The following is a 113,009-nucleotide window of genomic DNA, read 5'->3' as shown; positions in this document are numbered from 1 at the left end:
AAGAAGGCACACCTGTTAATTGAAATGCATTCCAGGTGGCTACCTCATGAATCTGGTTGAGAGAATGCCTAGAGTGTGCAAAGCTGTCATCAAGTTAAAGGGTGGCTTTTTGAAGAATCTCAAATATGAAATAGATTTTGATTTCTTTAACACTATTTTGGTTACTACTTGATTCCATATGTGTTATTTCATGGTGTTGATGTCTTCACTATCATTCTACAATGTAGAAAATAGTAAAAAATAAAGAACAACCCTTGACTGAGTAGGTGTTCTAAAACTTTTGACCTGTAGTGTATTTACGTGCTATCACACGTGGAAACAAAGAAACATACATGCACACATGCTCATCAGGTCTCAGGGAGTGTACGTACACATTCCTCTTTATTCATACTGTATTAAGCTTTACAAACTGTGCAGTACATTCACAGTGGCATTACAGTAACATCCACCCATGTTCTCATCGCTTCTAGTATCAGTACATACTTTAACAATTCTAACAATATTCATGTTTAATGTAACCAACAGTACAAATATTCTGTTTCAAAATAATAAAAAAGTACAATAATTGTTTCCCATTAGTCTCTTTTATATATTAAATGAATTCTAACCTTGTGGACAAAAAGTACACATCTCCACATACAGTAATTAACATGTAACTACATTCCATTCAAACCTCGTATAACAAAGGCATGTGACAACAAAGATCAAAAACATGTCTGAAAACATGTAAAAAGCCCTTTCTGCAAATAAATTATTCTGCTAAGAAAGTACCCGTTTTTGTGTGAACAAATCCAGAAACCAGTAATGGGTTGACTAATTCATCTTTGTATTAATGTACTAAACAAGATAATTACTAGAAAAATAGCTGCCATTAACAACCATGTTGGGGAAAAAAAAGAAAGACTTTCAATGTGGCCTGAGTTCGCCTGTAGGTCATCCTCTTCCTGCGGTCAGCGTGCATGCCTTGGTCATATGACTGTGGTCAGAGTTCTCTGTCCTCTTCCCCTCGCTTTGCTCTCTTGGTCTTTGGATGTTTCTGGTTTGACCTAACAAAGAAATGACCAGGGCTCTGTTTAGAAGGATGAAATGTTACAAAGCATTTAGATATCATAGAACTGTATTGTGTAGAACATCTTTATTGGAAATCATGTTAGCTCTATTCATTACATTTCAAACTCACATCATTGAATACACCCCAGGATTATCACCATACACTTATTTAATTTGGTTCACATCAAACATCTACATTTACTCAAGAAAGGTGTGAACATAACATTTCATATAATCATCACGTGTGGTCACTAGGGACTTTTTCAGACCGGAGATAAGTTGCCTTAACATGGACTTAAAGGCCCAGTGCAGTAACATTATGTTTTTCCTCTGTTTTGTATACATTTACAACAGCTGATGAAACTAATACTGTTAAAGTGTGAGGAAATTTGATCAGTGTTATTTCCTGGTAGTTGCTGGTTAAAATACAATCTACACAGGACCTTCTGATCAGCAGGTTTGCAGGATGGGAGTTTTGGCTTTCCACGGTGACATCAACATGCGGTAAAGAACAAAGAGAGTTCCAAACCTCAGCTACACCGCCTTCAGAAAGGATTCACACACCTTGACTTTTTCCTCATTTTGTTTTGTTACAAGGTCAGATAAAATGTATTTAATTGTCATTTTTTTGGTCAATGATCTACACAAAATACTCTGATGTCAAAGTGGGTGAAAAATTTGTAACACAAATCATGAAAAATAAAACACTAATCTCTTGATTACATAAGTATTCAACACCCTGAGTGAATACATGTTAGAATCACCTTTGGCATCAATTACAGCTGTGTGTCTTTCTGGGTAAGCCTGTAAGAGCTATGAAAACCTGAATTGTACCACATTTGCATATTATTCTTAAAAAAATTCTTCAAGCTCTGTCAAGTTGGTTGTTGATCATTGCTAGACAGCCATTTTCAAGTCTTGAAATAGATTTTCAAGTCAATTTAAGTCAAAACTGTAAGTAGGCCAGGAAAATTCAATGTCATCTTGGTAAGCAACTCCAGTGTATATTTGGCCGTATGTTTTAGGTTTGTAACCTGCTTAAAGGTGAATTAATTAACCAGGATTTCCTAGTAGGATTTTGCCTGTGCTTAGCTCTAATTATTTTATTTTTAACCTAAAAAAACTCCCTGGTCCTTGCCGATGAGATGTATACCCATAACATGATGCAGCCACCACCATGCTTGAAAACATGAAGAGTGTCACGGGTGTTGTAGGGATTGGACCAAAACGCAGCGGGAACGTGTAAACTCATCTTCTTATTTTATTAAAGAAGGAAAACAAAAGAAACACGTATACAAAAACAACAAACGACACTAAACAGTCCCGTCAGGTGCACGAACACAAAACAGGAAATAACTACCCACAAATCCCATAGAAAAAACACCCCTCTTAAATAGGACCTTCAATTAGAAGCAATGAGGAGCAGCTGCTTCCAATTGAAAGTCAACCCAATAAACACCACATAGAAATAGACATACTAGAACTAACATAGAAATAGACTAACAAGAACATAGCCCAACAAACCCCGAAACACTCTAAACAAACACCCCCTGCCACGCCCTGACCAAACTACAATAACAAACAACCTCTTTTTCTGGTCAGGACGTGACAAAGAGTGATACTCAGTGATGTGTTGTGTTGGATTTGCCCCAAACATAATGCTTTGTATTCAGGACAAAAGTTAATTTCTTTGACACATTTTTCGCAGTTTTACTTAGTGCCTTATTACTTAGCGCCTTATTGCAAACAGGATGCATGTTTTACAATATTTTTATTCTGTACAGGCTTCCTTCTTTTCACTCTGTCATTTAGGTTAATATTGTAGATTAACTAAAATGTTGATTCATCCTTAGTTTTCTCCTACCATAGCCATTAAACTCTGAAACTGTTTTAAAGTCACCATTGGTCTCATGGTGAAATTCCTGAATGGTTTCCTTCCTCTCTGGCAACTGAGTTAGAAAGGACGCCTGTATCTTTGTAGGGACTGGGTGCATTTGATACACCAGCCAAAATGTAATTAATAACTTCACCATGCTCAAAGGGACATTCAATGTCTGCTTTTTTCATATATTTTTTTTACCATTAACATGATTTTTGAATGACTACCTCATCTCTGTACCCCACACATATAGTTATCTGTAAGGCCCATCAGTTGAGCAACGAATCTCAAACACAGATTCAACCACAAAAACGAAGGAGGTTTTCTAGTGCCTTGCAAAGGGCACCTATTGGTAAAACACTATTTTTGGACACAGAGAGACTCCATGCAACTTATTATGTGACTTGTTAAGAACAAATTTACTCCTGAACTTTCACTGAGTGTACAAAACATTACAAACACCTGCACTTTCCATGAAATAGACTGACCAGATGAATCCAGGTGAAAGCTATGATCCCTTATTGATGTCACATTTTATATCCACTTCAATCAGTGTAGATGAAGGGGAGGAGACCGGTTAAAGATAGATTTTTAAAACTTGAAATGATTGAGAAATGGACTTTGTATGTCTGCCATTTCAGAGAGTGAATGGGCAAGACAAAATATTTAAGTGCCTTTGAAAGGGGTATGGTAGTAGATGCCAGGCTCACCGATTGTGTCAAGAACTGCAACACTGCTGGGTTTTTCAAGGTCCACCACCCAAAGGACATCCAGCCAACTTGACACAACTGAAGGAAGCATTGGAGTCAACATGGGCCAGCATCCCTGTGGAATGCTTTCGACACGTTATAAAGTCCATGCCCCAATGAATTGAGGCTGTTCTGAGCGGAAAATGGGGGGGGGTGCAACTCAATATTAGGAAAGTATTCCAAATGTTTGGTATACTCAGTGTAATTGCATAATGGAACTGTATTTGATTTGTATGTGAACTGTATGTCCAATTACAAAATACCTTGATCAGTAATCATCTCACTTGTTAGCTGGTGGTGAACTATTTGGCCATTGAGGACAGCAGTGTCGATCAGATGTAAAAATATGTTCTTATACCACTTCTAAGCGCATGCCACCAAACTGTTTACCATGTCCACCTTATCCACTGCTCCCATTTTGCAATTATAGTCAAGCACACAGTCTGGTTCGATCTTTCTCTCTGCCATCAGGTGGCCCACCTTCACTGTGGCTCTCTCTTCTCCTGTAGCTCCAAGGCATAGTGTTTGGTCTCGTCCACTATGTCTCTCGCCAGCTCCTCTGTCAGAAACAGCTTGAAGCACTCCGCCTCAGAGGGAGATGGCAAGAGGCTTTGCACTCCAGACTGGGACTCATTAAAGCCAACAGCAGGGCCAGGAGAGGTGAAATGGCTGGCCGCCTTCCAGCTACCGCAGACCTCCTCTACTTCACCCACTGTTGGCCTGCCTCCGTCACCACCAGCATCTTCAGAGGGATTTCGTCGCTGGGCAAGTGGTCCTCAGATTCAGGGTTCTCAATGGCCACAAATTTGGGGGACAGCTCCTCACTGTCACTGTTAGAATCTGATTCCTCAATTTCATACTTAGACTTGTCAGAATTTACAAAAATCTCCAGAATTTCCGCATTTGTGAGTTGTCTCCTTTTGAAAGACATAAACAACAAAACTGAATGGCTCTAAGTGAGTGTCAGGGTTGATGTGATTGGTTAGGATAATTAATGTGGCAGGTTAGGCTCATTATTGTGGCAGGTTAGGTGAATTAAGGTGACAGGTTAGTAGAACTAACGCAGCAGGGTGGTGAATTAACATAGGAGGTTAAGAGAATGAGGTTAAGGTTAGGAAAAATGTTAGGCTTAGCTACATTTCTACAGTTGTCAACAACTATTGTCCCACTAGATAGAGCTGTTGTAGGCCTAGCTACTCCATTTACCCACAACAAAAGAGCCGTAAACAAACCATCTGTGGCGACAATTCATCAGTATCATAACTCGGATTACTTTCGACTTTTAGAATGTGTTTTACTCAATTATTTAGATCACTGGTGGGCTCACCCGTCATGTGATAAACTGTAAATAGTAATTGCTATTAGTTAATTCATATTATGGTTTATGTCAGCCGAGAGTTAGCCAAATATGACTGCTTGTGTTAGATCACTCTTTCCTAAGTTAGCACTAGAACTAATGTTGCCTACATTTTCTGATTTGGATGACAATTGTCTTATGCTGTTGCTACTTCTGTGAATGTCTGAACATCTGCATCCAAAAATAAATTGCTCACATTGAGGACATAAAGTTGTAAAGATTGTGTTTGTGCAAAATGTCTGTGAAAAAAACAATGAGGTCAGCGCAAACGTCAATCGTAACTAGACGTTCTAATGAAGTGTTCTAATCACACCGATTTGAGCTTATGCTGCAGAGACCATTGAAGAATGATCGCACCCGTATGCTTGTATGCGTCAAAGGGTTAACAACTTAGGTCCATGTTAAGTCTACTTATCTCAAGTCTGAATCGGGCTCTAAGAGAAACATATGTCATGGATGGGATCTGAACCCCAGTCTCCCGCTCGGGAAACCAATGTCAATGTCTTACCATTAGCACTAGTGCTCCCAAATTGTAAAAGTTAGGAGCACAAAATAACATTTAGGAGCACCAGAAAATACAATATTTTAAATTGATTGAGATTTAGGCTCTATGAATTATAACTACTTCTGAAGCACATGTTGTGCCCTAGAAAGTACTATGTAAATCAAATCAAATGTTATTTGTCACATGCGCCGAATACAACCTTACAGTGAAATGCTTAATTACAAGCCCTTAACAAACAATGCAGTTTTAAGAAAATAACCCCCCTCCAAAAAAAGCAACAGATAAGTATTATTAAAGAGCGGGGGGGGGGGGGGCAGTACCTGTCATTGAAATGAAGTCATATGTGGAATATTAGGTTGTAGATTATGTAAATGCACTATTTTTAATTGTACACGGCATCTTTAAGAGTGTCAAGTTTGTGATGACTACACAAGATATCGGTCATTCATTCATTGCTATGATCATTGATCTCCTGAAGAAGCTATCCCTTTTCCTTTCATTCTGTGCCCCCATGTTTTTTGATATATTGGTAAAGTTATCAGGTTGTTAACTAGCTAGCTAATTAGGTAACAAATATGACTGAACAAGGTGTAAAACAAACGAGGACTGCAAGTAGTTTTAGAACATGATTTATGAGTGTAAATATAATATGCGTCAGATCTTTAGCAACAAGCGGTTTTCATTGTATTAATGGTGCAAGTATGACGCGAACAAATCTGTGCTTGAGTAACAATAGTACAGCGAAGCCTTATCATTACAACAATTATCAACAAAAACTCAAATATTGGATTTTCACAAAATTTCCCAAATTAAAACTCCAGGTGCAAAATAAATTGGTTCACTTTAGAGACCTGCAGAGGCATGTATTCTGTTGAAAAGCAAGCAGAGGAATGAACTTGTAAGTACCTCAGGTGGTGGTTTGAGACATGAAGCTGGGGGAGAGGTGTGGACTGGTAGAGGAGGGTTGAAGCCTTCTTTACCCAACAGCCAGAAGGTCTTCTGACAGCCCTTTCCCTTATGGCATGGATGGATACACAGAGTTTATGTCACTCACACACATTATGTTGAGGTAACACTGTTTTTGAAGGGTACCTACATAAGGACATAACACATTTATAATCAATCCATAAGCCAAATAAGCATTAATTATACTTATGCCAACTCATGTCAACAACCACAAGCTAATATTTGCGTCATGTCTTCCTATAAAATTTGTTGATATAGATAACAACAAATGAAGGTGTTGTGTATTAGGGTTGTAACATTTGCACCTCCATACTTACTGTAGTTGTATACGCAGAGCATCAAGGGTAATATGTGTTGAGATGAGCACGTTCAGATAAATTGTTGAACTTATTCCCGTCTCCTGTTTATCATTATTGAATTGTTACAAAGACCTGGTTATGAAACCCACGAGACATAACAAAAGATTGGCGAAGAGTAAGTTTGAACCTATGGTAACTATTCTGTCTGGAAGAAGTTGGTTTTACAAGTTTAAAACTGTTATTTTCTGTGGTAATGTCTAGGCTAATGTTAGCACAGTGTATTGCTAGCAGAGGCAAGTGCATAGTCGAGCTACCTAGAAATAGAGTTAGCATCGTCATTGCCAGCAGAAAAGGATTCAAGAAGAATGTCGGAGTGGGAAAACAACGTAATTAAAAAAGGAGGAATAAATATACAGTTAGTAAAGGAAAGGACATTTATTAAACTGTGAAGACAAACTTTGGAAATAAAAACTGCTAAATTAAGGAACTTGATGATATAACATCAGTGAGTGAAGTGAATGAAGATCATGTGAGTGAGAGAAATATTGCCGTGGTTGAGGACAATATTGAAGTGAGTGACAATCAAGTGGCTAATGAGAAAAAAAAAATGGCTGGAATTGTTGGTTACATTGGACAGTTTGATGAAAGTATTGAGCAGTGGAACTCATATGCAGAACGGTTTAAATATTTTGTTCTTGCAAATGACACTAAACATGTTTCCATCCACAAGTCATATCATATGAAAACAAATCATGACAGCTGTGATGTTTCGGTGTAATTTTAGAAATGCCGGCAGATCATTTGTTTGTTTGACATGGTGGGATCTTTCTGTGTCTATAAAATTAATAATGCGGGAAATGTCGGTGGAAATGTCTTTCTGCAAATATTAATATAATAACCATCATATCGAAGTAAATTTGGAGTGTCGCGATGATATGGTGTGTGGTCCTCCCACTATGACGCAGGAAACCATACAGTTTATTAGGCTACAGATGAAATAAGTTATGATGAGCTTCATTGGTGGTGAAAGTGCAAGGTGATGAGCTTGATGCTGCTTTCCAATAAATGTCGAGGGTCTTATTCTGGTGACATGATGATCGATGCTTGACTGCCATTTGACAAATACAAATACCAATAATAATCTCATCATGTAGACTACACAACCCGCATGTCACGCCCTGACCATAGAGAGCCCTTGGTTCTCTATGGTGTAGTAGGTCAGGGCGTGACTAGGGGGTGATCTAGTATGTCTATTTCTATGTTGGTGCTAATATGGTTCCCAATTAGAGGCAGCTGTTTATCGTTGCCTCTGATTGGGGATCATATTTAGGTAGTTATTTCCCCACCTGTGTTTTGTGGGATATTGATTGATTGTTAGTGTGTTTGGGCACTACGTCCTCACGGTCTTTATAAGTTTTGTTATTTTGTTTTGTTAGTTTCACTTAAATAAATATGTGGAACTATACTGCGCCTTGGTCCGATCATTTTCAAGAACTTGACAGAATATCCCGCCAAACCAGGACCAAGCAGCGTGTTCACCAGGTAAAGGAGTTTTGGACATGGGAAGAAGTGATGGGTGGATGCGAAACTCTTCCTTGGCGGCAGACGGAAGCTTCCGGCGACGTTTCCCAGTCCGGAGCTTCTGGCGACGCTTCCTAGTCCGGAGCTTCCGGCGACGTTTCCCGGTCCAGAACCTCCTGCGACGTTTCACGGTCCGGAAACCTCCTGCGACGGTCCCCGGTCCGGAACCTCCTGCGACGGTCCCCGGTCCGGAACCTCCTGCGACGGTCCCCGGTCCGGAACCTCCTGCGACGGTCCCCGGTCCGGAACCTCCTGCGACGGCCCCGGTCCGGAACCTCCAGCGACGGTCAACGGTCCGGAGCTTCCAGGCACGGTGTCCAGTCCAGCTCCAAGGCTGTAGCCTTCTTCTGCGCCGGTGCTCAGTCCAGGCACGGCGTCCAGTCCAGCTCCATGGCCGGAGCCTTCTTCTGCGCAGGTGTTCAGTCCAGGCACGGCGTCTAGTCCATCTCCAGGGCGGGAGCCTTTCTCTGCACCGGTGCCCAGTCCAGGTACGGCGTCCAGTCCAGCTCCAGGGTGGGAGCCTTCCTCTGCGCCGGTGCCCAGTCCAGGCACGGCGTCCAACCCAGCTCCAGGGCCGAAGTCCTCCTTTGCACCGGTGCCCAGTCCAGGCACGGCGTCCAACCCAGCTCCATGGCCGGAGTCTTCCTTTGTGCCGATGTCCAGGCACGGCGTTCAGCCCGGCGTGATGGCCGGATCCGGGGTCTGGGCGGGGGCTACGACCTGCACCGGAACCGCCACCGACACTAATCACCCCCCTACCCTCCCCATTTGGTTTCAAGTTTTGCGGCCGGAGTCCGCACCTTTGGGGGGGGGGGGGCAGGGTACTGTCACACCCTGACAATAGAGAGCCCTTGGTTCTCTATGGTGTAGTAGGTCAGGGCGTGACTAGGGGGTGATCTAGTATGTCTATTTCTATGTTGGTGCTAATATGGTTCCCAATTAGAAGCAGCTGTTTATCGTTGCCTCTGATTGGGGATCATATTTAGGTAGCTATTTCCCCACCTGTGTTTGGGCACTACATCCTCACGGTCTTTGTAAGTTTTGTTAGTTTCACTTAAATAAATATGTGGAACTATACTCACGCTGCGCCTTGGTCTGATCATTTTCAAGAATTTGACACCGCACAGCTTACCCGCACTGAATCTGCAAGCTGTTGGCTAGAGCGCAGGTGCCAAGACCAGAGTAGGCACATTTGCTATTTAGCGCAAACATTTTGTGGCAAAACGTTAGATTTTTATTCGGTACATGAAAACGTCATCACTCACAAATGTTTATCTGCAACAAGTCTATTTGGTGGAATCATACAGTACCACTGGCGGGAAAATGCACTTATTTTCTTTATGCATATCCTAGAATATTCGCGTAAAAATCTGTCGCCAACTGGATGGGAACCTAGCTACTGATGAGGACAAAATTGTACCTACATTTTTTGGTGTAATGGGGCCAATTTAATATGCAGCCTGCTACAGACAGGCCAGGTAATAAGACATATTGGGATTTTGTGGAAATACTGAAAGGCCCGTTTCCATAAAACCACTAGTTATTGCTGAAAGTGTATTTAATGCAGCAGCAAACATTGTCCCTGATTCTCCCTCTTCCTGATTTCTTCTGTGGAGCCTAAACCTATCAGAGCACTGAGTTTAATTATGTTCTAAATGACACCATTAGAGACAGACTAGTATGTGGGATACACAGTGAAGCTACACAAGAGACTATTGATTGAAAGTAACCTGACCTTGGCAAATGCTATTGAAGTCGGGGTGTCCAGGGAACTAGCTGCTAAAGAGGCTCAGCAGTTGAGTTCATTGGGAAAAGTGCACAGTTTCAACTAAAAATCAGAGACAGGGAAATCAAGGTATATGTTTCCGCTGTGGCAAAGCGGGAGATCAGGCGTCTACATGCTGATGTAAGGACATGGATTGCCGAGCTTGTGGTAAAAAGGGCAACAAAAAGAACTCAGAGAAAACATGAAAGACTGAATACAAGAAAGAGACATTCCAACAAAAGAAAGAGACAAGTTCACGCTATCGATCTGGAGAACACTGAGGTGAGTGACTCATCAGACAAGGAAGTCCCACTGAATATACTGACCATTGCTGGGGGGCCGCATTGCTACTATGTCTCTCCCTTGCTAGAGGGGCAGCTGGTGCGTATGGAGCTTGACACAGGGGCAGCTCTATCTCGTGTCAGGCACAGTCTACAAAAAGACACTGAAATACGTTCCACTTCTGCCAGCACACATCGTGTTAAGACTTACACAGATGAATCTGTCGCAGTGATAACCATCACTGGGGTCACACTTCAGTTAAACGGACATACTGAAAAGCTGCCACTACATCGTGAAAAGAGACTATCCATCACTACTGGGATGTTCGTGGCTGGAGAAAATCACACTGGACTGGCGTACAATGACACACGGAGACACAAGCCTACCCTCCATCTTATAGAAACATGGATAAGTCTTTAATGGAGAGCTGGGTAACATGAAAGACATTACAGTGAAGCTTAGCATTAAGCCAGACAGTAAACCAAAGATTCTGAAAGTACGACCCATACCGTATGCTATCAGACCAAAAGTCGATGCCAGTAAGCGTGAGTGAATTGGCAACACCCATAATACCAGTCCTTAAGAAGGATGGTAGAATCAGGATATGTGGAGACTTTAAAGTTACAGTTAACCTTGTGTTGTCCACTGAGCAGTATCCGCTATAACACAACAACCTTTTTGCGGGTTTAGCTGGGGGTCAAAAGTTCAGCAAAATCTACCTCAGCCAAGCTTACTTGCAGATGCATGTGGATGAAAAGTCAAAGGAGCTGCTGACCGTCGTAACACACAAGAGGCTCTTCAGGTACTGTCGTTTACTGTTTGGAATCACAAGTGTGCAGCATTGTTCCAAAGGGCGATGGACCAGCTCTTGAGTGGATTGCCAGGAGTACAGTGCTACCTGGATGACATCCTCGTGACTGGAAAGGACGAAAATGACCATCTCCAGAACTTGGATGTGACCTCACAGAGATTGAATGACTATGGACTGGGAGTTCGTAAGGACAAATGTGCATTCTTCCAATCATTGGTTGAATACCTAGGAGCTCACAGTCACGTTCTCAGGACACTGACTCAACTGCACCCACACAAGTGTGTGACATTGTTGTTGGGAGTCAGTTTGACCACTGTTACCCTACGAGTGGCGTGAACCTAGAAGCTTGGACTTTTAGAACAGATTCTCCCTACAGTTCATGTAGGAGGGGAGGAGTTGTTGTGTATTAAGGTTGTACCATTTGCACCTCCATACTTACCATAGTTGTATAAGCAGAGCATCATGGGTAATATGTGTTGAGATGAGCACGTTCAGATAAATGGTTGAACTAATTCCCGTTTCATCATTATTTCATTGTTATAAAGCGTGGTTATGAAACCCACGAGACAAAACAGAACGGTCAAATGTTCACCTTTATCTCAATGTCTCCTCTCTCCTCCAGCTCAAAGGATCCTATCTGAGTGAGGATCTCAGCTGTGCTCTGGGATATGTGGATTTTCAGGGCTGTGGAATATTTACAGATCAAATCAATAGGAGGGAAAAACTATTGTAATGTAGCTAATACAACAAGATCATTACCAATGTATGGGATGGGGAATACACAATAGTATAAACTGGAGCTACAGCTAAGTGGAGTTGGGATGAAACAACACTATTCACACACACAAACCATGTTTGAGGAAATTCAATTACATTCAATTCAATTTGATACGACTTTATCGATCCCTGTTGGGCAACTATGAATTTGAACATAGTCCAGAGGCACCAAAATGAAACTTAATATAATGTGCTTAAGATGATGCAGTATCATTTGAATTGACATAAATAGCTTTCCATTAGGTTTCAGGAGCAGGTGTATGGAACTCACGCAGGCTGTTGCTCTCCATCCTGGAAGCAGTGTTCACTGTGTCACCAAACAGACAGTAGCGAGGCATGGTTGTGCCCACCACTCCAGCAACCACTGGACCTGCACACGTGCACAGGCACGCACACACACACACACACACACACCTCAGTAACTTGCAGATTTTTGGCACAAATGTCCCATTGACATCAATGTGTGATTCCTGCAACAGTCCAAGTTAAAGGTTAACTGCCCCTTAGAACCAACTTCTCTGGTTTTAAACAGCCTATGTGGTATTGATATGAGTCCGAAACATTAATTATAGTGTCAAATGGACTACAAAGTGTAAATAGGATGATTTTGGTCATAAAGTAATTCTCGTCCAAAACTGCTTTTTGTAAGTGAGTTTGTCACGACTACCTGGCGGGTTAGGTATGGATTATTTGCATGCCCACTTTTGCCAATGATGCGCGATTGCCCAGAGACAACACGTTGTGGTCCATCCCCAGCTGCCATGTTGACATTTGTTGTCAATTCCCGAATATGGGTGCAACGCACGCACATTTTGCTCAGAAAATCGGAGTGAAAATGGGTTTCCATAAAGTTGGTGCAAACTTCCAATGCATGTCAACAATATTGACAGATGGCCAGGAATGGATTACATACAACACGGTCCCTTCTGCTGCCTGTCAACCGTCAAACCACTAGTGTTGGTGAGTACATTAGGTAAGTAAATAGCTGGTACTAGCTAGCGAGCCAGGCTAGCTAGCTATGATACCACAGATGAAAGGGGAATGATACTGTAGCTAGCTAAATACATCAAGCTAACATGTAATGTGATGTAGCATGTCAGAGGAAGATGTGCATAGCTCACGTTAGTTAGCTACCTTGCTAACAACAGCTAACTGTAGCCCATTGGAATTTGATCTGGTCAATGGTCAAAATACTATCTGTCCTGGAAGTCACCTAACCACCATTGTCAAACATGTCAGGGAAATCCTGTCTTATACGGGACACCATACATGAAGGTATGATATTTTCCCTTTGTTATATTAGCAGAACACACGCTTCTACAGTATAATGTTATTTATGGGTTATTCTACATGGAACTGTTACACTTGAAAATTACACTTACATTTACATTTAAGTCATTTAGCAGACGCTCTTATCCAGAGCGACTTACAAATTGGTGCATTCACCTTATAATATCCAGTGGAACAACCACTTTACAATAGTGCATCTAAATCTTTTAAGGGGGGGGGGGGGGGGGTTAAAAGGATTACTTTATCCTATCCCAGGTATTCCTTAAAGAGGTGGGGTTTCAGGTGTCTCCGGAAGGTGGTGATTGACTCCGCTGTCCTGGCGTCGTGAGGGAGCTTGTGCCACCATTGGGGTGCCAGAGCAGCGAACAGTTTTGACTGGGCTGAGCGGGAACTGTGCTTCCTCAGAGGTAGGGAGGCGAGCAGGCCAGAGGTGGATGAACGCAGTGCCCTTGTTTGGGTGTAGGGCCTGATCAGAGCCTGAAGGTACGGAGGTGCCGTTCCCCTCACAGCTCCGTAGGCAAGCACCATGGTCTTGTAGCGGATGCGAGCTTCAACTGGAAGCCAGTGGAGAGAGCGGAGGAGCGGGGTGACGTGAGAGAACTTGGGAAGGTTGAACACCAGACGGGCTGCGGCGTTCTGGATGAGTTGTAGGGGTTTAATGGCACAGGCAGGGAGCCCAACCAACAGCGAGTTGCAGTAATCCAGACGGGAGATGACAAGTGCCTGGATTAGGACCTGCGCCGCTTCCTGTGTGAGGCAGGGTCGTACTCTGCGAATGTTGTAGAGCATGAACCTACAGGATCGGGTCACCGCCTTGATGTTAGTGGAGAACGACAGGGTGTTGTCCAGGGTCACGCCGAGGCTCTTAGCACTCTGGGAGGAGGACACAAGGGAGTTGTCAACCGTGATGGCGAGATCATGGAACGGGCAGTCCTTCCCCGGGAGGAAGAGCAGCTCCGTCGTGCCGAGGTTCAGCTTGAGGTGGTGAGCCGTCATCCACACTGATATGTCTGCCAGACATGCAGAGATGCGATTCGCCACCTGGTTGTCAGAAGGGGGAAAGGAGAAGATTAATTGTGTGTCGTCTGCATAGCAATGATAGGAGAGACCATGTGAGGATATGACAGAGCCAAGTGACTTGGTGTATAGCGAGAATAGGAGAAGGCCTAGAACAGAGCCCTGGGGGACACCAGTGGTGAGAGCACGTGGTGCGGAGACAGATTCTCGCCACGCCACCTGGTAGGAGCGACCTGTCAGGTAGGACGCAATCCAAGCGTGGGCCACGCCGGAGATGCCCAGCTCGGAGAGGGTGGAGAGGAGGATCTGATGGTTCACAGTATCAAAGGCAGCAGATAGGTCTAGAAGGATGAGAGCAGAGGAGAGAGAGTTAGCTTTAGCAGTGCGGAGAGCCTCCGTGACACAGAGAAGAGCAGTCTCAGTTGAATGCCCAGTCTTGAAACCTGACTGATTAGGATCAAGAAGGTCATTCTGAGAGAGATAGCAAGAGAGCTGGCCAAGGACGGCACGTTCAAGTGTTTTGGAGAGAAAAGAAAGAAGGGATACTGGTCTGTAGTTGTTGACATCGGAGGGATCGAGTGTAGGTTTTTTCAGAAGGGGTGCAACTCTCGCTCTCTTGAAGACGGAAGGGACGTAGCCAGCGGTCAAGGATGAGTTGATGAGCGAGGTGAGGTAGGGGAGAAGGTCTCCGGAAATGGTCTGGAGAAGAGAGGAGGGGATAGGGTCAAGTGGGCAGGTTGTTGGGCGGCCGGCCGTCACAAGACGCAAGATTTCATCTGGAGAGAGAGGGGAGAAAGAGGTCAAAGCACAGGGTAGGGCAGTGTGAGCAGGACCAGCGGTGTCGTTTGACTTAGCAAACGAGGATCGGATGTCGTCAACCTTCTTTTCAAAATGGTTGACGAAGTCATCCGCAGAGAGGGAGGAGGGGGGAGGGGGAGGAGGATTCAGGAGGGAGGAGAAGGTAGCAAAGAGCTTCCTAGGGTTAGAGGCAGATGCTTGGACTTTAGAGTGGTAGAAAGTGGCTTTAGCAGCAGAGACAGAAGAGGAAAATGTAGAGAGGAGGGAGTGAAAGGATGCCAGGTCCGCAGGGAGGCGAGTTTTCCTCCATTTCCGCTCGGCTGCCCGGAGCCCTGTTCTGTGAGCTCGCAGTGAGTCGTCGAGCCACGGAGCAGGAGGGGAGGACCGAGCCGGCCTGGAGGATAGGGGACAGAGAAAATCAAAGGATGCAGAGAGGGAGGAGGGAGGGTTGAGGAGGCAGAATCAGGAGATAGGTTGGAGAAGGTTTGGCAGAGGGAAGAGATGATAGGATGGAAGAGGAGAGAGTAGCGGGAGAGAGAGAGCGAAGGTTGGGATGGCGCAATACCATCCGAGTAGGGGCAGAGTGAGAAGTGTTGGATGAGAGCGAGAGGGAAAAGGATACAAGGTAGTGGTCGGAGACTTGGAGGGGAGTTGCAATGAGATTAGTGGAAGAACAGCATCTAGTAAAGATGAGGTCAAGCGTATTGCCTGCCTTGTGAGTAGGGGGGGAAGGGGAGAGGGTGAGGTCAAAAGAGGAGAGGAGTGGAAAGAAGGAGGCAGAGAGGAATGAGTCAAAGGTAGACGTGGGGGGGTTAAAGTCATCCAGAACTGTGAGAGGTGAGCCATCCTCAGGAAAGGAACTTATCAAGGCGTCAAGCTCATTGATGAACTCTCCAAGGGAACCTGGAGGGCGATAAATGATACGGATGTTAAGCTTGAAAGGGCTGGTAACTGTGACAGCATGGTCCTGGGAGGAGGCACAGGATAGACCAGGCTGGAGAGACCCACAGGAGGCCTGGTCCTGGGAGGAGGCACAGGATAAACCAGGCTGGAGCGACCCACTGGAGGCCTGGTCCGAGGAGGAGGCACAGGATAAACCGGGCTGTGGGGGAGCACTGGAGTTCTGGTGCGTAGGCTTGCCACCCAAACTCCAGGCTGAATGCCCACTTTTTCCCGGCACGGGCAGAGCGCAGGCATTGGGCAAACTGAGCCCTCCCAGTGCCCTGGAGACACAGTGCGCAGAGCCGGCGCAGGATAGCCTGGACCGAAACGGCGCACTGGAGACCAGACACGCTGAGCTGGCACAATCCGTCCTGGCTCGATGCCTGCTCTCGCATGGCACTTGCGGGGGGCTGGCATGTAGCGCTCCGGGCTATCAACGCGTACTGGGGACACCGTGGCTTTACCGCATAACACGGTGCCTGACCAGTACTGCGCTGCCTCCTGTAAGCACAGGGAGTTGGCCCAAAATGCAGCGTGGTAAGTGTCCGTCATTTTAATGAGAAAACTGAACACTAAAATATGACAAGCAACATAAAAGAACAACCGAACAATTCCATAAGGCACAGAAGCTATACAGAAAACAATCACCCACAAAACCCCAAAGGAAAACAGGCTCCCTAAGTATGATTCCTAATCAGAGACAACGATAGACAGCTGCCTCTGATTAGGAACCCTACTCGGCCCAAAACAAAGAAATACAAAAACATAGAAAAAGGAACATAGAACGCTCACCCAATGTAACACCCTGGCCTAACCAAAATAAAGAACAAAAACCCCTCTCTATGGCCAGGGCGTTACATATACACACAACTTATTTCTATTTGCTAGGTAGGTGTAGGCATACTGTCTTTATTAGCACATCAATATGATATTTACAGCACAGAATGTTTTGTCTTTGTATCATAAACACACTCATCGATTTTTTGTTGTTGTTAATAAATGTATCTACACTCAAGCTGGGTGATGTTTGAGCAATGTCCACATGTAGCCTACACCTGTTGTAGAGATATCAGTAGTTCTGAGATATGTCCCCTGGGAAAGACCTTACAGCAGACATAAGGAGAGATGACAATAGACAAACCTAGCCAGTTATAGCATATTGTGTTGTTGGACAACTGATTTGACTCAAGACCAGGCATACAACTCACAGTTGATACCGTTTCCACAGTAACATGTATTTACATGATATGATGAAACGTTGAAACTAAGTTGCAAGCTACTTTTGTAGCAAGGTGTTATAGAACGAGTGTCTTATAAAACACATTCGACACTGGCTCTTGTTATCTTGCCATAACTGATTTGGCAGTGAAATATCAGCTAGATAGAATAGCCAGCTGCAGCTATCACCAAGCTATGCTAGCTAGCTGTTGTCAGCTTGGCTAAACACAAGGTCAGCGCAGGCTTTAGGGTCAGCGCAGGCTTTAGCCTACACATAGAACGGAATTAGCTGACCATCTTGAGATGATGAGTCAATCAGGAGGGGAGAAGTCCTCAACTTCAAAACTTTGTTCTCTCCATAGGAAAGCTAGCTTAGCTTACCTCGCCGTACTCACTACTGGCTTTCTTTTTTTGGGCAAAAACACACCCAAGACAACTCTCGCCTGCCTTCCGTCATGGCTGCTAGCATTTCTTCATCGGCAACTCCATCACTTTTCAACATAATTTTCATTATCTCCAGCACAAACCAGTGTGAAAATATGTGAAAATGGCGCATTTCTATGTTTCGTAGAAAAATCATTGAGTTAAAAACGGTGATTTTTAAACACTATGAGATTCAAGGTGATGTGGGCAGCAAGAAAATACCTTTCCTTGGGCTAGAAACTCATTGCAGGTTTTGAAAATCACAGTTTATTCATTTTAATGTCATTTGACCTTATGACCATTTGACCTTGACCATTTGACCAATTCTTTTGGCCTTATCTTTTTAACCACAGATCATAGAAACGCGCTGTTTTCACATATGTAGACACTGTTTTTGTGCCAAATCAGGAAATGCAGTCACCCTTTCAATTATACACACAGATCTCGAGTTAGGATTCGTTACTTCATGGCTAACAGCCGCTGTCTGGGTAATCGATTTGACAGGTTGTTCATACATACTGACCTGAGTTGATCCCGATGCGGAGAGACAAGCTCTGATTAGGCAAGTGGCGAATCTTGAAAAGCTTGATGGCACACAGGAAGTGAAGCGCCATAGTAGAAATCTCAGATGCGTGCTTCATGCCGTTACTGATGGGTAGCCCGCTAGCTACCATGTACGCATCCCCTATAGTCTCCACCTGATACACCATACACATAAATGCCCACAATATACACTGTAAACTTTACAAGGCTACCTACTGTACAGTGCCTTCAGAAAGTATTCACACCCCTTGACTTTTTACACATTTTGTTGTGTAAAAAGTGGGATTATAATGTATTTAATTGTCCGTTTCTGTCAATGATCTACAAGAAATACTTTGTAATGTCAAAGTGGAAGAAATACATGTTAGAATCACTTTTGGCAGCGATTGGGTGATTCTCATGAAACTCATTTTAAAATGTCTGTAGCAAATTGTGTTATAAAACCATGATGCATCTGCAAAAATCAACTATCATTCTGAGGACTAAGATCTTTAGTTTTTGGGAAAACGTGTTATTTTAAATCCATTTAAAAATTTCACCAGAATTTTGAAACTTTTTACAACAAATTCTCATTAACGAAATGCATCCGGATTAAATTATTGGGTCATTTGATTTTAAAAAATCATTAGAAAAAACAAACATATTTGAATAAAACACAATATGATGCATTATTATTATTTATTTTACCTTTATTTAACTAGGCAAGCCAAATAAGAGCAAATTCTTATTTTACAGTGATGGCCTACCCCAGCCAATTATCTAGAGTATTCCTTAGATGAGCACAAATTAAGTCAATTTATTCACTTATATGCCTTCAGAATGAGGTTCTTATTCTCAAACACCCCCTTTACATCACTTGGCCTTCTCATTACCGAAACAGCTAAAGAGCTCAAATTGGGAAAAAGTCTGATTTAATTGTATGATATTTTTGTATAATTTCATTTGAAATATTCATATTTTCAGTGTTATGTTTAACTCAGACATTTTTATTAGGGGAGCAATGTAAAAAAAAAATATTGGAAATATTGATTTGTTTATTAATTTGTTGAACTTTACATTTTGTAAAAAAGTTTGTAAAATGCTTCATATTTGATCCAAAAACATAATTATGAAATTATGAGACCATTTTTTTTGTTAATGAGGTTATTTTTTTAAAAAAAAATTATGAGAATGACCCGATAACAGTTGACCCGATTACAATTCCACACCTGGATTGTGCAATATTTGCCAATTATAATTTTCAAAATTCTTCAAGCTCTGTCAAATTGGTTGTTGATCACTGCTAGACAACCATTTTCAAGTCTTACCATAGATTTTCAAGCAGATTTAAGTCAAAACTGTAACTCGGCCACTCAGAAACAATCACTGTCTTCTTGGTAAGCAACTGCAGTGTAGATTTGGTCTTGTGTTTTAGGTTATTGTCCTGCTGAAAGGTGATTTCATCTCCCAGTTTCTGGTTCAAAGTAGACTGAACCAGGTTTTCTGCCAGGATTTGCCTGTACTTAGCTCCATTCCATTTATTTTTTATCCTGAAAAACTCCCCAGTCCTTAACGATTACAAGCATACCCATACCATGATGCTGCCACCACTATGCTTGAAAATATGATGAGTGGTAATCTGTAATGTGTTGTATTGGATTTGGCCAAAACATAACACTTTGTATTCAGGACAAAAAAAATGAATTGCTTTGCAACATTTTTTGCAGTATTACTTTTGTGCCTTGTTGCACAGAGGATGCATGGATGCATGTTTTTGCACACAGGATGCTTCCTTTTTTTTCACTCTGTCAATTAGGTTAGTATTGTGGAGTAGCTACAATGTTGTTGGTCCATCCTCAGTTTTCTCCTATCACAGCCAATCAACTCTGTAACTGTTTTAAAGTCACCATTGGCCTCATAATCGTTGGCCTCATAATCCCTGAGCAGTTACCTTTCTCTCCAGCAACTGAGTTAGGAAAGATGCCTGTATCTTTGCTGTGACTGGCTGTATTGATACACCATCCAAAATTACAAGATTATGTTTAATTCTGTTTATGCATCGAATAAGGTTTCTCAGTACTCTCTCATCTATGTCTGTGGGACTTCGTTACGCCTCTGGGGCTTGGCGCTAGCAATTGATTTATGATGGCTTAGTGATAGAACCTACAGCCTGCATTCCATTGAATTATTTGTATCTGTGTATCTTATCTGTGTATCTTCTCCCAAGCCTAGAGAACTTAACTTCTCTAGGCTTGGGGGCGCTATTTTCACGTCCGGATGAAAAGTGTGCCCAAAGTAAACTGCCTGCTACTCAGGCCCAGAAGCTAGGATATGCATATAATTGGTAGATGTGGATAGAAAACACTCTAAAGTTTCTAAAACTGTTTGAATAATGTCTGTGAGTATAACAGAACTGATTTCCCCGAGCACAATCCATCCAGGGAAAAACTTTTTTGAGGTCAATCTGTTTGCCATTGGTTTTCAATGGTAAGCCCGTTTTAATAGAAATATGCTTGCAGTTCCTATAGCTTCCACTAGATGTCAACAGTCTTTAGAAATTGGTTGATGTTTTTCTTTAGAGAAATGAAGAAGTACGGCTGTCCAGAACGAGGGTCCAGCCTAGAGCTCTCTAATGTTTTGATGAGCATGACCTGGAACGCGCTTTCTTTGTTTTCCTCCGGTATTGAACACAGTTTATTCCGTCTTAAATTTGATCGATTATTTACCTTAAAAAATACCTAAAGTTGTATTAGGAAAGTTGTTTGAAATGTTTAGATCAAGATTACAGGTAACTTATTAGATATTTTGTAGTCATATTGCGCGAGATGGAACCGGTGTTTTTTTTAATCAAACGCGCCAAATAAATGGACATTTTGGCGATATAACGATGGAATTAATCGAACAAAAGGACCATTTGTGATGTTTATGGGACATATTGGAGTGCCAATAGAAGTTCTTCAAAGGTAAGGCATGAATTAAATCGTTATTTCTGACTTTTGTGTCGCGCCTGGCGGGTTGAAATCTGATTTTCATGTGTTGGTATGCTGGGCGCTGTCCTCAGATTATCGCATGGTTTTCTTTCGCCGTAAAGCCTTTTTGAAATCTGACTAGATTTTAACTAGATTAACTAGATTAACAAGAAGTTCAGCTTTAATTTGGTGTATTGCACTTGTGAATGTATAAAAGTTAAATATTTTTTATATTTTATTTTGAATTTGGCACTCTGCCATTTCACCGGATGTTGTCAAATTGATCCCGTTAACGGGATTTGAGCCATAAGAAGTTTAAGACGAAGATAACCCTGTGTAAACGAGCAGTAAATGACCTAGAGACAGAAATCTGGCGCAATGTAAATCTCGCTGTCTGTTGCTTGATAGCATAATGTACCTTTGTATAATTATACACATCTGTTTGTCATGAACATTCAGAAGGATGTACTTTGCTATAAAGAGCTGTAACTCAACGATTACCGATGGGTGGTCGTTGAACAGCTTCCTTATTGCAATTCTTAATCGATAATAAAGATTGATTGTTTGAATAAATAACAAAGTCTCTCTCACTTGGTTAGAATTTCCACCACACCTTACTGGGGGCTCCTGAGTGGTGCAGCGGAATAAGGCACTGCATCTCAGTGCTAGAGGCGTCACTACAGACCCTGGTTCGATACCAGGCTGCATCACAACCAGCCATGATTGGGAGACCCATAGGGTGGCGCACAATTGGCCCAGCGTCGTTAGGGTTTGATGGGGTAGGCTGTCATTGTAAATAAGAATTTGTTCTTAACTGACTTGCCTAGTTAAATAAAGGTTAAATTACAGATAATTGTATGGTTGAGGTAAAGAGATGAGGTAGTCATTCAAAAATAATGTTAAACACTATTTTTGCACACAGAGTGAGTCCAGGCAACATATTATGCAACTTGTTTAGCAAATTTTTACTACTGAACTAATTTAGGCTTCCCATAACAATGGGGTTGAATACTTATTGACTCAAGACATTATTCCACTTTGACACTATGTGGTATTGTGTGTAGACCAGTGACAGAAATTTAAATTTAATCAATTTTAAATTCAGGCTGTAACACAATTTTGGGGAGAAAAGTCAAGGGGTGTAGGCACATGCAGTAGGCACATGCAGAACCCATAATGTATTCATAAACAGTAGCCTACATCAGCATTTCATAAGTTATTTTTTTAAATGCGTATTTACTGCTTATGCATTATGTAGGGATTATGAATTCCTTATGTGGGTAACCTTCAATAAAGTTTTACCATGCCCTAATAACTATGTAAGTTAATGGTGTCACTTGAGGTGAAGTGGTACCCCCAAAAAAGCTGGGGTCTGTCTAACACTTTAAAATGATTGTACAGGTATAATGTACCTTGTAGACATCGTAGAGCTTGATGATCTCATCAAAGAGACTGTAGAGGTCATTGAGGACGGTGACCACCTCCAGGGCAGAGCTAATGGAGCACATGGTGGTGAAGCCCACGATGTCCGAGAAAAAGATTGTCACCATGTCATAACCCTGAGGCTCCACCGACTTCCCAGCCATCAGATGGTCCGCTATGTACCTGTCAGTCAAGCCAGGGAAGTCAATGGAGTGGGTTAAATATATATAAAGGGTATGTTACACCAATGTTCTGTCCACAAAACAGCACTGAATTCTGCAAAAATAATATCTTATAAATCTCAATATTTGAGACAAGGCCTGTGTTACCTTGGTAACATACTGGAGAGGAGCTTGTCCGACCGGGTCTTCTCTGCTGTAAGCTGTTTGGTTCTCTCTTCAACCACCTCCTCCAGGTGGTTGGCATAGCTCTCCAACTTGTTCACCATGTTGTCAAGGATATTCGCATGACTGAGAAGTATAAAATAGATGAGTCGATAAATGGTATAGACTGATATTACATGAGGTGAGGAAAACAATAATGATAGTGAAAACATCATTAGCTTAGGCAAGGGATGCCTGGGACCAAAAATCTTCTCTTGCATTGCTAACACACCAGCCCATTTTATTCATTAAGGCCCCATTATTAGCCAGATAATTATAATTTTGCGCAAAAAAACAACAAGTCAGACAGGCCCACTAAGCAAAAAATGGACCAGCCCTTCTGACATTTGCCTCAGTTTAGGAGTGACTAACTGAATGTCAATGTTTATGCTAATTATACCTTTGTTTGCATTAATGAGTTAAGTATGGCCATTGTAATGTGAATTGGCTGAGGCCTGGTGGGAGTGGCTGCTAGGGGAGGAAGACACCATTGACGCTACAGCTGTCATCATTGAGTTACTCAGCCAGTCCTGCCATTCATCACGGCCATTAGGTATTTTAGCCTACCCTACTGATTTTCCATGTGAGGAGTACCACCAAGTGCAGTGGTTTCTCCTGGAGTTTTTAGGAGGTGGCGCCACCTGCTTGCACATCGGATTGTGTCCTGGCGTTTCAGACCTGCAGCTGGAGCCGTCTGAGGCTCTGGTTTCCATTGTTGGGTTCTGATTTCTTGACTTATGAAATCATGAAATATACTTATTCCTTTCACTGAGGGAAAGAGGATGATTTATAACATTTACATTATGTCAGGATATGTTATTGTTAGCCATCAGGGATCCTATGAGAGAAGGAAAGACACCGTCTGGTACGAGTCAACATGACAGCCACGAGTTGGGGAGGAGTGAGCACTTTGGGGCAGAGGTCAGGTCAGATGAAGTGAGGAAGTGCAGGTATCACTAAGGTTCTGTCTAGCAACAGAGATACATTGGCTGTTGAGATGTGTAGGAGGAGACTCAGCATAGGAGAAAGGGTTAAATATCAGTGCTTGTGTGAATATGTATTTTGTCTGATGCAGCTGTTTTGACCAAATGGGCGAATACATTTGGTTTAAGCTTTCATAGTGTCTGTTGAGTTCTTACTCTGATAATTAGAACTAACACCATCGAGGAGACACCTTCTCTTGAGGGAGTGGTGTCCCCTACTCTTCCAGCTGAGCAGGAGCTTCAACTGCTTCCTTTTGTCTAGGGCTGTGGCAGTCATTAAAGGTAGTCAGATTGTCACGCAAATAACTGCCGGTCTCACGGTAATTGATCGTTAATTAACATAAACATATTTAGTGTCTCCTGGATCCACACATAGCCTACAAGCCACTGACGCAGACCTTTGGAACATCTACATTTTAAAAAGTATAATAAATCCATAGCCTACACCATCACAATCAATCCATTAGGTATTTTAGATCGGTCTGAAGAAACATGATATGAAGAAAATGTAGTCTATTTCAGAAGAACAGAATAACATACTCTTTGTCCTGATGTTAGGCCCTGGTCTGGCTATGCCATATGTGTGTGGGCTACACTAGTTCATTTAGCAGACAAGATTTGCTTAGAATTCTGTGGCATTATCTTTTTAAATTATTTTGTAGTATGAAGAATACGATTGAACATAGCTGAATAAAATACTGTAGAAAGGATGTTTTCTCCAAAAGATTTCTGAGTGAGTGCGCACATTCTGTGTTGAGCGGTTAACAAAGAAATAGGTCTTAAAATATACGCTTCATATAGAGTTATTTATGCAACTTTAGTTGTGATCAAAACATATAGCCCAACGTTTGTATTTTTAATAAAATGTAAGTGTGCATGATGCGACTCTAATAATGATTTGAAAAAAGTACTATGAAAGGCATGAGCTCTGCTTTGTTATTTGCACAGGCTGCACATCATTTCATCTCTCATTCACAATTTGACACGCACTTGATAATGCCTTGAATATCCCGACAGCATCCCCCTTGTGTGGCCGCAATGCCCCTTAAAAAAATCCATCCCTTTTGCGGCTAGTGGCTGTTGTTGCCCTTGGGCTGAATAAAACAATTATAATTCCCTTCGCCAGGCTGATTTCTCCGAAGCACCTCTCACTCACATGGCTCTCTCAGATAGCTCAATTCTGTCCACATTTACCTTTCGTCAGGCTAAATATCAATCTACATTTTTACGATGAAAATTATCTTCCACAAAGTTGAAACTCACGCGCTGCATATGTATGCCAGTTAGGCTCTACACCCGTTGTAAACTGGATTCATGTGCTTACTTTTAAGAAGTTATTGATACAAACCTTATCAAAACATATAGGCCTATGGGCTAGGCTACATGAGGTGAGACTATGATTTGAAAATGTCGCCAAAAAAGGCATGCTCTGTTTCTTGCCTTATTGCACACAAGCTTGGCATCATTCACAAGCGCTAATATGTAATTCACAAGTGATAGGCTAATATTTGCAAAAAACGATCAGATTTCGACAGAAATATGGCTGAGACGCAAAGAAAATTCAGGGAGATGGGGTACAAAAATGATCAGATTAATATTGCCATTGAGAAAATTCTAAACAAAACGAGACATGATCTTTTTCAAAATGATGTGGGTAAAACAAAGTGCGAATTAAAAGTACGTATCTCAGAGCATCATAGCACCATTAGGTGCAAAAACTCGACTTACCCAGTTGCGGCCCACTTTTTGGAAGCAAATCACTTGATTTCGTCTCTGCGTTATATTGCCATCGAACATGTCACTCTCCCTAGGAGAGGGGGTGACCTTGATCATTTATTGTTAAAACGAGAGGCTGCCTGGATCTTTAATTTAAAGACTCTTGCTCCCTTCGGTCTCAACATAGACTTTGATCTGAAGCTATTCTTGTGATTATTGTGACTTTGCCATTGTAATTGTTTGTAAGCTTGTGTAGTCTAAAATGAATCTATGATCGTATGCTATCCATTTGTTTTTTGTATGCTGTTCTTTGTATTCCATTTTAATATTTGAGAATTAACCAATGATATTAGGCCACACTTGGCCATGATTACAGACACCTGTGTGTGTCTTTTGACACTATATAAACGAGTCATCCCGCAGTGTTTGTGATCATACCCTGATGAAGACAGCTTGCCTGTCGAAACGTTGGACATTACATTTTTGCATCTGAGCTCCTAGAGTGTGCGGCTCTTCTTTGTTTTCAGGCTAATATTGTCGCCCATCAGATTGTTCTTGATTTAATCTTGTCTTTATACATACTAAATAATAGATGTGTGAAATTTGTTTTGATTTAGAAGGGACCAATATCATGCACCTGTCTCGAAACAAGGTAGTGGAAAAACAGACATGTCATCTACAGTATGCACTTAAATAGCGAATGGAGGACACTTTTCCCGTGGTTCATTTTCATGCTAGCCAGATAGGCTATACTCCTGTTGTAAAGAAAAGCAATGTGCTTAATATTAGGAAAGTTGAGAAATAATTATAGTAGGCCTAGCCTATAGAAAGCTGATGGGATCCTCCAGTTTTATTAGATTTTCGATTACATTTGCATTTATGTCAAAGTGATTAGAGGGACAATAGAGTGCTGAGTACCAGGCAGTACAAGGAAGTTAAGAAGATTGGTAGGCTACTAATGACCATAAGCAACAGAGCTTGGAGAAGCCTAGTTACCATGACTAAACGGTCACGTAGAATTTGACTGCCGTCATGACCCGTGACCGCCAGTGTGACGGTAATACTGTCACCGTAACAGCCCTACTCCTGTGACTGTTCCTGTCCCAAAAGAGGAGTGCCTACTTTCCGATGCACAGGGGCCCACTGTAGGGTCCTACTCAACTGCTGGGTCTTAACCTGTTGGGGGTAGGGGGCAGTATTTACACGGCCGGATAAAAAACGTACCCGATTTAATCTGGTTATTACTACTGCCCAGAAACTAGAATATGCATATAATTATTGGCTTTGGATACAAAACACTCTAAAGTTTCTAAAACTGTTTGAATGGTGTCTGTGAGTATAACAGAACTCATATGGCAGGCAAAAACCTGAGAAGATTCCTTACAGGAAGTGGCCTGTCTGACCATTCCTTGAGCTTCTTGCCTCTGTTTATTGAAGACTGAGGATCTTTGCTGTAACGTGACACTTCCTACGGCTCCCATAGGCTCTCAGAAGGCGGGAAAAAGCTGAATGATGTAATTCCAGCCCCAGGCTGAAACACATTTGTGCTTTTGGCAAGTGGCCGATCAGAGGACAATGGGCTTAGGCGCGTGCACGAGTCGACCCCATGCTTTATTTTCTTTCGTCTTTTTACCTAAACGCAGATTCCCGGTCGGAATATTATCGCTTTTTTACGAGAAAAATGGCATAAAAATTGATTTTAAACAGCGGTTGACATACTTCGAAGTACGGTAATGGAATATTTAGAATTTTTTGGTCACGAAATGCGTCGTGCTCGTCACCCTTCTTTACCATTCGGATAGTGTCTTGAACGCACGAACAAAACGCCGCTATTTGGATATAACTATGGATTATTTTGAACCAAACCAACATTTGTCATTGAAGTAGAAGTCCTGGGAGTGCATTCTGACGAAGAACACCAAAGGTAATAACATTTTTCTTATAGTAAATCTGACTTTGGTGAGTGCTAAACTTGCTGGGTGTCTAAATAGCTAGCCCTGTGATGCCGGGCTATCTACTGAGAATATTGCAAAATGTGCTTTCACCGAAAAGCTATTTTAAAATCGGACATATCGAGTGCATAGAGGAGTTCTGTATCTATAATTCTTAAAATAATTGTTATGCTTTTTGTGAACGTTTATCGTGAGTAATTTAGTACATTTTTAGTAAATTCACCGGAAGTTTGCCTGTGTGCTAGTTCTGAACGTCACATGCTAATGTAAAAAGCTGGTTTTTGATATAAATATGAACTTGATTGAACAAAACATGCATGTATTGTATAACATAATGTCCTAGGTGTGTCATCTGATGAAGATCATCAAAGGTTAGTGCTGCATTTAGCTGTGGTTTGGATTTATGTGACATTATATGCTAGCTTGAAAAATGGGTGTCTGATTATTTCTGGCTGGGTACTCTGCTGACATAATCTAATGTTTTGCTTTCGTTGTAAAGCCTTTTTGAAATCGGACAGTGTGGTTAGATTAACGAGAGTCTAGTCTTTAAAATGGTTTAAAATAGTCATATGTTTGAGAAATTGAAGTAATAGCATTTCTAAGGTATTTGAATAACGCGCCACAGGATTCCACTGGCTGTTACGTAGGTGGGACGATTTCGTCCCGCCGACCCTAGAGAGGTTAAAGAAGGCCCTTCTGTCTTAGAGATGGAGGTATCCATCTCCACTGTGTCGCCAGTGTTGACTGGTGATTCCCCAAGTTGCTCTCTCTGTGCCCTGGTGGAGCCTTGTGCTAAAATCCCCACGTCATCACAGGTGAGCTCTGTTTTGCCTATCCTGGTTCCTGCTGTTAGGCAGAGGGTCAAGCCCTTCTCTGACCATGGATTGCCTCTTGGTCCCCATCTACTCTACAAACATTGTGCCCATTTCCGCCCCTGAACAAACAATCTACAACCCCATTGGCAATCAATGCTGGGCCCTGGTTCACAGGCTGTCTGAGCCTTGGTACCCAAGTCCTGTGCTCAGCTACTAAAGAAGCTGAGACTTAAGGGGAGGGGTGTGTGACAAGGTGCCTACAATAGCAGAACCGCCTGTTCTGGCTTACTTCCACCCAGGTCGAATTATGTTCATTACCTGCAATGCTTCAGTAGCCCATGTGTCACGCCTGCTCCCGCTCGCCCTCTCTGGCGCTCGAGGGCCAGGCTGCCCATCATTACGCACACCTGTCACCATCATTACGCGCATCACCGCTAATTGGACTCACCTGGACTCATTCACTTTGTTGATTGCCCCTCTATATCTGTCTGTTCCTCAGTTGGTTCCCCGTGTCAGCATTATTGTCATAATGTCATTTTGTTCCCCCTGTCCAGACGCTGTTCTTGTTTCATTAAATGTTCACTCCCTGTACTTGCTTCTCGTCTCCAGCGTCTGTCGTTACAGAATGCTGACACCACTATTTGAAGCATCATGGAGTTCGTGTTTTTTGTTTTTGGTGGTGACGTTGGGTCCGGATGCCGCCGCCAATGGAACCGGGGGTGCCTCAGCTGACTCGTCAGGCTTCCACGCCTTAGCTGGCTTGAGAGGTTTTCTTGCCTCGGTTTGCTCGGCAGGCTCCCATCCTACGTCATGCCTCAGCCGGCTCATCGGGCTCCCACGCCTCAGCCGGCTCATCAGGCTCACATCCCACGTCATGCCTCAGCCGGCACGTCAGGCTCCCACGCCTCAGCTGGCGCATCAGGCTCCCACGCCTCAGAGGAATCGTCGGGCTTCTATGCCCCTAGGGGGGGGGGGGGGTACTGTCAACATACCTTCATTGAGAAGTTACAAGCTGCCATCACACCTGAAAAGCGCTCAAGAGACGCTACAAGATCCAGTAGTAAGTGAAGTGCTACCCTAGATGGAAGGATGGAAAGGTCCACCAAGAGAATGTGCTCGCCGGAGCACATGAAGAACACCCAGCAACAAGAAAGAGGAAGCAGTTCCTTTGCAGCAAAGTATGTTGGCCAAAGATGGATTGTGTGCCATGCGCACTGAGTGAAAAATTGCTCAGACCAGAGAAACCACCACAAGAACCAATACCATCACCTGAAGAACCTTGGGTAAAGATTCAAGTGGTTATCTTCGGAGAACTACAAGCAGCTCTAGCTCACCAGAAGTACCTGATCATTGTGACAGACCTGTACAGTAAAAGGCCTGAAGTCATAGCCACAAGCAATGTGACCACAGCAACTGTGATCAATTGACTTTAAGATCTGTTCACACAAAAATGCCTCAAGTTCTAGTGACTGATAATGGCCCGCAATTCCAAGCTGACTTCACGTCCTACAAAAAAAAAGATGGAATGGTGCACCAGAAGACCCTGTTATACTATTCATTAGCCACCACAGGTGTAGAGAGGTTTAACAAAGTCTTGAAGTATTGTCTTCGTGCCCAGCTCCAAGAAGGAAAACAGTTCTCTGACGGGAAAAACACCCGTCGAGCTCATGATTGAAAGAACCTGGAGAGTCCCGCTGGATACAGTCCGTCCACCCTTCGTGGCTGACAAACCACCTGATGACGAAAAGCTAATGGCAGAAGTACAGAAACATCAGGATGCTCAAAATAAGTACTACAACAAAAGTAACAATGTCAAGGAGGATCCCTCACTTCAAGTTGGAGATTGTGTCTGGGTAAAGAGATCACTGACAGGACATAAGCTGAAAACCAATTTGTCTGGCCCTTACAGGATAATCACTCAACCAGGCAGACAAACCTTTCAGCTACAACATGGAACCTTCTGGAACTCAAGAAGATTGTTTTGTACATACCAGCCCGCCATATAAGAAAAGTCTGGGTTGCCTGGGCTGGTTAGTTCCTATCTAGGTTGGTCTCTACCTGTCTGGGCTGGCACGTCTCTCCCTGTCTAGGTTTGTATTTGTATTTTTATTTATCATGGATCCCCATTAGCTGCTGCCAAAGAAGCAGCTACTCATCCTGGGGTCCAGCTAAATTAAGGCAGTTTATACAATTTTAAAAACATTACAATACATTCACAGATTTCACAACACACTGTGTGTCTTCAGGCCCCTACTCCACCACTACCACATATATACAGTACTAAATCCATGTGTATGTATATTGCGTGTGTGTGTGTGTGTGTGTGTGTGTGTGTGTGTGTGTGTGTGTGTGTGTGTGTGTGTGTGTGTGTGCGCGCGCGTGTATGCATGTGTCTGTGCCAATGTTTGTGTTGCTTCACAGTCCCCACTGTTCCATAAGGTATTTTTTTATCTGTTTTTTAAATAAAATGTTACTGCTTGCGTCAGTTACTTGATGGGGAGTAGAGTTCCATGTAGTCATGGCTCTATGTAGTACTGTGTGCCTCCCATAGTCTGTTCTGGACTTAGGGACTGTGAAGAGATCTCTTGTGGCATGTCTTGTGGGGTATGCATGGGTGTCCGAGCTGTGTGCCAGTAGTTTAGACAGACAGCTCGGTGCATTCAACATGTTGGTCTCTTCCTGTCTGGGCAAGTCTGTCCCTGTCTGGGCAAGTCTGTCCCTGTCTGGGCTGGTCTCTCCACAACAGACCTTTCTGGGCTGGTCTCCTTCAGCTGCCTTCTGATGGAGCCAAAAGGAGGTCTGTAGTCAGGGTTCTCACTCCAGCAGGCCTTCAGAAGGTCGACCAGCCCCTCGTTGCACATCTGGGGGCACAAGGTCGGCCTGAGGGGCTCCCCTAAGAGAGGGACCCGCAATTGCTTGATAATCTCTGGAGAAAACCAATGAGACACAAACACTTTCTACACAACGTGATACCAAGTACAACAAGACTACCATGTCCCAGCCCCAGTTTCTAATGGACTTGATACAGAACAATACAGTTTTACCACTTTACATAACTATTTTCCCCACAAAGGACGGATTATAATTTGTGGTGTTTTCGAGGACCTTCTAGAATCAATTAATAACGCACCTTTTGGCTCCAGCTGGATATCGTGGTATGGACCCACCTCTGAGCTGTAGATCAGCTCACGCATAATCATTGCAAAGCTGTAGATGTCCCCCTTGGGTGTGCCATTGAACGGGAGCTGATCTTGCCTCAGAAGTTCTGGAGCCGTCCAGTACATCTCTAGACAAAGTGGCATCAAACTATGGTTAATTCGACTTGTGGTAAGACTTTACTTGAGAGGGGCATACATTGATAGACACATTCATAAGCTCTGTCTCAACATTCGTAATGGGTTTCATGACGTTTAATATAACACTGATATCATTTATGTCCATTTAAGGTCCCACAAACAACAATTGATAAAGGCGTCATAGGGCATTCCTTAAGTCTTCGTAAGCCCGACATAGATGCTTCACAAATTATTTTAAGCAAAGTAATACTACATAATGGTTAATATAAAAGGTTGCTACGTCTGTTGCTTTGCCAAATGTGCCATAACTCTTTTGCCCTACTTTATATAGCATGATATTTGCTTATGAATGATTTCTGAAGCATCTGTAAAGGTCTTATGAAGGAAGGCCTCATAAACATCTCCAAACACTGAATAGTCTGAATAGTCTGAATAGTGATTACATCAAACTACTCAGTTCTACTACCATGATCAATTGAACTATTAACCTTCAAATTTGGGATTTTCCAGAGGGATGACTTTGTGTTTAGTGCCGTGTTTGAACTCCCACAGTCCAAAGCCAGAGAGTTTGACCTGAAGTCTGCTGTCCACCAGACACGTGCTGGGTTTCAAGTTGCCATGGGACTTCAAGCTACTCTTGTGGATGTACTCCATCCCCTGCAAGTAAATCAACAGTGTCAAACTAAACCGGGAAAAAGTCTAGCCCTGTTCACATAAAGGACGTACCAGTCTAAAGGGATTTTTACTCACATTAACAATATCGTATGCAAAGGACAGTTTAAACATCCAATCCAGCTCAATGTCAGTGCATTTCAGAACATCCTGCAGTCACAAACAACAAAAAGGATACATTTTGTAGCAATCCTTACAACCCAATGATTGACATCTGAGTCGTGTCCATTAGGGAGGGTTTTTTGGGAAACAGAGATAAATGAGAAAGTACTACCTGAACTTTAGTTTTTTACTAAACACAACGCACCACATAATATGATCCCTTATATAGAGTGGTACAAGAAAAGCAGCAGTGGTACCACTTTAAATGAACATCAACTTGAACCCTTCTCTTATGTTCGATTCGGCTATACACAAGTTATGTTCTGGCTCAATTTGATTCGGTACAGTGAACACAAAAGGTACGGTAAGTACAGTTCCCCTTATCTAAATGTTGCTGAGAATGTCACCTTTCAGATTTTTTTCCCCCGTGGGTTGATAGCCCCAACCTTTCTAAACTTAGACCCAAATGTTTGATGCATGTAAAAAGTCATAAATCCGTAAGATCGTACAATCATAATTTGTCAAAACTCAGTTTTAGATCAACTTCAGATCAGTGTTGTTCAGCCTCAAGAGCTTGAAAATGGTCAAGTTCAAGGGTCAAATTGCGTGTCAAATTGACTTCAGATCTGTGTTGCTCAGCCTTTGAGCATCATAGGGAAATAATACTGTGACCAGCATGGTTGCACCATTCCTCTGAAGAAGCTTGTTTCTAGGACATAACGTTCAAGAGATATATAGACCAAGCTCACGGTCAAATTCCGAGTCAAATTGACACAGAACATCATGGATGTCACTTTTCTTGTACCGGGTAGGGTGTTTTATTGTGTGTAAATTACACATTTTACAAGTGTGAGATTCATACAGAGGAGAGTTGATTAAGTATGTTAGTGATTTAAAAAAAAAAATGGGTCAAATTGACCCGGAACGTAAGGGATGGGTTAAAAACTTTATGAAGCCTTTATGAACTGTTTATATGGCATTCGCAGATGTTTGACAAATAGCATTCTATATACATTGTTGTAACAGAGTTTATATAGTGTGAATTTGCTTATAAATCAGTTGTAAAGCATCTACGAAGGACTTATAAATAGTTTATGGTGGCATTTCAATCCGGACCATCACAGTCCTATGCTGTTACCTTCAGGCTGCCTTTCTTGCAGTACTGCATGACCATACAGACCTTTGGAGGGTCAATGCAAACCCCAAAGAACTGCACCAAGTTTTCATGCTTCATCTCTCTCAACTGTTTTATAAAGGAATACAGAGAATTATTTACAGAAATACTTACAAATGGGTTTTTCAATAATAATGAATTATTAATAAATATTAAGATTACATTTTTTATTGAATTCAATGTGCAATTTTAAAAACCGGAATAATCATAAGCATACAAACTTCAACTGCCAGTGATTGTTTTGGACTCAATATTGAGTCAATTATGTAAATATATATATATATATATACACACATACAGTACCAGTCAAAAGTTTGGACACACCCACTCATTCAAGGGCTTTTCCTTATTTTTACTATTTTCTACATTGTAGAATAATAGTGAAGACATCAAAACTATGAAATAACACATATGGAATCAAATAGTAATCAAAAAGTGTTCAATCAAAATATAGGTAATTTCATGCAGCACTCCATCATTCTCCTTGGTCAAATAGCTCTTACACAGCTTGGAGGTGTGTTGGGTCATTGTCCAGTTAAAAAACAATCAATAGTCCCACTAAGCCCAAACCAGATGGGATGGTGTAACACTGCAGAATGCTGTGGTAGCCATGCTGGTTAAGTGTGCCTTGAATTCTAAATAAATCACTGACAGTGTCACTAGTAAAGCACCCTCACACCATCACACCTCCTCCTCCATGCTTCACGGTGGGAAATACACATGCGGAGATCATACGTTCACCCACACTGCGTCTCTCAAAGACACGGCGGTTGGAACCAAAAATCTCCAATTTGGACTCCAGACCAAACAACAAATTTCCAATGGTCTAATGTCCATTGCTCGTATTTCTTGGCCCAGGCAAGTCTCTTCTTCTTATTGGTGTCGTTAAGTAGTGGTTTCTTGGCAGCAATTCGACCATGAAGGACTGATTCACGCAGTCTCCTCTGAACAGTTGATGTTGAGATGTGTCTGTTACTGAACTCTGTGAAGCATTTATTTGGGCTGCAATTTCTGAGGCTGGTAACTCTAATGAACTTATCCTCTGCAGCAGAGGTAAATTCCTTTCCTGTGGCGGTCCTCATGAGAGCCAGTTTCATCATAGCGCTTGATGGTTTTTGCGACTGCACTTGAAAAAATGTTAAAAGTTCTCTAAACGTCTTAATGTAATGATGGACTGTTGTTTCTCTTTGCTTATTTGAGCTGTTTTGGCCATAATATGGACTTGGTCTTTTACCAAATAGGGCTATTTTCTGTATAACACAAATTATTGGCTCAAACACATTAAGAAGGAAAGAAATTCCTTCTTGGACATAAATTATGGACTTTATCGAACAAAACAAACATTTATTCTGGAACTGGGATTCCTGGGAGTGCATTCCGATGAAGATCATCAAAGGTAAGTGAATATTTATAATGTAATTTTTGTCATTTCTGTTGACTCCAAAATGGCGGGTATCTGTATGGCTTGTTTTGATATCTGAGCGCTGTACTCAGATTATTGCAAAATTTGCTTTCGCCGTAAAGCTTTTTTGAAATCTGACACAGCGGTGGCATTAAGGAGAAGTGTATCTATAATTCTGTGAATAACTGTTGAATATTTCATCAACATTTATGATGAGTATTTCTGTAAATTGATGTGCTCATTCACCGGAAGTTTTGGGAGGCAAAACATTTCTGAACATTACACGCCAATGTAAAATGGGGTTTTTGGATATAAATATGAACTTTATCGAGCAAAACATACATGTATTGTGTAACATGAAGTCCTATGAGTGCCATCTGATGAAGATCATCAAAGGTTAGTGATTAATTTTAGCTGTATTTCTGGTTTTTGTGACGCCTCTCCTTGCTTGGAAAATGGCTGTGTGGTTTTTCTTGTCTAGGCGCTGTCCTAACATAATCTAATGTTATGCTTTCGCCGTAAAGCCTTTTTGAAATCGGACACTGTGGTTGGATTAACTAGCGTCCCACATACCCCAGAGAGGTTATTAATCCCCACGACCGAAAGTAAGTTCCTGGCAACATGGACCGGGCCGTAAGAGGTGATAGAGAAGCTGGGACCCGTCAATTACCACACATGGCAGCCAGGGAGACGGAAACCCCAACAGATTCACCATGTGAACCTGTTGAAGAAGTGGCACCAGAGGACAGTCTTGGCAGTGTTATGGTCGGGACCCAAGATGCCAACGATACCAGTTGTGGTTCCGAGCAATGAGGACCTCGACCCGGCCCAAAAGCAAGCGCTCAGGGAGATCGTCGATCAGAACATGGCGGTGTTCTTCGAGGCCCGGAAAAACGGTACAAAAGAGACCATATCGGATTCCTGAGGCCCGAAGGAAGGCCATGAAGCAGGATGTGGAGGCTATGTTGAGGATTGGGGTCGTCGAAGAGTCCCACAGCGCATGGTGCAGCCCCATCGTGTTGGGGCCCACCCCAGATGGTAGCCTGCACTTCTGTAATAATTTCCGGGGTGTGAATGACATCAGCTTGTTCGACGCCTACCCCATGCCGAGGGTGGACGAGCTCATCGACCTGACCAAAGGATATTGGCAGGTACCATTGGCAGCCTCCTCCAGGGAGAAGACGGCGTTTTCGACACCGTATACCACACATTATATCAGTACCGGGTGCTCCCATTCGGTCTCCACGGAGCCCCACCCACATTCCAGTGCCTGATGGACAAAGTACTTCGACCCCACCAACAGTACGCAGCGGCCTATTTGAATGATATCATCATCCACAGGCGGTGCTGGACGCGCTCAGGCAAGCCGGGTTGACAGCAAACCCCAAGAAATGCAAACTAGGGTTCGATGGGGGAACGTCAAGCACCAGGAGAGGAAGGTCCACGCGGAACGTGACTGGCCTGTTCCACACAACAAGACACAGGTCAAGTCCTTCCTGGGACTGGCAGGATACTACAGCCGGTTTATCCCCAACTTTACGGCTATAGCTTCCCCCCTCACCGATCTAACCAGGGCCGGCCTCCCGAAAACAGTGAAATAGACGGGCGAGACCGAAGCGGCGTTCAGGCGCCTGAAGGAAGCGCTGTGCTCCCATTCGATTCTCATAATGCCCGATTTCCAGGTGCCGATGTTGGTCCAGACGGACGCATGCTACACGGGACTAGGGGCCGTCCTGCCCAGGCACACAATGGGGAGGAGCACCCCATCATGTACATAATCCAAAAGCTGATACCCAGAGAGATAAATACTCTATTGTCGAGAAACATTGCTTAGCAGTGAAGCTAGACACTCTCAAGTGTTGGGTACCCACTTCACCCTGGTAACTGACCATGATCCCCTGCTCTGGGCCAGGGGAAGGGACACAAACGATTGGGTCACCAGGTGGTTCTTGTCCCTTCAACGATTCTCTTTTTCTGTGGTGCACAGGTCAGGGGCGAAGCATGGAAATGTGGATGGCCTATTGAGAAGGGAGACATACGTCGCACTGACGACAGCCCCCTCCCCGACAGAGCTAACGGGGGTGGCTCCCTCTGCTTGACGTGCCAGGTCTCGACGAGATCTCCGGCCAGGACTAGTTGGGGCTGATTGCTCACCAGCTAGACGAGTCCCATAAAGCTGCTAGAAGGGCAGCACACGGGAGAGGGGACTGGGGGAAGAGAGGTGACTCCCGTATAGTCGTGCTCAGTTCCAGGGATAACGGAGGGAGCTTAGTTTTGTTCCCCACAGGATACAGCAAGACCCGGAGCCCAGAAGACGGTATCCCAGATAATTATTTTGTTTGTGTTTGTTTTTTAAATAAACACCCTTGAAAACGAGCTAATCCAACTCTGTCCATGTCTGATCTGTGTAAACGTCTTGACCAAACCCCCTGGTCTGCCACAAAATATACAGTATATTTATATATTTTTTTACATAGGCCTACCATTCAAAAGCTCAGTTCTTACCTTTCTTAATGTACTAACCATGTGTTTGTTGGATTTATACTTTACAAATGGTTAGAAGTTAAAAAGGCATTGTACTAAATGTTTGAAAATGCCACAAAAGGGCTTCAGTCTAGTGAAACCCAACTTTACCATGTTGAACTCTGCGATGATGGATGGCTTCCTGATATCGCTGACAGATTGATTCTCCATGTATTTGATGGCCACTTGATTTCCCTGAACACAATAGAGGTAGGTAGTAACACAGTGTCAGTAACACATATGCAGGCACACAGTTGCAGTTAAAACATCTATTATATTGTAATCTATTAGATTGTATCAGTTGCAGGTAGAGGCCTTTATGGATAACACTTTAATTGAAAGGGTTATACATTATGCATTCATAACACCTGACATGATAAACAGTTCAAAACACATGAGTTTTGCTTCAACATTCATAACGGCTTTCATGTTAACATCTATGTAATTTATGACATGGCTTTGGAACAGTATGTTAATTTAACCGGCAGAGTCATCCTGCTGTAGAGTAGATAGATTGTATTCTGTCAGTGTATACCTGAAAAAGACCTATAGTGGAGTAGATGTGCTCTTTCCCTGCGTTGTCTCTCAGTCCGTAGCTAGTGGAGGAGAGAGTGGTCTGATAGGAGCCTCCACTTCCAATCTTACTGGCTGTCGTGCTCAGAGATAGGGCCGGCACTCCCTAGACGTTAACCATATTTGTGTTAGTTACATACATACTTTGAATACATTCAGTTAGACAACTGACTAGGTATCCCCTTTCCCTTTGGTTTCCATTTACACAATGTTTCAGATGAGAGGAATCGCAGACATATCCATTTTTGAATTGGCTCATACTTTAGGCTCTTTGATAATAGTGATCTCATTGTAGTTGATGATACACCAGCAGGAGCCGGCCAGCCTGGTCTGCAGCCGAAACTTCTGCAGCATAAGGAGGCCAATGAAGACCAGGGCTGACACACCAATGAGAGGGGACACCACCAGCAAGATCACCAGGGATATATCTGTTTAAAAAAGCCCAGGTTTAGCTTTAAAGTGACCATTTAAGGGACAATTTAACATAAAAGTTTCCAGATATTTTCAGACATCAATTGTAGACTAATATTGAGATACTACCACGTCTCAGGTCATCTGGTGTGTAGACACACTTATGTTTCTATCTTAAATACATCGAAAACATAAGCACCATATCATTTCCTGATTTTATTCTGGCTGATCTTTTCAATTAATTTTAGGTTGAGGTATATAGCTGGATAAAAGACATGGGACGTGGATTCATTTTGAAATTAGAATATTTTTTAGATTTAAAAACATTTGATCATCTTTGATTATGGAGTGTAATGTCCCTTTAACAGCAAGACCACAATGTACAGCTATGGATATATAGATTGATATGAGTATATCTATAGTTTAATACTGTTATAGGGGAATGGAAAGACTTTAGGAGGTAACGCTAAGAAAGTAGATGTATTCAATCCACTCATATTAAACGTAGATTTTACATAGAAACATCTCTATTTTTTTAAATTTTGAGCTTGAACAATAGTTTATTAGAGGTATGGGTAGCACCATCTTGAATTTACATAATAACGACTGATGCCAATGTGTCATTGGTAGGCTTGACCAAATTGTGATTTTTAGCACCGTGACTGAAAGTGAATGCTGCCACCAGGAAGCGCCTCGCCTCCACTGGACCTGAAAGGTTTCTCACAACTTTGACAGCTCTGCTGTTGAGATCAGGATGACAACATTAAGGTAAGAAACTGTGTACAATTAGTTTCTATGTTGGTAATTATAATATTAACATTTTAGAGGATAATAAATAAATAAATTGAGACGTGTATGGTCTGTTTACATTTATTTTAGAGGCTATTTATACAGATTTTTTTATAAAACCTGTATAAACTGTATTTATAATTATATGATCATATTTTAGCTTGATAATAATTATATTACACAATTTCTGATATGGCTTACTGCCATTCATTCCAATTAGACTGATTTGGATTTCCCTCTGACCAATACGGCTGCCATTTGCACCCCATTTTGGAACTTTGAAGGTTCATGACATTACATTTTATAATACGATCTATATGATCTTCTCCTACAATTTTTGCACAGATATTGTTCATTTTAGGCAAAAAAAAAGTGTCATCCTGTTACATGTCACTGGACACTCTATATTCTGCTGTCTTTTGGATTTTTGTTCATTTTCCCAGTTTTTGCTTTTGGAATGCCACGGTTGCCATGGGTAACAGTGCTGTTACAATGCATAAGATGTATGCATTTGTAGGCCAATTTGGAAACCATAGAATGACTACATTACCCACAATGCGCATTGACTGAACATTCCAAATTACGATGGCAATTTTGTATCTCAATAGTAATTATATTTATATGGTGAAGGGCCTTCTATGGTGTAGGGCAGACCAGTAACTGATTTTACTGTGCATCACAATAGTCATCCTATTTCTATAGTAAAGGGCCAGACATTTTTGTAAACAAAACTTCTTGTCACACAAGATGCCACTGGTGGATTCAAAATGAGTAGCTTAATAATTATTTACATGTCCCAAGTTACATTTGCAAACTAATTATTTGTCTGTATACATAATGTGAAAAGTGAGCAATTGACAGTGAGCAATGAGCAAAATAACCATAGACAGCAAATGGACAATGTATAAATAGTATTTCTATGGTTGCAGTCCTCAAAGAGTGAATTGCATTGAATTGTAATAATCAGATCCAATGATTTACCGCCTGTAGGGTGGGATGCCACTAGTGTAGATTATTGTTGGATGGTGATATTGGGAATTACCATTGGAGAGCCATTGACAAAGCTTGTTGTCAAAGCCACAGTCAGGATTATCAGTCGGAGGCGTTCCCTTTGGCCAGATCACAGATACAAACTTTGGTGTCGGTCTGCAAAGGAACAACGTGACATGTATTCTACAAACCTACTATCCAATATTCATGGCGGTCACAATTAATTGTATGTTACAGAAATGGCCAGTTATTTACAAAGAAATTACAAGGTAAAATGGCAATTTAATTGAAATTAACTTAAACATTGTGTCACCTGATAGATTTGGTGTGGCTGTCAAAATGAAGGATGGGCACAAATGTGGTGCTGTCATCAGTATGCTGCAGATCATAAATGGAGTAGTCCAAGTTCCTCTCACCCTCCTCATCAAAGTGGACCAGTCCAGAGGCTCCTGTAATACACAGGTCACCACATACAATGATTATGCTCACATTGCGCTCATTTATAAATCCTCCATAGCAGTGCAACACCAATTATTAATACTCTATAAATGGGTTAGCTGACAACGTCACGAAAAACAATGCACACGCTTCAATGGGGCAGAAGGCAGTGTGTTGTTATGATTCTGGATGGCCAGATATCTAGCAACAATGACAAGAAGCTGCCATGTGGGGAATTGTAGGTGGCTCGTTTCAGCTAGTTTTATCTTGTTCTTGATACCATGTCTTGTTTTGAGTTTTTTTGACTGATGTCATGTCTATGCTAATAGGTCAAAACATTTCGCTAGCTAGCTTACCAACAACTGTAATGATGTATTTGAGAGACAACAAGTGCTCATTGTGCAAATGTATGTTTTCAATAAACATTAGAGCTGAAATATCATTACATGCTGTCAACAATCATGCTGTCAACCAACCATGTCCAGTTTGGTGCAACAGGTTCTTATTGACAATGGCAGCTGCTTCTCAACAGAAAAATCTGTAAACAGGTAAATTCATTTAAATGAATGGATAAAATAATACAATTTAGCATATGCTCTTCTCCAGAGTGACTTACAGGAGCAATTAGGCTTAAGTGCATTGCTCAAGGGCACATTGAAAGATGTATTCCCTTGTCAGTTTAGGGGTTCAAACCAGCAACCTTTCGCTACTGGCCCAACACGCTTAACTGCTAGGCTACCTGGCCACCATTATTATACTGTCCTATAGACTTGAGTGTAGACAGCTACTCAGGGCTTGGATTTCTGAATGTCACTGCATTGTAATGGGACCAAATAAATTAAAGGTTTAATTTATTTTACAGGGACAATGAACATTCCAGAGTCCAGACATAAACGTGCTGGAGTTTTTTTGTCTAGTCATGAATGAATAGAAGCTGAATTGAAGCTACCATAGAAGTGGATGTTGTTCTTGTTCTTCAGTCTCTGGAGCAGTTCACCGCCGTCATGGGGGTCTTTGCCATCTTTAAGGACTTCTTTCAGTCCCATGGCATAAAGCAGAACTGCATCGTGCAAGTAGGCAGAGTAAGGGCTAACCTGGAACACAACATCACCCACAGCAGAATCTCATACTTTTACTAGATCGCAATGAAAAGTGTAAGATTTGCTTGAAGGGACTTCATAAAGCATTCATAACCCATTCATAAGCAATACATAAACAATGTGTTGTGTATTGAGTTACTTTCTGCCAAGCTACAAGGGGTTAATGGGGGTATGATTTTGGGCGTCAAAGTTGAGACTGTTCTAAAGTGATCTTACCACACGTGAATGTAATGTTGATCTGAAGTTTTTAGTAAAAACCCCTGTCTTAAGCTGTCCTTATTTACTAGTTGAGAGATGTGATACAATGCTTATTGTCAACATCTGCAAGACATAATGAAATATCAACTTAAGTTGAAAAACTGCTAATGAATATGGTTAAAATGCTAATGTATGTGATATGTATGATATGTAATGTTGAAATTAAATGTTTTCAACCCCATATCACACACTCACAAACTGAAATACAGTATCTCACAAAAGTGAGTACACCCCTCACATTTTTGTAAATATTTGAGTATATCTTTTCATGTGACAACACTGAAGAAATTACACTTTGCTACAATATAAAGTAGTGAGTGTACAGCTTGTTTAACAGTGTAAATTTGCTGTCCCCTCAAAATAACTCAACACACAGCCATTAATGTCTAAACCGCTGGCAACAAAAGTGAGTACACCCCTAAGTGAAAATGTCCAAATTGGGCCCAATTAGCCATTTTCTCTCCCCGGTGTCATGTGACTCGTTAGTGTTACAAGGTCTCAGGTGTGAATGGGGAGCAGGTGTGTTAAATTTGGTATCATCGCTCTCACACTCCCTCATACTGACTGGTCACTGGAAGTTCAACATGGCACCTCATGGCAAAGAACTCTCTGAGGATCTGAAAAAAAGAATTGTTGCTCTACATAAAGATGGCCTGGGCTATAAGAAGATTGCCAAGACCCTGAAACTGAGCTGCAGCACGGTGGCCAAGACCATACAGCGGTTTAACAGGACAGGTTCCACTCAGAACAGGCCTTGCCATGGTCGACCAAAGAAGTTGAGTGCATGAGCTCAGCGTCATATCCAGAGGTTGACTTTGGGAAATAGACGTATGAGTGCTGCCAGCATTGCTGCAGAGGTTGAAGGGGTGGGGGGTCAGCCTGTCAGTGCTCAGACCATACGCCGCACACTGCATCAAATTGGTCTGCATGGCTGTCGTCCCAGAAGGAAGCCTCTTCTAAAGATGATGCACAAGAAAGCCCGCAAACAGTTTGCTGAAGACAAGCAGACTAAGGACATGGATTACTGGAACCATGTCCTGTGGTCTGATGAGACCCAGATAAACTTATTTGGTTCAGATGGTGTCAAGCGTGTGTGGCGGCAACCAGGTGAGGAGTACAAAGACAAGTGTGTCTTGCCTACAGTCAAGCATGGTGGTGGGAGTGTCATGGTCTGGGGCTGCATGAGTGCTGCCGGCACTGGGGAGCTACAGTTCATTGAGGGAACCATGAATGCCAACATGTACTGTGACATACTGAAGCAGAGCATGATCCCCTCCCTTCAGAGACTGGGCCGCAGGGCAGTATTCCAACATGATAACGACCCCAAACACACCTCCAAGACGACCACTGCCTTGCTAAAGAAGCTGAGGGTAAAGGTGATGGACTGGCCAAGCATGTCTCCAGACCTAAACCCTATTGAGCATCTGTGGGGCATCCTCAAACGGAAGGTGGAGGAGTGCAAGGTCTCTAACATCCACCAGCTCCGTGATGTCGTCATGGACTCCAGTGGAAACCTGTGAAGCTCTGGTGAACTCCATGCCCAAGAGGGTTAAGGCAGTGCTGGAAAATGATGGTGGCCACACAAAATATTGACATTTGGGCCCAATTTGTTTATTTTCACTTAGGGGTGTACTCACTTTTGTTGCCAGCAGTTTAGACATTAATGGCTGTGTGTTGTGTTATTTTGAGGGGACAGCAAATTTACAATGTTATACAAGCTGTACACTCACTACTTTACATTGTAGCAAAGTGTCATTTCTTCAGTGTTGTCACATGAAAAGATATACTCAAATATTTACAAAAATGTGAGGGGTGTACTCACTTTTGTGAGATCATGTATATGTGTGTACATTGTACAATCAATTAGTGAGAGAGAGATGAAAATATCACTTTCATTTGTATATCCACTGTAGCCTGCTATAAATCATGGCAAAGTTGGTTCCTGTTCCAGTCATGTCTTCTGTCATGTTCCTGTGAGTCAAACAAAAACTCTCTAATGATTGGTTTACAATAGAGCCTCCCACAATGCAGGTGATGGCTGCAGGATGAAGTTGGTGAAGAGCAACTGCAGAAACTTGCAGTCGACTGTAGTCAAAACTTCATGACCTTTGATCACGATTTTTGTAAAGTTCATGCAGTTGACATTTTTTTGGCCAATTTTTATCCCCATAAACAGTGGTGTCAGTTCAGCTCAGCTAAACCTAGGGTATGGCAAAGTGGGGTGTGTGGGGGTTGGAAGTTGAAGCTCATTTACTGCATTTTTACACAATTTGAAAACTCTAAAATGCTATTTGCAGAACAGAAGAAAAAAAAAATTGCCCCCAGCCATAATTATCACCAAAAATAAAAGGTTTAAATATATGTGGAACGGCATATACAATGTTAACAACTACTCAACCTCATCATAAATTGACTAATTTACTTTTGAACCGTGCATGCAGTGCAATGTGAAATAGATGCATAATACATACAAGTCACAACAAGGGCGACTTCAAATGCTGACATCCATAAGCGGTGCGTCAGTTTAAAGCTATTTTTCACCATGAAATTTAATCTTTATAATACTCTAAAACAGCCATTACATTTGATTCGGGATTGGAATGATTTGAGTCTACTTTTTTGTAGCCTACTTTAACATTCTTGGTCGTGAGCTAGGGTATTACGACTGCCATACCCAACTGACACCAATGCTCCATAATGCAATACACTTTGAAAGGCGATTTGACGAAAGTGATTCGCTCGAATGCACCATTATGATGGATTATGCAAAAAATCCTGGTAACATTGAGGACCTCTTTTCTCTCACCTCTTTTTCTGATTTAAGTTTGCTGTGAAAAGGGTGCGTCTTCAGCCTCTCATAGACTTGCTGAAAGAAGTCGTAGTAGTCGTAACCCTCATTGGACTTCTGACCAATGACAAAGGCCATGTCGAAGGCCCTCATGGTCGCCAGGTCTTTCCTGTTGTTCATGGCATATTTCCACAGGTTGTCCTGTTCAAACCAAAAGTGGTGGACAAAGATGGGTTTTTATAGCTGCATTCCAGTGTAAAAAGTTGTTCCCCTTACACCTTAGCCAAATACATTTAAACTCAGTTTTTCACAATTCCTGACATTTAATCCTAGTAAAAATTCCCTGTCTAGCTAGGTCAGTTAGGATCACCACTTTATTTTAAGAATGTGAAATGTCAGAATAATAGTAGAGAGAATGATTTATTTCATATTTTATTGCTTTCATCACATTCCCAGTGGGTCAGAAGTTTACATACACTCAATTAGTATTTGGTAGTATTGCCTTTATATTGTTTAACTCGGGTCAAACGTTTCGGGTAGCCTTCCACAAGCTTCCCACAATAAGTTGGGTGAATTTTGGCCCATTCCTCCTGACAGAGCTGGTGTAAGATTCAGATTTGTAGGCCTCCTTGCTCACACACGCTTTTTCAGTTCTGCCCACAGATTTTCTATAGGATTGAGGTCAGGGCATTGTGATGGCCACTCCAATACCTTAAGGACAACAAAGTTAAGCCATTTTGCCACATCTTTGGAAATATGCTTGGGGTCATTGTCCATTTGGAAGACCCATTTGCGAACAAGCTTTAACTTCCTGACTGATGTCTTGAGATGTTGCTTCAATATATCCACATAATTTTCCTACCTCATGATGCCATCTATTTTGTGAAGTACACCAGTCCCTCCTGCAGCAAAGCACCCCAACAACATGATGCTGCCACCCCCATGCTTCGCGGTTTGGATAGTCTTCTTCGGCTTGCAAGCCTCTACCTTTTTCCTCCAAACATAACGATGGTCATTAAGGTCAAACAGTTCTATTTTTGTTTCATCAGACCAGAGGACATTTCTCCAAAAAGTACGATCTTTGTCCCCATGTGCAGTTAGTCTGGCTTTTTATTGGGGTTTTGGATCAGTGGCTTCTTCCTTGCTGAGCAGCCTTTCAGGTTATGTCGATATAGGACTCGTTTTACTGTGGATATTGATACTTTTGTACTTGTTTCCTCCAGCATCTTCACAAGGTCTTTCGCTGTTGTTCTGGGATTGATTTGCACTTTTCACACCAAAGTATGTTCATCTCTAGGAGACAGAACGTGTCTCCTTCCTGAGAGGTATGACGGCTGCGTGGTCACATGGTGTTTATACTTGCGTACTATTGTTTGTACAGATGAACGTGATACCTTCAGGCGTTTGGAAATTGCTCCCAAGGATGAACCAGACTTGTGGAGGTCAACCATTTTTTCTGAGGTCTTGGCTGATTTCTTTTGATTTTCCCATGATGTCAAGCAAAGAGTCACTGAGTTTGAAGGTAGGTCTTGAAATACATCCACAGGTACACCTCCAATTGACTCAAATTACATCAATTATCCTATCAGAAGCTTCTAAAGCCATGACATCATTTTTCTGGAATTTTCCATGCTGTTTAAAGGCACAGTCAACTTAGTGTTTGTAAACTTCTGACCCACTGGAATTGTGATACAGTGAATTATAAGTGAAATAATCTTTCTCTCAACAATTGTTGGAAAATTACTTGTGTCATGCACAAAGTAGATGTCCTAACCGACTTGCCAAAACTATAGTTTGTTAACAAGAAATGTGTGGAGTGGTTGAAAAACAAGTTTTAATGACTCCAACCTATGTGTATGTAAATTTCCGACTTCAACTGTATATATATATATATTATTTTTTTTTTTATTATTATTTTTCTCTCAAATTTTTTGCACAAATTTGTTTACATCCCTGTTAGTGAGCATTTCCAAGATAATCCATCCACCTGACAGGTGTGGCATATCAACACGCTGATTAAACGGCATGATCATTACACAGGTTCACCTTGTGTTGGGGACAATAAAAGGCCACTCTAAAATGAGCAGTTTTGTCACACAACACAATGCCACAGATTTCTAAAGTTTTGAAGGAGCAGGCAACTGGCATGCTGGCTGGTGCTGAGGAGTATTTCTGTTCGTAATAAAGCCCTTTTGTGGGGAAAAACTAATTCTGGATTGGCATGTGCCCTCCCATATGCCCTCCCATCTGGCTGCTCCCCTGCCCAGTCATGTGAAATCCATAGATTAGGGCCTAATGAATTTATTTAAATTGAATGATTTCCTTCTATGAACTGTAACGCAGTAAAATCTTTGAAATCATTGCATGTTGCTTTTATATTTTTGTTCAGTATATAGTGCTGTCATCGATCATAACCCCGATATTTAACCCTGTTTAATATTTAAAACACTGATTGCATTTAGAATGCACTTCCCCTATTATATGAAAAAGGGGAGAAGTGCTAGGTTTTTCTAGCTGGTTACAAGGACAAACTTGTGTTTTGACGGGCCTCCCAACTGACGCAGCAGTCTCAGGCACTGCAGTGCTTGTCCGGGTAAGGGGACGGTTTGGCCGGCCTGGATGTCCTTGTCCCACGCGCTCTAGCGACACCTGTGGCGGGCCAAGCGCATGCACACTGACACAGTCGCCAGTTCTATAGTGTTTCCTCCGACACATTGGTGCGGCTGTGTCAAGAAGAAGTGTGGCTTGGCAGGGTCGTGTTTTGGAGGACGCATGGCTCTCAACCTTACCATATCCCGAGTCTGCATGGGAGTTGCAGCGATGGGACAAGACTGTAACTACCAATTGGATATCACGAAATTGGGGGAGAAAAAGGGCTAAATGACGTGTTTTGACATGGCAGGAATCAATAATTCAGTGGGAGATAAAGATGCTGTTCTATTCCACCGGAGCAGACCGGCAAAATATGTGCACTCGTAACAACATGTTTGCTTTAATCCGTTATTTGTTAAAATAATGATCAGAAATGATTCCAATCGTTTTTCCACCATTCAGTTTCCCCATAACAGATTTTAGAAAAACTTCAAATAAGGCCTGTGTTTTGTGTAAACTCACCCTGGTGTGACATTTTGATAACTGTGTAAATCTCTTTCGGACAAGTTGACTTTTATCAATATATTCGCTTGTATTTATCCCCCAAAACGAAATGCTAATTAGCTGCTAATGTGGCTATCATACAGAACTACAAATGCCTGTCTCAAGCTTCACATCACTCACCAGGGCCATGATGATCTGGACGAGAGGTAAGAATCTCAGGATTAGCTATCTAATGTTAGCTAAATTGAGTAATTAATCAAAAGGCTACATTTGTTTAAATTTACAATTCTGTGAACTGTCTTTGCATTTACACAATACATGTTATCTAGCTAGCTAGCTAGCTCATGGTTAGCTAGTTATCAACCTTAGCCTGGCTAGATGGGTACATTAGCCATATACTTGTCTAGCCATTTAAATGCATGAGAAACTAATAAAAACAAGTTTAACTTTCTTTGACTTTTATAAACCAACAGTCTAGCTTGCTAGTTAACTAGCTAGCTAACTTAGATGGTGATGCTAGGTGTTCTTGATAATGTTTGTTTGTGTCTGTGGGTGAGGGGTGGGTAGCCTACTTCAAGCACTACTTGACTTGTAACTACCCTGGCTACAGTGCCTTGCAAAAGTATTCATCCCCCTTAGTGTTTTTCCAAATGTTGTTGCATTACATCCTGTAATTACAAAATTTAAAAGTGGTGCGTGCATATGTATTCACCCCCTTTGCTATGAAGCCCCTAAATAAGATCTGGTGCAACCAATTACCTTCAGAAGTCACATAATTAGTTAAATAACATCCACCTGTGTGCAATCTAAGTTTCACATGATCTCAGTATATATACACCTGTTCTGAAAGGCCCCATAGTCTGCAACACCACTAAGCAAGGGGCACCGCCAAGCAAGCGGCACCATGAAGACCAAGGAGCTCTCCAAACAGGTCAGGGACAAAGTTGTGGAGAAGTACAGATCAGGGTTGGGTTATAAAAAAATATCCAAAACCTCTGAACATCCCACAGAGCACCATTAAATCCATTATTAAAAAATGTAAAAAATATGGCACCACAGCAAACCTGCCAAGAGAGGGCCGCCCAACAAAACTCACAGACCAGGCAAGCAGGGCATTAATCAGAGAGGCAACAAAGAGACCAAAGATAACCCTGAAGGAGCTGCAAAGCTCCACAGCGGAGATTGGAGTATCTGTCCATAGGACCACTTTAAAGCGTACACTCCACAGAGCTTGGCTTTATGGAAGAGTGGCCAGAAATAAGCCATTGCTTACAGAAAAAAATAAGCAAACACATTTGGTGTTCGCCAAAAGGCATGTGGGAGACTCACCAAACATATGGAAGAATGTACTCTGGTCAGATGAGACTAAAATGTAGCTTTTTGGCCATCAAGGAAAACTCTATGTCTGGCGCAAACCCAACTTTAACTAACCCTAACTGTGGCATCAAGCTACACACTCACGCACAATGACACTCCAACACACACACACACAATAACATGCTCACACATTTATACTGACTCTACACACACGCACACACACTCACATAAAATCATAATTTACGCTGCTGCTACTCTGTTTATCATATATCCTGATGCCTAGTCACCTTACCCTTATACATATCTAGTTCTATCACTCCATGCACATTGTAAATATGGTGTTGGAACTGACCCTGTACATAGCTTCTTACTTTCTCGTGTTCTTCTTATTTTTATTTATTGTGTGTTTTTGTTCTACCTTACGTTATTTTTAATGCTACATTGATTTTGATTACTGCATTGTTGGGTTTGGAGCTTGCAAGAAAGGTATTGCACTATATTTGAAACTTGAATTAAGAAAGACTTACTCACCAAATTGCCACTGACCTCAAAATGCTGCAGAAGGAAGAAAACATACTCTCCAGCCATTAGGTCTTGCCTCTCCGCCTCCATTAAAAGGTTAATTGCATCCTCGGCGTTGGTCATCACCACAATCACTAGGAGAAGATGGGAAATTATGGTTTCGGTAACTTAGGTTTCAGTAAGCATTTTTGGCCAGTTTCCTTGACAGATTAAACCTAATCCTGGACTCAATAGTGCTTTTAATGAAATCTATTGAGAATGCTTTTTAGTTCAGGACTAATATTAATCTGTTTCTGGGAAACCAGCCCATAACGTACTGCTGGTTGGTGGTAGGAGCTTAGTCTCGCGAAATGAATAGACCTGAGTAAAATTATGTCAGGTCAATACTTTCAATTGCTTTAGCTGTGCTTGATTATGTTCAGTGCATAGAGCGAATTAAAAACAAAAAACAACGTTTTGTGTGAAGTAGGCATTGGTCTGAAGCCGAAAAAGAAAGGAAACTCACGCAATGCCTATTCCACCCATGCTCTACCAAGGTTATCCAGCAGACAGCTTTGGGCTACTAAAGTTTCTATGTTGGTATTGTCTTTCAAACTATGTGTAGGCAGGTTGCTTGGGATTCAAACCTTCTTGATATTAACAGCTGATTTTCCAGAGGGAAGCGAAAAACCAGAAACCAATTTAAACCAACATGGAGTATAGACAAATGAGCAAGCTCCTGGAAAATACACAAATAATCAACATGTACACATTAACTATTTACAGTGCATTCAGAAAGTATTCATACCCCTTGAATTATTTAACAGTTTGTTGTGTTATAGCATGAATTCCCCCATTTATACACAATACGCCATAATGACAAAATGAAAACATGTTTTTAGACATTTTTACAAATGTATTGAAAATGAAATAAAGAAATATATCATTTCTGGGTAAGTCTCTAAGAACTGTCCACAGCTGGATTGTGCAACATTTGCCCATTATTCTTTAAAAACATTATTCCAGCTCTGCCAAATTGGGTTCTGATCATTGCTAGACAACCATTTTCATGTCTTGCCATAGATTTTCAAGTAGATTTAAGTCAAAACTGTCACTCGACCACTCAGGAACATTCACTGTCTTCTTTCTAACCAACTCCAGTGTAGATTTGGCCATGTGTTTTAGGTTATTGTCCTGCTGAAAGGTAAATTAATCTCACAGTGTCTGTTGCAAAGCAGACTGAACCAGGTTTTCCTCTAGGATTTTCCATTCTGTTTCTTTTTATCCTGAAAAACTCCAGAGACCTTAACGATTAAAAGCATACCCATAACATGATGCAGCCACCACTATGCTCGAAAATATGGAGAGTGATACTCAGTAATGTGTTGTATTGGATTTGCCCCAAACATAACACTTTGTATTCAGGACAAAAGGTTAATTGCTTTGCAGTATTTTTTGCAGGATTACTTTAGTGCCTTGTTGTAAACAGGATGCATGTTTTGGAAAAGTTTTGTTCTGTATAGGCTTCCTTCTTTTCACTCTGTCAATTAGGTTAGTATTGTGGAGTAACTACAATGTTGTTGATCCATCCTTAGTTTTCTCCTACCACAGCCATTAATTAAACTGTAACTGTTTTAAAGTCACCATTTTAAATATTGATAGTGTACTGTGTCCATTTGAACTGGCACAAATCGTTTTTCAGCTCTACATGGGAAAGCTTGCATTTCTCCGTGACAGACTCATGCCCACAATCAGCCACTCTGCCATAAAGCACTCTGTCCCTGGGCAGTACCATTGGGATGTTGTTCATTTCAAGGATGTGGGCAACGACTTCTTCCTTTAGAGTCTGAGAACCGGTCTCTACGGAGGTTCTAGCAAGACAGACGCAGTACTACACACCACCACACTCACTGCCACTCCAGAAAACCAAAGGTTATTTTCAGAGCACACTAATACATTTGAGTGAGTGAGTGAGTGAGTGGTGTGGCTGTCAAAACTATAAACTGAATCATGGTCAAAATGTATTCTCCAGGAGGCGAACCCACAATCTTCAGGTGGTAACTCTAACCATTACACTACAAACCCTGTCCTCAAAATATAAAACGTTTTTATTAGAATGAATCACTTTTGCATGTGAAATAACAGAATCCTTGTATTATTATATATTTTGTTTTGTATCTCTTTTGTAATATATATTTTTAATTATTATACAAAATAATCAACAACTTACATCCCTTCATCTAGCATATCTAACAAAACAAAACACAGGTATAAACAAGAAAATACTAAATACATACAAAATATATGTATAATATACATACATATATATATTATAATTGTTTTAAATATGACAATTCTAATGCAATTGTATTCACTCAGAAAAATGTTCATTATAATGATTGAGGAAGATGATTCACTATGGATAGTGTCTTAACCTGTTTAGGATAGGGGGCAGTATTTTCACGGCCGGATAAAAAACGTACCCGATTTAATCTGGTTATTACTCCTGCCCAGAAACTAGAATATGCATATAATTGTTTGATTTGGATAGAAAACACCCTAAAGTTTCTAAAACTGTTTGAATGGTGTCTGTGAGTATAACAGAACTCTCCCTTAAATTTGTTTGGTATTTAATATTTGTAAGGCATCAACCAAGCTTTTTTCCAGACAATATCAGGAAGAAGCATGTTCCAGAAAAATGTTCCTCTAGGCATAGGTTGGTTTCCTTGAATGGAAAATGTGTCCTTATGTATTTGTTACAACAAGATTTCTCAAGTAAGCCCACGCCTTCCAAACTGAGTTCTGGATAACCTCTGTTATCATCACCAAAGCTAAGATGAGTTTTCATTAGTGTAGTTAGACCACTGGGAATGGCTTTGATCACAGAAATAAACTCTTTGAAAGGTATTGGAAACTCATTCAATGTTATAAATTGTTCATATGAAACAATATTACCCTGTTGTTGAAAAACATCAAGAACAAAGTCAATATTCATCTCATGCCAGCTAAGGTAGAACAATGACCTATTCCTTACAATTATGTCAGAAGTAATCCACAAAAGAGCTTTATGTTGTCACGTCCTGAACATAGAAAGCTCTTATTTTCTATGATAGAGTAGGTCAGGGCGTGACAGGGGGGGTTTCCAGTTATTATTTTCTATGTGGGGTTCTAGTTTAGTTTTTCTATGTTTGGGTGATTTGTATGATTCCCAATTAGAGGCAGCTGGTAATCGTTGTCTCTAATTGGGGATGATACTTAAGTAGCTTGTTTTTCACTTGTGGGTTATTGTCACGGTTGTCGTTGGTAGAAATGGAGGACCAAAACGCAGCAGGTACGTGAATGCTCATCTTGATTTTTAATTATCTTCAAAAATGAACATACAAAATAACAAAAACGAAAAAACGAACAACTAACAAACAGTCTGGCAAAGCATAGGCTCAACACAGAACAATCACCCACCAATCACACACACAAACACACCCTAATATATGGGACTCTCAATCAAAGGCAGATAGACAACACCTGCCTTCAACTGAGAGTCCCAACCCCAATTAACCAAACATAGAAACACACACACTAGACTAACCATAGAATACAAACACAGACCATCAACCAAAAACCCGGAAATACTAAATCAAATACCCTTTACACAAACACACCACCCCGAACCACATAAAACAAATACCCTCTGCCACGTCCTGACCAAACTACCAAAACAATTAACCTTATACTGGCCAGGACGTGACAGTACCCCCCCCTTAAAGGTGCTACCCCAGAAGCACCTTAACAAAAAATAACCCCAAGCAACACCAAAAAAAAATTCCCCTTTTCTAAAGGGAGGGAAGGGAGGGTGGCTGCCGTCAACGACGGCACTGTGCTACACCCCCCCTCCCCAACCCACCTATATCTGGAGGTGGCTCTGGTTCCGGCCGTTCCAGGCTGTCGGGCCACTCTGGCATCGCCGAGGGGCAGTCGGGCATCGCCGGGGGGCAGTCGGGCCAGTCGGGCAGTTCGGGCCAGTCTGGGCAGTCTGGCAACTCGGGACAGTCTGGGCAGTCTGGCAACTCGGGACAGTCTGGGCAGTCTGGCAACTCGGGACAGTCTGGCAGTTCAGGACAGTCTGGCCGTTCAGGGCAGTCTGGCCAGTCCGGCCGTTCAGGGCAGTCTGGCCACTCCGGCCGTTCAGGGCAGTCTGGCCACTCCGGCCGTTCAGGGCAGTCTGGCCACTCCGGCAGTTCAGGGCAGTCTGGCCACTCCGGCAGTTCAGGGCAGTCTGGCCACTCCGGCAGTTCAGGGCAGTCTGGCCACTCCGGCAGTTCAGGGCAGTCTGGCCACTCCGGCAGTTCAGGGCAGTCTGGCCACTCCGGCAGTTCAGGGCAGTCTGGCCACTCCGGCAGTTCAGGGCAGTCTGGCCACTCCGGCAGTTCAGCGCAGTCTGGCCACTCCGGCAGTTCAGCGCAGTCTGGCCACTCCGGCAGTTCAGCGCAGTCTGGCCACTTCGGCAGTTCAGCGCAGTCTGGCCTCTCTGGCGACTGTTGACTGGCGGGCAGCTCTGACGACTGTTGACTGGCGGGCAGCTCTGATGACGACTGTTGACTGGCGGGCAGCTCTGATGACGACTGTTGACTGGCGGGCAGCTCTGATGACGACTGTTGACTGGCGTGGCTGGGTTGACGCACTTGTAGCCTGGTGCGTGGTGCTGGTACTGGGCTTACCAGATTATGAACACGCACCTCCAGGCTAGTGCGGGGAGCGGGAACAGGACGAGTCGGACTGGGTTGACGCACTTCCGGGTCCGCACGAGAGACAGGAGCTGGAAACCCAGGGCTATGGAGGCGCACAGTCGGTCTCGATCTTACCTCCTGCACAACCCGTCTTGGCTGGATGGAACTAGTAGCCCTGTACGAGCGGGGTGCTCGTACAGGGCAGACTGGGCTGTGCAGGGCCCTGATGGTAGCCGTGCGTAGAGCGGAAGTTGGGTAGCCTGGTCCTCGGAGGCGTACCGGCGACCAGATGCGCTGCGCAGGCATCCTCCTACCAGGCTGGATGCCCGCTCTAGCACGGCACCTGCGAGGGGCTGGAATAACGCGCACCGGACTGTTCGTGCGTATGGGTGAGAGTGCGCTCCTCAGCGAAACATAGCGCTCTCCACCCCATACGCTCCTCCATATAACCACGGGTAGCTGGCTTCCGGCTCTTCTTACGCCTAGCCAAACTACCCGTGTGCCCCCCCCCCCAAAATGTTCTTGGGGGTGCCTCTCGTGCTTCTCCTTCAGCGCGTCCATGGCCTCGTACCACCACCTCTCTGCCTTGGCTGCCTCAATTTCCCACTGCGGGCGGCGATAATCCTCAGCCTGGTGCCAAGGTCCGGCCCCGTCCAGAACTTCCTCCCAGGTCCACTTCTCCCACCAGTCCAACTCGAAGTCCCTCTGCTCCTTCTTCTGCTGCTTGGTCCATAGTTGGTGGGTGATTCTGTCACGGTTGTTGTTGGTAGAAATGGAGGACCAAAACGCAGCAGGTACGTGAATGCTCATCTTGATTTTTAATTATCTTCAAAAATGAACATACAAAATAACAAAACCGAAAAACTAACAACTAACAAACAGTCTGGCAAAGCAAAGCTCAACACAGAACAATCACCCACCAATCACACACACAAACACACCCTAATATATGGGACTCTCAATCAAAGGCAGATAGACAACACCTGCCTTCAACTGAGAGTCCCAACCCCAATTAACCAAACATAGAAACACACACACTAGACTAACCATAGAATACAAACACAGACCATCAACCAAAAACCCGGAAATACTAAATCAAATACCCTTTACACAAACACACCACCCCGAACCACATAAAACAAATACCCTCTGCCACGTCCTGACCAAACTACCAAAACAATTAACCTTATACTGGCCAGGACGTGACAGTTATGGGATATTGTTTATGTGTAGTTTCATTACAGTCACGGTTTGTTTATTCTTTATTTGTTTTGTATTTTTCTAAAGTTTCACTTTCTAATAAATTATGTGGAACGCTACTCACGCTGCGCCTTGGTCCGACCATTATTATTATAACGAACGTGACGTATGTGGAGAATTTGTGCAGGAAACATATTTTCCAGGACGTTAAAGCTTGTTGGTGAAACCTAGCCAATTTAACGGGTTCTCTATCAGAAATATAATTACAATTCTGTGAAAATTGAAGACCTCCTAACTTATTAAACACATTGTTTGGAATGAAATACCAAATTGATTCTGTATTTACCAAACATATTTTCAACCAATTGATCTTGAAGGTATTATTAATGTCAACAAAATCCAACACTTCTAGACCTCCTTCACATCTTTCATTTCAAAGGACTGACTTTTTTAGTTTGACGTATTTTTCCAGATGAAGTCAAGAAAGGTCTTGTTGATCTCTTTACAGGTAGAGGGATTTACAAATACAGATAATGATGTGTACACAAAGTGAGACAGTCCCTCTGCCTTGTATAGAAATGTCCCTTTGTAGCCAATTAATAAATATATTCTAGGTTTTCTTAATTTTAGGAGAGAAATTTATATGTTGTCTGACCAAGGGTTTTTTGATAGATGTATTCCTAATTATTTAACACAGTCCTTTACAGGAATATTTTCTATTTCTTTATCATCAGAGTCAAACAAACAGATTTCACATTTTGAAACGTTCAGTTTTAATCCAGACGCAATAGAGAATGCAGTGATAGCATTAAGGGCATGGGTGACCTGGTCTTTGTCTTTTAAAAAAAGAGTATCATCAGCCAGTTGGGAAATTTGTATTTTTCTGTTAAACTAAACGAATGTTGGAGCTTATGTGACGGCCCTTCATAAATCCTGAGGCTCATTTATAATGGTATCTATTGCTTTCTTTAATATTTTGGCATAAACCAGAGCACACATTTGTAATCAATATTTAATAAAGTAATTGGTCTCTTGTTGTCAACGGGAGAAGGGTCTTTCTCAGGCTTCGGAATCAGTGAAATTAAGGCCCTGTTTCCTAACGGAGACAATTTCACAATTTTCAATGCAATCTTGAAACTTACTAAAAATAGGGTCTTCTACTGACTCCCAAAACTGCCTATAGAATTCAACTGGGGCCAGGTGATTTCCCTTTTATCACTGAATTCAGAGCCTCTCTAATTTCTTCCATTGACAGGTGAATCGCAAATTGAGTGGAAATATCATTCTCAATTACAGGAAGATAATTCTGAATGTGACAAATGTAGCTTTCACAACCATCTTCCTGAAATTCTGAGTTATAAAGGTTTTCATAAAAGGAATTGACAAATGTTGATATTGTAATGGGATCTTTGCATAATACATTAATAATTTTGAGGGCCGTTATAGATTTTCTTTTGTAGTTTCTCTTTTCAAGTGCAAAAAATAACTGGTGTGTCACACTTTGCCAGATCCGTCTGAAGCTATTCTAATTCTTGTTGTATAGGTTTAAAGACCCTTCTTCTTGAGATACATTATCTTTCTTTAGAAAACTGTCAAGCTTGCTCATCAAATATTTTTCTCTAAGGTTCTTCAGGTGCTTCAGCTCTGTGGCACGTTTAATGACTACAATTCTGACTTTATATTTGAAGAATTCCGATCTACTTCCATGACCCAAGTCTTTTCTTGCAAAAATATCTTTGGTTAACAATTTGATGTTTCCAATGAAAATAGGATCTTTAAGAAGTGCGTTGTTAAATTTCCAATATCCTTGAATACCATAACATTTTTTTGTATCTTGCAAATTCGATGAAATCAAATGATGATCAGAAAAGGGAGCCAACTGATGATCTACATTTATAACAAATTGTAACAAAAAGGTAGAAATTAGAAATACATAGTTTTGTTGGTCGGGGTATACAGTTGAAGTCGGAGGTTTACATACACTTAGGTTGGAGATTAAAACTCATTTTTCAACCACTCCACAACTTTGTTGTTAACAAACTATAGTTTTGGCAAGTCGGTTAGGACATCTACTTTGTGCATGGCACAAGTAATTTTTCCAACAATTGTTTACAGATCACAATTCCAGTGGGTCAGAAGTTTACATACACTAAGTTGACTGTGCCTTTAAACAGCTTGGAAAATTCGAGACAATGATGTCATGACTTTAGAAGCTTCTGATAGGCTAATTGACATCATTTGAGTCAATTGGAGGTGTACCTGTGGATGTATTTCAAGGCCTACCTTCAAACTCAGTGCCTCGTTGCTTGACATCATGGGAAAATCAAAAGAAATCAGCCAAGACCTCAGAAAATAAATGGTTGACCTTCACAAGTCTGATCCATCCTTGGGAGCAATTTCCAAATGCCTGAATGTGCCATGTTCATCTGTACAAACAATGGTATGCAAGTATAAACACCATGGGACCACGCAGCCGTCATACCGCTCAGGAAGGAGACACATTCTGTCTCCTAGAGATGAACGTACTTTGGTGCGAAAAGTGCAAATCAATCCCAGAACAACAGCATAGGACCTTGTGAAGATGCTGGAGGAAACAGGTACAAAAGTATCTATTTCCACAGTAAAACAAGTCCTATATCGATATAACCTGAAAGGCTGCTCAGCAAGGAAGAAGCCACTGCTCCAAAACCCCCATAAAAAAGCCAGACCACGATTTGGAACTGCACATGGAGACAAAGATCATACTTTTTGGAGAAATGTCCTCTGGTCTGATGAAACAAAAATAGAACTGTTTGGCCATAATGACCATCATTATGTTTGGTGGAAAAAGGGGGAGGCTTGCAAGCCAAAGAACACCATCCCAACCGTGAAGCACAGGGGTGGCAGCATCATGTTGTGGGGGTGCTTTGCTGCAGGAGGGACTGGTGCACTTCACAAAATAGATGGCATCATGAGGGAGGAAAATGATGTGGATATATTGAAGCAACATCTCAAGACATCAGTCAGGAAGTTAAAGCTTGGTTGCAAATGGGTCTTCCAAATGGACAATGACCCAAGCATACTTCCAAAGTTGTGGCAAAATGGCTTAAGGACAACAAAGTCTAGGTATTGGAGTGGCCATCACAAAGCCCTAACCTCAGTCCCATAGAAAATGTGTGGACAGAACTGAAAAAGCGTGTGCGAGCAAGGAGGCCTACAAATCTGACTCAGTTACACCAGCTCTGTCAGGAGGAATGGGCCAAAATTCACCAAACTTATTGTGGGAAGCTTGTGGAAGGCTACCTGAAATGTTTGACCCAATGTAAAGAATTTAAAGGCAATGCTACCAAATACTAATTGAGTGTATGTAAACGTTTGAGCCACTGGGAATGTGATGAAAGCAATAAAAGTTGAAATAAATAATTCTCTCTACTATTATTCTGACATTTCACATTCTTAAAATAAAGTGCGGATCCTAACTGACCTAAGACAGGGAATTTTTACTAGGATTAAATGTCAGGAATTGTGAAAATCTGTGTAGAAATGTATTTGGCTTAGGTGCATGTAAACTTCTGACTTCAACTGTAACCCTTTGCATCCAGATTGAAATAACACCAGGCATCATCAACAGAGAGATCCTTGCATAATGTTATGATGATTTTGAGAGCTTTGACTCATTCTAGGAGGAAAACGATCAGCAGAGTCATCGGGTGTTTCGTTAAAATTCCCTGATAGAATCAGAAAAACCTTTGAGTATTTGTTGTGTCAATCCTGTAATTTTCTGGTGAATTTGGCAAAAAGGGTCTTATTTGGAGAACGTGACTTATGTCCATACACATTACAGATGATGAAAATAGAATTGTCAAGTTTAACAATTTCTGTGACCCATCTCCCATCCTGTGAAGATGTGGATTCTAGAATGTCGCCTTTAAACTTGTGGATGAGCATCAAAAGACCAGAAGAATGATTTGATCCATGACTGAAATAGGCCATGTCTCCCCATTGTGACTTCCAAAATTTCAAGTCATTTTCACATGAAATGGTTTCCTGAAGAAGGACAAAATCTGTGTTATTGTGTTTACAATATAAAAATAAGGCTTCCTTTTTGTAAGATCTCTCAAACCCCAAGCATTCAGGCTAATGATATTGAGTGAGTTGAAAACAAACTCCTGCATTAAAAAAGAAAGAGACTCAAACTAGACAACAGATGTAGTAATGTGAACAATAAAGCAAAACAGTAAACCTTGAGAGCGTTACTTCGACGGAAATCTACGCTCAGTTGAGGTAGCGGTGGTTAACAGTATAACAAATCTATTTTTTTTCTTTTTTTGGTTGGCAAGTGTTTTCTAAATTGTAGTTCGGACAGTAAATTTACTCGTGGCTTCACAGTAAATGTACTCTTGGCAGTACTCACAGTTCAAGTGTGATTTCATGTCATCAGAGTTAACCATTAATCTTTCTTCTTTTGATGAGCGCGTGTGGGCCCTTGAACCCAGCCTTCTTTCCCTCTTGTCGTGCCTTTTGTATAAGCTGCCACAGTTTCTCCCTGGCAGTCTGATCCTGCGGTATCAGAGCCTCTGGTGGCCAGAATACGTCACAAGCTTACAGTTGGATTTTTGCATGGAATTGACACTGAATTTCACTTTCAGTGTTTTCAAGTCTCTCACAGATAAGATAAGACGTTACAGTGAGCTCCTGTATATAGCGTAACAGTACGTTTCTGGATGTTATTTTTCAGTGTTTCTGTCCACTGCTCTTTCTCAGTATTCTTCTCATTTGACATTCACTAGCTGAGCTACACATTGTACTTCACTCTGTTTCACTTCAATTGTCCCAATGAACATGTCCTCATTTCCTGCTGTTATCCCCTGTCTATGCTGTGAATCCTCAGGTTTTCTGCCCATGTGTGTGCGTGAGGAGCACTTTTTGGCATAATCATTTTTTCTGTAACATACTTTGCATATCTGACCATATGCTGGACACTTTTTTGGTTCATGTTTGTACCCACAACGTGAGCATTCTCCCTGTGATCATTCTTTTACTAGCTGTGCACTGTCTTTGTCTAACTCATGAAACATTATCAAATGGCTCTGGCGCACTTCACTAGCACGGCAAATGTCTATTGGTCTAGCTAGCAGGAGATCTGGTTCTCTGAGTAATCTGCCTCGAACTTGGTCATTTGTGATTCCGCACACAATTCTGTCCTGTATCAGTGACTCGGTATGTTGTTGAAACTTAGTCTTTTGCTTTATTTTTTAGATCAGTCACATAAGCATCAATTGACTCTGTTTGTCCTTGCACTCTCGTAAAAAAGATATGCCTCAGGTATGTCCAATTTTTTCTTGGCTCACAGTACGTTCGAAAAAGCTCTTTTAATACATCCAAGTCATCTACATCATTGTCAAAATTGAATACCTTGATTGCATCTTCTCCGGCTACGTGCAAGAATTTGGCACATTTCACTTTTTCGGATTTCTCTGAGATGCCACTGGCGATGATATAAAGGTTGAATTTCTGCATCCACACTCCAATTTCCCTCTAGGTTCAGAGTAGTTGGTGGTCTCATTTGTTCCATGTTTTGTAATGTTGAGCTTTCCTTTGTATTACGTTTTAACATGACACCACGTAATATATTAGCACACTGAGGCAGGGTAACAGCGCCACCCTCAGGCACTCCAGATAAGTACATGTACTGTGCATTCGGAGAGTATTCAGACCCCTTGACTTTTTCCATATTTTGTTATGTTACAGCCTTATTCTAAAATTGATTAAATAAAATGTTTTCCTGGTCAATTTACACACAATACTCTTTAATGACTAAGCGAAAACAGGTTTTTAGAAATGTTTGTAAATGTATTTAAAAACAAAACCAGAAATACCTTATTACATAAGTATTCAGACCATTTGCTATGAGACTCGAAATTGAGCTCAGGTGCATCCTGTTTCCATTGATCATCCTGAGATGTTTCTTTATTGGAGTCCACCTGTGGTAATTTAAATTATTTGGACATGATTTGGAAATGCACACTCCTGTCTATATAAGGTCCCACAGTTGTCAGTGCATGTCAGAGCAAAAACCAAGCCATGTGGTCGAAGGAATTGTTCGAGCTCAAGAGACAGGATTGTAGACAGCTAAAAATGATGACAGCATTGAAGGTCCCCAATAACACAGTGGCCTCCATCATTCTTAAGTGGAAGAAGTTTGGAACCACCAAGACGCTGGCCGCCCGGCCAAACTGAGCAATCAGGGTATTAGGGCCTTGGTCAGGGATGGCTTCAGAGTTCCTCTGTGGAGAGAAACTTTCAGAAGGACAACCATCTCTGCAGCACTTCACCAATCAGGCCTTTACGGTAGAGTGGCCAGACGGAAGCCACTCTTCAGTAAAATGCACATGACAGCCCGCTTGGAGTTTGCCAAGAGGCACCTAAAGGACTCTGACCATGAGAAAGAAGATTCTCTGGTCTGATGAAACCAAGATTGAACTCTTTTGCCTGAATGCCAAGCGTCTGGAGGAAACCTGGCACCATCCTTAAAGTGAAGCATGGTGGAAGCAACATCATCCTGTGGGGATGTTTTTCAGAGGTAGCGACTGGGAGACTAGTCAGGATCGAGGGAAAGATGAACGGAGCAAAGTACAGAGGGATCCTCAATGAAAACCTGCTCCAGAGCACTCAGGACTTCAGAATGGGGTGAAGATTCACCTTCCAACAGGACAACGACCCTACACACACAGCCAAGACAACTCAGGAGTGGCTTCAGGTCTCTGAATGTCCTTGAGTGGCCCAGCCAGAGCCCAGACTTGAACCCGATCTAACATCTCAGGAGAGACCTGAAAATAGCTGTGCAGCGACACTCCCCATCCAACCTGACAGAGCTTGAGACTCCCCAAATACAGGTGTGCCAAGCTTATAGTGTCATACCCAAGAAGACTCCAGGCTGTAATTGCTGCCAAAGGTACTGAGTAAAGGGTCTGAATACTTATGTAAATGTGATATTTCAATTTGTTTATTTTTTATTTTTTTGCAAAAATGTCTAAAAACCTGTTTTTGTAATGCCATTATGGGGTATTGTGTGTAGATTGATGAGGATTTTATTTTTAAATTAACAGAGTGGACTAAGTTTTGTAGACTTTACCCTTTGCAAAAGTTTTTTTTTGAAATCGTGCTTGGCACTGCCCACCTCCTTGCTTGTGTGCCACTATGACTAATTTGTTGCCATTGGAAATGACAGGCTGGTTTAGCTATACAAGTCTTTGCTAATGTTAGCTAACGTTAACTAGCTACCTAGCTAATCAAAATATCTGTTTGCATTTATTGATTTACCTCAGCTTGAATACAACTATATAGCTAGCTATCTACAGTAGCCTAGGTTTGTTCACATACACTTCTTATGACTGGCAGCCTGGTGAAAGCAGCTGTGTTGTTGCCGAGCAACCGACCCGGTGTTAGAACTCTGAGCTTCAGCTAAAAAAGATGTTAGCATTGTGAGAAATACTACAAAAAGGTAGCAGATCGTTGGTTCTTAATGGACAGAAATGAGCAAGTAAGACCAATAAATTATACATTTAATCAAATCTGTTGCCCCTACAAACGTATTCAGTCCGAAAGGTCTGCAAGTCTAATGGTCACTTTATGGACGCTGTAGTCTCATTCTCATCCAATGCCTGAACATTGAATTAATTCTGGGCAAAAAGTTGTCTGAAAACCCTAACATGCTGACCACACCACTCGCGCGTATGTTGATTCTGTCCTCCCACACCAGACGCGATCAGGACACGCAGGTTAAAATATCAAAATTAACTCTGAACCAATTATATTCATTTGGGGACAGGCCGAAAAGCATTTATGGCAATTTAGCTAGCTAGCTTGCTGTTGCTAGCTCATTTATCCTGGGATATAAATATTGGTTTGTTATTTTACCCGAAATGCACAAGGTCCTCTACTTCGACAATTAATCCACAGATAAAATGGTAAACCAAATTAGTTTCTCGTGCTCTCTCTCCTCCTTCCTTCAGGCTTCTTTTTCTTCTTTGGACTTTATATGGCGGTTGGCAACCAACTTTACGGTGCATTACCACAACCGACTGGAGAGTGGACCTCAGTTCATCTTTCAATCACCCATGTGGGTATATGCTCCTAAAAACCAATGAGAAGATTTGAAAGGCAGGACTTGCTGCGCGTTGAGCATCACAAATAGAACCAAGATCTATTTTAGCACCAGGCTACACAGACGCTCGCTGACACATGCGAGCAGTGTGGGTGCAATAATTGAATAACATGTATGTGTACATTTATTTTGCAATGCTCGCGCACGCGATGCGAGCACTGTGGTCAGCATGTAATGCTAACGGCCCTGTTAAAAATCCAGTATATGGTTCTTGGTAATGGACGGATGGCTCATGACGAGAGATGAGAGTGTATTGTGTACCTCCAATCAAGTTGATTTGCTAATTTTTATTGAGAATGGTGTCATATTGGCTTAGATATGATGGTAGGGAGATCTGAATTTAACATTGAGCTTCAATCAATGCCTATGTAATAGAATAGGGAGATAATGCAAGTCTTCAGGTCTATAGCAAGGTTACTCATCATGCAAGCATAGTTCATCAGGCCATCTGCAATACAAACCCACTTACCACATTAAAAGACAATACAGCACTACAGCACGATATAACTGATAAGTAATAGAGGAGGAACATTTGTTTGCTTACCTCTTGCCACTGTCGAGATGTACTTGACATTCCTGTGGACAAGTTCCATGTTGCTGGTGTCAAACTTAACACTTGCTGTTACGGTGAGTTGAGCGCTGAGCTGATCCTCGACAGACTTCCATAAAGCATCGACTTTGTCCCAAGTGTTTGAATCTAACCCCCCTCCAATCAGAGCCACATGGTCCCACCCAAAATATTGCAGTGTCCTAACTAAGACCTCTCCACTTCTTTTAAGGGGGGGCACAACTTTGATGTAAGTATCGTAAATGGCAGTATTGTCCATCTTGGAGGATTGTCCGACAAAGCCAAACATTGGGATGTTCCAAGTAGATGCAATAAGACCGGTGACCTGTAAAACAAAGAGTAAAATTATTATTGTATTCATAAACATTGTTCATGTTTGACCGTGCAAAATATATACATTTTAAAGGATACTACAGTGCCTCCAAAAGTGAGTACATAGTCATTAGGGACTGTTTGATAATTACTGGGAGTGGGGGGGGGGGGGTCCAAAATAGTGTAGGGGGGTGCAACATGTTTTTTTTTACTTTGGGGAGGGTTGCGTGTTCTTCTTTTGGGCACAGGGGAGGGATGTGCATTTTTCACCCAGTTTAAAATTCACAGTTTTGAAGGTTTTCCTATATAATTTATTCCAACCTAGCCAAGTTTACCCATATACTTGCATACTTTGGTTTGACCATTAGAAAGTGTTCTCTGGGACAAGTGTTCTGTCACCGACAGGTCCGTTGTTGAATGAATGGATTTCTCTCTGTTTCTCATGTAGGCTACATTTATAATGCATCAGTACTGCAATGTACTGTACCAATGCATCACCACCAGACTATATGATCACATTAGTCCTACACCAGAGCTACACACTCTGGCCATTCAAACTTCCCTGCCAGTACATTGCCAAAGATTCACCAAACAAGAGTAATTCTTGTCCTCAAACATTAGTTTTAAAAATTCCTCAAAATAAGTGACCAAACTATAGGCCTATTCAGTGCTATTCAAGTCCAATGCAGCCGTTTTATCGCAAAATCAAATCATTTTTGGGTAACAATTAAGTACCTTACTGTGACTGTTTCAATTAAAATGGTCAAAAAGAAACACAAATAGCTTCTTAGCAAAGAACAATTTCTCAAGTAAGAATTTTGCGAAGACTTTTTGGGAGTGGTCTGAGTAGGGAGGGGAAAACTGAAAACTAGTTGTTATTGGCAGAGAGGTTTTGAACCTAGTGATGTCACCAGGCAGGCCAAAACTCCATTCCACCAAAACAGGCTGAAATTTCAGGCGGTCTTTTCAAACAGCTCTTACACTAAAAGGGCATTATCATAATTTTCACAATTTCACAGTATTATTCCAACCTCATAGTGTGGAAAAATATATAGAACACAGGTAAATCAATTTTTATGTGTTGTATTGGATTTGCCCCAAACAAAACACTTTGTATTCAGGACAAAAACATATTTGCTTTGCCATATTTTTTGCAGTATTACTTTATTGCCTTGTTGTGAACAGGATGCATGTTTTCGAATATTTGTATTCTGTACCAGCTTCCATCTTTTCACTCTGTCACTTAGGTTAGTATTGTGGAGTATCACAGCCATGAAACTCTGTAACAGTTTTAAAGTCACCATTAGTGAAATCCCTGAGAAGTATCATTCCGCTCTAGCAACTCAGTTATGAAAGACGCCTGTATCTTTGTAGAGACTGGGTGTATTAATACACCATCCAACGTGTAATTAATAACTTCACCATGCTCAAAGGGATATTCAATGTCTGCTTTTATTATTTTTACCCATCTACCACTAGGTGCCCTTCTTTGCGAGGCATTGGAAAGAATAGAAGAATAGCAAGAATAGCACTCCCAAATCTCCGGGACCCTTCAGGAACTTGCAAAGTCCCTCCAACCACGGCACGCCCCCAACCCAGGAGGAGCCAATGCCCAGGTCTCATCATCCAGTGCTACAGACGTTATTGTGGTTCCTGCAGGGAACCTGCACCGGGAACCCAAGATTCCAGCCCCCAAGTGGTATGACGGCCACCCAGGAGGATGCAAGTGGTTCATCACTCAGTGTTCTCTGGTGTTCGAGCTACAGTCCTCCTCGTTCCACACCGATCGGGCCATGATCGCCTACATCATCTCTACTCTCGGGTAAGGCCCTGGTGTGGGCAACGGCGGTGTGTGAACAGCAGCCACCATCTTGCAGATCCTTAGTAGCCTTCACTGCCGAGCTGCGATGCGTCTTCGACCACCCAGTCGGCGGATGAGAAGCGGCCAGCCAACTGTTCAACCTCCGCCAAGGGGCCAGACCAGTGGCTGACTTCACCATTGAGTTCTGCACCCTTGCCGCCGAAAGTGGGTGGAATACGGTAGAACTGGTTACCGCTTTCCACCAGGGTCTGTCTAACTCCATGAAAGATGAACTGGCCACTCGGGAACTGTGAGAGGACCTCGAGTCCCTGAAAACGCTGGAAATCAGGTTGACAACCTCATCTGGGAATGGGTGAGACAGCACCCTTTTGACACCACTCCAGCATTCCAGTTACCTGAGCACCGCAAGCCCACCGAGCCCAGCATGGAGGATCCCATGCAGCTGGTTTGCATACGTCTGAGCCCACTGGAGCGTGACAGGCAAATGCGCGAAGGTAGCTTCCTCTACGGCGGAGGTCTCGGCCATCTCCGTTCTACATGCCCAGAGCTGACGGGAAACGCCAGGGCTCGCCAGGAAAGGGGGAGACCCTGACGAGCTCTGCAGTTACCTCCCGGCTACCCAATCACCGTCTGTTACTAGCCGCAACCCTCCACTGGGACAACCATCAGAACCAGATTTAAACCTTTGTGGACTCCGGGGCTGCGGATAATTTCATTGATCAAGACTTCGCCAGAGAGTTACAGATCCCCTACGTGAAATGTCCCATCCCTTTGCAGATTCAAGCCCTTGATTGCCGCCCCATTGGCTCCGGTCAGGTGTAATATCAGACCAAGCCCATTCTACTGCAGGTTGGGGTGAACCACTCAGAGACTCCTAGTTTTCTGTTGATCACTACTTCCGGGATCCTCCTTATCCTAGGGTACCCCTGGCTAGCGCTACATAACCCACTCGTTTCCTGGTCCATGGGACACCTACTAGACTGGGGTAAGGACTGCCAGACTAAATGTCTAAGAACACCACCAAGAGCCTCGCCGTGTCCTCCTGCATCCCTTGAAGACAAAGACTTTTCTGCACTCCCTCCCGAAATACTTCGACCTCCAGGAGGCCTTCAGTAAGAGGCAGGCCGCCACTCTTCCCCCTCATTGTTCTTACGACCATGCCATAGAACTCTTACCTGGCACCACACCACCCCGGGGTCGTCTGTACTCCCTCACGACCCCTGAAACAGCATTCATGGACAATTACATCCGGGAGTCGCTGGAGGCAGGTTTCATTCGCCCCTCTTCATCCCCTGCTGGTGCAGGCTTCTTCTTTGTGGTTAAGAAGGATGGAGGCCTGCGTCCCTGTATAGACTACAGAGGGCTGAACCAGATTACGATCAAGAATCGTTACCTCCTACCCATGATGTCCTCCGCATTGGAGTTGGTCCAAGGGGCCCAATTCTTCACCAACTGGACCTCCACAACGCTTACAATCTGGTGAGAATCAGGGAGGGAGATAAGTGGAAGACTGCCTTTAATAAACCTAGTGGCCACTATGAATATTTAGTCATGCCCTTCAGATTATCGAACTCACCGGCAGTCTTTCAAGCATTGGTCAATGACACTCTGAGGGATATCTTCTCTGGGCTAGGTGGGACGTGACCGTCCCACACTATTCAACAGCCAGTGAAATAGCATGTCACGAAATACAAAACAGCAAAAATCTCACAATTTCATTTTCTCAAACAATCAACTATTTTACACCATTTTAAAGATAAGACTCTCGTTAATCTAACCACATTGTCCGATTTCAAAAAGGCTTTACGGCGAAAGCATAACATTTGATTATGTTAGGACATAAACTTCACAAGAAAATCCACACAGCCATTTTCCAAGCAAGGACATGCATCACAAAAACCAAAAGTACAGCTAAAATATTCACTAACCTTTGATGATCTTCATCAGATGGCACTCATAGGACTTCATGTTATACAATATATGTATTTTTTGCTCGATAAAGTTCAAAAACAGCATTTTACATTGGCGCGTGATGTTCAAAAAATGTATTCCCACCAAAACCGACGGTGAATGTGCACATCAATTTACAAAAATACTCATCATAAACGTTGATAGAATTTACAACAGTTATTGAAAGACTTATAGATACACTACTCCTTGACGCAACCGCTTTGTCAGATTTCAAAATAACTTTACGGAGAAAGCACATTGTTCAATATTCTGAGTACATAGCTCAGCCATCGAAGCAAGCTATACAGCTACCCGCCAAGTACTGGCATCAACAAAACTCTGAATAGTATTATAAATATTCTCTTACCTTTGCTGATCTTCGTCAGAATGCACTCCGAGGACTCCTGCGTCCACAAGAAATGTTCGTTTTGTTCGAAATACTCCATATTTATGTCCAAATACCTCCGTTTTGTTTGTGCGTTCAGATCACAATCCAAAGGCATAACGCGCGAGCGCAGAACCAGAGACGAAAAGTCAAAATGTTCCATTACCGGTCGTAGAAACATGTCAGACATTGTTTACAATCAATCCTTAGGGTATTTTTAACATAAAACGTTGATAATATTCCAACCGGACAATAGCGTATTCATTCAAGAAGAAAAATAAGGATGGGTGCGCTGTCGGGATCGCGCATCACCAAGTCCTTTGTCCATTGGCAGTCCACTCATTGACTGAGCTACTATTCTCTGCCCAGTAACAGGAGAATGATGGAAAAACTTTCTGAAGGCTGTTGACAGCCAATGGAAGCCTTAGGAAGTGCAACGTGACCCCACAGACAGTTTCGATAGGGATTCAAAAGAAGAACTTCAATTCTCAGATTTCCACACTTCCTGGTTGGATTTTTCTCAGGTTTTTGCCTGCCATATGAGTTCTGTTATACTCACAGACATCATTCAAACTGTTTTAGAAACTTCAGAGTGTTTTCTATCCAAATCTACTAATACTATGCAAATATTTGACTCTGGGTCCGAGTATTAGGCAGTTTACTCTGGGCACGCTTTTCATCTGAAATCAAAAATACTGCTCCCTATACCCTAAAAAGATATGTTGAATCGGTTCGTCTTTGTTTACCTTTGACGACATCTTGATCTTCTCCAAGATCCTTCCTGAACACATACTGCACATCTGCCAAGTCCTGAGATGCCTCCTGCAGAATCAACTATATGTAAAGATATAGAAGTGTAGGTTCCACGTATCCCAGGTTTCCTTCCTGGGTCACATTATCTCTAACGAAAGCATCCAAATGGACCCCATAACGATTGAGGGGGTCGCCGACTGGCCCCGTCCCACCTCACTCAAGCAGGTCCAGTGGATACTCGGGTTTGCCAATTTTTACAGGCGTTTTATACGCAACTTTGGTGCGGTGGCAGCACCTCTCACGGTCCTAACCCGCAAGTCCCAGACCCATTTTTGCTGGACCCCCGAGGCTGACAGGGCATTCATGGAGCTCAAAGGACGTTTCACCTCTGGACCCATCCTCGTTCATCCTGATCTGACTCATCCCTTTGTGGTGGAGTTGGATGCCTCAGACACCTGGCGCAGGGGCGGTCCTTTCACAGCGCAACGAAGAGGACAAGAAACTGCACCCATCCGCCTTTTTCTCCAAGCGATTCTCACCAGCAGAACGCAACTACGATGTAGGCAACCAGGAGTTCTTGCCAGTTAAGTGGGCTCTTGAGGGGTCGAGACACTGGTTGGAGGGGGCACCTCATCCTTTTGTGATCTGGACGGACTTGGTCTCCATTCAAGAAGCCAAGAGGTTGAACGCTCACCAGGCTAGGTGGCCTTTGTGTTTTAACAGGTTCGATTTCAGGTTCGATTTCACACTAGCCTATCACACTAGCCTAGTGGTTAGAGCGTTGGACTAGTAACCAAAAGGTTGCAAGTTCAAATCCCCGAGCTGACAAAGTACAAATCTGTCGTTCTGCCCCTGAACAGGCAGTTAACCCACTGTTCCTAGGCCGTCATTGAAAATAAGAATTTGTTAAATAAAGGTAAAATAAAATCAAATAAATATCCCCTGGGATCCAAGTATCAGAAGGCAGACGCCCTGTCCTGCCAACACTATGTCTCTATCAAGGAGAGGGAGTCTGAGCCCATCATCCCCAGCTCACGCATTGCGGCCCCTGTGATGTGGAGTATTGAGACCACGGTCCGACAAGCCCAGACCCGAGAACCTGACCCCGGCAGGGGACCCACTAACAGACTTTACATTCCGCGATCAACCCAGTCTCAAGTGCTACAATGGGGACACTCCTCTAAATGAACTGGGCATCCAGGGCAGGGGTTAATTGGACACGAGTCCCTGAGGTGGAAATTGTAGTGGCCCAACATGATGGAGGATGTGAGATCCTTTGTTGCGGCCTGTTCCATCTGTGAAAAAAAACAAGTCTTCACGTCAGCGACCGGGCCGGGTTGCTCCAACCTCTGCCCATCCCCAGCCGGCCCTGGTCTCATCTGTCTGTAGACTTTATCACAGGGTTACCTCCATCTCAAGGGCTTACCACTATCCTGGTGGTCGTCGATCGGTTCTCCAAGGCAGCCCAGTTCATCGCCTTACCCAAGTTGCCTGATCTCATGATTATCCATGTATTTCGACGACATGGACTTCCCCAGGACATTGTCTCAGATCGTGGGCCCCTGTTCGTCACACAGTATTGGAAGGCCTTCTGTTCCCTGTTGAGGGCATCGGTGAGTCTCTCCTCTGGGTTCCACCCTCAGTCAAATGGGTAAACTGAATGGGACAACCAGGAGCTGGAGAAGTTCCTCCGCTGCTTTTTCTCCACTCAGGCCAGCAACTGGAGCAAGTTCCTCATCTGGGCGGAGTATGCTCATAACACACTGCCAAACTCGTCCACTGGACTGTCGCCGTTTTAGTGTCAGTTCGGGTTTACCAATGTCATAACACATTACGGTAGTTAGATTATTAGCATATGTGTTTTAAAGTAGATTTTTTTTGGTGGGAAATTCTGAGGATTCTTTGGAAAATGTAACGCCTTTAGATTGCTACAATATGCTCCACTGTATGGCAAAATAGCTGTGCGACTCACAGCTGGCCTGCCGTCATGACCAGTGGTCGTGACACTGTCAGTCACATTTGTGAATAAAGTTTGATTTGATTAAGATTTGTAACAGATACAAAGTCCTGCTCTAGGAGGCATTCAGGTTAATAAAATCCTATCTGGATATATTTGTCTGTTTCCACAAAATAGCGTGAAATTCACATAAATAAACACTGTACATAAAGGCGAGGGGTACTCAAGTAATATTTGAGAAGGTCCAGTCACACAAATTTCCTAGGTGGCAAAGGTCCGAATGGATAATGTTGTTTATTGGCATAGTAACAAACCATCACCACGCAACCCATGTGATCCTAAATTATACACCCGTTGTTGGAAGAGAGAACATTTTACTGTTTTTAATGCTCATTTCCTGCAATTCTATACTTTTTGCCATGGGGCAGAGAGAAAATGTTGCAGTTTAAAGAAAATTTCCTGCAATTCTACACATTTTGCAATGTCTTATTTGTGTTCATGTGATACCAAGGGTCGAATCCGGACTGAGTTTGCATTTTTTGTTGGTTTCTTGAATCAAATTAAATCGAACTTTATTTGTCACATGCGCTGAATACAACAAGTGTAGATCTTACCTTGAAATGCTTACTTACAAGCCCTTAACCAACAGTGTAGTTCAAGAAGAGTTAAGAAAAGATTTATCAAACAAACTAAAGTAAAAAATAATAAAAAGTAACACAATAAAATAACAATAACGAGGCTATACAAAGGGGGTACCGGTACCTAGTCAATGTGCGGGGGTACAGTTAGTCGAGGTAATTTGTACATGTAGGTAGGGGTGAAGTGTCTATGCATAGATAATAAACAGTGAGTAGCAGCAGTGTACAAAACAAATAGGGGGGGTCAATGTAAATAGTCCGGTGGCCATTTGATTAATTGTTCTGCGGTAGCAGAGAAAACAGTCTATGACTTGGGGGACTGGGGTCTGACTTTTTGGGCTTTCCTCTGACACCGCCTATTATATAGGTCCTGGATGACAGGAAGCTTGGCCCTAGTGATGTACTGAGCCATACGCACTACCCTCTGTAGCGCCTTACGGTCAGATGCCGAGCAGTTGCCATACCAGGCGGTGACGCAACCGGTCAGGATGCTCTCAATGGTGCAGCTGTAGAACTTTGAGGATTTGGGACCCATGCCAAATCTTTTCAGTCTCCTGAGGGGGAAAAGGTGTTGTCGTGTCCTCTTCACGACTGTCTTGGTGTGTTTGGACCATTATAGTTCGTTGGTGATCTTGAAACTTGAAACGCTCGACCAACTACAGCCCCATCAATGAGAATGGGGGCGTGCTCGGTCCCCTTTTCCTGTAGTCCACAATCATCTCCTTCGTCAGCCATCCCCTATAGATGTGAGTTTCTTGGAAATTTCTCGCATGGAATAGCCTTCATTTCTCAGAACAAGAATAGACTGATGAGTTTCAAAAGAAAGTTCTTTGTTTCTAGCCATTTTTTGCCTGTAATCGAACCCACAAATGCTGATGCGCCAGATACTCAACTAGTCTAAAGAAGGCCAGCTTTATTGCTTCTTTAATCAGGACAACAGTTTTCAGCTGTGCTAACATAATTGCAAAAGGGTTTTCTAATGATCAATTATCCTTTTAAAATAATAAACTTGGATTAGCTAACACAGCGTGCCATTGGAGCACAGGAGTGATGGTTGCTGATAATGGACTTCTGTACGCCTGATATGTAGATATTCCATAACAAATCTGCCGTTTCCAGGTGCAATAGTCATTTACAAGATTAACAATGTCTACACTGTATTTCTGATCAATTTGATGTTATTTTAATGGACAAAAAAAAGAACTTTTTTTTCAAAAACAAGGACATTACTATGTGACCCTAAACTTTTGAATGGTAGTGTATCTCCGTTCATTTATGCAGGAACATACAAGACATTTTTGGACTCACCTTGTTGTGCTGTGCTCACTTGAACAGGAAGGTTGTGTGGCAGTCTTTCTTGGGGGCAAATTTTGTCATCAAACTTTGTCATCAAAGTCTGACATTCTCCGGATTTATGGTGCTTTCAAGACAACTGGGAACTTTAAAAAAAACTATAATCACGGCGTCAGTGATCTTCAGGTCGGAGCTCTAGAAAGAGGCCCAAGTTCCCGACTTCGAGTTCCAAGTTGGATGACCGTTCAAAATGTATTTTCCCAGTTGGATCTTGGTTTGCAGTTGTCTTGAACTCACTGAAGTCTGAGATTTCCCAGTTCCGAGTTTCCAGTTGTTTTTAACACGGCAGAAGTCATGCTGGATTGACAGCATGGCCAATGTATTCAACCTTTTCTGGCCCATGGTGTGTTGCAAGTGAATGTTTATCCTTTTCAGCTTGGAAAAGAGACCCTTAAACCCAGATTTGGTCTACACACCCTCTCCACTGAATAGTAGACTAGTGATTGCTTTACAAAGCTTTCAGTTAGCCACTGATTGCTGAATTTGCGATTTTCAACTTGTTGTGTAATGTGTCTGTCCAATGCCCTTTGAGCACCGATATATTTTAAGTTTAATTTCTCTTCATATGACATGATTTGAAAAGGATTTGCCAGTAGATTGTCGACTTGATTTATGATGATGACTGCATGTCTAGCTTGCTAGCTAAGATTTTGAAAGTATGATGTTGATATGATCAGTCCAATCAAAGCTACAGTAGACATAACATGATTTGACATCATTTTATCCGTGGCCAAAGACCCTGAGCCTTCTTGGATGGGCACTTCGAATGTAAATCTATGGCAGCACCCAAGGGGCTTTAATTTTCTAGCTCTCCCCATAGATTTGTGGTGGTAATGTAGGGTCCTCATGAGTGACAGAACATTGAGTCAATCACGACGCAACTAGAGAACATTATCAACCCCTAAGCTCCGTATTTTCCGCTGGCTGCCCCACCACCACAGAAAGCACATAGCTAGGCTGAAACACCTGCATTTTAGAGCTGCCTTACTCAAGAAAGCAAAAAAGAGACAATGCTTGTATGCGGCATTATTAACATTTTTTTTTTTTTTACATTGTTTGCAAACTGATATGTGACACGTATCTATATACAGTACAGTACCAGTTAAAAGTTTGGCCACACCTACTCATGCAAGGGTTCGTATTTATTTTGACTTTTTTCGACATTGTAGAATAATAGTGAAGACATCAAAACTATGAAATAACACATATGGAATCATGAAGTATCCAAAAAAGTGTTAAACAAATCAAAATACATTTTAGATCTGTCAAAGTAGCCACCCTTTGCCTTGATGACAGTTTTGCACACTCTTGGCATTCTCTCATTCAGCTTCACCTGCAATGCTTTTCCAACAGTCTTGAAGGAGTTCCCACATATGCTGAGCACTTGTTGGCTGCGTTTCCTTCACTCTACAGTCCAACTCATCCCAAACCATCTCAATTGGGTTTAGGTCGGGTGATTGTGGAGGCCAGGTCATCTGATGCAGCACTCCATCACTCTCCTTCTTGGTCAAATAACCCTTACACAGCCTGGAGGTATGTTTTGGGTCATTGACATGTTGAAAAACAAATGATAGTCCCACTAAGCACAAACCAGATGGGATGGCGTATCGCTGCAAAATGCTGTGGTAGCCATACTGGTGTGCCTTGAATTCGAAATAAGTCACTGACAGTGTCACAGCAAAGCACCCCCACACATGTGGAGATCATCGGTTCACCTACTCTGCGTCTCACAAAAACACGGTGGTTGGAACCAGAAATCTCCAATTAGGACTCATCAGACCAAAGGACAGATTCCCACCGGTCTACTGTTGTCTCTATTTGCTTATTTGAGCTGCTCTTGCCATAATATGGACTTGGTCTTTTACCAAATACGGCTATCTTCTGTTTACTATCCCTACCTTGTCACAACACAACTGATTGGCTCAAATGCATTATGAAGGAAGGAAATTCCACCAATTAAATTTTAACAAGGCACACCTGTTAATTGAAATGCATTCCAGGTGACTACCTCATGAAGCATGAAGCTGGTTGAGAGAATGCCAAGAGTGTGCAAAGCTGTCATCAAGGCAAAAATTGGCTACTTTGAAGAATCTCAAATATAAAATATATTTTGATTTGTTTAACACTTTTTTGGTTACTACATGATTCTACATGTGTTATTTTGGTCTGGTCCGGACCAAATCTGAACCAATCATAGTTGTCTATGTTTGGTTCAGATTTTGTCCAGTCTGGACCAGCCTTGATTTGGCCCAAACATAGACGTCTACTTTCGAACTTTCATTCAGAACCAAAAATGTGCCTGATTTCAACGTCTGGAAAATACGTACGTCTTCAGCCTCCTTGCCTCTCCACAATTTTGCAATGTGCAAACAGTGTGGTTTCTCCACAGACTCTACCCCGGCATTTATGAAGCATGTGAAGAAACACAGATATATTTGTCTGTGGGGTGTCTGACAGCCTCTGCACTTTTAAAAACTTTGCCTCTTTAAAACCCATGTGTGTCGATACCACAAGCTAGCAATAACAGCACAAAAAAGAGAAAGAATGGAGGATGTGAATCTGACATGTCAACTTGATGAGTGTACTTTCATATCTCCCAACTTTTTCAATGTTTTGCGAGCACTGAAATGGCATATCAGGGATGTGACAGAAAATACAATGTCTATTAAACAGTTATCCGAAGTCATCTGTCACATCACATTTGTGCAGAAAACATAAATACTTGGTGGATCACCCTGACTATGGGGATAGGGGTAGACCCACAGGTAGCAGTAATCCGCATCACATTGAGACCATGCCTAAGCACAGTTGTGAGGGTGCAGGTGTAGAGATAAAATACACATTTGTTGCCGTTGACAATGAGGAATATTTGAATAATCATTTCTATCTTAGAATACAAGCTAAAATGCCGTTATCGGCCACCACCATTCAAACAATAATACAGGAGTTCCAATAAATTATGACGGTATGGCATGCACTATAAAAAGTTCATGAACAACTGACAAAACGGAACACTTCAGACAATGATATCAGACAAATCATGAATGACTTATCAAAAGAGAATCAATGTTTTTATTTTTTTAATTGCAGCACTTTTTGTACGTGGTCTCCCCATTTTAGGGGACCAAAAGTATTGGGACAAAATGTGTAGTAAAGTAGTCAAAAGTGTAGTATTTGGTCCCATATTCCTAGCACCCAATGATTACATCAAGCTTGTGACTCTACAAGCTTGTTGGATGCATTTGCTGATAATTTTGTGCCCAATAGAAATTCATGGTAAATAATGTATTGTGTCATTTTGGAGTCACGTTTATTGTAAATAAAAAATAGAATATGTTTCTAAACATTTCTACATTAATGTGGATGCTAACATAATTACAGATAGTCCCGAATGATGAGTGAATAATGATGATTGAGAAAGTTAGACACACAAATATCATGGTGAAATGGAGACTGTTGAAAAGGCCATACAGAGGGTGCTGCCAAAACAGGAGGAGTCACTGCAGACTTTATTAAATTAACTAACTAAAGTTGAAGTGGAAGAGCCACAAGGCCTGTATTTGGTTAAGAGGAGAACATCAAAAACATGATCTCACCAATTCACTGTAGTTAAATGATCCATGCCTTCAAGGGAAAAGGCTTGTGATAGAAGTAAAATAAATAAGTCAGAGTAGCAAATACTGCCGTTGTACACAAATATTTGTGTGCACTACTATATGCGTGAATAGGCTGAACTCTGAACCTGATAGTCTGGGACTAAATACTATGGAACTCTGTGCCCAGGCCAGAGGGGTACAAACAGCCTGTGAAGTTGCTGTTTGTGCTCCCTCATATTTTATGACCTGTTACTATTTCCCTTATTTTCTAGATAATGGTGCTCAAGAAAGCCAGCAGCCAACTCCCTGTGTGTAATCCCCTGCTGTGTCACACCCTGACCATAGAGAGCCTTTTTATTCTCTATTTTGGTTAGGTCGGGGTGTGACTAGGGTGGGTAATCTAGGATGTTTATTTCTATGTTGGCCTGATATGGTTCCCAATCAGAGGCATCTGTTTATCGTTGTCTCTGATTGGGGATCATATTTAGGCAGCCATTTCCCCACTGTGTTTTGTGGGATCTTGTTTATGTGTAGTTGCCTGTGAGCACTTCATTTGCGTCACGTTTCGTTCGTTCTTTATTGTTTTTGTGTGTTTCATTCAATAAACATGTGGAACCCATATCACGCTGCGCTTTGGTCCAAATGTTATTACGACGATCGTGACAGAAGATCCCACCAAACCAGGACCAAGCAGCGTGCCCAGGAGGAGAAGGTATCCTGGGCTTGGGAGGAGATCAAGGAGGAGAAGATATCCTGGACATGGGAGGAAATCATGGAGGGACACAAAAGCCTTCCTTGGAAGCAGACGCAAGGAGATAAGGGAGGTCAGCGATGACGCCGGGGATCGTGGCCACAACAAAAGCCCAAAAAACAGCCCCAACATTTTTCTGGGGGGGGCGGGGGGGCACACGGGGTGGTCGGCGGAGCCGAGGAGTGAACCAAAGCCAGTCTGGGAGAAGATGGAGAAATTGGAGGAGAGTGAACAGAGGGAGTCAGAGACCATCAGGGAGTTGATGGAGAAATTGGAGGAGAGAGAAAAGAGAGAGTTGTTGTGTTGGTGTATGATGCACGACATTCGCCCTAAGGAGCGTATAATCAGTTTGATGCCACCTGAGTCAGCTCTCCATACTCGTCCTGAGGAGCGTGCTATCAGTCTGGTAAAATCTGTGCCGGCTCCACGCACCAGGTCTCCAGTATGCCTCCCCAGCCCTGTACGTCCTGTGCCAGCTCTCCGCACTCACCTTGAGGAGCGTGTCATCTGTCCGGTACCATGTGTGCCAGCTCTATGCACCAGGTCTCCAGTGCTACTCCACAACCCAGTACGTCCTGTGCCAGCTCCCCGCACTTGCCGAGCGAAGTGTGTCATCGTCCAACCCAGCTCCATGGCCGGAGCCTTCTTCTGCGCTGGTGCCCAGTCCAGGCACGGCATTCAGCCCGGCGCCATGGCCGGATCCAGGGTCTGGGCGGGGGTTACGACCTGCACTGGAGCCGCCACCGACACTAGATGCCCACCCGGACCCTCCCCTACAGAGTCAGGTTTTGCAGCCGGAGTCCGCACCTTTGGGGGGGGGGGGGGGGGTACTGTCACGCCCTAACCATAGAGAGCCTTTTATTCTCTATTTTGGTTTGGTCAGGTTGTGACTAGGGTGGGTAATCTAGGTTGAGAGGCAGCTGTTTTCCGTTGTCTCTGATTGGGGATAATATTTAGGCAGCCATTTCCCCACTGTGTTTTGTGGGATCTTGTTTATGTGTAGTTGCCTGTGAGCTCCTCCTTTGCTTCACGTTTCATTCTTTATTGTTTTTGTGCGTTTCATTCAATAAACATGTGGAACCCATATCACGCTGCGCTTTGGTCCGAATGTTATTACGACGATCGTGACATGCTGTCTCAGACAGCCTCAGGCACAATCTACTCCCCAAGGCCTGCTGTCTGGTTGGTGGACAGTTTCAATGTCCCATGGGACAGGATAATGATGGGTAAAGACCAGAGAAGCAAGATAGACTACACATGATTAGAGTTATTGTAAAAGGAATCCAAAAGGTTTGCTTGAACCCTACACGCAACCAATGTGCAGTAATTACCAAGGCAATCATGCAAAAGCACCCTGACAGCATTCTATACAAAACAGAAGAGGGGGAATTGGTTTTGTTTATGCAAAAAAATAAATGAGTAGAGAACAAAAACAGAACTAATACGGTTGCCCGTCTCTGAAGACAAAGGCGCACTAACACTAAAGAAAGCTAGCCCAAACCTTCAAATTGTGGCTAAACGAACAGCTACAGTATGGCTACATAAACTGGCAGCCTGAAGATCTGCCAGATGAAGAGTCGTCTGACACCATGGAAGAGAGATGGTCAATATTTTTTCAGGAGAGGCGCCCCAAAGGTGCGGACCAAAGAGTGGAGGAGCTCCTGCAGATCACGTATGCACAGTAGAGTGAACTGCGATGGCGCAGTGGTCTGAACAGCAAGTATGCACAGCAGCACAGCGCAATAAATGGAAGCCCTTCACCGAGCTTAGAAGAACTCAAAAAGCTATGGCCTTTTCTGTTCACTAAGACGTTTTTGGTTCAACACTTCAAGATCCACACAGAGATAGAGATTCATTCACAAATCGAATTACATCTAGTTTTGATTTACATTTGGTTGAGTTTTCAACTAATGTGAATTCAATGTGAAATCAACAAAACATTACACAATGTCATTGGATTTAGGTTAAAAGTTGGGTGAAAAAAAATACGAACTGCACTTACGTTGAGGCCTTACTGCAAATCCAAATCAGTTTTCCACGTTGATTCAACGTCATCACATAGATTTTTTGGGGGTTGAAATGACGTGGAAACAACAGTTTTTGCCCAGTGGGTAGGTACTATCTTGGCAATGATGGCATACTCCCAAGAGAATGAAGGACAACTATTTATTCTGTTTGATGTAAGTCGTTTTCTTTATTCATGTAGTGATAACATTGAGATACAGAAAGATTCAATATTTTAAGTCTTGTTGATATGAAATTTGTATGATCACAGAAAGGTACATTTAACAAGCTACTGTTTTATGTTTGTGTTTTGTAGATCACCAGCAGAGGCAGAAGCAGTACACAAGTACACAAAGGATAATCATGCGGGTAAGTTTGTCATTTTATTCATTTATATTATATATATTTATTCAGCTTGGCATATCAAGTTCCTATTAGAGTGGTGATATTAACATGTGTAATTAAAAGATAACTGTAGAATGACAGTAAATGCATGTTTTTCAGGCGATTCCATTTTGACTGCCAAAAATGGTTGTTGAAGGGACAATTTCCATTAACCCAACAGTCCTCCCTTCAGACTGTACTGCATCGCTGTCAATCTTTGCATCCTACTTTGTGTTCAACATAGTCTCCATCACCTTGGAATTCATACAAAGGTAAGTGTATGCATTATGGATATTTACAGATTTGTACTACGGTGTGCAAGTGATGCGTTCCTACGTCATAGTTTCATGTTCATGTCCCTGGTCTTTTGAATGGGCTTGACGATTACATCATCAAATTCAAGAAATCGCAATCACATAAGATATTTAAAAAAATCGTATTCATGTTTGTGGGTAATTTATTTCTGCCAGATGCCCTTCATTAAGTTTTGGCGCTGAAGACCATTGCTCTACATTTTTGCCCAACAAGGCTACTGCCTTGTCTCTCATTTGCATAGCGTATAAGATGTAAGATGTTCCTTTACATGACCAGTTCACCAGCGACAAATTGAAAAAAAAATATTCAGCAAATCCTGATGTGATTCACTTCTTTGCAAATTCCTTGTCAGGATCAACCCTGACAAGTTATAGATGAGAGGTAGAAACTGCAAGCTAGTGCAGCGGAAGAGTTCTGCCATCAACCAGAAGTGCTCCGATTGATGCAAAAGATTGTGGGATTTGTCTGGACAAATGAATAAATACAGGTAAGGCTTCATCTCTTTTTCTCTCTTACCCTGCCTTTCCCCCTCTCCCACTGCTTCCTCTCTCTGTGCACCCCCTCTATCTCCCTCTCTCTCTCCTATGATTGTGCCCCCCTCGCTCTCCCCTATCTTTCTTCCTTCCACTCTGTCTCAATTTTTCTCCCTCTCTCGCTCTTTCTCTCTAATTTGATTGATGGCTAATTGTATACTATACTTTTATTTTCAGGTTTCAGTGACCAGACCTACTTTTTTCCAGTGTTGTAAAGTACTTACAGTGCCTTCGGAAAGTATTCAGACCCCTTTGACTTTTTCCACATTTTGTTAGGTTACAGCCTTATTCAAAAATTTTATGAATGATTTTTTTTCCTCGTCAATCAACACACATTATCCCATAATGACAATGCAAAAACTGGTTTTTATAAATGTTTGCAAATTTACTACAAATAAAAAACGGAAATATCACATTTACATAAGTATTTAAACCCTTTACTCAGTACTTTGTTGAAGCACCGTTGGCAGCGATTACAGCCTTGAGTTTTCTTGGCTATGACGCTACAAGCTTGGCACACCGGTATTTGGGGAGTTTCTCCCATTCTTCTCTGCAGATCCTCTCAAGCTCTATCAGGTTGGATGGGGATTGTCGCATCACAGCTGTTTTCAGGTTTCTCCAGAGATGTTCGATCGGGTTCAAGTCCGGGCTCTGGCTGGGCCACTCAAAGACATTCAGAGACTTGTCCCGAAGCCACTCCTGCGTGGTCTTGGCTGTGTGCTTAGGGTCATTGTCCTGTTGGAGGTGAACCTTCGCCCCAGTCTGAGGTCCTGCGCACTTTGGAGCAGGTTTTTATCAAGGAACTATCTATACTTTGATCCCTTTATCTTTTCCTCGATCCTGGAGGTCACTGTGTTCTTGGGACCTTCAATGCTGCAGAACATTTTTGGTACCCTTCCCCAGATCTGTGCCTACGACACAATCCTGTCTTGGAGCTCCAGGGACAATACCTTCAACCTCATGGCTTGGTTTTTGCTCTGACATGCACTGTCAACTGTGGGACCTTATATAGACAGGTGTGTGCCTTTCCAAATCATGTCCAATCAATTTATTTTACCACAGGTGGACTCCAATGAAGTTGTAAAAACATCTCAAGTGTAAGGAGTGCGTACTAGCGGCAGAGAAGTCAGACGCAGGAGAACAAAACTGACAAACAAAAGTACTCATTACATTTTTAATGCTTAGCAGGACAGGAAAATGTTCCAATTCACGCACTTATCAAGAGAACATCCCTGGTCATCCCTACTGCCTCTGATCTGACGGACTCACTAAATAGACAAGCTTTGTTTGTAAATTATATCTATGTGTTGGATGGCGCCATCTGGTTTGTTTAATGTAAGGAATATGAAATTATTTGTACTTTTCCATTTACTTTTGATACTTAAGTATATATAAAAACAAATACTTTTAGACTTTTACTCAAGTAGCATTTTACTGTGTGACTCACTTTTACTTGAGTCATTTTCTATTAAGGTATCTTTACTTTTACTCAAGTATGACAATTGGGTCCTTTTCCAACTCTGCTTTTTAATACAAATGGGGCTCTTTCAGTTCTGTTGTTGGTGAGCATAATCCTCAACTTTGTTCCTATAATCTTCTTCTAGTCTCTCTCCCTGTGTCTCTCACTCACTCACTCACTCACTCACTCACTCACTCACTCACTCACTCACTCACTCACACGCACTTCTCTCATACACATCTCCTGTCTCTCTCGCTTTCTTCCTTTTTCTCCCTCTCTCTCTAATTTGATTGATGGCTAATTGTATACTTTACTTTTTTAAGGTTTCAGTTACCAGACCCCCTTTTTTCTTCAAAGGAGGCTCTTTCAGTTCTAAGATTTCTATTCTGAATTTCAATGTCTTTCTCTCTCCCTCTGTCTCTCTCTCTCTCACACACACTCACATGCACACACACATCTCTCTTTCTCTCTTTCTTCCTTTCATTTCCTCTCTGTCTAATTTGATTAAGGCTAATAGTATAATTTACTTTTATTTTCACATTTTCTAAAGTGAGGACTCTTTCTGTTCTGTTGTTGGTGAGTACAAACCTCAACCTTGTTCATATAATCTGTTCTAAGATTGCTATTATGAATGTCAATGTCCTTCTTGCTCTGTCTCTCTCACTCACACAAAGTTGCAAAGCTACCGGTAATTTACCAAAGTTACCGAAATCGTCAGTACTTTTGGTAATTACCAGAAAATCTATGGCAATCTATCGTAACTTTAGTAATTTATACTTGAATATGTTTTAAATGTATTCATATGTAGCATTAATTTATTTCATCCGTGTCATATTGTCTATGAGTTTCTAGTAGATAGACTATATGGTTCAAGAGAAAATACTTCTACTCAACAATGGCATTATTTTCAATTAACTCTGCAACTCTTCTATTGACTGTGTTCACAACTGCCACCAGTTTGACGCCAAAAACATTTGACATCAAATACATATTGTCACACCCTGATCTTTGTGCTGTCTCCACCCCCCTCCAGATGTCGCCCATCTTCCCCATTATCCCCCAGTGTATTTATTCCTGTGTTCTCTGTTTTTCTGTTGCCAGTTCGTTTTGTTTGTCAAGCCTACCAGCGTTTTTCCCCTTGCACTTGACTATTTCTAGTTCCTGTTTTCTAGTTTTCCTGGTTTTGGCCATTCTGCCTGCCCTGAGCCTGCCTGCCATTCTGTACCTTGTCACATCACACTGGATTACCGACCTCTGCCTGCCCTTGACCTGTCATTTTGCCTGCCCCCTGTTCTAGTAATAAACGTTTGTTACTTCGATACTGTCTGTATCTGGGTCTTCCCTAAAACGTGATAGGATGAACTTGCCATGACTGACCCAGCAGACTCGGACCAGCTGCTTAACGCCATCTCCTCCCAAGGAGCCACCATTGGAAGGCACGAGGAGTTGCTTCGTGGTATTATGGAAGGGTTCCAGACCTTGACCGTACGCCATGACCGAGCGTTGAACAGCAATTCCGTGGTTGTCTGTTAGGCAGCCTACCACGACGGTGACCTCCCAACCCCTCAGTAACCCGGCTGTTAGCAGCACCGCCTCCCCGGCCACCCTACATAACCTCCCCCGGAGCGCTTCACTTCCCTCATCATTGAGCGGTTGCCCTCCTCCTTCCCCTCGGACCGCTCTAAGATAGCGTACCTCATCACGCTAATGTCCGGGAGGGCTCTCGCCAGGGCAACAGCAGTATGGGAACAACAGTCGGCCGTATGCCTCAGTCTGGAGGAGTTTGTGGCGGAGATAAAGAAAGTTTTTGATGCGCCATTGTCCGGAAGAGAGGCTGCCCGGAAGTTACTCTAGCTTCGGCAAGACTCGCGTAGTGTGGCAGTCTATGCCGTGGATTTCCGCATGTTGGCAACTGAGAGTGCCTAGAACCCGGAAGCGCTATTTAACATGTTCCTGCACAGAGTTTTGGAGAAAGTAAAGGACGCAGCCCAGGAACTACAGACAGAACTCAACTTGCTCATCGTCTTGACCATTCAGATTGATGGGCGACTACAGGAACGAAGGAAGGAGAGGAGATTTCCCGACCAAAGGATTCCACCTCGCCTCCGAGGCATCCCGGAAGTCCCAGACGGCTCTGTTGCCGAGAGAACCCAAGGCTACCCAGTTCCCCCGAGAGTCTCTGAAGTCTGCCGATTCACCTCTTCCCGAGCCAATGCAACTAGGCAGAGCTTGGCTGTCTCCAGCCGAACGGCTATACAGGCTTCACAGTTGCCTGTATTGCAGGACTACTGGTCATTTCATCTCCACCTGTCCACTAAAAGACTAGGCTCACCAGTAGGAGCGAGTACTCTGGTGGGCCATACGGAGAACTTTTCCTCTCCCTTACACCCCTTTTCATGTAATTTTGCTGTAGGGGAAAAAATCAAAATCTCTCTGGGTACTCATCAACTCTGGGGCAGATGAGAGCTATATGGACGCTACCCTGGTGTCCGAGCTGGGCATCCCCACTTGGCCCCTCTCCATTCCCATGGATGTTAGAGCACTGGACAGGCGCTCTATAGGCCGGGTCACCCACAATACCACCCCCATCAACCTTTGTGTGTCAGAGAAACACAGACGATCCAATTCCTGCTCATTAAGTCTCCTCAGGTTCCCGAGGTATGGGGATTCTCTTGGCTCCAGTGACACAATCCCATCACAGACTGGACTGCTGGTGCCATCATGGGATAGAGCCCGCTCTGCCACTCTCATTGCCTGAAGTCAGCGCAGCCTGCACCGGTACGTCGGAAGTTGGAAGTTGCTCAGGACCTCTCTGCTATTCCAGTGGAGTACCAGGACCTCTGGGAGGTGTTCTGTAAGGCCCGAGCCACTTCGCTTCTGCCGCACCGACCCTATGACTGCGGGATTGACCTTCTCCCAGGCACCACTCCGCCCCGGGGACAACTGTACTCTCTGTCAGGTCCGGAGACCAAGGCTATGGAGACCTACATTGAGGACTCCCTAGTTACATCCCTGTGCTTTCTTCGCCTCAACACCTGAGCTTCTCGTGGTGAAGATGGAGTTGGAGGAGTGGAGGCACTGGCTGGAGGGGGCAGAACATCTGTTCATTGTGTGGACCAACCACAAGAACCTGGAATATCTCTGCCCCGCCAAGCATCCGGCAAGCTAGGTGGGCCCTGGACTTTGTGCGACAACACTTTTGGTGACCTGCCATGTTCCCTGACGTCTCCGCGTCCGTCGCCGCCTGCAGGATCTGTGCGCAGAACAAGACTCCTCGGCAACCTCTGCCTGTCCCTCACCCTCCCTGGTCTCAAATATCCCTATGATCCCTTATTGATGTCACTTGATCCACTTCAATCAGTGAAGGGGAGGAGACAGGCTAAATAAGGATTTTTAAGCCATATTTAAGCCAACATAAATTGTGTTTGTGTACCATTCAAAGGGTGAATGGGCTAGACAAAAAATGTAAGTGCCTTCGAACTGGGTATAGTAGTATGTGCTAGGCGTAACGGTTCGTGTCAAGAACTGCAACGCTGCTGGGTTATTCACACTCAACAATTTCCCGTGTGTATCAAGATTGGTCCACCACCCAAAGGACAGTCAACTTGACACATCTGTGGAAAGCATTGGAGTCTACGTGGGCCAGCATCCCTGTGGAAGGCTTGCAATACCTTGTAGAGTCCATGCCCCGGCAAATTGAGGCTGTTCTGAGAGCAAAATGGATGTTCCTAATGTTTGGTGTTCCTAATATAGTGTTCCTAATGTTTGGTATACTCAGTGTATTTTACCTGTGATAAGACCACACGGAGGGCTAGAGATGATTACAGACACCTGTGATAATCTAAAGTACCCAAAGGGCCACTAGATGTCTTGTTATAGATTACATAAAATCCTTGAAAGACACCAAATTTTGGGTAGTTTGCTGGAAATGTTTCTAGTAATATACCATTTCTCTGCAAACGTACGCGCAGGCGCACACACACACACACTCACACCTCTCGCTCATACACACTCTTGTTTCTCTCTCTTTCTGTATTTTGATTGATGGCTATCATTCACTTTTATTTTCAGGTATCAGTGTCCAGACCCCTGTTCAGGGCTCCAGACTAACTTTTCCCCTGGGTACACTTTACATTTTCAGTAAAAAAAAAAAAGACTAATCGTTTTTCACAGTGCTACTGAGATGGTATGCTTCAAGAAATAAGTTTCATCCAACATGTCCAAGCATGATCAAGATATTTTGATGTACTACCTAAACCAGTGATTGTCATGAATTTGGGTTGATAATGAGGCTGTGTTATATTTTACTCTCAAAATATTTATTTTGTTCAGTAGAGATTCATTTGCATACATATTTTGTGTACAAATATCACATAGGCTAAAATGTGTCTTTCCCGCGATTGCATTTTGAAATGTTGTGCATTTTTCTATCCCTCTCCCTCTCCTTCTCTCCCTCTCGGAGGGCTCAGTGAGAAACAGGCACAGGGCAGGGCAGACACTTTCATGCAGGAATCAGGATATTAATGCACTTTAGGCTACTGTTTGACCAGACTAAATGATCGCACTCTGGAGCCCTTCTTTGTACAGAGAATAATAAATGCATCTTTTGAAAAAGGATTGGGACTCTTGTCTTCTGTGATTGACTCAATGTATCTTTTCCTCAAAGTAATTGATCTGTTACTGTAAATAGACTACAGTCGCAGCAGTGGTAACGTACAATAGATGACAGTAACTGTGTTAGTACCGTACAAGAGATAACAGTAACTGTTTGTACCATATAATATATTACAGTAACTGTTTTAGTATGTACAATAGAGAACAGTAACAGTGTTAGTACCATACAATAGATTACTGTGGGAGTATTTGGTAGTAAAAAGACTACGGTATTATTAGTTGTACCGTAAATTAATAACAGTAACAGTATTGGATACTGTAAAATAGTGTACGGTAATATACTGCATATTTTTGGACGATAACATACAGGTATCTGGCTGCCTATAAGTTGCTGTAAAAACAACAGTTGAACAGTTTATGTGCAAGGAATGACGACAGGTGCCAGTTTTGCATTTCCTCTCTTCCTAAATGGGATGCAACTAAAACAAACGCTCCTGTTATGATTTCCATTTTGTAATTTCTTCAGTAACATAGATTATTTCTCTGTCATTACAGCATCCTCTCTAGCCACTTTGAACAACATATTACATTGACACTGCCGGAGAATGAGCACAGCAGCAACGTTTAGTTTGTTGATGTATGACTATTTCTGAAAGGTGGGGTGAAAACGCACATTTACTATAGTGGTAATCATTATCTTAAATTAATTCCACGATTTCCCCCCCCCCCCCCCCCCCCAAAAAAAGAAAAGTAGCCGACATTTCAAGTTTAAACCACCTCTCACACCATCGATTGTGTAGATTCGTTGAATCGCCTCAACCTTAAATGAATGCGGGAAGAAAGCACCAAATCCGATCTAAGAGATGTGGTGCTTATCCTTTCCATTCATTTAGGGTAGCTGGATATACACAACACACACAATGACCTAGGATGTGGACTTATCTCAAAATAAAACCATAATTGAGGTCTGAACATTTTAGACAAACTTTGATTTAAATGTCCCTTTAAACAGTGTTTTTGTTGTTGTTTTATTTGGCCAGCATAATGATCTATCTTATCATATATCTGCATGTAAAAGTATTCACTTATTATATCTATGGTCCGCTACACAGAAATATTATATAATAGTACATTGTAAATTAATCTTAAATAACAAAGTGTTACCAATGCACACGTAAGCTCTAACTATGAATTCAAAATCATAAAATACTAAAATATTATTTTAAAAAATGTACATTGAAATTAAATAACATTTATTAAACTGAACTGAATTGATTTGAATTGTACCTCCGCCTCCTCGGGACAAGCCGGACCAAAGAGCGCCGACACATTTTCTTTCCACACCTGCTGAATGAAGGCTCTTATGGAAACCTTGGCATCGCACTCCGAGTCCACGTAAACAAAATCCAGGCTGTAGTTCCCCAGAAATGATGGGTTGCTATTGACCTTTTCCACAGCAATCTGTATTGCGGAGCCTAACCGGCGGGCACTGAAGGGATAGGACACGTTCCAGGGAGCCTGGAAGCCAATAAGTAGCCGGTAAGAGTTGGTCCCATTCATGCCATTGCAGAGAACTGGGGTAGCAGCTATGAGCAGCAGCAGCAGAGGAAAATACAGGGAGCTATGGCTCAGGCTGCAGAGAGGTAAAGGCAACAGGGTGTGCATTCTCCCTGTCATCCTCCTAGTCCTTCTAGGACAAGCAGAGTATGCTCTCTTGTGTATGGTGAGAGGTTTAAATACCCCTGACGCTCCCCTGACATTGCTCCTCTACCTTCACAGGGGGAATTATGATCAAACCCTCTCAGAGTACCTGTAAAGAGGGAGTGGTTAGCACTCAATGTACACGTTTTGACCTGTTGTTTATATCCTAATGAGCAGCCAAAAAATGTAATTTTTATTTCATATAAATGAAACATCTCAGTGTGCAAAATGCTTCTAGCCTAGCCATAATTGTTTTCTCCCCCATTTCCTTTCCTTCCTGACCTTTCAATGAATGATGGAAAACTGAGGTTGCACAGTAGGTTACATTTTTTATATTTTTCTCCCATTGTTGGTTACACACAAAACAACATTGCAGTCATGTCAGGTTGTACTACAATATGTATCCCTATAATACCTGTGTGACGCTTGTCAAAATGAGTAGACAAAGGTGCAGCGTGGTACGTGTTCATATTTCTATTTTTATTGGCTCCGCGCCATGGATCATCACTGGAGGCTTTGTGCCATGGATCATGACTGGAGGCTCCCGGCCATGGATTATCACTGGAGGCTTTGTGCCATGGATCATCCCTACAGGCTGCTTGCCATGGATTATCACTGGAGGCTCCGGGCCATGGATTATCACTGGCAGCTTCATGCCATGGATCATCACTACAGGCTCCGGGCGATGGATCATCACTGGAGGCTTTGTGCCATGGATCATCACTGGAGGCTTCGAACCATGGATCATCACTGGAGGCTTCTTACGTGGAGCTGGAACCGGTCTCACCGGTCTGGGGAGACGCACTGGAGACCGGGTGCGCAGAGCTGGCACAGGGTATACTGGGCCGTGGAGGCGCACTCGAGGTCTGGAGCTTAGGGCTGACACAACCCATCCTGGCTGGATGATTACTTTAGCCCGGCAAGGGTGGAGCGCTGGCACAGGACAAACTGGGCTGTGCAGGCGCACTGGCGACACAGTACGTAGAACTGGCGTAGGATATACTGGGCCGTGGAGGCGCACTGGAGGTCTGGAGCGTATGGCTGGCACAACCCATCCTGGCTGGATTCCCCCCGTAGCCCGGCAAGCGCGGGGAGTTGGAACAGGCCACACTGGTTTGTGCTGGCGAACTGGGGGTACCGTGCGTAGAGCTGGGCCGAAAAGACGCACTGGAGACCAGGAACGCTGAGCCGGCACAATCCTTCCTGGCTGAATGCCAGCTTTAGCACGGCAACTGCGGGGAGCTTGAACAGAGCACACCGGGCTGTGGCTGCGCACTGCATAACACGTTGCCTGGCCAGTCCTACTCTCCCCACGGTAAGCACGGGGAGTTGGCTCAGGTCTCCACCCTGACAATCTCCCCGTGTACCCCCCCAAAAAACATTTTTGGGGCTGCCTCTTGTGCTTGCCTCGTTGCCATGCTAGTTCCTCTTCTCGTCGCCGCCCTGCTCTCGCCAGCCTGGATCTCCTCCCACGTCCAGAATCCCTTTCCGTCCAGGATGTCTTCCCAGGTCCATTTCTCCCGACCACGCTGCTTGGTCCGTTGGTGGTGGAATCTTCTGTGACGCTCGTCAAAATGAGTAGACCAAGGTGCAGCGTGGTATGTGTTCATATTTCTATTTTTATTAAACTCAGAACACGAACTCAAAACAACAAACAAAGAAAAAACGAACATAACGTTCTGCAGGCTTACTGAGCTGTACAAAAACAAGATCCCACAACTGAAGGTGGAAAAAATGGCTGCCTAAGTATGATTCCTAATCAGAGACAACGATAGACAGCTGCCTCTGATTAGTAACCATACTCGGCTCAACACAAAGAAATAGAAAACATAGAATGGAACATAGAAATATAACACATAGAATGCCCACCCCATGTCACACCCTGACCTAAACAAACAGAGAAAAACGACTCTCTCAGGTCAGGGCGTGACAACCTGGTAGTTACATAGGTATGTATCGTGTAAACCTGTATAGGGTGAAATTACAGTAAGTCCACATTGCTACATACATAGTAACTGTTACAACTGTATGCAGCATGCAACATTCCAATGACTTAATAATGTAGTTATAGACATTAATAAGCTGTTTAGAGCCTATGTTGTGCATTATAACGCATTATGGAAAGCAGATAAGGGTTTAGAAATGCTTTTATTATGCATTATGGGGAGGGTATTCATAGGAATTGTTGTTACCAAACTTTTTAAATAACAAACTGCTTTCCTATTCACATTGATTGCCTATACTCACACTCCACTCTGAGACGCTTTATGAGTACAGGCCCTGGTAATATACACTGAACAAAAATATAAACGCAACATGCAACAATTTCAAAGATTTTACTGAGTTACAAAAAGTTCTCCTACTGTATGTGGACAGCCAAAGAACCCTTTTAGGTTCTAAATAGCACCTTTTTTTCTAAGAGTGTAAGCCGTAGCCTATGGATTTCACATGACTGGGAATACAGATATGCATCTGTTGGTCACAGATACTGTAACCTTATAAAAAAGGTAGGGGCGTGGATCAGAAAACCAGTCAGTATCTGGTGTGACCTCCATTTGCCTCATGCAGCGCAACACATCTCCTTTGCATAGAGTTGATCAGGCTGTTAATTGTGGCCGGTGGAATGTTGTCCCACTCCTCTTCAATGGCTGTGCGAAGTTTCTGGATATTGGCAGGAACTGAAACACGCTGTCGTAGACGTTGATCAATAGCATCCCAAACACACTCAATGGGTGACATGTCTGGTGAGTGTGCAGGCCATGGAATAACTCTGACATTTTCAGCTTCCAGGAATTGTGTACAGATCCGTGCAACATGGGGCCATGCAATATCATGCTGAAAATGAGGTGATGGCGGCGGATGAAGGGCACAACAATGGGCCTCAGGATCTTGTCACAGTATCTTTGTGAATTCAAATTGCCATCGATAAAATGCAATTGTGTTTGTTGTCCATAGCTTATGCCTGCCCATACCATCGCCATCATGGGGCACTCTTGTTCACAACGTTGACATCAGCAAACCGCTCGCCCACACAATGTCTGCCATCTACAGTTGAAACCGGGATTCATCCGTGAAGAGCACACTTCTCCAGCATGCCAGTGGCCATCGAAGGTGAGCATTTGCGCACTGAAGTTGATTACGACACTGAACTGCAGTCAGGTCAAGACCTTGCTGAGGACGATGAGCACACAAATGAGCTTCTCTGACTTTGGTTGGTCTAAGAAGAAGCTGGATGTGGACGTCCTGGGCTCGCGTGGTTACACATGGTCTGCAGTTGTGAGGCCGGTTGGATGTACGGCCAAATTCTCTAAAACGACTTTGGAGGCAGCTTATGGTAGAGAAATTAACATACAATTATCTGGCAGCAGCTCTGGTGGACATTCCTCCAGTCAGCATACCAATTGCACGCTCCCTCAAAACTTGAAACAGTTTTAGTAGATACACATACATAGATACACATACACACCTATACTGTACATACAGTACCTGTCAAAAGTTTGGACACACCTATTCATTCAAGGGTTTGTCTTTATTTTTACTATTTTCATGTGCCATAATAACAAACTTTTATGCCATCTGTAAATATGAATAAAGTTGTTAATTTATGAGCCTAGTTGGTTTAGCCAAAGAAAAAGTCAGGAACCTTCCTGCTAGCCATGATTGACTGAGATAATGAGTGGGCTGGACATGCCGAGAGATGAGTTTCAGATTGGTCTGCAGTGTAGCATCTTGTGTCTATAAAATGAGCTGCTCGTTATTCATACATAATCCTTTCTACTGCAGTTTTTTTTTAAAGACATAACGTTAGCCATGAAGAACTGCAAATATGTTGCTACTGCTCTCAATAACATTGCTGCCCTGAATTTATCAGGCGCTATTGACAAATTTTAGTGGGAAAAAGTTTCTGGTGGACGAACGTGCCATTCTGACTCTCTCTGACTCTGAAAAATGAATCAGACGATGAGAAAATCCCTGATTGAGGTAAAAACATTTTCATTGAAGAAGACATTGTAGAGTCTTCTGAGGATAGTGATGGGGAAGAAACAGTGATCAACGTGTATGAACTGTGTGTAACGTTAGTGATGTTTTCTCAGAATGCCATTTCGCATTGCTAGTTATAGCCTAATGTTAGCTAGCTAACTAGCTAACATTGAACCTATTTCGTTAACTTTAACTAGCTATGACAATCAGTTTGTATTGCTAGTACTCTATGGTTAATCCGTCCGGTGTGAAAAACCGTCTTCTCCCGGGAGGAGGCTGCCAACGGTACCTGCCAATATCCTTTTGTCAGGTCGAGGGTGCTGATGTACCGGGCCTTTCCCAATCGGTCGATGAACTCGTCCACCCTCGGCATTGGGTAGGCATCAAACAAGCTGATGTCGTTCACACCCCGGAAATCATTACAGAAGCGCAGGCTACCGTCCGGTTTGGGCCCCAACACGATAGGGCTGCACCATGTGCCGTGGGACTCTTCGACGACCCCCATCCTCAGCATAGCCTCCACTTCCTGCTTCACAGCCTTCCTTCGGGCCTCAGGAATCTGATATGGCCACTTTTGTACCATTTCCTGGGCCGGATGCGGACGTGGTGTTCAATGAGGGTCGTGCGGCCTAGCTTCTCGGAGAACACCGCCGTGTTCCGATCGACAAGCTCCCTGAGCGTTTGCTTCTGGGTTGGGTTCGAGGTCCTCATTGCTTGGGACCACCACTGGTACCGTTGGTGTCCTGGGTCCCGACCATAACACGGCCAAGGCTGTTCTCTTGTGCCACTTCTTCAACAGGTTCACGTGGTAAATCTGTTGGGGTTTCTGTCTCCCCGGCTGCAGTATGAAGTAATTGACGGGTCCCAGCTTCTCTATCACCTCGTACACCCGTGCCATGTTGCCAGGAACTTACTTTCGGCCATGGGGATTAAGACTAACACCTTGTCTCCCACCTGGAATTCTCTGGGCTGGGTTCCGCGATTGTAGGCCTGGGCTTGGGCGCGTTTGGCCTTCTCCATATTTTCCGTACCACTGGCCATATGGCTGTCATCCACTCCCTCATCGTCTCCACGTGTTCTACCACGCTGCGTAAGGGGGTCGGTTGGACTTCCCACACCTCCTTGGCGAGGTCCAGTAGGCCGTGTGGCCTCCTCCCACAGAGGAATTCGAAAGGGGAAAAACCTGTGGAGAACTGGGGTACTTCTTGGATCAAGAACATTAGGTGGGGTAGTAGCTGGTCCCAGTTCTTCCCGTCCTGCTCAATGACCTTCCGCAGCATTTGTTTGAGCATTTTATTGAACCGCTCAACGAGCCCATCTGTCTGGGGGTGAAAGATGGAGGTCCAGATCTGTTTGATTTGCAGGAGAGCACACAAATCTTTCATTAGATGGGACATAAACTCAGTACCTTGGTCTTTCAGGATCTTGTTCGGGATTCCCACCCAGCTAAAGAGGTGGAACAGCTCCCGGGCGATTCCATTGGATACCGTCGCCTGTAGGGGAATGGCCTTCGGGATAGCGGGTGGCATAATCTACTATTACCAGGATGTACCGGTGTCCTCATGCTGTTTTTACCAGGGGGCCCACTATGTCCATGGTGATGCGTTCAAAGGGGACTCTGATCATCAGTAGGGGGGACCAGCGGGTTTTGGAAGTGTACTTGGGGCAGTGATTTGACACTTCGGGCAGCTTTGACAATTGTCTTACACAGCCCTCCTCATCCCGGGCCAGTGGAACCGGGCAGCGATCCATTACCAGGTCTTCTTCATTCCCAGGTGAGCCCCCAACAGGTGGGTGTGGGCCAGCTGAAGAACGATTCCCAAGTACCATTGGGGCAGCAACAGTACCTGTCGAAGTTACCCATGTTGGTGCGACACCTGATACAAAAGGTTATTCTTGATTTGGAAATGGGGGTATCGCAAGTCACTCACCCCCGGAAGTAGCAGTCCATCCATCGCTATCACTCGGGCTGCGGTGGCTTTCAAGATCGGATCCTCCCACTAGGCAGTCCCGAATTGTCCCCTCAGCGGGTGTCTCGACTGGTCCCTCGAAATCAAGGAGGGGGAGGATGGGCTCCTCCTCCAGTTGTTCACCAGTGGGTTTGGTTTCCGGCGCCCTCTCCGACTCCGACTCCGGACCCGTAGATACAGGTTTATCAACCGCTTGCTTCCAGGCCATGCAGACGACGGGTCGTCCAACAAGAGATAACGTAGTTCACTGCATAGCCCACCTCGCCTCCGGGGCTTGCTCATGGCATCGACTCCTCTTGAGCCGGGCAATTCCAGGCAAGGTGCCCCCGGGCGCCACACTCAAAACACCTCCTTTGGTCTCCATTTACCTGGGGTCATCGGTGGCGGGTCGGCTCTCCCCCAGCGGTCTCTCCACGGGTCTGCGGCCCTTTAGCCCTGCCGACTGTCAGTTTGGGGTATACAGCGGTGGGGCTGTCCTTCTGTCCCCTCGGACGGGTCCACAACTCCGCCCAGCTCCCACTCAGCAGGGCCTCAGTGTTCTGATATGTCTCCACTAATCCCAGGAGGCCCTCCAAGGTCTGCGGCGCACATAGACTCACTGTCCTCTTCATGTCGTGGGGTAGCGCCCTTAAGAAGAGATCCAGGACCACTTTGTCTAGGATAGAGAGGATGGATACGTCGGTTAGGAGCCATGCCCTGGTGACGCTCATCTGGGTTGATCGGCCACAAACCTCTGGTTGTGGAACAGCTGGGCCCGATGGGCCAGGCTGTACCCATAGCGGCTGAGTATCTCCTGTTTGAGTCCGTCGTAGTTAGCCGCCTGTTCATCGTTAAGGTCCCAATACGCCTTTTGGGCATTCCCAGAGAGGAACAGGGCCAGCAGACTTGCCCACTTCGGCCTTGGTCATTCTTCCCATAGTGCTGTCTGTTTAAAATCGGACATATCGAGTGCATAGAGGAGTTCTTTTCATTATTTACTATTTTACATCTAGGGTTACTATACATGATTTTAACCCATTTTATAAGAGATTCTCCAAAATTGAAATATTCCAGGTATACTTCATCAAAAGCCTTTTCAAAGTCAGTCATGAATAGCAGGCCTGGTTTCCCCGATTTTTCATTGTGTTCCATTGTTTCCAGTACTTGCCATATTTGTGACCCGTTTCAGGAAACTAGGCATATGTCACGTGTCACTGTTTTTTGGAAGAAATGCCTTCTCGAAAATGTGAACTTTAATATGCCTTATTAACAAACGTGTATGCCATCTGTAAATACTAATACAATTGTTCAATTACGAGCCTAGTTGGTTTAGCCACAGAAAAAGAGGGGCAACCTTCCTGCTAGCCATGATTGGCTGAGATAATGAGTGGGCTGGACATGCCGAGAGATGAGTTTGGATTGGTCTGCCATATAGCACGCTTCTTTTTATTTGAGGTGGTCAGTATGTCTAGGTAATCCTGTCTAAAGCAGCTTTAAAAAAATATATCACGTAGTAAAACTGCGTAAGCCTAATGTCAAGTTAATGTGTACTGTTAGCTAGCTAACATTGCTGGCTGGCTCGCTAGCTAACGTAACGTGTATGATCTTATTATTTGTCAGAGACATTTACTTGACTAGTTATAGCCTAATGTTAGCTAGCTAACATTGAACCCGGTTGGTTAGCTACCTGCAGATTCATGCAGGGTAGTAACGTCATGAGTTGGGATTATGGTTAAATGTTTAGCTAGCTACATGTCTTAACAAAAGACTCCACTATACAAGTATCAATTTCAATTGAATGTCACTGCAACAAATCAAATCAAATTTATTTTTATATAGCCCTTCGTACATCAGCTGATATTCTCAAAGTGCTGTACAGAAACCCAGCCTAAAACCCCAAACAGCAAGCAAAGCATGTGAAAGAAGCACGGTGGCTAGGAAAAACTCCCTAGGAAAAACTCCCTAGAAAGGCCAAAAACCTAGGAAGAAACCTAGAGAGGAACCAGGCTATGAGGGGTGGCCAGTCCTCATACATGTCTAAACAAAAGACTCTCGACTGAGTGTAACAGAACGCTACGAACGCTACGAGAGCGAAACGCTCTGAATTTACGAATGGACAATCTGACACCACAGTTGCAGTCCCCAACGCTCTGCATAACATAACAGCCTAACCAGCTCTGCTAGGGCGAGTAATGTTCAGTGAGCTTTTCTCTCATTTGTGTCTGGAAGTAGCTAGCAAGTTTGCTTAGGAGATGCTTGCTTGCTGTTGTTCGTATAGAATGCTCGAATCAACCCTTAAAGAGATGGGTGGGGCTAAAGCTTAAGAGGGTGTGAATGATGCTGAATGGGTGTAGACGTAGAAGGGCTCTCCTTCTACCAAAACATTCAAAGGCCATTTTCTCAAAAGTGAGTTTACAAGTTTGTCAACTTTCAAAACAAAATTACTTTCACATTGTTCCTCAACTGTAGTGTATGATATACCATTTTGTAGCTCTGAGTCTCTACTTTTATGTCACGTCCTGACCATAGAAAGCTGTTATTTTCTTTGGTAGAGTAGGTCAGGATGTGACAGTTTTTTTTTTCTAGTTTAGATGTTCTATGTTGTTCTAGTTTTGTATTTCTATGTTGGGTTTTGTTTGGGATGATCTCCAATTAGAGGCAGCTGGTCATCGTTGTCTCTAATTGGAGATCATACTTAAGTAGGCGTTTTTCCCACCTGGGTTTGTGGGAGATTGATTTTGAGTAAGTCTAAGTCTATGTTGTAACTCGAAATACATAAACATAGAACATTGCCCAAAACCCGGAATAATAAATCAAACACCCCACTAAACACACAACCACCCCGAACCACATAAAACAAATTCCCCCTGCCACGTCCTGACCAAACTACAATAACAAATAACCCCTATTACTGGTCAGGACGTGACACACCAAAGGACCAAGCAGTGTGGAATGGACCAGTGGACTTGGGAGGAGATACTGGACGGGAAAGGACCCTGGATGCAAGCTGAGGAGTATCGCCGCCCTAAAGAGGAGATTGAGGCAGCGAAAGCGAAGCGGCGATATTACGAGGCACTATACCAACCACACGGGGAGATTGGCAGAGTCAGGGTGGAGAGCTGAGCCAACTCCCCGTGCTTACCGTGGGGAGCGAGTGACTAAGCAAGCACCGTGTTATGCGGTGATGCGCACTGTGTCGCCAGTGCGCATTCACAGCCCGGTGCGAGCTGTGCCCACGCCCCGCATTTGCCGAGCTAGGTTGAGCATTCAGCCAGGAAGGGTGGTGCCAGCTCAGCGCTCCTGGTCTCCAGTTCGTCTTCTCGGTCCAGGATATCCTGCGCCGGCTCTGCGCACTGTGTTGCCAGTGCGTATTCACAGCCCAGTGCGTCCTGTGCCAGTGCCCCGCATTTGCCGGGCGAAAGTAAGCATCCAGCCAGGACGGGTTATGCCAGCTCTACGCTCGAGACCTCCAGTGCACCTCCACGGCCCAGTATATCCTGTTCCTGCTCCCCGCACTTGCCCTGAGGTGCATGTCACCAGTCTGGCGCCACCTGTGCCAGCCCCACGCATCAGGCCTCCAGTGCGCCTGCCCAATCCGGGGTGTCCTGTTCCTGCTTCCCGCACTCGCCCTGAGGTGCGTGTCACCAGTCTGGCGCCAGCTGTGCCAGCCCCACGCATCAGGCCTCCAGTGCGCATTCTCAGTCCAGAGCTTCCGGCAACAGTTCCCAGTCCAGAGCTTCCGGCAACATTTCCCAGTCCAGAGTTTCCGGTGACAGTTCCCAGTCCAGAGCTTCCGGCGACAGTTCCCAGTCCAGAGCTTCCGGCGACAGTTCCCAGTCCAGAGCTTCCGGCGACAGTTCCCAGTCCAGAGCTTCCGGCGACAGTTCCCAGTCCAGGGCTTCTGGCGACAGTTCCCAGTCCAGAGCTTCCGGCAATGTTTTACAGTCCAGAACCTCCTGAGACGGCCTACAGCCCGGAACCTCCTGAGACGGCCTACAGCCCGGAACCTCCTGAGACGGACGCAGTCCGGAACCTCCTGAGACGGGCCGCAGTCCGGAACCTCCTGAGACGGGCCGCAGTCCGGAACCTCCAGCGACGTTCTGCAGTCCAGTCTCCAGCGGCGGTCTGCAGTCCAGAGTCTCCAGCGGCGGTCTGCAGTCCAGAGTCTCCAGCGGCGGTCTGCAGTCCAAAACCTCCAGCAGCGGTCTGCAATCCAGAACCTCTGGTGATGATCCATGGTCCGGGTCCTTCGGCGACGATCCAGGGTCCGGTGACGCAAAAGCGGAGGGATCAGCGGGTGGAGCAGAGGTTACGCCTCGAACCGGAGTCGCCTCCTCTGCTAGAGGATCCGCGGGATGAGAAGGTTCTGCGTACTGTACCAGAGCCACCATAGACATTTGTCACCCTCCCTAACCATCCCTTTTTTTTGTTTTTTGTTGTTGTTTAGATGCATTCGGAGTCCGCACCTTTGGGGGGGGTACTGTCACGTCCTGACAATAGAAAGCTGTTATTTTATATGGTAGAGTAGGTCAGGGTGTGACAGGTTTTTTTTCTAGATTAGATTTTCTATGTTGTTCTAGTTTTATATTTCTATGTTGGATTCTGTTTGGGATGATCTCCAATTAGAGGCAGCTGGTCATCGTTGTCTCTAATTGGAGATCATACTTAAGTAGGTGTTTTTCCCACCTGGGGTTGTGGGAGATTGATTTTTTGAGTAAGTGTATGTTGTAACTCTTCGTCACGGTTTGTTTTGTTTATTTCAGTTTATTTGTATGTATTGCATAGTTTCACCGTTGAATAAAATATGTGGAACGATAATCCCGCTGCACTTTGGTCCGCTTCATCCTACGACAACCGTGACATTTTATCCAATGTAAAAACCACAATTTCACATTTTGCACGATTTGAGCCAGTCGGTCACATATTATCTCCAATGTATCGTCCATGTAAAAAACCTGTCTGATTAGATTGAATAATGTCCGGCAATACCTTTTTAATTCTATGCGTTATGCATTTTGCTAGAATTTTTGCATCACAACACTGAATTGTAAGGGGCCTCCAATTTTTAAAATGGACTGGATCTTTTATAATTCCCACTTGTATCCTGTTTCAGTAATAATGAAATCAGACCTTCTTGTAGAGTGTCTGATAATCTACCATTTACATAGGAGTGGTTTAAAACTTCTTATGGCTTGGGGTCAGTATTTCGACGTCTGGATGAGAAGCGTGCTGGGTCTGTTACTCAGACCCAGAAGCTAGGATATGTATATAATTGGTAGATTTTGATAGAATACACTCTAAAGTTTCCAAAACTGTTCAAATAATGTCTGAGTATAACAGACCTGATATGGCAGGCGAAAACCTGTGGAAAATCCATCCAGGAAGTGGCATTTTTTTGATGTGGGTAGTTTTCAATTGAATGCCTATAGAGTATCTAATGGGTTAGGACCCAGATTGCAGTTCCTATGGCTTCCACTAGATGTCAACAGTCTTTAGACATTGTTTCAGGCTTGTTTTCTGAAAAATGAAGAAGAATGAGACCTTTCTGTGGACTGTAGAATCCTGCAGTGCTGGTTTGCGTGCGCGCCCTTCGTGGTTTTTCCTTTCTATTGAATATGCTATTGTCCGGTTGAAATATGATCAATTATTTACACAATTGACAACCTGAGGATTAATTATAAACATCGTTTGACATGTTTCAACGAACTTTACCGTTACTATTAGGATGTATTCGTCTGCATGTTTTGACTGCCTTTGAGCCAGTGGATTACTGAATAAAACGCGCCAACAAAACAGTCTTTGGGATATAAAGAGGGACTTTATCGAACAAAGCAAACATTTATTGTGTAGCTGGGACTCTTGTGACTGCAACCAGATGAAGATCTTCAAAAGTAAGTGATTCATTTTATCGCTATTTCTGACTTTCGTGACTCCTCTACTTGGTTGGAAAATGTTTGTATGCTTTTGTAAGCGGGGCGCTGTCCTCAGATAATCGCATGGTATGCTTTCGTCGTAAAGACTTTTTGAAATCTGACAAAGCGGCTGCATTAACAAGAAGTTAATCTTTAAGCCGATGTATAACACTTGTATTTTTATGAATGTTTATTATGACTATTTCTGTATTTTGAATTTTGCGCTCTGCAATTTCACCGGATGTTGTCGATGTGGGACGCTAGCGGAACGCCTGCGCCAGAAAGGTTAAACATGTTAATAACGGTCCCCTGAATATACTGTATTAAAAAAGGTTTAGTATACCTCCACTGGTATGCCATCCAGCCCTTGAGTGTTCCTGGACTTAAAGGATTTAATTGCATCAAGAAGTTCCTCCGGCAGCCGAAGCTAAGTAGTAACATTAACATTATGCCTTCTAATTGCAGTCGTTGTACTTGTAATATACAGGAGAACGATCGCCTTATGGTGAGGATAGCCGTGCTGCAAGCCCAGCTTCAGACGCAATGATTAGGCAAGGGTAATTTAAGTGTAGGAAAGGATGAAACTGCGTCTGTGCCACCAGTAAGTACAGAGTAGTATAAATCACCTCTCACTGTCCCCGCAGCCTGCTCAACCGGTGTCGCTCATTCTCAAACAAGTCGGAGTCAGAGGCCGAGCCTTCTCTGGTCTCTCCTCCACCCATTACGGGGTCTGAGACGCCGAAGCCTCTCACCATTAGCTCTGACACATTGAAAACCCTAGTCATTGGCGACTCCATTACCCACAGTATTAGACTTAAAAAGAATCATCCAGTGTTTACCAGGGGGCAGGGTTACCGACATTAAGGCTAATCTGAAGATGGTGCTGGCCAAGGCTAAAACTGACGAGTGTAGAGAGTATAGGGATATTATTATCCACGTCGGCACCAACGATGTTAGGATGAAACAGTCAGAGGTCACCAAGCACAATATAGCTTCAGCGTGTAAATCAGCTAGAAAGATGTATCGGCATCGAGTAATTGTCTCTGGCCCCCTCCCAGTTAGGGGGAGTGATGAGCTCTACAACAGAGTCTCACAACTCAATCGCTGGTTGAAAACTGTTTTCTGCCCTTCCCAAAAGATAGAATTTTTTGATAATTGGCCCTCTTTCTGGGACTCACCCACGAACAGGACCAAGCCTGGCCTGCTGAGGAATGATGGACTCCATCCTAGCTGGAAGGGTGCTCTCATCTTATCTATGAACATAGACAGGGCTCTAACTCCCCTAGCTCCACAATGAGATAGGGTGCAGGCCAGGCAGCAGGCTGTTAGCCAGCCTGCCAGCCTGCCAGCTTAGTGGAGTCTGCCACTAGCACAGTCAGTGTAGTCAGCTCAGCTGTCCTGTTGGGGTTCGTTTCCTTGTTCCTTGTCAATCATTGGCTCATTGGTTAAATTAGCATTATGACAAAATCTTTAATTAAATCCTTCAAAAACCTTTATTAATGCAATTGCAGACAGAAATTGACACCAGGAACATAGCACGCATGTTTCCGAGTAAATTCTGCATCAAAGAAAAAGTCCCAAGTTATTTTATTAAACCCGAAGTCCAGCCCTAGTGATATCACTGCCTACGTCATTATCTTCTACTCCTGAGACCAACACCATGCCTACTCAACACTAAAACTATTGTTTAAATAGCTATCTAAAAGCTTAGCAGTAAACGTCCAAGTTGATTTATAGTGGAATGTCTGACTAATCTATTATCTCTTACACTCCCCTGCAGAGTTCTGTCTTCACAATCACACATTTCTCAGACAGTTTCTTCACCAGAGGCAGAGAGCCTAGAAAAGTACTGTGAAACAATATTAAACCTCATAATGTATATATATTGTTAATCTGTAGTCTAGGACCCTATAAATGTAAGGAGGGAGGGGTCTTATAACCCCTCCCTTTCTATTAATAAAACATAAGCATAATCAATTATTATAATACATCAAACATTTGGTACAGCCCCTATCATGACCCCTAGGTGAACCCACTTCGATCCCCATTGAGACCGTGTCTGTGCCTCAATCTAGGTTGGGCAAAACTAAACATGGTCGTGTTTGCTTTAGCAATCTCAATGGAATAAAGACAACCTCCATTCCTGTCATTATTGAAAGAGATTGTGATATCTCACATCTCAAAATAGGGCTACTTAATGTTAGATCCCTTACTTCCAAGGCAGTTATAGTCAATGAACTAATCACTGATCATAATCATGATGTGATTGGCCTGACTGAAACATGGCTTAAACCTGATGAATTTACTGTGTTAAATGAGGCCTCTCCTCCTGGTTACAATAGTGAATATATCCCCCTCCGCATCCCGCAAAGGCGGAGGTATTGCTAACATTTACCATAGCAAATTTCAATTTCAATTTACAAAAAAAGAAATGACTGCGTTTTCGTCTTTTGAGCTTCAATCACGTCTTTTGAGCTTCAATCACTTTTTATAGCTACTGTTTACATCCCTCCTGGGCCGTATTCAGTTCCCTGAATACCTATCGGACCTTGTAGTCATGGCTGATAATATTCACATTTTTGGTGACTTTAATATTCACATGGAAAAGTCCACAGACCCACTCCAAAAGGCTTTCAGAGCCATCATCAACTCAGTTGGTTTTGTCCAACATGCCTCTGGAACTTCTCACTGCCACAGTCATACTCTGGACCTAGTTTTGTCCCGTGGAATAAATATTGTGGCTCTTAAAAAACCTCTCCAGCGTCTCATCCCGTCAGCGGGATCAAAATCCAGCGAAAAATCATATCGCCAATTAGCATTAAAAAAATCATAATTTAAAAAATATATATATATATATATATATTTTTTTTTATAGATACACCTCTCCTGAATCGACCCACGTCGTCCGATTTCAAAAAGGTTTTACAGGAAAAGCAAATCATTAGATTATGTTAGATGAGTCCATCGTAAAAAGCAGCAACATAGCCATTTTCCGACCAACCACTTGCATCACAAATAACCAAAAAACAGCTAAATGCAGCACTAACCTTTTACAAACTTCATCAGATGACACACCTAGGACATCATGTTACACAATGTATGCATTCTTTTGTTCAATAAAGGTCATATTTATATATAAAAACAGCATTTTACATCGGCGTCTGACGTTGACTAACCATTTTCCCCTCAAATGCGTCCCGGGAAACAATGCTACAATTCCCTAAATTACTATTCAAAAACGATTTTTTAAATTTATATTGTCAATCTAACATTTATAGATGAATATCTCTTGAGAACACCTGTCATACCAGATTTTAAATTAACTTTACTGGGTAATCACACTTTGCGATAAAAGGAGATGCGATACTCAGAAAATGAGCTAATATACCGAGCTCGGCGCCATCTTGGAACAATCGCATGTCACATCTCATCTTGTATAATATTGTCAATAATCGCCTACCTTTAGTTGTCTTCATCAGAAAGCACTTCCAGGAAGCCCAGGTCCACAACAGATGTATTTTCGGTCGAAAAAGTTTATCCTTCACGTTCCATTAGCCTGCTGTTGGTAGCGCGTCCTTGGGCTCTCTCCAAATTCTCCAACGTGTGCAGGGCTGAAGTTTCGGATAAATGAGATTTTCCCGCCTGTAGGTTCGTTCAAACATGTCAAACGTTGTAAAACATTCATCTTCAGGGCCTGTAACACCAAGAGAGCCAATAAGATTCGAGGGGGATGATTTCATTGTGTTTCAAACCGTTTCCAAAGGTGGGGGTAGACATGGCCGCCGGCGTCATAATGGTGATGGCCCATCCCCTGTGACCAATTTCCAATGCGTCTCATTCACTGAGTTTCGACTGTATAAGGCTCAAACCACTGTGAAAAGACTGGCGACATCTAGTGGAAGCAATAGGAAGTGCTCACTGAACCATGGTTAACGGTGTGATTAATAGGGAAAGATGAGAAGTCGAGTCCACAATTCTGAATTCCACTTCCTGTTTCAATCGGTCTCGGGGTTTTGACTGCCAAATGAGTTCTGTTATACTCACAGACACCATTCAAACAGTTTTAGAAACTTTAGGGTGTTTTCTATCCATATATAATAAGTATATGCATGTCCTAGCTTCTGAGTTTGAATAGTAGGCCGTTGAAAATGGGAACGAATTTTTTTCAAAATGCGCTGTGGCACCCCCTATCCTAGGGTATCCTCAAGATTAATGTTTTTCCTCATAATCCTGGACTATCGGACCACCATTTTATTAAGTTTGCAATCGCAACAAATAATCTGCTCAGACCCCAACCAAGGATCATCAAAAGCCATGCTATAAATTCACGGACAACCCAAAGATTCCTAGATGCCCTTCCAGACTCCCTCCACCTGCCCAAGGACATCAGTACAAAAATCAGTTAACCACCTAACTGAGGAACTAAATGTAACCTTGTGTAATACCCTAGATGCAGTCGCACCCCTAAAAACAAAAAACATTTGTCATAAGAAACTAGCTCCCTGGTATACAGAAAATACCCGAGCCCTGAAGCAAGCTTCCAGAAAATTGGAACGGAAATGGCGCTACACCAAACTGGAAGTCTTCCGACTAGCTTGGAAAGACAGTACCATGCAGTATCGAAGAGCCCTCACTGCTGCTCGATCATCCTATTTTTCCAACTTAATTGAGGAGAATAAGAACAATCCAACATTTATTTTTGATACTGTCGCAAAGCTAACTAAAAAGTAGCATTCCCCAAGAGAGGATGGCTTTCACTTCAGCCGTGATAAATTCATGAACTTCTTTGATGAAAAGATCCTGATCATTAGAAAGCAAATTACGGACTCCTCTTTAAATCTGCGTATTTCTCCAAAGCTCAGTTGTCCTGAGTCTGCACAACACTGCCAGGACCTAGGATCAAGGGAGACACTCAAGTTGTTTTTATACTATATCTCTTGACACGTTGATGAAAATAGTCATGGCCTCTAAACCTTCAAGCTGCATACTGGACCAAGTTCCAACTAAACTACTGAAAGAGCTGCTTCCTGTGCTTGGCCCTCTTATATTGCACATAATAAATGGCTCCCTATCCACCGGATGTGTACCAAACTCACTAAAAGTTGCAGTAATAAAGCCTCTCTTGAAAAAGCCCATCCTTGACCCAGAAAATAAAAAAAATATCAGCCAGTTTCGAATCTCCCAGTCCTCTCAAAACATTTTGAAAAAGGTTTTGTTCAGCAACTCACTGCCTTCCTGAAGGCAATCAATGTATACGAAACGCTTCAGTCTGGTTTTAGACCCCATCATAGCAGTGAGACTGCACTCGTGAAGGTGGTAAATTACATTTCAATGGCGTCAGACCAAGGCTCTGCATCTGTCCTCTTGCTCCTAGACCTTAGTGCTGCTTTTGATACCATCGATCACCACATTCTTTTGGAGAGATTGGAAACCCAAATTGGTCTACACGGACAAGTTCTGGCCTGGTATAGATCTAATCTGTCGAAAAGATATCAGTTTGTCTCTGTGGATGGTTTGTCCTCTGACAAAACAACTGTACATTTCGTTGTTCCTCAGGATTCTGTCTTAGGACCACTATTGTTTTCACTCTATATTTTACCTCTTGGTGATGTCATTCGGAAAACATAATGTTAACTTTCACTGCTATGCGGACGATATACAGCTGTACACTTCGATGAAACATGATGAAGCCCCAAAATTGCCCTCACTGGAAGCCTGTGTTTCAGACGTAAGGAAGTGGACGGTGGCAAAGTTTTTACTTTTAAACTCGGACAAAACAGAGAAGTCCCAAGGAACAAAGAGATCTTCTGTTGGATCTGAAAATTAATCTTGATGGTTGTACAGTCGTCTCAAATAAAGCTGTGAAGGACCTCGGCATTACTCTGGACCCTGATCTCTCTTTTGACGAACATATCAAGACTATTTCAAGGACTGCTTTTTTCCATCTACGTAACATTGCAAAAATCTGAAACTTTCTGTACAAAAATTATTCCGAAATATGAATCCATGCTTTTGTCACTTCTAGATTAGACTACTGCAATTCTCTCCTTTCCGGCTACCCAGGATAAAGCACTAAATAAACTTCAGTTAGTGCTATACATAGCTATTAGAATCTTGACTAGAACCAACAAAAATGTATCATATTACTCCAGTGTTAGCCTCTCTACACTGGCTTCCTATTAAGGCAAGGGCTGATTTCAAGGTTTTACTGCTAACCTACAAGGCATTACATGGGCTTGCTCCTACATATCTTTTCGATTTGTTCCAGCCGTACATACCTACACATACACTACTGTCAGAAGACGCAGGTCTCCTTATTGTCCCTAGAATTTCTAAGCAAACAGCTGGAGGCAGGGCTTTCTCCTATAGAGCTCCATTTTTATGGAATGGTCTGCCTAACCATGTGAGAGACGCAGACTTGGCGTCGACCTTTAAGTCTTTATAGAAGACTCATGTCTTCAGTAGGTCCTATGATTGAGTGTAATCTGGCCCAGGGGGTTGAAGGTGAACAGAAAGGCACAGGAGCGACGACCCACCCTTGCTGTCTCTGCCTGGCCGGTTCCCCTCTCTCCACTGGGATTCTCTGCCTCTAACCCTATTACAGGGGCTGAGTCACTGGCTTACTGGTGCTCTTCCATGCTGTCCCTAGAAGGGGTGCGTCACTTGTGTGGGTTGAGTCACTGACGTGATCTTCCTGTCCTTGTTGGCGCCCCCCTCAGGTTCGTGCCATTGGGGAGATCTTTGTGGGCTATACTCGGCCTCGTCTCAGGGTAGTAGGTTGGTGGTTTGAATATATATGCTACCTTGTCCCAGACCTGCTGTTTTTGACTCTCGCTCTCTACCGCACCTGATGTCTCTAACTCTGAATGATCGGCTATGAAAAGCCAACTGACATTTACTGACAGGTGCTGACCTGTTGCACGTTCTACAACCACTGTGATTATTATTATTTGACCCTGCTGGTCATCTATGAACGTTTGAACATCTTGGCCATGTACTGTTATAATCTCCTCCCGGCACAGCCAGAAGAGGACTGGCCAATGCTCAGAGCCTGGTTCCTCTCTAGGTTTCTTCCTAGGTTCCTGGCTTTCTAGGGAGTTTTTCCTAGCCACAGTGCTTCTACATCTGCATTGCTTGCTGTTTGGGGTTTTAGGCGGGGTTTCTGTATAGCACTTTGTGGCATCAGCTGATGTAAAAAGGGCTTTATAAATACATTTGATTGATATCCTGGCCATCTGCCCAAGATTGTTAAACAACTTTATGGAAGCCCATTTTCACTAGAGGAGCTATTTCCCGAGCAAGGGCAAGTACTAACCACAATTCTTGTCTGGGGAAGACGTTCCATTGTGCGAGTTAGGTTCCCCAGGTGGGCGGGGTTTGGTCATTTTCGACAATTCAATTGGTCTCCATAAGGAGAGATCTCCATGCAAAGCAGTCTCGCCCAGTCTTTTCCCAGAAAACACAGTGCCACCATGTGTTAATAGGCAAAAGGGGGCATGAATTGATGCCATAATAGTAATCCAAACCCAACCTTCATTTACATGTGACAAACTCAAGTTCCAAACTCCGTTTCGGACGAGACTGACTTTATGACCAAAATTATCCTATTTACACTTTGCTGTCAATTTGGACACAAGAATAAATGTTTTTGACTCATACCGATGCCAGATGGGCCGTTTTCAAAGGGATTAGTTGGGTTTTAGGGGCAGTCGCTCTTTAATTACGGAGTGACTGTGTGACCAGACTCTCTCTTCCCATTAGCTAAACAACTGTACCTTCTACACATGTGCTACTTTGTCTGTTGTTTTTATGTTGCTCCGGAACTCTGCTGCTGCTTCCATCCTGTTCTCACGCACCCCACATTGGGATGTCATTGTCTGCTGTAACCTAAGACATGTTGTACAAACTTTTTGTCTGTTGTAACTATAAACGAGATAATCACCCACACAAAATCGAATTTAGCATCCACACACATTGTAACCTACAGGTAAATGACAACATAATGGAAACACTTGAGTGTCTGAAGGATACAAAGTGTATTGAAAGCAGTGCTTCCACACTGGTGTGGTCCCTGAGTTAATTAAGCAGTTAACATCCCATCATGCTTAGGGTCATGTATACAAATGGGTTACTGCTATCTGGGATCCTTGGGATATCCCAACCCTAACTTTAACCCTTACCTAGCCCTAACGTTAACCCTTACCAGAGAGGAAGAAGTGAAGTGAGAGGGTTTACTCCGCCCAAAATATGCCCACGAAAATAAAACCCAGAAGTGAGCCATTTTTGCATGGAGGTCAATGAGAGAATGTCGAATTTGGTAAAAATTTATATTTTGCTAATTTACTACATGAGGCTAATTTGATTGAATATAAGTTTCGTAATGGTTAGTTTGTAACGAATGCACTGGATCGGGTCACCGCCTTGATGTTAGTGGAGAACGACAGGGTGTTGTCCAGGGTCACGCCAAGGCTCTTAGCACTCTGGGAGGAGGACACAATGGAGTTGTCAAATTCGACATATAAGAGGATATATGTGGCATTCTGGCAACAAAAACAAAACATCAGAGTTGTGCCTCTTGTTCACATACATATCTGGTCTCTCATTGGCTAGAATGGTCCCACCTGATCTTGCCTCCTCCCATCTGATCTTGCCTCCTCCCATGTATTTCCATTGTTAGAGCAGTCACTCTACTATCTTGTCAATATAATAGATCATATTTGCCCTTACCTAAATAAAGGATCCCCCCAGAGGAAGTCGCAGTCACTATTTTTATGTAATTTCCTGTCCTAGAAATTAAATGCACGTTTAGGTTCTACCTCGAAAGAATGACGAAGGCTACTTATACATTTTCACAAATTGGGTTTGGGAATTTCCACATGGAATTGATTAACATCAACAAATCGGCCACTGACGACTATCAGTGTAGTTAGCTAGCATGCTAACCTAATCTAGCTAGCTAATGTTATTTTTTGTTGCTGATATGTGTTTTTACACATAGTAATGGACACAGTGCAACCTTTGGTAGGCTGCTGGCAGGCTTCAGCTGTTGTACAGCAAAGCCAAGTCAGTAAATGCTCATGGTTCTCACAGGGGAGATGAAATGATAGGCTAGATTGACTTTGCTCATGATCATGCATGCCGCAAATGATATGTAACTACAAGTTACTCCAATGCTTCCCACAGTTGTGTGAAGTTAGCTGGATGTAATTTGGGTGGTGGACCATTCTTGATAAACTGTTGAGTGTGAAAAACCCAGAAGCGTTGCAGTTCTTGACACACTCAAACCACTGCGCCTGCCACCTAAACCGTTCAAATGCAGTTAAATATTTTGTCCTGCCAATTCATCCTCTGAATGACACACAAACGAATCAATATCTCAAAATAAAATCCTTGTTTAACCTCACTAGGGTAGGGGGCAGCATTCGGAATTGTGGATGAAAAGCGTGCCCAAAGTAAACTGCCTGCTACTCAGGCCCAGAAGCTAGGATATGCATATAATTGGTAGATTTGGATAGAAAACACTCTAAGCTTTCCAAAAACTGTTAAAATAATGTCTGTGAGTATAACAGAACTGATATGACAGGCGAAAACCTGAGAAAAATCCATCCAGGAAGTGCTATTATTTTGAAATGGCTGTTTTTCCATTAAAAGCCTATCCACCATACAAAGACTTGTGACCCAGTTCACGATCCCTATGCCTTCCACTACATGTGGCCAGTCTTTAGGCATTGTTTCAGGCTTTTACTCTGAAAAATGAGAGGACAGTGGAAATTTCCAGACATGAGTCCTGCGCGTGACCAGGAGTGTGCCTTTCTTGTTTTTCCTTTTCTATTGACGAAGCTATTGTCCGGTTGAAATATGATCGTTTATTTATGACAAAAACAACCTGAGGATTGATTATAAATATCGTTTGACATGTTTCTACGAACTTTTATGGTACTTTTTTGATTTTTCGTCTGCCTGCTGTGACCGTGCTTTGTTCCAATGGATTACTGAACAAAACGCACCAACAAAACGGAGGTTTTTGAATATAAAGAAGGACTTTATCAAACAAAACAAACATTTATTGTGTCACATGGAGTCTTGGGAGTGCAAACATTTATTGGGTAACTGGGAGTCTTGTGAGTGTAACCATATGAAGATCATCGAAGGTAAGTGATACATTTTATCGCTATTGCTGACTTTTGTTACTCCTCTACTTGGCTGGTTACTGTTTGTAATGATTTGTCTGCTGGGCGCTGTTCTCAGATAATCGCATGGTTTGCTTTCACCGTAAAGCCTTTTTGAAATCTGACACAGCGGTTGGATTAACAAGAAGTCTATCTTTAAGCTGATGTATAACACTTGTATCTTTTATGTATGTTTATTATGGGAATTTCTGTTTTGTTGAGTTTCACGCTCTGCATTTCACCGGATGTTGTTTGAGACAGTGGATTACTGAACAAAACGCGCTAACAAAACTGAGGTTTTGGGATATAAAGAGGGACTTTATCGAACAAAACAAACATTTATTGGGTAACTGGGAGTCTTGTGAGTGTAATCATATGAAGATAATCAAAGGTAAGTGATTAATTTTATCGCTATTTCTGACTTTTGTTACTCCTCTACTTGGCTGGTTACTGTTTGTAATGATTTGTCTGCTGGGCGCTGTTCTCAGATAATCACATGGTTTGCTTTCGCCGTAAAGTATTTTTGAACAAGAAGTTCATCTTTAAACCGATGTATAACCCTTGTGTTTTATGAATTTTTATAATGAGTATTTCTGTTTTTGAATTTGGCGCTCTGCAATTTCACTGGATGTTGGCCAGGTGGGACGGTAGCGTCCCACACCCCCTAGAGAGGTTTTAACCTGTCTCTTACCGTTCATCTACACTGATTGAAATGAATTTAACAAGTGACATGTCACGATTCCCACCGACGGTGGCGCCCCCTCCTGCTCGGGTGGCGCTCGGCGGTCGTCGTCACCGGCCTATTAGCTGCCACCGATTCCCTTTTTGGTTTTCCCTTTTTTTGGTTTTGGGCACCTGTGTTCAGTTTAGTTAATTAGCGGGGCTATTTAATTTAGCTGGCCCGCTTCCGTGTTGTGCGGGATTGTTTCTTGTCAGACGGCTTATGTTCGTGTCGGCGTTGTTTTACGCCGTATATGTTTTCTCCCCTGTGTTTTGGAACATTTGTTTTTGTGTGAGTGTATATTAAAAACACCACTACCCTGTGTTCGCTGCTTCCTGCCTCCTCCATGACTACCAAGCTGTAACAGAATCCCGCACCACAATAAAAGGCATGGAATCAGCGGGAGTAGCGGCCACCCCTCTTCCCTCGATGGAGGAACGCGTGCTCCACCACACTACGGTCCTCCACCGCATCGGATCAGCAATGGACCTGATGATGGAGAGGATGGACCGATTGGAGAGAAGTGGTCTCCTCTCTCCACCTCCACCTCCTCCGATGCAGCCACCTTCGCCTCCCACTACGTCTGGCTCTGGCGCGCTTTGTTTGGCGCTCCCGAGGGAGTATGATGGGGCGGCGGCTGGGTGCCAGGGGTTTTTGCTCCAGCTCGAGCTGTACCTGGCCACCGTCAGACCTGCTCCCACGGGAGAGGAGAGCGTGAGTGCCCTCGTTTCCTGCCTGACGGGCCGAGCTCTGGAGTGGGCTAATGCGGTCTGGAATGGCCCAGACTCGGCGAGGGACCACTACCCAGAGTTCACCCGTCGCTTTCGGGCCGTGTTCGACCACCCTCCGGAAGGAAGAACGGCGGGTGAACGGCTGTTCCACCTTCAGGTAGGAGACGAGGAGTGCTCAGGACTTCGCGTTGGAGTTCAGGACCTTGGCTGCTGTGGCGGGGTGGAACGACAGGGCCCTCATAGACCACTACCGATGCAGTCTCCGGGCGGACGTCCGCAGGGAGCTGGCCTGTCGAGACACCGCTCTATCCCTGGACGAGCTGATCGACATGTCCATACGTCTGCACAATTTGCTGGCTGCCCGCGGGCGTTCGGAGAGGGTCCTGCCCGTTCCACCTCCATGCACCCCCGCCCCTACCCCTATGGAGGTAGGGGGGGGCCGTGCCAAGGGGCACCGGAGGAGGTGGCTCCTCCTGCACC

General features: G+C 43.2%; 1 protein-coding gene across 1 annotated transcript; it reads right to left on the bottom strand.

Moving 5' to 3' along the window:
* Positions 1–4,160: 4,160 nt before the first annotated feature.
* On the bottom strand, positions 4,161–93,630 carry gucy2g (guanylate cyclase 2g). The gene is made up of 24 exons (XM_082965536.1): positions 93,377–93,630; positions 88,653–88,998; positions 64,516–64,864; positions 49,947–50,056; positions 45,006–45,188; positions 41,791–41,935; positions 40,717–40,852; positions 40,456–40,559; positions 38,475–38,641; positions 38,176–38,319; positions 37,747–37,835; positions 33,680–33,779; positions 32,518–32,589; positions 32,256–32,424; positions 31,602–31,757; positions 31,220–31,397; positions 22,952–23,092; positions 22,613–22,805; positions 18,233–18,407; positions 12,293–12,391; positions 11,837–11,928; positions 6,447–6,554; positions 4,388–4,543; positions 4,161–4,265 (listed from the first exon to the last, which is right to left on the bottom strand). The coding sequence occupies exons 1-24, from the start codon at positions 93,628–93,630 to the stop codon at positions 4,161–4,163; spliced, it is 3,771 nt and encodes a 1,256-aa protein (XP_082821662.1).
* Positions 93,631–113,009: the final 19,379 nt, after the last annotated feature.

This window comes from Salmo salar, chromosome 19 (genome assembly GCF_965601325.2).
Source record: "Salmo salar chromosome 19, fSalSal1, whole genome shotgun sequence".
Taxonomy (NCBI): Eukaryota; Metazoa; Chordata; class Actinopteri; order Salmoniformes; family Salmonidae; genus Salmo; species Salmo salar.
Note: the sequence above shows the minus strand (reverse complement) of the source record. Positions and strands in the feature narration are given on the sequence as shown.

Excerpts from the sequence above, each read along its gene's own strand:
- gucy2g (XM_082965536.1), bottom strand. The coding sequence starts at position 93,630 with ATGGTACAAAAGTGGCCATATCAGATTCCTGAGGCCCGAAGGAAGGCT. Across the intron at positions 45,189-49,946 it reads TCCTTCTGCAGCATTTTGAG|GACAACCTGTGGAAATATGC; the intron begins GTCAGTGGCAAT and ends TGGTTTGAACAG. Across the intron at positions 32,425-32,517 it reads TTGCATACGATATTGTTAAT|GGGATGGAGTACATCCACAA; the intron begins GTGAGTAAAAAT and ends ATTTACTTGCAG.